Here is a 119,002-nt window from a genome sequence, read left to right as displayed (position 1 = left end):
CCATCGTTAAATTAAGAAATCCATCAGAAAGATAGCACAAATGTTGGGAGTGGCCAAATCAACAGTTTGGTACATTCTTGAAAAAAACAGAGCACTGGTGATCTTGTGAACTCCAAAAGGCCTGGACGTCCACGGAAAACAAAAGTGGTGGATGATCACAGAATCCTCTCCATGGTGATGAAAAACCACTTCACAACATCTACCCAAGTGAAGAAAACTCTCCTGGAAGTAGGTGTATCAGTATCTGAGTCTACCATAAAGAGAAGACTTCATGAGAGCAAATACAGAGGGTTCACCACAAGGTGCAAACCATTAATCAGCCTCAAAAATAGAAAGGCCAGATTAGACTTTGCCAAACAACATCTAAAGAAGCCGCCCAGTTCTGGAACAGCATTCTTTGGACAGCTGAAACTAAGATCAACCAGTACCAGAATGATGGGAGGAAGAAAGTATGGAGAAGGCTTGAAACGGCTCATGATCCAAAGCACACCACATCCTCTGTAAAACATGGTGGAGGCAGTGTGATGGCATGGGCATGCATGGCTGCCAAAGGCACTGGGTCACTAGTATTTATTTATGATGTGACTGAAGACAGAAGCAGCCGGATAAATTCTGAAGTGTTCAGGGATATACTTTCTGCTCAGATTCAACCAAATGCAGCAAGGTTGATTGGACGTCGCTTCATAGTACAGATGGACAATGACCCAAAACATACTGCGAAAGCAAACCAGGAGTTTTTTTTAAGACAAAAAAGTGGAATGTTCTGCAATGGCCCAGAAAATATCTTATAGTAGTAAGATCTCAAGCCGATTGGGCTGCATTTCACTTGCTTAAGACAAAGGGAATGTGTTGCTAGCAAAAAATGTATTTTATTTTTTAGTTAAACAATTAGTGTGTAGGTGATTAAACATTGTTCTAATTTTTTTTATTTTTTTCAAGACTCAGGAAATATTATAAATTAGATTCTAAGTTATAATATTTCCCAGTGCTGGTCACTAGATGGAGCAATTCCCAAAATTGCAGCATTGCATGTGGTAAAGCAACCACATTGCTTTATGCTGCAAAATTGGAAAAAACTCACTCGCTCTAGTGAGCTCTCAGAATCCCCCCCTCCTTTATCCTGGCTAGTGCCGGGAGAAACGAGGGGATTGAACGGTCAAACCTCCTACACTGTGTGTCGCCATTTTTTAAGCTAACACACAGTGTAGTAGGTTTACATACAGTAGTAAACACACACTGAAACACGAACATACATAGAAATAACTTACCTGCTCCTGCCGCCGCCGCTCCCTCTGGTCCGTCCGCTCCGTCTGCTGCCGCTGCTCCAAGTGCACAAGTCCGGAAGCCGCGACCAGAAGTAGTAATCTTACTGTCCGGCCGCGACTTCCGGTCCACAGGAAAATGGCGCCGGACGGCGCACAGTTCAACTTGGACTGTGTGGGAGCGGTGCATGCGCCGTTCCCACACAGACGGCGTACACCATAGTGGATGAAACGGGCCCCGTTCGCATTCACTATGGGACTGTAGCTGCCGTATTCCATGTCTGTATGTGTCGTTAATCGACACATACAGAAATGGAAAAAAAAATGGCAGACCCCATAGGGAAGAAAAAGTAAAAAAATAAAAAAAAGTAAAACACAAACACACAAATAAATATAAACGTTTTTAATAAAACACTAACATCAAACTGATATAAAAAAAAAATTTGGGGTGACACTGTTCCTTTAAGACAAAACTTAAAGGGAATGTGTCGCAAATTAAACCTTTTTTTTAAGTGTCGTTACTTATTTCTATTATATTTTTTAAGTTTTTTGCTGTATTTTTTTTTTTCCGTATGGTGGAAAGTATTAAAAATGAAATAATAATTTGACATGTTTTCCAATGTTGGCCACCAGGGGGAGCACTTCCCAGAATTACAGCAAGGTGAATAAGGCAAAGCAACCTGACTCACAGCTGCTGTAAATGTGGGAGGGAACCTCACCCCCCCTCTCACAAGCCAGGTAAAGGTGTCTTCAAATTGATAAGCAGTGTCCGGCAGCCATATTGGGTGTGATTCTGCAGTTGGAAGAAGTTATAGGACCTACCAAAAGGCTAAGTGCATGTTCACATGCTTACTAAACAAAGGGAAACCAGCTCCTGATTTTCAGCCATTTTTTAATCAAACTCGCGTTTTTTAACGGCCGTTTTTGGAGCTGTTTTTCTATAAATTCAATGAAAAACGGCTCCGAAAACGTCCCAAGAAGTGATGTGCACTTCATTTTGGTCGGGCGTCTTTTTACGTGCCGTTTTTGGAAAACTACCACGTAAAAAACGCCCTGTCGGAAAAGAACGCCGTATTTCCCATTGAAACCAATGGGCAGATGCTTGTAGGCGTTCTGCTTCCGATTTTTCAGCTGAAAACATTGTGTGTGAACATACCCCTAGGGTATGTGCACACGCTAACTGCATTTATGTCTGAAATGACGGAGCTGTTTTCAGGAGAAAACAGCTCCGTCATTTCAGACGTAATTGCTCGTACTCACGTTTCAATGAATTCAATGAAAAACGGCTCAAATTACGTCCCAAGAAGTGTCCTGCACTTCTTTGCCGAGGCTGTTATTTTACGCGCCGTCTTTTGACAGCGACGCGTAAAATTACAGGTCGTCGGCACAGTACATCGGCAAACCCATTCAAATGAATGGGCAGATGTTTGCCGACGTATTGGAGCCGTCTTTTCAGGCGTAAATCGAGGCGTAAAAAGCCTCGTTTACGCCTGAAATTAGGTCGTGTGAACCCAGACTTAGAATGATGAAAGTGAAGTGAATGACTTTTCAGTTGACCGGTTCACACGCCGTGTATTTGACATGTTTTTTTTTTTGCACATTTTACGTGCAAAAAAACCACATAAAAAACGCTTGATTACACTTGATTTTGCGTGTTTGGGGGACTTGTGTGTGTGTGGGGGGGGGGGGGGGGTGCTCGCCGCTGATTCTTCAAAACAGCTGATAAGCGGCTATGAAGTATCAGCGGCGCCCGTGCACACTCCGCTCTGCCACACACACACACACGGGAAAAGTCTTAAAGTGGTCGTCAAGGAAAACATGGCGCCGCACCTGTCCTCAGGTCGTGTGTGGTATTACAGCTCTGTCCTATTCACTTCAATGGAGGTGAACTGCAATACCAGACACAACCTGAGGACAGGTGCGGCGCAGTGTCTCCAATCCGGACACCCCTTCTGTCCTGAGATTACCCGACGGGGGAGGCGGGTGTCAGAGCCACCCACCGCCATCACCGCAGACAGAACCACAACTACGGCATGAGGGCAGGGCTTGTCCTGAGTGCACTGTCTCTTGTTATGGACAGATTTATAGTCACATGAACCCCGTCTGATGAACCGGTAACCTAGGTCCGATCACATGACAGAGGGGGATCATCAAAAACCCTGTGCACCCTCAGCCCGTCCATCCAGCCCTTTCCTCGTTATATCTGCTTCTGGGAAAACTGGGTGACCACCATTACCACTCCTACTGGAGTGTTTGGGGATGTGACTAATGAACCTCTCACACTCCAGTGGGAGGGGTAATGGTGGTCACCCAGCTTTCCCAGACCCCTGAACGGTAAATCTCTCTAGTTCTGCTGAGACTGTTTGGGAATGTGACTAATGAACCTCTCAGTCTCAGCACAACTAGAGAGATTTATCGTTCAGGGGTCTGGGAAAGCTGGGTGACCACTATTACTCCTACTGGAGTGTGTTTGGGGATGTGACTAATGAATCTCACACTCCAGTAGGAGGGGTAATGGTGGTCACCCAGCTTTCCCAGACCCCTGAACGGTAAATCTCTCTAGTTGTGCTGAGACTGAGAGGTTCATTAGTCACATTCCGAAACAGTCTCAGCACAACTAGCGAGATTTACCGTTCAGAGCTTTCCCAGTACAGTTTCATCGTGTGTCCTTCACACAAGGGAGGGGGGGGCCGTCGGGGGGGGGGGGGTCGTTTCGGGGGGGGGGGGCGTCGGGTGGGGGGGCCCGTCGGGGGTCACGAGAGCGGGGGTCTGTGAGGTAGAGAGTGGGACATGCAGAGACACACATCTTACCTGCAGTGCAGCTGGTCTTCAAGATGGCACCTGCTCTCTCCCTGCAAACAGCTGCTCTGCTCTGTGTGACTCTGACCTGCGTAGGACAGAGCCATAGAGCAAAGTCAATGGAACGGCTCCCGTTCATTGACTCCTATGCACTGTAGCTGCCGTATTCCATCTCTGTATGTGTCGTTAATCGACACATACAGAGATGAAAAACAAAATGGCAGCCCCCATAGTGAAGTAAAAGTTAGAAAAAAGAAAAAAGTAAAAAACAAACACACACATAAATAAAAGATTTTATAATAAAACACTAAATGCAAATTGATATCAAATTTTTTTTTTTCGTGACACCTTTCCTTTAAGGCAGAAAGACCCACAAACAAGCAACAACTGAAGACAGCTGCAGTAAAGGTCCGGCAAAGCATCACAAAGGAGGAAACCCAGCGTTTGGTGATGTCCATGGGTTCCAGGCTTCAGGCTGTCATTGCCTGCAAAGGATTCTCTACAAAGCATTAAAAATCCATTTTATGGGGCGTGGCCAGCTATGGGAGAGTGAAGTCGTGTTTTTTCCAGCTCCTCACCCAGCGATCATATAAGTGGCTAACATCGACTCCCAGTAATGGGAAAAGCATCCAAAAAATCTAAGGCAGCAGCCCTTTCCTGCCCCTCTTCACCCCAGCGCGATATTGGGATCTATTTCGGGCGCCATCAGCAGATGCAGCTGAGGGCCTCATCGCGGTTTGAACCAGGCGACCAAGATGGCCGCTCGGAGTCTTCCTCAACACCAGCTCGGTGTCCTGGGCCTCCGGAGACCGCACCGGACGACGTCCACTTACCCTCCATGGTGCAGCTTCAGGAGGTCGAAGGATCCGGGTCTCCTCACCAGGTATCGGACAAGACTGGGGCCCGGCCGACCGCGCCTGCTGCTTCCCAAGATGGCCGCCGCCGGGACTCTGTGTCTTCTGGAAACGGGCCCGCTCAGGAGAGCACGGCCCTTCTTTCACTCCCACCAGTTGGGAGAGCTCGGGATCCGAGGGAAACGGACCCCCGACCGGGACTTGAGGTCTCTGGGGCCTCCTCTGCGGCGCCGCCGCGCTCCCGCAGTCAGATCACGTGGTCCTGCAAGATGGCCGCCGGCGTTCTCGGGCTGACCAGCAGAAGTCGGGGAAGTACTCTTCATGGCCTGCAGGCCCTGTGCCTCCTAGACAGGATGAGACACAGATTGGCCTGGAGTCCGTGGGAATGGGAGACTCCGCAGACGACCCGACGGTGGATGGTCAGATGGAGGACCCCCCTGGGAGGCGCAGTGAGTACCAGGGCCCTGTGCCACATACCGCCAGTGCCACTGCTCAGCATGTGGGGCTGATATACCCAGATCCCCCTCTCAGGGGACCTGTGCAGGTAGAGGCCTCCCCCTCTTGGTCCCTGAGCAGTACCCCCAGCGCTTTATTGACAACCACTCAGGACCGGGTGGCTGATAATGCTACCATTGTAAATATCCAAACAACGATCCAGCAGCACTCAGCCCAACTGTTCACTTTACAGCAACATCTGGACGACATTGAAAACCGTAACCGGAGGAATAACCTACGAGTCCGGGGATTGCCAGAATCCATTCCTGCGTCTGACCTGTTTTCAACCCTGTCAACCATCTTTAATAATTTATTGGGCCGTCCGCCGAACACCCATATAGAAATTGACCGAGCACATAGAGCTCTCCGCCCGGTGAGTGTTGAGGATCCACGCCCAAGGGATGTCATTTGCCGAATTCACTTTTACGCCATTAAAGATTCTATCCTACAAAAAATCAGACGACAGCCTATCATCCTTCATCAAGGCACGCAACTACGTATTCTGCCGGATCTATCACGACATACGTTGGCGCAAAGAGCTGCTCTCAAACCTCTCTTGGAGGTACTCCGGAGCCGTGATATCCTCTACAGGTGGGGCTTCCCCTTTGCCCTGATGGTCCGACAAAATGGTCGTACCCATACAGTACGATCCCCGGCCGATGTGCCTGGATTCTTACGGGACTTGAACCTCCCGCAGGTTTCTCTACCGGAGTGGCCCTCACTGTTATTCCCTGCTGGCGGGGGACCGCGGTCGGGACGGCCGCTCCCTAGGCCCCTACATGCGACGGTGGGTCGCCCTCAGCGCGGACCCCGCAGAAGATCTGGTCGCCGGCAAGAACGTGATCCTACTCCACCTATGGAAATTGCCCGCTCGGCGTGATGACCTGGAGTGCCTTTTCCGGTGATGAGGACTGCTTCATCTTCTGTGTGAAATGGAGGCTGCCTGCTGTTTGAATATTTCCATTAGATGCCTTACTACTGCTTTTGTCTTTGCATTGAGTTTTAGATGTTAAGCTGTTCATACTTCTACTATAGTACGCTGGGGAGTGTGGATAACTCTCATGCATAGTTGTCACCTTCCCCCTGTAGGTATTGGACCAAATTTTTGGTCTTTCGCATTTGTGCGTTTAGTTGATGCGGTAGTGTTTCTCATACTGCCTTTTTTGTTGAATACTTGTATGTGTTTTTTTTCTAATGCTCTGTCTTTTACTTCTAACCTGTTCCCTTCCCCTTCCTTCCTCCTGGCGATCCTGGACTCCTGCCCTTCGTGGGTTTTCCAGTACACATCTTCAAGCCGTTTAGTCTACATCCATGGCTGACCTCAATATTGCCTCCTTCAATGTGAAGGGGCTGAATGTTCCTGAAAAGCGGGCGCAAATCCTCCACCATCTACACAAGCGTAAGGTACACATTGCATGCTTCCAGGAGACACATTTCAAGGAAGGACACACCCCTACAATTAAACATAAATTTTACACTACTTGGCACTTCAATAATAATCCACTTTCCAGATCGTGTGGAGTGGCCATAGCTCTCCACAAGTCCCTCCCCCATCAGGTTGTCAATTCAGTCGTGGACCCCGACGCTAGGTATATCATTTTAGTGCTCAATATTGGTGGGAGGGAGTTTACGGTGATTAATGCTTATGCTCCCAACCAGGGACAGGTGCCTTTCATTCTTAAACTTATAGATACTGCTCTTCCGGTGGTCCGGGGGACTGTGGTGCTGTGCGGAGACTTCAACCTCACTTTGGATCCGACAGTGGATAATTCTACTGGTCGTTCGAGTCTGGCATATGGTGCTATCAAACGGGTGAAACGTGCTATCTTGCAGCTCCAACTATGTGATGCATGGCGCATTCAACATCCCGTTGATAAGGATTATAGTTTTTACTCCCATCCGCATGGCACTTACAGTCGCTTGGACTACATTTTTCTGCAGCAGCATGCTCTCCCCTGGGTCACCGACACGTCCATTGGTAGTATTCTGTGGTCTGACCATGCGCCGGTGTATTGCACCTTGCAGCTCCCCTTCCTCACTAAGGGCCCCTGGACTTGGAAACTTAACGAGTCCCTCCTCCTGGATGGGGTATGCCATGCTGACTTGCTTAAGACGGTGGAGCATTTCACACTGGATCACGCTCGTGATGACACATCCCCCTTGATTCGTTGGGAGGCCCTTAAATGTGTTCTCAGGGGGGTACTCATAAAACATGGGGCGCGCCTTAAAAGAGAGAGGGCCCATTCCCTTAAAACTGCGCTCCAAAAAATTAGCACCCTGGAACTGGCTCACAAGCGTGCGCTCTCCCTTCCGATTCTACGGGAATTACAGGTTGCCCGACAGGAGGCCAGGCGGCTGCTGGACTCGGCCCAGCAGCGTGCTCTTCAAGTCTGTCATAGTAGGTTCTTTGAGTTTGGCAATAGGAGCGGACGCATGTTGGCCAGAGCTTTGAAGGCTAGGACTGCCCAGTCACACATACCAAACACTAAATCTCCGTCTGGCCAGGTTGTTCACACGACCCCGGAAATAGCGGATTGTTTCCATAGCTTTTTCTCTGACCTTTACAGCCTTGGCTCGCCCGCCCGCGCCCCCTCCCTTCCGCCGGACAGGGATTCTTTCCCCTCTCCCTTCACACCGTTGTCTAGGGAGATAGCAGAGGAACTAGATATGGACTTCACCTCCCCGGAGCTCCTTGCGGTTATAACCGATCTTCCTGGGGGAAAGAGCCCTGGTCCGGACGGCTATACTGCCAAATTCTACAAAATGTTAACTGAGCATTTGATACCGCTCCTACTACCAGCGTTTAACTCTGTTTCCCCGGAGGTCATGTTTCCTCCCAGCTCCACTTTAGCCCACGTCACGGTTATCCCTAAACCGGGTAAAGACCCTCAACTCTGCTCAAGTTATCGTCCCATCTCCTTACTCAATGTAGACCTAAAAATATATGCCAAGTTGCTTGCCAATAGATTGAATAAATACCTGCCTAGTCTGGTTCATCCAGACCAGGTGGGGTTTGTACCGGGCCGGGAGGCGCGGGACAACACCCTCAAAACATTTGATATCATCCACCATGCCCAGACTAACCACATCCCGCTCATGATCCTGTCCCTGGATGCCGAAAAGGCGTTTGATAGAATATCATGGCCTGCCCTTCACCAAACCCTTCGACATGTAGGGGTGGGACCCTCTCTCCTGGCAAAAATTATGGCACTGTATCACACACCTTCGGCCCAAATAAAAATAAATGGATCCCTCTCGGCACCTTTCCCGATTCATAATGGCACTAGACAGGGATGTCCCCTGTCCCCCCTGTTGTATGTCCTGGTCATGGAGCATCTCATGGCCTCCATCCGGAACAACATGGATATCAAAGGCATTACCATTGGAGGAATGGAATATAAGTGCTCGGCATTTGCTGACGACCTATTGGTCTATCTCACGGACCCTCATGTCTCCCTCCCTTCATTGATGTCCGAGTTGTCCCGGTTTGGAACTTGGTCTAATTTCAAGATTAATTTCTCTAAGTCTGAAGCGTTAAATGTTTCTCTCCCTGCCCAGCTAGTGTCGCTTCTCCAAAGTAACTTCCCTTTCTCGTGGCCTTCCAGAGGCATTACATATTTAGGTGCCCGTATAAGTAGAGACCTCACACAGCTGTTTACAAATAATTTCATCCCCCTGCTGGCCAAGTTTCGTACTGACCTTAGTTCCTGGCATAAGACTGAATTCTCCTGGTTTGGTCGGATTAATATTATTAAAATGTCTCTACTCCCCCGATTACTTTATCTCCTGCAGACCATCCCCATCACTATCCCATCTACCTACTGGTTGCGGCTTCAGCAGTGTTTTGGCTCCTTCATTTGGCCGACTGGTCGTCCGCGTCTGAGCCGAGCTCTTCTGACTCGTTCCAGAGGTGCGGGTGGGGTGGGTCTGCCGGACTGTCGGCTCTATTATCTAGCATCAACACATGCGCGGGTTTTAGATTTTTTTCACAACCGAGAATCAAAACTGTGGGTTCGTTTGGCTCAACAACTATGCCCCAGTACCTTATCTACCCTGCCGTGGACCCTGCCTGGGAATAGACCGACCCAACCCTCCTTTGTTGTACACCATACCCTTGTGGCGTTGAGGCGCATAAAGCCTGGAAGTACGCTGGTTGACCCCCTGGGTCCTTTAACTCCGGTTACGGACAATCCTGCCTTTCCTGCTGGTAAGGCTGGTCGCTCCTTCCTAGGTAGGTCACCCACCAACCCCTTGTATTTTGCCCAGGTCCTCTCTGCCTCCTCTCTTCTCCCTTTAACCTCTATCTGCCCCGATGACGTGCTCTCGCCTAGCCGTATGTATGAATACGCCCAGTTAAAGCACTTTTATGGAGCCGTTAATCGACGCGCACATCTCCACCGGTTGTTAACTGACTTTGAACGCCTCTGTGTCTCCACCCAGCCCCCTACCCACACCATCTCCACATTATACAAACTACTACTTGCACAGCGATCCCAACAACTCCCCTCCTTCTGCGGGGCCTGGGAGAGAGAATTACAGACTACATTTACAGAAGCACAATGGAAGAGGTGTTTTACCCTTTCTCAAAAAGCCTCTATAGCCAGTAGGGCCCAGGAAACTAGTTACAAAATTGTCTCTAGATGGTACCGGGTCCCGGCGGCTCTGCATAAATGGTTTCCATCTGTGCCTGACAGTTATTGGCGTTGTGGTGCTGCGGGAGGCTCCATGTCACATGTTTGGTGGAGTTGCCCCTTGTTGAGGAGTTTTTGGGATACAGTACTTAAATTAATACTGGAGGTTACTGGAGTTTCTGTTCCCGATTCCCCAGAAGCTGCTCTTTTATTTATGTTCCCGATGCCAATACACGTTTATAAAAGTTCCTTAACTAGACATCTCCTTCAGGCGGCAAAGTCAGTGATCCCGCGCAGATGGAAAACTGCAATGCCTCCAACATTAGATGAGTGGTTTCGGGAGGTTGCCGTGATACAGCGCATGGAACACCTGGTAGCTCACTCTCCGGCAGCTGTGGTAAAATATACGTCTACATGGTCGCCATGGATAATGTTCCTTTCTTCTTCTTCATACCTCACGGCCGTAACCTGAGTTGGCCTATGCCCCTGTGAAGTGTACGGTGGTGCTTATTTTCTGCTGGCTGCATTCATAATACCCCGGAACAGGAGTCCAGGATCCTCATGCCCTCGCCCTTCCCTCCTTTCCCTCCCTCTCTTGGGGCCTTTTCTATTTGTTCTTTTCCCCTGTCTAGGGTAATGTGCCTCTCCTTCTCCGTTTCAATTAAGTGGCCTCAATGTATGCTCTGATGCTTTGCTTATGAACTCATTCATGATGCCGACATATACTGAATAATGTCCTTGAATGGGGTTGTGATGCACATTTCTGATTTTGTTTTAGTGGGTTTTTGCTTTGGTCCTTGACCTTGTTTGTTTGTTAATTTACTGTGTGGAGGCCTTCCCTCTACTATGTCTTGTAACTCTGTGTACTGAAACTTAATAAAACTTTGAATAAGAAAAAAAAAAATCCATTTTATTTATGGTAATGTTAATTTGTCCAATTACTTTTGAGCCCCTGAAATGAGACGGCTGTGTAGAAAAATGGTTGCAATTCCTAAATGTTTCACAGGATATTTTTGTTCAACCCCTTGAATTAAACCAATTGCATCTCAGTTTCATTTTAAATCCAATGTGGTGGCAGCAGAGCCCAAATCATGAAGACTGTGTCACTGTCCAAATAATTCTGGACCTAAGGCTGGGTTCACACGAGCACATTAACGTCCGTAATGGACGGACGTATTTCGGCAGGAAGTCCTGGACCGAACTCAGTGCAGGGAGCCGGGCTCCTAGCATCATAGTTATGTACGATGCTAGGAGTCCCTGCCTCTCCGTGGAACTACTGTCCTGTACTGAAAACATGATTACAGTACGGGACAGTTGTCCTGCAGCGAGGCAGGGACTCCTAGCGTCGTACATAACTATGATGCTAGGAGCCCGGCTCCCTGCACTGAGTTCGGTCCGGGACTTCCGGCCGAAATACGTCCGTCCATTACGGACGTTAATGTGCTCGTGTGAATCCAGCCTAACTGTACATAAACCTACTCTTTTATCAACTTGCCCATATCTGTTCAGAGCAAATCTAACTAAACTAATTGTAGACATTTTGTAACTATGAAAAATACATTGTCAAGATTTCTTTTAAAACATATATTTGTAATGTATGTCTAACACGTGCATTTTGCGGTATAAGAGTTTTGAAACTGTCTGATACTCAGAATTTCTTCATAATTATATATGTGGTGATTCAATGTTTATGCAAGAATCACTGCAGCTAGACATTTAGTAAGATTATATGTTTCACAAGACAATGTTGTGAAAAAGTTTCTGTCCCTTCCAGATTTCCTGTGTCATTGCATATATTGAATGCTTTCTGATCTTTAAACAAGATGTTAAGATTAGATAAAGGGAACCTGACTTTACCCCACAGTTTTTGACCATTTTGTGAAACAACATAGTTAACTGCCACTTATATCACCTATGAGGAAAAATAACCCCCCCCCCCCCATTAATTTAATCAACCAATGGTAAACATTTATCAAACTTTAACCCCTTCCCTCTTTGGCCACTTTTGACCTTCCTGACAGAGCCTCATTTTTCAAATCTGACATCCCCCATATGTCTACTTTAGATTGGCATCGTTTTTTGAACATCCTTTTATTTTTCTAGGACGTTACAAGGCTTTGAACTTTAGCAGCAATTTCTCACATTTTCAAGAAAATTTCAAAAGGCTATTTTTACAGGGGCCAGTTCACTTGTGAAGTGGTTATGAGGGCCTTATATATTAGAAACCCCCAAAAAGTCACCCATTTTAAAAACTTCACCCCTCAAAGTATTCAAAACAGCATTTAGAAAATTTCTTAACCCTTTAGACATTTCACAGGATTTAAAGCAAAGTAGAGGTGACATTTACAAATTTCATATTTTTTTGCAGAAATAAATATTAAATAAAATTTTTTTTATAACACAGAAGGTTTTACCAGAGAAATGCAACTCAATATTTATTGCCCAGGTTCTGCAGTTTTTGGAAATATCCCACATGTGGCCGTAGCGTGCTACTGGAATGAAGCACCGGCCTCAGAAGCAAAGGAGTACCTAGAGGATTTTGGGGCCTTATTTTTATTAGAATATATTTTAGGCACCATGTCAGGTTTGAAGGGCTCTTGCCGTGCCAAAACAGTGAAAATCCCCCAAAAGTGACTCCATTTGGGAAACTACACACCTCAAGGAAATTATCTAGGGGTATAGTGAGCATTTTGACCGCACAGGTTTTTTACAGAAATTATTGGAAGTAGGTTGTGAAAATTAAAATCTAAATTTTTTCAAAGAAAATGTAGGTTTAGTGATTTTTTTTTCTCATTTCCACAAGGACTAAAGGAAAAAAATGCACTGCAAAATCTGTAAAGCAACTTCTCCCGAATAAAACAATACCCCACATGTGGTAATAAACGGCTGTTTGGACACATGGCAGGGCTTAGAAGTGAAAGAGCGCTATTTGGCTTTTGGAGCTCAAATTTAGCAGGAATGGTTTGCGGAGGCCATGTCACATTTACAAAGCCCCTCAGGGGACAAAACAGTGAAAACCCCCCACAAGTGACCCCATTTTGGAGACTACACCCATTGAGGAAATTATCTAGGGGTATAATGAGCGTTTTGACCCCACAGTTTTTTTGCAGAAATTATTGGAAGTAGGCGCTGAAAATAAAAATCTACATTTTTCCAAATAAAATGTAGGTTTAGCTAATTTTTTCTCATTTCCACAAGGACTGAAGGAGAAAAAGCACTGCAAAATTTGTAAAGCAATTTCTCCCGAGTAAAACAATACCACACATGTGGTAATAACCGGCTGTTTGGACATTTGGCAGGGCTTAGAAGGGAAAGAGCGCTATTTGGCTTTTGGAGATCACATTTAGCAGGAATGGTTTGCGGAGGCCAGGTCGCATTTGCAGAGCCCCTAAGGGGAAAAACTATGAAAACGCCCAAAAACTGATTCCATTTAGGAAACTACACCTCTTGAGGAATTAATCTAGGGGTGTAGTAAGCATTTTGACCCCACAGATGTTTCATAGAATTTATTAGAATTGGGCAGTGAAAATAAAAACAATCCTTTTTCTTCAATAAGACGTAGCTTTAGCGCAAAATTTTTCATTTTCTCGACAAATAAAGGAAAAAAAGAGCCCCATTTGTAAAGCAATTTCTCCCGAGTACGGCAATACCCCATACATGGTCATAAACTGCTGTTTGGGCACACGGCAGGGCTCAGAAGGGAAGGAGCGCCATTTGGAGTGCAGGTGTTACTGGATTGGTTTCTGGGCGCCTGTGGGCCAAAAACAGTGGAAACCGCCCAGAAGTGACCCAATTTTGGAAACTACACCCCTCAATGCATTTACCTAGGGGTGTAGTGAGCATTTTAACCCTGCAGATGTTTTGTAAAAATTAGTGTGCACTCGATGTTGCAGAGTGAAAATGGGATTTTTTTCCATAGATATTGCAAATGGTTTCCGTTTGTTTCCGTTCCGTAAGTTTTCTGCTTTTTTAACGGAAACAATAGTGTAGTCGACTATGCTATTGTTTCCGCTAAAAAAACTGAAACCTTACGGAACGGAAACAAACGGAAACCAGTTGCAACGGAAGCATTACCATTGAAGTCAATACTATTGCAAACGGAAGCTATGGTTTCTGTTTGGCTTTCCGTTCATCTTTTCCTTTGATGGAATGGATGAACGGAAACCCCAAACGGAACCCGACCCTAATGTGCACGAGCCCTAAGAATTAGGAAAGGCAATACTCCAAGACTGCAGGATTAGAGTACACAGGGTTTTTGTTGTCTGTTAACATGGAAACATATAGACCTGTATAGGAGCTGTAGACACCAAATGTTCGGACAATTTGATTTGCAAAGTTGCCTCTTTTTGCATTAAAAATGTAAAAATGTTGCAAAGGTGTACTTATGCTTTAAAGTTTCTACAAGAACACAATGCTGCAACCAAAGAAAGTTCCGGAAGAGATGAGAAATAAGTTGCTATTTATTACATAGGTATGGGGCCTATGTAATAGACTACGCGGGCCCTGTTACTATAGTAACAGTATACTTACCCTCCTCGTTTCTGAGCGCAGCATAGGTCCTGACGTCTTTCAGCATCATGATAGTAACTTTTAATAGACGTGGTGCGAGGGGCTGCAGACCCCACCTGGCCTCGGGAGGCCGAGTTGCATTTGCGACCGCTGTGACCCCTATAGCTACGCCTATGTAATAAATTAGTGGGGCCTATGTAATAAACTACATGGGCCCCTGTTACTATAGTAATAGTATACTTACCCTCCTCGTTTCCGAGCGCAGCATAGGTCCTGACGTCTTTCAGCATCATGATAGTAACTTTTAATAGACGTGGTGCGAGGGGCTGCAGGCCCCCCGGCCTCGGGGCCGAGTTGCATTTGCGACCGCTGTGACCCCTATAGCTATGCCTATGTAATAAATTAGTAGGGCCTATGTAATAAACTACACGGGCCCCTGTTACTACAGTAACAGTATACTTACCCTCCTCAATTCCGAGCGCAGCATAGGTCCTGACGTCTTTCAGCGTCATGATGTCACGACGCTATGTGCGTCGCACACAATGTTGTGATGCGGAATCGACCTCCACTGCGCCCAGAGCCGAAGAGGAGGGTAAGTATAAGATTATTGTCTGCTGGGGCCCTGTATCTAAGTCTACCATGTGGTAGGCTTAGATACAGGGCCCAGCAGACAGGATGACACGTGGGCCATGTATCTTAGCCTACTGTGGTGTGGTGTGATACTGTCTGCTGGGCCCTGTATCAGGCCCGTATTTGCCACTAGGCAATAGCGCTCTGCCCTGGAACTCCAACACTGCTCCCGACGTCACTGTCCATACATGGACAGTGATGTCGGGACCTCTCCGAGGTATACGTTTAATGTATACCTGTGACGGATGCCATACAGTTGCATAAGTTACCCGTGGGCAGCAAGGCCTAATTCGCATCTGCGTTGGAGGCTCCATTAGGGGCCTCCGTCGCAGATTCTGCCGAAAATACCGTAAACATTAGCGCAGCATGCTGTGTATATTGTTTCCAGTAAAACCACGGACACCCTGACGGAACCAATTAAAGTCAATGGGTTCCATTAGGCGCCGGTTGTCTCCTGCACTTCAAGCATTTTCGTTGTTCTGCTCCTCTGACGGAGCAGAACAACGGAATGCCGAACACAGATGCGAACAGGGACTTACCTGGCTATTAGCGATCATTCAACTACTTCTGAAAGTAGGTGAATGACCGCTAATAACTCCTAGCATAGGGACTCCTTTGTATCTGAAGGAGTCCCCGCACTTGTTTTTTTTAGTGGTGCACGTGCCAGAGATTCGCCGACATTTTGTCACATCTCGGGATGATCCTGCACCCATTACAAGCATAAGTATACTGAGTGACAGTTCTTATCTGTCATTGGTTAGTTTACATCTCGTGGTGCCCGGTTACCTCAGTTCATTGTCCTACTTTTAAAAGTAGGGATAACCTGGGACCACTGATGTAAACTAACCAATGACAGCTTAGAGCTGTCACTGCTTCGTTAACTGTCACGGACCCAGGAAAGGTCAGTATGATAATTGTTTTGCTTTTTATTATGTGTTACTATTGGGGTACCAGGAAGAGCCGGGTGCGATCCAGTACCCGACCATCTGTAGTGATGGTCTGGTGCTGGGGCGGGTGCAGGCAGTAATAAAGTTTAAAAAAATACAAGAACATAAATACTATTTCATTGAAATAAAAAAACCTCACACAATCCTCGTTAACCATTTTAATGAGAATAAAAGAAACGCAGTCATCAAAGAAGTCCTCGGATCCAAAATTGGCCAACAACCGAACCTGTAAAAAAACACAAACGCACCCAAAAATGAGTAACACATAAAAAAGCAAAGCAATTATTATACAGGGTGGGCCATTTATATGGATACACCTAAATAAAATGGGAATGGTTGGTGATATTAACTTCCTGTTTGTGGCACATTAGTATATGGGAGGGGGGAGTGTTGACCATGGCGGCCATTTTGAAGTTGGCCATTCAATGGGAATTTCACAAGAAAAACAATGGTGTGCTTGGTTTTAACGTTACTTTATTATTTCATGAGTTATTTACACGTTTCTGACCACTTATAAAATGTGTTCAAAGTGCTGCCCATTGTGTTGGATTGTCAATGCAACCCTCTTCTCCCACTCTTCACACACTGATAGCAACACCGCAGAAGAAATGCTAGCACAGGCTTCCAGTATCCGTAGTTTCAGTTGCTGCACATCTCGTATCTTCACAGCATAGACAATTGCCTTCAGATGACCCCAAAGATAAAAGTCTAAGGGGGTCAGATCGGGAGACCTAGGGGGCCATTCAACTGGCCCACGACGACCAATCCACTTTCCAGGAAACTGTTCATCTAGGAATGCTCGGACCTGACACCCATAATGTGGTGGTGCACCATCTTGCTGGAAAAACTCTGGGAACGTGCCAGCTTCAGTGCATAAAGGGTATATGAAAATGTGTTTTCTAAACTGGACGATTCCTTTTAGAAGAAAGTTTGAGGCTAAAGCATTACTGGGTATGCAACTGGACAATGATCTAAAATACAAAAACAAGTCTGATTCTGAACATCTTAGGAGAAGCAGAATCAACATTTTTGATTTACCTAATGAAAGTCTTGACATGGAACCAATAGAAGATGCTGTGAAAGGACCTGAAATGAGAAGTTCATACATCAAAAATATCAGTTATGCAAAGAAAACTTGACTAAATCTCATCCGTGATGTGAAATTGATATGTACAGTGCTACAACCATTGGATGATACGGGTTATTTATAGCAGGGGTGGGATCTGGCCGGTTCGCCCTGGTTCTCCCGAACCGTTTGTTAAAATTACAGCCTGTTCCTTAGGACACGGATGCAATTGATTAATCTGGCGATGCCTGGAGAGGCAAAGGATGCCTCGCCATACAGGCTTTTATCAATGATGCACTTGGTGCAATAATGTCATCGCGAGGCTGCGTCGTTCCCGCTGGATGAGTCCTGGCGTCGCTGGAGGATGGTGCGGGAAGGGGGACAGGTGAGCATTTCATGTGTTTTTTTTGTGCATTGGGCATTGTTGGGAGCACTATCTACTGGGGGCTCTATCTACAGGGGACTCTATGGGGGCACTATCTACAGGGGGCCCCAACAACAGGGTACTCCATGGGGCACTATCTACAGCCTATAAATTACATGGTACACTATCTACAGGGCCACTATCTACAGGGGACTCTATGTGGGGCACTATCTACAGGAGGCTCTATGAGGAGCACTATCTACAGAGGGCTCTATGAGGGGCACTATCTCCAGGGGGCATTGTAAGTGGCGCTATCTACAGGTGGCCCTGTGTGCGTGTGGTGCTTTACCGTACAGTGTTTGACACAATTTTATTCAGGAGCACAGTGTTTAGTACTATTATATTCAGGGGCACAGTGTATGGTAATATTATATCATGGGGCACAGTGTATGATACTATTATATCCAGGGGCAATGAGCATGGCATCATGAGATTTTTATCTTCGTTTACAGGTGCAGACATGTTGGAAAAGTGAGGAGCCGAAGACATCTGAGCAGCAAACTCTGCAGAAATGGGTGGTGGCCAGGAGGCGTCGTCATGGATGTCTGGACCGGATGGAAAAAAAAGAACGACTCCAATCTGAGAAGATGTCACTTATGAGTCACTAAGTGTAAATGTTCATTCTCACTGTAACTGATCAGTAATGTAATCACTGTATGATCCGCAGTGAGATCACAGGTGTATCGTTCTTTTTTGTGAAATAGCAACTCCCAGAAAATCCTTACCATTGATAAGGCCATACTGGGAGCTTTAGTTTTATGCCGGACAAACTTATATGGCAGGGGTTAAACTTAATTTGCAAATGATCTCTGTACTGAGCTGTATTTGTGCTTGTGCTGTATATATGTACTGAGCTTGGTTCCAGTGCTGTACATATGTACTGAAATAGGTTCTTGAGCTGTTTGTATGTACTGAGCTTTGTTCTCGTGCTGTATATATGTACTGAGCTTGGTTATGGTGCTGAATTCATCTATTGAGCTTTGTTCTGGTTCTGTAATTATGCACTGAGCTCTGTTTTGGTGCTGTATATATGTACTGAGCTTGGTTTAAGTTATGTATATATGTGCTGAGCTTAGTTCTTGTGCTGTATATATATGTGCTGTGCTTGGTTCTTGTACTGTATACATATACTGAGCTTTGCTCTGGTGTGGTGTATATGTACTGAGCTTGGTTCTAGTGCTGTATTTATGTAGTGAGCTTGGTTCTGGTGCTGTGTATATATATATACAGAGCTCGGTTCTGGTATTGTATTTATGCACTGAGCTTGGTTCTGGTGCTGTATTTATATACTGGGCTTTGTTCTGGTGCTGTATTTATGTACTGAGCTTTGTTCTGATGCTGTATATATGTACTCAGCTTGGTTCTGGAGCTGTATATATGTACAGGGCTTTGTTCTGCTGCTGTATTTATGTACTGAGCTTGATTTTAGTGCTGTATATATGTGCTGAGCTTGGTTCTTGTGCTGTATATATATACTGAGCTTAGCTCTGGTTTGGTATATATGTAATGAGCTTTGTTCTGGTGCTGTATTTATGTAGTGAGCTTGGTTCTGGTGCTGTATATATCTGCAGAGCTTGGTTCTGGTATTGTATTTATGTACTGAACTTTGTTCCGGTGCTGTATTTAGGTACTGAGCTTGGTTCTTGTGCTGTATATATGTACTGAGTGGCTCTGGTGCTGTATATATGTACAGGGCTTTGTTCTGGTACTGTATATATGTACTGAGTTTGGTTCTGGTGCTGTATATATGTTCTGAGCTTGGTTCTGGTGCTGTATATATGTACAGGGCTTTGTTCTGGTACTGTATATATGTACTAAGTTTGGTTCTGTTGCTGTATTTATCTACTGATCTTGGTTTTAGTGCTGTATATATTTGCTGAGCTTGGTTCTTGCACTGTATATATATATATTGAGCTTGTCTCTGGTGTGGTATATATGTACTGAGCTTGGTTCTGGTGCTGTATATTTGTACACAGCTTGGTTCTGGTATTGTATTTATGTACTAAGCTTGGTTCTGGTGCTGTATTTACATTCTGAATGTCATGTCCATGGCCGCGGGCCGTCAGGCTCACTCACCTCCTGACAGCCACAGCCATGGGTCTGCCAGCGCTGGTCCCAGACTCCTCCTCAGGAGACGCCAGTGCTCACTTCTGCGTACCTCGGCCGGGTCCTGTAGGGTAGTTAATGTCAAAATTAGCCAATGAGCACCCTGGACTATAAGAAGGGCTCAGCCCCTTGCTCCCATGCCTAAGTGTTGTCGTACCCAAAGTTTGTTAAGCAAATGGTCTCCTAGTGTTTTCCAGTTCCCAGTGTTCCCTGTTTCTGTACCCGTATACAGTGCTATCCTGGTCAAGTTCCGTGCTGAGCTGAAGTCGTGCTGTGCTGCATACCACGCCTGTCCTGCTACACCACGCCTGACTTCTGCCTGCTGCCTAGTCCCAGCTGAGCCTGTCTTGCTACTGTCCGAGCTGCCACAGGTACACTATACGAGCTATAGACTGTGACCTGCGTCCTGTTGGCCAGCTGGCATACCGTCCAGGCGATACGGCCCAGTGGGTCCACGTACCAATCGTGACTGAACTTGATTTTGGTGCTGTATTTATGTACTGATCTTGATTCTGGTGCTGTATATATGTACTGAGCTTTGTTCTGGTGCTGTATATATGAAGTGAGCTTTGTTCTGGTGCTGTATTTATGTTCTGAGATTTGTTCTGGTACTGTATATATGCACTGAGTTTTGTTCTGGCGCTGTATATATGTACTGAGCTTGGTTCTAGCACCGTATATGTCCATTATCCTGCGCAAGCCACACTGCCTCCCTTCACAGCCTAACTAAATGGGCTGAGCGCGCTTAGGATATTGAATATACACATATAGGTCTATATGTAATGAGTGAGGTGAGTTTAATATAATGTGTGGGTTGGTAGGTATGTACGCTTATGTAATTATATACATAGTGTGGCAATCTAGTTAACTATTCTGGACAGGGAGTTTCTTTATTAAGAGTCCACTTTAATATAGGGTGTATTTAGAATATTGGAATTGTTTTATTTGATTATTAGAATAATTTTCAATGGCGCGATACACCGTGAAACACCGCGACCCCCCGCGCATGTCTTTGTTGGCAAAACAGAAAACCTTGACATTTGAATCTCACCGCTGGTTTCTAAGGATTGCTGAATTTTTAGAAGCCACAACATGCTGAATCCTTCATCTTATTGTGGCCTTTATGTCACATTTTTCTCTCACCGACCAAAGTGGAAAAACACTTTGTGAAAAATGCATGTTAATCCAGTAGAATAATGGTTGCGGCAAAATTGCCACAATAACAAGCAGAGTTGTTTTTTTAGATGAGGTATAATTTTACACATTGATTAACTACATGGAAAAATTAGGATGGTTTAAAATGTATTCTACAGGCTGAGTGCTTATTTCAGCTTTGCTGCCCTTCATGACCTGTGCCGATTACTGTGCTGTCATTTACAAGGGCATATAATGGCTTACAGACTGTGTTTTAATATTCCATTATAGTAAGTACTCATGGCCTGTAGCCTATCTCCAATAGGAATAAGGAGCATCTGCTTCATCTATGCATTAGAAAACAGATCTATCGCCTTCGATTAAGACATTACATTAGAAATCACTTTCTGTAATCTCTGCTCTAGAGAAGCTTTAATGTGCAGTTCTTTAAAAATTTGGTTTGACATGAATTTATGTTCTAGAAGGGATAGCACTATTATAAGCTGGTCTGCGCTGATATTTTGTAGGAAAAGTATGCCCTCTGCAGGTATGTGTAGTGAACAGCAGCTACAATTACAAACATGAAAGGTCATTACTCACACAGCATAAAATCAACGTACTTCATAGTATAAAAGAAAGACGTTTAGCTCACAATAGCAAACAAAACTGTGACATCAAATTGGGTACGCATTCATATGTCTGTCCCGGACTACATATAATCCATTCTACTTTCACGGTCCGACATGTAAAAGAGAGCCAATCAACGAGACAGTCAATCAACGAGTTTGTCTGTGCCTCTCGTCATGGGGGCCGTCAAACACTGCCCGTTCACTCGCATCCGCGATCGTGAGCGCACACTCGCAATTGCGCGTGCACCCGTGAGTACCCGTGCACACACGACCGCACCAGGCTGTGTGCAGAGTACATCCCCCCTCCATTATACTCACCTGGGCCATCTCCTCCACCTCCTTCTCCTCCTTCACAACGTAAGAGCGCAGCTGTGTAAGGAGAGGGGGAGGAGTCAAGTTATAGCACGACGGCGGGCATTCTCCGATCCCCAATATTTCCTGGACCTGGAAGACTGGACCTGGAAGACGTGTGGAGAAATCATCGCCTGACAACGAGGACTGGAATGGGAGCCAGCAGCTCTTTTGACACAGTAAGTAGTGTCTGAAACTGCTGATTAAGTATAGCCCTGTTCACACAGAGTGTTTTGCAGGCATAAAAAATCAGCCTCAAAATTTTGACCTGCCCACACTTTTTTGCCGAAATTTTGCGGCGTTTTTTTGCCCGCGGTGATTCAGGACCGCAGACAAAAAACGCAGCGAAAAATGCTTTTTCTGCCTCTCATGAGGTCAGAGGCGGAACCGCGGCAAGAAAGGACATGCTGTTTTTTATTTTTTCTGCGACTGTCTCCCATTGATTTCAGATTAAATCAATGGGAGGCGGTTTTGGAAGTTTTTTGGTCCTGATTCTGACGCAGTGTCCGAGTCAAAATCAAGGCCAAAAAACTCTGTGAAGTGGGCCTTATCATTAGGGTAGGAACACACTAGGCATGAACACTGCGGATTTTATGCAACACATTTTATTGCAGAAAATCTGCAGCGTATAACACTAGCAGCAGCAGAGTGGATGAGATTTGAACAAATCTCATGCACACACAGCAAAAAATATTGACCTGAAGTGTGGTTTTTTAAGCCGCAGCATGTAATTTTATGCTGCGGAATCGCTGCTCCTTTGTTGCGGAAATGCTGCGGCTCTGTCGCAAAAAATCACAAATGAGAAAAAAAAGGTATTTTTTTATTTCGAATTTATAAAAAAGTTTAGACTTACCCTGGCCGTACTCTAGGCGACGCGATCCTCTATTCTTAGCTCAGCCTGGCCTACTGTCATGACGTTTCATCCAATGAGACTGCTGCAGCGGTCACATGGTCTACAGCGTAGGTTAACAATAATTTTACAGTTTAATTGCAGGTTTCGTGAGGCATGTCCGCTGCGGGAATCCTGCAGGGAAAAAAAAAAAGTTTGGACTTACCCCGGCCGTAGTCTAGGCGACGCGTCTCGCTTCTGAACGTAGCCCGGCCCCTGCAGCGGACATGCCTCACGAAACCTGCACCACTATTTGGTGCGGTTTTGCTGGCGGAATTCCCTGTTGCTACCGGGGCGGATAAGCTGTGTAGTTTTACTCAGCATATCCGCCTAGTGTGTTCCTACCCTTACGATGCGCTCCTGAAGCTGCTGCCTGTCTCTAAATAGGCAGTTGGACCAGTAGAATTTGTATGTTTTTTTTTTTGTGAACCAGCTTCAAAAAAATTTTGTGTTAGGCCTTGTTCACATCTGCGTTGGAGGCTCCGTTGCAGATCTGACAGAGAATACCGGATACAATAGTGCAGCATGCTGCACTATTATTTTCGTTAAAACCACGGACACCCCAACGGAAATCCGACAAAGCCCATTAAAGTCAATGGGATTCTTGGCGGCAGGTGTTGTCCGTTGTGCAATGGAACAGGCGCTTCTTATTTTTCCATTGTTCTGCTCCTCTGACGGAACAGAATAACAGAAGGCTGAATGCAAGTGTGAACCCAGCCTTACATTTTGGTCAGTTTGAGTAAAATAAAACTTGCACTCCCATGCAGGCGGAGCTTGTACGGAGCGGCGGTCAAGCATGTTCTCTGATGTTTCCGTCATTCCCATACACTTTGAATGAAATGGACGTGTGCACGCTTGACCGGCGCTCAATTTAATGTCCGCCTCACTGTGGGGGGTGCAATGAGTAGAATCTGGGGGCTTGGGACCCTCGTTCTTATAAACACACAAAAAAATAAATAATTAAACTGTAAAATTATTGTTAGCCTATCTGCTGGCCTGACTTTCTTGCTTCCCGCTCCGTTCCCTCGTTCTGGTCTCAGTTGTCCGGGATCCAAGATGCCTGCTACTGCCTCAGACTTGCATGTGGAGAGCGAGAGCGTTGCCTGCCAGTCTGTGTCCATCTCTTCTGACACTTCTCCTCAGGGCCGCCATCAGGGGGGTATTAGGGGTAGTGGTGTGAGGGGCCCGGCCAAACCTAATTGAAAGGGGGGCCCGGCCACTGCTGCGACTTGTCTTTGGTAGAAAAAAACGGGCCCCTGCAAAGGGGCCCGTTTTTTTCACCAAATGAATGTCGTGAGCTGCGGGCCCCCCCTCTCATGGGGGCCGTCAAACACCGCCGACCGATCACGCGCACCCGCAAACTCGCGACCGTCCGAGCACGCACCCGGCAAAAGCGCGCAACCGCGACAGCACGGGCGCTCGCAGAAGCAACAGCACGCACGCTCGCAGCCTCGACAGCACGTGCGCACCCGCGATCGCACTTGCGATCGGCCGCGCGCGCACTTGCGATTGGCCGCGCGCACACCCGCGAACGAAGCGCGCGCAACCGCGGACACACATGGACCCAACTTACCTGGAGCCTGGCTGGAGGTGAAGGACTGGACGTCTGGACCGAAGACCTCGCCTGGAAGACCTCGCCTGAAGGACCTCGCCTGAAGAGGACTGGAATGGGAGCAGCAGCTCTTCTGACACGGTGAGTAAAGTGTGTCAAAGTGCTGTTTATGTATGGCCCTGTTCACACAAAGTATTTTGCAGGCAGAAAAAAAATCTGCCTCAAAATTCCTTAAAGAATTTTGAGGCAGATTTTGACCTGCACACACTATCTTGCCGCGTTTTTTTGCTGCGTTTTTTGCCCGCGGCGATTGAGGACAGCAGGCAAAAAACGCCGCGAAAAATGAATTTTCTGCCTCCCATTGATTTCGATGGGAGGTCAGAGGCAGAACCGCGGCAAGAAAGGACGTGCTGCTTTTTCTTTTTTCCGCGACTGGCTCCCATTGATTTCAGATTAAATCAATGGGAGGCGGTTTTGGAAGTTTTTTGGTGCTGATTCTGACGCAGTGTCCGAGTCAATATCAAGGCCCAAAAACTCTGTGAACTGGGCCTTATTGTTAGGGCTTATTCAGACGAACGTGTAATACATCTGTGCAACGCGTGTGATTTTCACGTGCCTCGCGCGGTCCTATGTTACTCTATGGGGCCGTGCAGACTGTCAGTGATTTTCACGCAGCGTGTGTCCGTGTGTCCGCTGCGTAAAACTCACGACATGTCCGATATTTGTGCATTTTTCGCGCATCACGCACCCATTGAAGTCAATGGGTGCGTGAAAATCCCGCCCAGCACTTCCGCAGCAGTATAAACTATGAATGAAAACAGAAAAGCACCACGTGCTACAAACATACAAACAGAGTGTCATAATGATGGCGGCTGCGCGAAAATCACGCAGCCGCGCATCATACGCTGCTGACACACGGAGCTGTTATGGATCTTTTGCATGCGCAAAATGCCACGTTTTTTGCGCGCGTAAAAAGCACACGCTTGTGTGAATCCGGCCTTAGGGTAGGAACACACTAGGCATGAACACTGCGGATTTTATGCAACATATTTTATTGTGGAAAATCCGCAGCGTATTAGTCGCAGCAGAGTGGATGAGATATGAACAAATCTCATCCACACGCTGCAAAAAAAAATGGACCTGCAGTGTGGCTTTTGGCTTTTTAAACAGCAGCGTGTCAATGTATTCTGTGGAATCGCTGCTCCTCTGTTGCGGAAATGCTGCGGTTCTGCCGCAAAAATCATAAATGAGAAAAAAAAAGAAGGTACTTTTTTAAATTGATAAAGTTTAGACTTACCCCGGCCGTAGTCCTGGTGACGCGATCCTCTATTCTTAGTGCAGCCCCGCCTCCTGTCATGACTTTTCATCCCATGTGACTGCTGCAGCGGTCACATGGTCTACAGCGTCATCCCAGGAGGCGGGGCTACGTTCAGAAGAGAGAGACGCGTCACCTAAACTACGGCCGGGGCAAGTCTAAACTTTTTTTTCCCTGCAGGATTCCCGCAGCGGACACGCCTCACGAAACCTGCGCCACTATTTGGTGCGGTTTTGCTGGCAGAATTCCCTGCGGCTACCGGGGCGGACAAGCTGTGTAGTTTTACTCAGCGCAGCCCCGCCTCCTGTCATGACTTTTCATCCCATGTGACTGCTGCAGCGGTCACATGGTCTACAGCGTCATCCCAGGAGGCGGAGCTACGTTCAGAAGAGAGAGACGCGTCACCTAAACTACGGCCGGGGCAAGTCTAAACTTTTTTTTCCCTGCAGGATTCCCGCAGCGGACACGCCTCACGAAACCTGCGCCACTATTTGGTGCGGTTTTGCTGGCAGAATTCCCTGCGGCTACCGGGGCGGACAAGCTGTGTAGTTTTACTCAGCGCAGCCCCGCCTCCTGTCATGACTTTTCATCCCATGTGACTGCTGCAGCGGTCACATGGTCTACAGCGTCATCCCAGGAGGCGGGGCTACGTTCAGAAGAGAGAGACGCGTCACCTAAACTACGGCCCTGGCAAGTCTAAACTTTTTTTTCCCTGCAGGATTCCCGCAGCGGACACGCCTCACGAAACCTGCGCCACTATTTGGTGCGGTTTTGCTGGCAGAATTCCCTGCGGCTACCGGGGCGGACAAGCTGTGTAGTTTTACTCAGCGTATCCGCCTAGTGTGTCCCTTATGATGTCGCTCCTGGAGCTGCTGCCGGTCTCTAAATAGGCAGTTGGTCCAGTAGAATTTGGAATTATTTTTTTTTGTGAACCAGCTTAAAAAAATACAAAACTTTTGTGTTAGGGCCTGTTCACATCACCGCTCGCTTCCGTTCCGGGGTTCCGTCTGAGGTTTCCGTCGGGTGAACCCCGCAACGGAAAGTGAAAGTGACAGCACAGCTTCCGTTTCCGTCACCATTAGCGCAGTCGACTACGCTATTGATTCCGTCCGAAAACCAGCCAGAATGGTGACGAACGGAAACCATTAGCGATGTTTCCGTCACCATTGAGATCAATGGTGACTGAAACGGAAGCTGTGCTGTCACTTTCCGTTGCGGGGTTCACCCGACGGAAACCTCAGACGGAACCCCGGAACGGAAGCGAACGGTGATGTGAACAGGCCTTAACACAAAAGTTTTGTATTTTTTTAAGCTGGTTCACAAAAAAAAATAATTCCAAATTCTACTGGACCAACTGCCTATTTAGAGACCGGCAGCAGCTCCAGGAGCGACATCATAAGGGACACACTAGGCGGATATGCTGAGTAAAACGACACAGCTTATCCGCCCCGGTAGCCGCAGGGAATTCTGCCAGCAAAACCGCACCAAATAGTGGCGCAGGTTTCGTGAGGCGTGTCCGCTGCGGGAATCCTGCAGGGAAAAAAAAGTTTAGACTTGCCCCGGCCGTAGTTTAGGTGACGCGTCTCTCTCTTCTGAACGTAGCCCCGCCTCCTGGGATGACGCTGTAGACCATGTGACCGCTGCAGCAGTCACATGGGATGAAAAGTCATGACAGGAGGCGGGGCTGCGCTAAGAATAGAGGATCGCGTCACCAGGACTACGGCCGGAGCAAGTCTAAACTTTTTTATAAATTTAAAAAAGTGCCTTTTTATTTTTTCTCATTTGTGATTTTTGCGGCAGAACCGCGGCATTTCCGCAACAGAGGAGCAGCGATTCCACAGAATACATTGACACGCTGCTGCTTAAAAAGCCAAAAGCCACACTGCAGGTCCATTTTTTTTGCAGCGTGTGGATGAGATTTGTTCATATCTCATCCACTCTGCTGCGACTGTGATACGCTGCGGATTATCCACAATAAAATGTGCTGCATAAAATCCGCAGCGTTCATGCCTAGTGTGTTCCTACCCTAAGGCCGGATTTACACGAGCGTGTGCTATTTACGCGCGCAAAAACGTGGCGTTTTGCGCATGCAAAAGGTCCATAACAGCTCCGTGTGTCAGCAGCGTATGATGCGTGGCTGCGTGATTTTCGCGCAGCCGCCATCATTATGACACTCTGTTTGTATGTTTGTAGCACGTGGTGCATTTCTGTTTTCATTCATAGTTTATACTGCTGCGGAAGTGCTGGGCGTGATTTTCACGCACCCATTGACTTCAATGGGTGCGTGATGCTCGAACAATGCACAAATATAGGACATGTCGTGAGTTTTACGCAGCGGACACACGGACACACGCTGCGTGAAAATCACTGACAGTCTGAACGGCCCCATAGAGTAACATAGGTCCGTGCGAGGCGCGTGAAAATCACGCGCGTTGCACGGATGTATTACACGTTCGTCTGAATAAGCCCTAACAATAAGGCCCAGTTCACAGAGTTTTTGGCCCTTGATATTGACTCGGACACTGCGTCAGAATCAGCACCAAACAACTTCCAAAACCGCCTCCCATTGATTTAATCTGAAATCAATGGGAGCCAGTCGTGGAAAAAAGAAAAAGCAGCACGTCCTTTCTTGTCGCGGTTCCGCCTCTGACCTCCCATCGAAATCAATGGGAGGCAGAAAATGCATTTTTCCCTGCGTTTTTTGTCTGCTGTCCTCAATCGCCGTGGGCAAAAAACGCGGCAAGATAGTGTGGGCAGGTCAAAATCTGCCTCAAAATTCGGTGCGCGGTTCCAGGCTGTCGCGGGTGCGCATGCGCGGGAGTTTGCGGGTGCACGCGATCGGTCGCACGGGCGGCGGTCTTTGACGGCCCCCATGACGACCCCCATGCTACCCAGGGCCGCCATCAGGGGGGGTATTAGGGGTACTGATGTGAGAGGCCCGGCCAAACCTAATTGAAAGGGGGGCCCGCAGCTCACGACATTCTTTTGGTGAAAAAAATGGGCCCCATTGCAGGGGCCTGTTTTTTTTCTACCAAAGGCAAGTCGCGGCAGTTTGCCGGGCCCCCCTTTCAATTAGATTTGGCCGGGCCTCTCACATCAGTACCCCTAATACCCCCCCTGATGGCGGCCCTGGGTACCATGATATAGTTCTGGACGGAGTACCGTTAACAGGCGGTGCCACGGTAGGGGGGCCCAGAAAATTTAGCTGTAGGGGGCCCTGCTTCTCCTGCTGGGTCCTTGACAGGGGTTCTGGCTGCAGCAACATCCTCACTGACAGCGCGTCAGTGGAGGACGGAGGAAGACAGCGCCAAGGTTGGCATGAATCATCTTCTGTATGTAAGTGTACCATTGTATGCTGGTAACGGTCTTATATGATTTATTGTCTGTGTTTTTTTTTACAGGTTTCATTTCAATTTTTACCAATAAAATGGTCAAAGCAGGTTGTGGGGGGCAGTTTATTTCAATAAAGTGTTTTTTATAAATTTTTCCACTGTATAACAGAGCTAGTAATCGAGGTGTCTGGCTGATACCTCTCCATTACAATCGCTAGGATTTGGCGTCAGCCAGAGGTGTGCCATGTCTACTTTTGGCTGACACCAACCTCTCCAATCTATTACCCCAGTACCCAACGCACCAGGTGTACTGGGAAGAGCCAAGGAATATCGGGAGCGACTCAAATGTGATGGGTGGCCCCTGGGATGGCCACAGGCTGGTGTTTTTAGGATGGGAAGGAACCAATAGACATGGACCTTCTCATCCTGAGAATTTCAGACTGTGGTTGTTGGTTTTTCTTGGCTGGATAGGGAAATAGGAGGACCCCACATGTTTTTTTGTTTAATCATTTACTATTTTTTTTTACTTTTTTTTTTTAAGAAAGGCATTACACTGTCCTATAAATACAAATATATATATATATATATATATATATATATATATATATATATATATATATATATATATATATATATATATATATATATATATATTTAAAAAAAACTCAATAGCTGCAGTCTGATTATCCAGATGGGAAGGTCCATGGCTATTGGTCCCCTACCATCCTAAAAACACCAGCCTGCGGCTGCCCATTATGTTGTTTGTTTGATGGTTCTCACCTCTTCCAAGTACCTCTGGTGCGTTGGGTACTGGGGTAATTTCAGAAAAAATTGGACATAGCACATCACTGATTGACACCAAACCCTAGCGATTGTAATGGAGAGGTGTCAGTCAGACACCTCGATTACTAGCCCTGTTACACAGTCGAAAAGAATATAAAAAACACTTTATTGAAAATAACTGCCCCGTACATCCCGCTTTGACCATTTTATTGCTAAAAATTCGATCCCACGACAATCCAACATAGGCCAAGACACGGAAACCTTTAAACAAAACACAGACAGTAAAACATAAAAGACCGTTACAAGCATACAATGTGATATACTTACATACAGAAGCTGATTCATGCCAACCCTGGCACTGTCTTGCTCCATCCTCCACTAACGCGCTGTCGGTGAGGATGTTGCTGCAGCCGGAACCCCTGTCAAGGACCCAGCAGGAGACGTGTCAGAAGAGATGGACACAGCGCTGACATCATCGGTGCTTGTCCTTCTGAGAGCAGTGAAGGAGGTGGGGCATGTCTCAGACTGGCAGGCAATGCTTTCTATATGCAAGTCTGAGACAGTAGCAGCCATCTTGGATTCTGGAAAACGGGGACCGGAATTAGGAAGCAAAGCCAGAAGCAAGTGAGGTCAGCAGGTAAGTTAACAATAATTTTGCAGTATTTAATTTGTTGGTTTATTTGGACTGAATGGTTGCTTTTTAACCAGTAAGCAGCAGCTCCAGTGTGCGTCTAGCTGGGGTGTATTTAAGTTGCTCAGCAGTCTCATGCTGCAATCTAGCACATCTTGATGTCACGCTCAACGTCATAAGCGTTAACCCTAACGTTTAAAACTCTGTAGAACTAATGACGAAGCTCTTTGCAATGTTTATATATATATTTTTTTTCTTTCACTTAATAATTTTTATTATTGCTAAAGGTCCAAAGCGATGAAGAGCAATCCCAGTGACACCAACTGCTGTGTCTGGATAGGGCAGAGGGAGCGGCTCAGCTTCAGTGTGTGGTAAGCACTTGTGAGCTTGATGCCCCCCTGCTGAAGAGAAGAGAAGACTGCAAAGGTAAGTGTAAAATGAATGAATGGGTTACATATAGAACTAGAATAATATTTACACACAGCAGTGTAACTACATTGTGCCGCACCACACGCCACACTTTTGAATAGCCTCGTCCACCTTAAGCATGGACTCCAGAACCGACATAAAAATGTACTCCCCACTATTCGCTCCTCTTGCCTTCATGGCCTGGTACACAAGGCCCACTGCCACATCTGGCCGGGCAGCATTAGTAAATTATGTAAGAAGCAGCATACACCGTTCTAACGCTTTGTGAAATACGAGGATCCGGTTTTAAGTGGGGCTCGCCCATTCCAGGTCAACCCCCCCCCCCTGTGACCGCAATTGTTATGCCACTGTTTTAACAACCTTTTTCTCCTCTGCTCTTATGTATCTATTTTTGATCATAGATGGGGTTTTAAGATTGTACCAAAACAATCCTGTAAGAAGGGAAGAAAGTAGGATCCAGCGCTGGGTGGAATTAAAATGGATTTTCTGTTCCAAGTTTAATGGAATGAATTAAAAGGAAGTCCAGTTGTATATGGGCAATAAGTAGAATCCATGTTTATATATGACTCACCATCCAATATGTACGTTCATGATGGTTCTTGGGAGACACATCAGGCCCGGGTTTCCAACCAATCCGGCCATCGCGATTGTCAGACACCCATACAGAAATCTGAAACGCCATAATTAAACAAAATACATAACTACCATTAACAATTGGAACTTGTCAGAAACATGGACAAATACACTATACAAACGAATCAATTCAGGTTAACAAAGTCCCATAACAATATCATTACTCACTGATAAGACCTGACAGATCACAACACGGAACCTAATGACCATTTCCGGCTTGCGGTCCAACGCAACACAGACGATGACACGCAATCAACAATCAGCTGACTGAGTATAAAACTGACAGCGCGCTCTATTCAAAAAATCACTACAGCCAAGTTTAAGGACGCGGCAGTCGTCCGAAACGCGTAGGCCTCGAGGACACTTACCTCCACTTCTCATACACCCAGGACCATATACAACTGGACTTCCTTTTAATTCATTCCATTAAACTTGGAACAGAAAATCCATTTTAATTCCACCCAGCGCTGGATCCTACTTTCTTCCCTTCTTGCTAGCCTGCCGTGTGCCGACACGAGGATCCGAGCGCAATCAACAATCCACACCACACTGGAGTGTGTAAGGTGAGCTGGAGGTTCCCTCCCCAGTTTCTATTTTGAAAACAATCCTGTATCTTCTATTTTGTTTATGTGAACCTGTCGGCCTGTTAATGTTGCCCTAACTGCGGGCAGTATGATATAGTGACAGCTGCACTGATTAAACTAAACTATGTGTTACTCTAAAGTGCCGCGTCATATAAGAGAAGTCATAGCTTTAGCACTTGCTTGTGTCCATTGTTAGAGCAGCATGAGTGTGCTAAAAGGTTCCTTTTAAAGGGGTTTTCCAGCCCCTAAAAATTGATGGCCTATCCTCAGGATAGGCCATCAATAGTTTTGGGGTCGGTACGAGCGCTGCTACCCCTTCATTTCTACTTGCTCATTGTGAATCGTCGACCCTGATGCAGCGGCGATTCACAGTATTGCAGCCCTCTCCCAATGAAGTGAATGCATACCTCCCAACTTTCAAGTGTCACAAAGAGGGACACGCCTCTAATCCCACCCAAACCCCGCCCATACACACCCAATTCAGCTCACGCAGTATCATGCTCCCATAGTGCCTCCCACACAGTATCATGCTCCCATAGTGCCTCCCACACAGTATAATACCAAATAGCTGCCCCTACACAGTATAATGCCCTCTAGCTGCCACCATACTGTATAATGCCCCATAGATGCACTCATACAGTATAAAGCCAACACAGATGCACCCATACAGAATAAAGCCCACACGTATTCTCCCATGCAGTATAATGCCCATACAGATGCCCCCATGCAGTATAATGCTCAAACAAATTTCCCCATATAGCATAACGCCCCCATAGCTTCCCCCATACAGCATAACGCCCCAATAGCTTCTCCCATACAGCATAATGCACCATTAGCTGCCCCTAGTTCCAATGTAGATAGTGACACAGGGCCCATGTACAGTGAAGGAAATACCGTGAGCAACAAGAGTGGTGAACGAGCCGAGTCAAACCAGGAGTGTACGAGGTACCAAATGCTGAGCAGGAGAGTAGTGAACAAGCCGAGTCAAACCAGGAGTGTACGAGGTACCAAACGCAGAGCAGGAGAGTAGTCAGTAAGCCAGGGTCAGTATGAAGCAGGGTCAAATAGTTCAGAAGCTGCAGCAGGGCCAGGAAACCACACGAGAAGAATCACAAGCAAGGAGGAACAGGAAAGGCAGGTATAAATAGACAGAGGGCGGGAGCTAGCTCCGTCTGGCCAGGCTGTGATAGGCTCTCCCACTCCTAAGCCTGCCATCCTGAGTGGTGGAAGATGGAGTCAGTCTCACAGACATAGAAGCAGGTGCAGACTGATTACCTATGGGCGTATACACAGAAGCTGTGCCTGGCAGATCCTTTACAGCTGTCTTAAATGGTCACCTGTATAAAAGACTCCTGTCCACAGACTCAATTAATCAGTCTGACTCTAACCTCTACAACATGGGCAAGACCAAAGAGCTTTCTAAGGATGTCAGGGACAAGATCATAGACCTGCACAAGGCTGGAATGGGCTACAAAACCATAAGTAAGACGCTGGGTGAGAAGGAGACAACTGTTGGTGCAATAGTAAGAAAATGGAAGACATACAAAATGACTGTCAATCGACATCGATCTGGGGCTCCATGCAAAATCTCACCTCGTGGGGTATCCTTGATCCTGAGGAAGGTGAAAGCTCAGCCGAAAACTACACGGGGGGAACTTGTTAATGATCTCAAGGCAGCTGGGACCACAGTCACCAAGAAAACCATTGGTAACACATTACGCCGTAATGGATTAAAATCCTGCAGTGCCCGCAAGGTCCCCCTGCTCAAGAAGGCACATGTACAGGCCCATCTGAAGTTTGCAAATGAACATCTGGATGATTCTGAGAGTGATTGGGAGAAGGTGCTGTGGTTAGATGAGACTAAAATTGAGCTCTTTGGCATTAACTCAACTCGCCGTGTTTAGAGGAAGAGAAATGCTGCCTATGACCCAAAGAACACCGTACCCACTGTCAAGCATGGAGGTGGAAACATTATGTTTTGGGGGTGTTTCTCTGCTAAGGGCACAGGACTACTTCACTGCATCAATGGGAGAATGGATGGAGCCATGTACCGTCAAAAGGACATTAAAAATGGCTCGTGGCTGGGTCTTCCAGCACGACAATTACCCGAAACATACAGCCAAGGCAACAAAGGAGTGGCTCAAAAAGAAGCACATTAAGGTCATGGAGTGGCCTAGCCAGTCTCCAGACCTTAATCCCATCGAAAACTTATGGAGGGAGCTGAAGATCCGAGTTGCCAAGCGACAACCTCGAAATCTTAATGATTTACAGATGATCTGCAAAGAGGAGTGGGCCAAAATTCCATCTAACATGTGTGCAAACCTCATCATCAACTACAAAAAACGTCTGACTGCTGTGCTTGCCAACAAGGGTTTTGCCACCAAGTATTAAGTCTTGTTTGCCAAAGGGATCAAATACTTATTTCTCTGTGCACAATGCAAATAAATCTATATAATTGTGACAATGTGATTTTCTGTTTTTTTTTTTGTTTTTTTATATAATCTATCTCTCACTGTTAAAATTAACCTAGCCTAAAAATTCTAGACTGTTCATGTCTTTGACAGTGGGCAAACTTACAAAATCAGCAAGGGATCAAATACTTATTTCCTTCACTGTAGATAGATAGTGCCACAGTATATTGCCCTCTTGCTGCCACCATACCGTATAATGCCCCCATACTGTATAATGCCCACATAGATTCTCCCATGCTGTATAATGCCCACACAGATGCCCCTATGCAGTATAATGCCCAAACAAATTCCCCCATACAACATAATGCCCCATAGCTGCCCCATGCAGCATAATGCCCCCATAGCTGCCCCCTACAGTAAAATGCCCATACAGATGCCCCCATATAGTATAATGCCCCATAGCTGCCCCATACAGTTTAATGCCCCATAACTGCCCCATACAGTATCAAGCCCCATAGCTGCCCCATACAGCTTAAAGCCCCCCTGCAGCATAATGCCTCAATAGCCTCCCCATACAGTATAATGACCCCATAGCTGCTCCATACAGTATAATGCCCCCCTAGCTTCCCTTATACAGTATAATACCCCCAAAGCTGCCCCTAGTGCCCATATATAAAGTGCCAGTGCCCTATCGATAGTGCCACAGTGCCCATGTAGATAGTGCTCCTATATAGTGCGACAGTTCCCATGTTGATAGTGCCTCCCTCCTGTAGATAGTGCTACCCCACCCTGTAGACAGCGCCATTGCGACTCCCTCTAGAAGCGGAATCCCCAGCCAGAGCATAGGCCGGGGATTTCGCTCCTAGAGGCAAGCCCTGATGTTACTGTCCATATATGGACAGTGACGTCAGTGGATACTCCTTGAGCGTATTCCCGTTGCTGACTCTGGCCGGGGATTCCGCTCCAGGAGGAGCCACTGATATCAATGTCCAGATCATCGGCAACGGGGATTCTGCTCAAGGAGTAGCCACTACTTCTGAAGCAGGAAACTATCAGCTCCCTGCTTTAGAATTAATTCAGAGCGGAGGGAGCTCCTCCGCTCGCCGAAGACTCCCCGACATCGTTGCCAATCTAGCGAACGGAGACAAACGGAAATCAACTAATACAAAAGAATTACCATTACATTCAATGGTAATTCTAATGGAACCGTTACTTTCCGTGTAACATATCGATCCTCTCTTCCTCTGACTGAAGAGAGATAAACGTATATTAATGCTAGTGTGAACTTAGCCTAATACGATTAAGATATTAATAATATAAAAAAAAACAACCCTGCTGGGCTTTGAACCAGCAACCTTCCACATGGAAGGCAAACAAGCTGACCACTGCACTATAGAAATTGTCACATCCGATGCCTGTGAAAAATTAGTAGTTGAGGGTCAACTCAATAACGACAGGCATTATTTCACTTTATCCTGCCAGCAACGTCTGTCTGCTGCGTGTGGGTGGTGACTGGAGTACAGACTCTCAGTCAGACTGGCTGCTGCTGCTGCCACATGCAGTGTGCACTGGGAGTGACTGTGAGACTCACCAGTCACAGCCCCGCTTGTAGCTTTCCCATGATAATTAAGCACAGGAAAGCTACAAGTGCGGCTGTGACTAGTGAGTCGGACACTCAATCCACCCGCACCCCCCTGCCTGGTCTCTGAACATGAGGTCAGGACCAGGTGACTCACACGTTACTGGCCCCAGCACCGACCCAATGACTGTCCCTATGTTTGTGACCGAGGTCACCCGAGACAGTTGGCAACCCTGCTCCCCGGACACAACGCTACTATAAGCGTTGTGCTCGGGGAAGCCATTGACAGTACTGTCCATATATATCAACTGACAGTTGATTTGTTTTTAATGGCCGTTTTTTTTTCACTGTCATGTGAATGTAGCCTTAGGGTATGTTCACACGTACACGTCCGATACGTCTGAAATTACGGAGCTGTTTTCAGTAGAAAACAGCTCCTGAATTTCAGATGTAATGGCAAGTGCAGGCGTTTTTCGCAGCATCCATTACGGACGTAATTGGAGCTGTTTTTCTATGGAGCCAATGGAAAACGGCTCCAATTACGTCCCAAGAAGTGACAGGCACTTCTTTGACGCGGGCGTCTTTTTTACGAAAAAAAAAATGACCGTCGGCACAGTACATCGTAAAACCCATTCAAATGAATGGGCAGATGTTTGCCGGCGCTTTGGAGCCGTATTTTCGGATGTAATTCGAGGTTAAAACGCCCGAATTACGTCCGTAAATAGGGTGTGTGAACCCAGCCTAAGTGCAAACACAAACTCAAAAACGTCTGTAAATACGAAGCTATTTTTAAGGCAAAACATCTCCTGATTTTCAGATGGTTTTTAAGCCACTCGCGTTTTTCGCTGCGTTTTTTACGGCCGTTTTTGGAGCCTTTTTTTTCTTCTATAAAGTCAATGAAAAACGGCTCGAAAAAAGGCTCAAGAAGTGACATGCATTTCTTTTTTGCGGGCGTTTTTTTACGTGGCCGTTTTGAAAAATAGAATGCCGTATTTCCCATTGAAATCAATGGGCAGATGTTTGTAGGCGTTCTGCTTCCGATTTTTCAGCCGTTTTTCAGGACATTTACGGCCCGAAAAATGGCTGAAAACATTATGTGTGCACATACCCTTACTGACAGAATGCCAAGGAAAGAGCCACATGTTATCCTGTGACATTATTAAATCAAACCAAAATAAGAGATTTAGGTCATGGGGGAGTGCCCACCCTTTAGACAAAACTGTGTTATTCCTAAATCCTTTTTTAACTTGAAAATATATACATAAGACTATGTTCACACAAGGCGGATTTGCTGCGGAAAAAGCCACAGCAAACCCGTATTGAAAATCTGGAAATCTGAAGATTTGAAATGAATTTTGATATGGATTTGATCCACCTCCTTTTTGCAGCGGAACAAAGCATACTGTGGATTTGAAAATCCACAGCAAGCACTAAACCCCTTGCGTACCTTCGCCGTAATAGTACGTCGCTGGCCGCTTATTCCAGCGTACCTTCGCCGTACTATTACGGAGCAGGAATAAACTGTCACTATGTGAAATCACATAGTGACATAACAGCGGCGGCAGCTGTCATTGACAGCTAACCGTCTCTGCTAACGGCCTGGGGACCAATTAGCAGTCCCCAATGCCGGCGATTGCTGTGATTGGTCAGTCTCTGAAGACTGACCAATCACAGCCGTCTGTGACGTCGTCTGCAGGAGAAAGCTCCTGTCACTTTCTCTGATCTCCTCACTTCTGTGAGATACGTGAGGAGATCAGAGAAAGCGGTGTAAAAAAACAAAACACTATTTTTATTAACCCCTTCCCGAAAATGGGCGTATAGTAACGCACTGAGGATGAAGCGGGCACAGGAGCTGTGCTCGCTCCATCTTCATCGGATGTCGGCTGTAATATACAGCCGACATCCCACTGCAACTGCAGCGATCACTGTCCTCTCCGATCGCTGTAGTTTAACCCCTTAAATGCCGCTGTCAATAGCGACAGCGGAATTTAAGTGATTGATACAGAGGGAGGGGGCTCCCTCTGCATCCCATTGCCCCCCCCCCCCGCGAAAAATCGCGGGGTTCTGATGGTTGCAATGGCAACCAGGAAGCCTAGCAACGGCTTCCTGGTTGCCAGGTACGGGAGCCTATTAGGTCCTGCCCAAGGCAGGACGTAATAGGCTCAACTGTCAGTTGTAAAGTGACAGTTACAATACACTGCACTACATCAGTACATACAGAAGTAGTGCAGTGTATTGTGCAGGGGATCAGAAGATCAGATCTTCCAGTCCCCTAGTATGTGTAAAATAAAAAGTGAAAAAAAAGTAAAAAATAAGTTTTAGATAAATAAATAAATACAAGTTTTACGTAATAAAAACAATAATCGCCTTGTTTCCCTGATCAAGCCCTTTATAATTAGAAAAAAAAGACAAAAACTAGACATAATAGGTATCGCCGCGTTCGTATTGGCCTGACCTAAAAAAATATCATATTATTTATCCCGCACGGTGAACACCGTAAAAAAAATACCATAAAAAACAATGGCAGAATTTCCTTTTTTGGTCACGTTGTTTCCAAAAAAATGGAATAAAAAGTGATCAAAAAGTCGCGCGTAGCCAAACATGGTACCAATAAAAACTACAGTGTGTCACGCAAAAAACAAGCCCTCACAAAGCTCCGTCGACAAAAAAATAAAAAAGTTATGGCTCTCAGGAGATGGTGACACTAAAACATTTTATTTAGAAAAAAGTGTTTGTTTTTTTGTAAAAGTAGTAAAACATATAAAAACTATATAAATTTGGTATTGCCATAATCGTATCCAACTGCAGAATAAAGTAAACATGTTGTTTATACTGCACAGAGAACGCCGGTAAAAAATTATAAAAAAAATAGTGAAAGAATTTCTGGTATTTGGTCTCCTCACCTCAGAAAAATGGAATAAAAACTGATCAAATTATCGCATGTACCCCAAAATGATACTAATAAAAACGACAGCTCGTTCCATGAAAATCAAGCACTCACATAGCTCGTCAACGGAAAAATAAAAAGTTCTGACTCTTGGAACGCAATAATGCAAAACGACGGCCCAGACTAATTTATATGTGCAGCAGTTCTTCACCTAAAACCCCACGTCATCATTTGCAGCCCCCACTGGTAGACCCTGTAAATTCAGCGAAAACTATGACATTTTGGGGTCTGTGCTACATATGGGGCTAGTGAAGAAGTCAAAGATTAGGCAATACTGGAGTGCGGATGTTTTGTACAATACCAGACACACCATTTAGAAGTCCGACTGTTAGGTAAGACTAAACGTGGACACCACAACACTACTCAGTTCTTTTCAAATAAACGGTTTACTGAAAATCACAATTTCAAACAGGCCAAATAACGACAATACAGTATTCAAATCAAGTCTCTCAGTAGCTGAGGCACTCGCCCTCGTGGGAGTCCTACCAGCTCATGGGTGGCTGCGCCTGGCGCTCACTGACCCGGCCCGGCGGGTCTCAAGAAGGAAATGGGCCGTCTCCGCGGATCACTGTGGTGCTACCACTCACACTGCGGAATCCCCAAAGGTGGAAGCTATGCCCCTCGCCCTTTGGCTACGGCGTGAGTCCGGCGGATATATTACCGCGTGCGCCTCCGCGGGTCAGAGTGAGAGCTACTCACTACCACGCGGCATACCACCCTTACCTCTGCTTTCTGCTCCTCTGTTGAAGAAGACGACATCTTTTCCCTTGTGTCTCCTGACACTGCTGAGCTGTAGTGAATGTCCAGCTAGTCCTCCTCCAGGAACATTGAGCCAAGGATCCTTCTCCTACAAATGGCGGCAGCCTGGTCACTGTGCCCCCTCTCTGTCACACCAGTCCTCTTTCTTTCTTCCCCCTGAGTCACCTCGCTCTCCCTCACTTCCACTTCCTGTCACCCAGCTCTGTCTCTTCAGTCACTCGTCCTGCAGTGACACCTTGTGGCTGCTAATAATATGACAGGCATAACACAGGATAACACAGAAGAAAAATACCACTAAACATGAAAGATGCACAGGGAAGACAGTTCACTTTAGAAGGGCCGTATCACCCCCTTACACTTCCCCCGGCTTTTTCGAGTGCAGTCCCTTGCACTCACAGAGGCTAGCCAGGCATTCATTTCTGTAGCGGTTACAGTTCCCCATCCTTGTAGAGCTGTGTTCTCCTTTTTGTCGACCTCTTGGAATCCCACTGCATCCGGTTGTCTTACGGTCGACAGGTCCCGCTGATCTTTAGGCTGGTCAGTTGAACAGACGAAAGGCTGTTGAAACGGTGGTTCTTTAGTAATCAATCCTGGTCCTGGATTGTTGGCTGCTACCAACATCGGACGTTGCAAGACTGCTGGTGTGAATTCCGCAGCTGCAGGGGAAAGGAGGGATGGCTGGTCACGAGACGTTTGACTTGACACTTGACCTATGGCCGGGTCTCTCGATTCCTCTAAACTCTCTGACCTGAGCTGGTGAAAGGGCCGACGGGGTCGCCGCCGGTCAGGGGCAAATCTGCTTCCCTTAACTGGAACACCACCGGGGCCTGTGACATTGGCAGCTTCAGTGCCCTTTCTTCCTCCCACTACATCAAATTCTACCATCTCTCCTTCTCCAACGCTGCGCAGAGACTTCTGGGGGTTGCTCCTCTTTATAGCAGACCAGTGGACAAACACATCGCCTTTATGGTCACTTCGGCGAATAAAACCGTAGCCCTTTCGGACATGAAACCACTTCACCGTCCCTTTTACTTGACTAGAAATAAACTTTCCTTCCACTTGGCTAAGATTCCACACCTTGTGCTGTACTGCTGGTATTCCTGTGCAGCACCCAATAGCTCTCTGTGTGGATGATAGAGGGCCTCTACAAGGAACTTCCGCCACCCGGCCCTCAGCAGCGGGTCCTTCTAGTTTAAAGGTGGCCGTTTCATCCTAGGGGCATGACAGTCTCTTGCCAGGTGTCCTGGTCGGCCACATTCCCAACACCGGCGAATTTCGGCCGGATCAAATCTTCTCTGCCGAGGACGGTCCTCCCGGGTAGAACTTGCCGCCTTCAGCTGGTTGATCTCTTCTGTCATCTCCCTCATGAGCTCCCTCACATCCCTGGCAAAGTCTCGGAGGAAAGCACTCTCTGGTGTGGGGTCCATTTTCGGAGGCGGTCCCCTTTCGGTCGAGTTGTGTACACTAACGTGAGCACCATCCTTTCCCTCGTGCTGCCACTCTATGGCCTCTCGAACTAGGTCCACTAAGGCGGTATGCGGCTCCGTCCGTATATAGTCTCTGAGGCTCCTTCTTAGCGCTCTATTCTTCAACCCAGACAAGTATTGGTCCCGCAGCACCCTGTCCGGGTCAGGGACAGCCGCGCACCCCTCTTGATCTTTCTTGCTAAGTCGGTTCCACAATCGTTGGAGTGCAACCGAGTACTGTTGGACGGATTCATCTTCCCGTTGACTACGGGTATAGAATTTTTTCCGTAAATCGGTAACTGAGGTAGTGTCTCCGTATAGGGTTTCGAGCCTGGTGATGATGTCTTCCAGGGTCGCTCTTTGACTGACTGGGAGGACTACTACTGCTGCACGAGCATCTCCTTCTAGCAGGCTCAACGCGAGATCCGCTTGGTGTGGGGGAGGTACTTGGTAGAGTCGGGCCGCTGCTCGTAGCCTCTCGGCCCAATCCATCAGCGTCACACTCTTTCCGTCATATTTGGGCACATTTAACATGGCTGCCCCCATAGGGAACAGAATTGGGGGTGGGGCTGGGGCACTGATGGCAGACTCCGCTGAAGTTCCTGGTTGGCTCATCCTGTTCGTGACGCCACGTGAAAGGTAAGACTAAACGTGGACACCACAACACTACTCAGTTCTTTTCAAATAAACGGTTTACTGAAAATCACAATTTCAAACAGGCCAAATAACGACAATACAGTATTCAAATCAAGTCTCTCAGTAGCTGAGGCACTCGCCCTCGTGGGAGTCCTACCAGCTCATGGGTGGCTGCGCCTGGCGCTCACTGACCCGGCCCGGCGGGTCTCAAGAAGGAAATGGGCCGTCTCCGCGGATCACTGTGGTGCTACCACTCACACTGCGGAATCCCCAAAGGTGGAAGCTATGCCCCTCGCCCTTTGGCTACGGCGTGAGTCCGGCGGATATATTACCGCGTGCGCCTCCGCGGGTCAGAGTGAGAGCTACTCACTACCACGCGGCATACCACCCTTACCTCTGCTTTCTGCTCCTCTGTTGAAGAAGACGACATCTTTTCCCTTGTGTCTCCTGACACTGCTGAGCTGTAGTGAATGTCCAGCTAGTCCTCCTCCAGGAACATTGAGCCAAGGATCCTTCTCCTACAAATGGCGGCAGCCTGGTCACTGTGCCCCCTCTCTGTCACACCAGTCCTCTTTCTTTCTTCCCCCTGAGTCACCTCGCTCTCCCTCACTTCCACTTCCTGTCACCCAGCTCTGTCTCCTCAGTCACTCGTCCTGCAGTGACACCTTGTGGCTGCTAATAATATGACAGGCATACACAGGATAACACAGAAGAAAAATACCACTAAACATGAAAGATGCACAGGGAAGACAGTTCACTTTAGAAGGGCCGTATCACCCCCTTACACGACTCCTGCACCCAATAATCCGGCCTGTGCATAAAGGATTGGTTCAAAGCGTACGTCACTATCCAGGGATAATTAATTTTATTATTCATTCTCCCCATTATTACATCATCCTATTATGACCTATTGCACTCCGCCCAGCTTACATATACCCTGATGTACTCCACATAGCTTACATATACCCTGATGTACTCCGCACAGTTTACATATACCCTGATACACTCCGCCCAGCAAACATATACCCTGATGAACTCCGCCCAGCTTACATATACCCTGATGTACTCCGCCCAGCTTACATATACCCTGATGTACTCTGCCCAGCTTACATATGCCCTGATGTACTCTGCACAGCTTACATATACCCTGATGTACTCCGCGCATCTTACATATACCCTGATGTACTCCGCCCAGCTTACATATACCCTGATGTACTCCGCACAGCTTACATATACCCTGATACACTCCGCCCAGCTTACATATACCCTGATGTACTCCGCCCAGCTTACATATACCCCCACATTATAAACTGAAACACCAGTAAAACACTAAACAAAACTACTACCAAGCAAAATCTGCGCTCCAAAAGCCAAATGGCGCTCCTTCTGGGCCTGGCAGTGTGCCCAAACAGCAGTTTATGACCACATATGGGGTATTACTGTACTCTGGAGAACCGCTTAACAATTTATGGGGTGTATGTCTCCAGTGGTACAAGCTGGGCCCAACGCATTGGGCACTGAAATACCATATATGTGGAAAATGTCAATTTTCAATCTGCAACATCCACTGTGCACTAATTTCTGCAAAACCTTTGGGGGTCAAAATGCTCACTACACTTCTAAATGAATTCCTTGAGGGGTGTAGTTTCCTAAATGGGGTCACTTCTCGGGAGTTTTCACTGTACTTGTACCTCAGCGCAATGCAACATGGCGTCAAAAACAAATTTTGTAAAATCTCCACTCCAAAAACGAAATTGCGCTTTTTCCGTTTAGACCCTTGCCGTATGTCCAAATAGCCGTTTACAACCACATATGGGGTATTTCCGTAATCAGGAGAAATTGTGTAACACATTTTGGGGTGTCTTTTCTCCTGTATTCCTTGTGGAAATGTAAAATTCTGAGCTAAAGCTACAGGTTATTGGAAAAAAAATTTTTTTCATTTTCATGGACCAATTCTAATAAAATCTATAAAACACCTGAGGGCTCAAAATGCTCACTACACCTCTAATTTAATTCTTTCAGGGGTATAGTCTCCAAATTGGGATCACATCTGGGGAATTTCTACTGTACTGGTACTTCAGGGACTCTGCAAATGCGACATGGCCCCCAGAAACCAATTCAGCAAAATCTGAGCTGCAAAATCCAAATGGTGCTCCGTCCCTTCTGAGCCCTGCCGTGGGTCCAAACAGCAGTTTATTACCACATAATGGGGTATTACCGTAATCAGGAGAAATTGCTTTACAAATGTTGAGGTGCTTTTTCTCCTTTATTCCTTATAAAAATTAGAAAATTCTGTGTTTTTTCCAAAAAAAAGTCTCTTTTCATCTTCACAGACTAATTCCAATAAATTCAGCAAAAAACCTGTGGGGTCAAAATGCTAACTATACCACTAGAAAAATTCCTTGAGGGGTATAGTATCCAAAATGGGGTCACTTTTGGGGCGATTCCCCTGTTTAGATCCCTCCAGGGCATTACAAACATGACACGGCACTGAAAACCATTCCAGTAAAATCAGAGCTCCAAAATCCAAATGGGGGTCCTTCCCTTCTGTGCCCTGCTGTGGGTCCAAACAGCAGTTTATTACCACATATGGGGTATTTCCGTAATCGCGAGAAATTGCTTTACAAATGTTGGGGTGCTTTCTCTCCTTTATTTCTTGCAAAAATTAGAAATTTTTAAGTTTTTCCAGAAAAAAAGTAGATTTTCATTTTCACAGACTAACTCCAGAAAATATAGCAAAATACCTGTGGGGTCAAAATGCTAACTATACCCCTAGATAAATTCCCTGAGGGGTGTAGTTTAAAAAGTGGGGGTCACTTTTGGGGGTTTCCACTGTTTTGGCACCACAAGACCTCTTCAAACCTGACATGGTGCCTAAAATATATTCTGAAAAAAGGAGGCCCCAAAATCCAAGAGGTGCTCCTTTGCTTCTGAGGCCTGTGTTTCAGTCCATTTGCGCACTAGGGCCACATGTGGGATATTTCTAAAAACTGCAGAATCTGGGCAATAAATATTGAGTTGCGTTTCTCAGGTAAAACCTTCTGTGGTATAGAAAAAAATGTATTACATATGAATTTTGTAAAAAAAAATGAAATTTGAAAATTTCAGCTCTACTTTCCTTCAATTCCTGTAAAACGCCTAAAGGGTTGAAACACTTTCTGAATGCTGTTTTGGATACTTTGAGGGGTGCAGTTTTCAAAATGGGGTGTTTTATGGGAGTTTCTAATATATAGGGCACTCAAAACCACTTCAGAACTGAACTCGTCCCTGAAAAAATAGCTTTTTGAAATTTTCTTAAAAATATGAGAAATTGCTGCTAAAGTTCTAAGCCTTGTGAGGTCATAGAAAAATAAAAGGATGTTCAAAAAACGATGCAAACATAAAGTAGACATATGGGAGATGTTAATTAGTAACTATTTTGTGTGGTATTACTATCTGTTTTACAAGCAGATACATTTAAAATTGGAAAAATCATAATTTCTTCATATTTTTGCTAAATGTTGGTGTTTTTCACAAATAAGCAATGAATTTATCGACCAAATTTTTGCACTAAACTAAAGTACAATATGTCACGAGAAAACAATCTCAGAATCAATTGGATAGGTAAAAGCATTCCGGAGTTATTACCACATAAAGTGATACATGTCAGATTTGAAAAAATGGGTCTGGTCCTCAAGGCCAAAATGAGCTGGGTACTCAAGGGGTTAAATCCACATGTATTTTTTTTCTGCAGTGTTTGAAAACCCCTTCAGGTTGCTATAGATTTTTGGTGCGCAATCCAGAGAAAATCCATCCAGGTGAACCTTTAGGGTATGTGCACACACAAAATCAAAAACGTCTGAAAATACAGAACTGTTTTCAAGGGAAAAAAACGCTGTGAAAATCGCGAGTGGCGTTTTTGGGTATGTTCACACGGCTTATTTTCTGCCGTAACATCTGCCAATCATCTGCCCATTGATTTCAATGGGAAAAACTGCGTTCTGTTCTGACGTTTTTTTACGGCCGCGAAAAAGGAGTGCATGTCACTTCCTCAGCCGTTTTTGGAGCCGTTTTTCATAGACTCTATAGAAAAACAGCTCCAAAAACGGCCACGAAAATCGTGACTTTGATTAAAAAACTTCTGAAAATCAGGAGCTGTTTTCACTTGAAAATAGCTCCGTATTTTGAGACGTTTTTTATTTTGTGTGTGCACATACCTTTTTAATCAAACTCGTGATTTTCGTGGCCGTTTTAATGGCCGTTTTTGGGCAGATGTTTGGAGGTGTTCTGCTTCCGATTTTTCCGCCGTTTTTTGGGATGTTTACGGCCCGAAAAACTGCTAAAAACACTCCGTGTGAACATACCCTCAGGTATGCCGAAAAACGGCTGAAAAATCGGAAGCAGAACGCCTACAAACATCTGCCCATTGATTTCTGTTAAGGATCTGCCAGGCACAGCTTCTGTATCCACGCGCATAGGTAATCAGTCTGCACCTGCTTCTATGTCTGTGAGACTGACTCCATCTTCCACCACTCAGGATGGCAGGCTTAGGAGTGGGAGAGCCTATCACAGCCTGGCCAGACGGAACTAGCTCCCGCCCTCTGTCTATTTATACCTGCCTTTCCTGTTCCTCCTTGCTTGTGATTCTTCTCTGTTGGTTTCCTGGCCCTGCTGCAGCTTCTTGAACTACTTGTCCCTGCTTCGTATTGACCCTGGCTTACTGACTACTCTTCTGCTCTGCGTTTGGTACCTCGTACACTCCTGGTGTGACTCGGCTTGTTCACTACTCTCCTGCTCTGCGTTTGGCACCTCGTACTCTCCTGGTTTGACTCGGCTCGTTTACTACTCTTGTTGCTCACGGTGTTGCCGTGGGCAACTGCCCCGTTTCCCTTTGTTCTGTGTTTCCTTGTCTGGTTGTCTGTCGTGCACTTACTGAGTGTAGGGACCGTCGCCCAGTTGTACCCCATCGCCTAGGGCGGGTCGTTGCAAGTAGGCAGGGACTGAGTGGCGGGTAGATTAGGGCTCACTTGTCTGTTTCCCTATCCCTGTCATTACAATTTCAATGGGAAATACGACTTTCTGTTCCGATGGGGCAATTTTTACGCGGTCGTTTTTCAAGACGGCCGCGTAAAAAAACACCCCGCGAAAAAGAAGTGCATGTCACTTCTTGAGCCGTTTTTCATAGACAATGAATAGACATTACCTCCAGCCATGACGTGATGTGTATTCAGAATCCTGATAACTTCTCTGCACTTCTCTGAGTTAGGCTGGATTCACACGAGGTCATTACGTCCGTAATTGACGGACGTATTTCTGCCGCAAGTCCCGGACCGAACACAGTGCAGGGAGCCGGGCTCCTAGCATCATACTTATGTACGATGCTAGGAGTCCCTGCCTTGCTGCCGGACAACTGTCCCGTACTGAAAACATGATTACAGTACGGGACAGTTGTCCGGCAGTGAGGCAGGCAGCGAGGCAGGGACTCTTAGCGTCGTACATAAGTATGATGCTAGGAGCCCGGCTCCTTGCACTGTGTTCGGTCCAGGACTTGCGGCCGAAATTACGTCCGTCAATTACGGACGTAATGACCTCGTGTGAATCCAGCCTTACAGCATAGCAGGCTGTCATTTACAGCTAGATCTCTCTGTGCTGTGCTGTAGTCTCACACAGACGCTGCAGAAGTGACAGGATTCTGAATAGACATTACGTCCTGGCTGGAGGTAATGTATATTCATTGTCAGGACACTGCAGTAATGTTATAGTGTGTTTATGTGGCTGCACATAGCGATATAGCTATATCGCTATGTGCTGTGTAAATGAATGGGGAGAAGTGTATGACGCTGATTGGTCACTGATTGATCAGCGTCATACACTCCTCTGTACAACGCCCACTTGGCCAAAAAGTAAAACACGCCCAGTTGTCCATTAACCCCTTCCCGCAATTTCACGTAACTGTAATCTGGTCTGTTCTCGCATTTCCACGTACAGTTACGTGAACGTTTTAAACTGTCGCCGCACCAGGATGTGCGGCGGCAGTTTAAAACAGATGGCTGTCCGAGACAGCCTAGCAGCAGAGGATGCCGGCCGAGGACCAATCACAGCTGTCCTCGGCCGGCGATGGCTGTGATTGGTCCATCAGTGCAGATGGACCAATCACATCTTAGTGTGACGTTTCGAACGATTTAAATTTCCGCCGCACATCCTGGTGCGGCGGAAGTTTAAAAAAGACAGCTGTCAGAGACAGCCTAGCAACTCTGGATGCCGGCCGAGGACCAATCACAGCTGTCCTCGGCCGGCGATCGCTGTGATTGGTCCATCAGTGCAGATGGACCAATCACAGCTTAATTTGACTTTGAACAACCACAGAGAAGAAAGAAGAGCTTATAGCCAATATTATGTAAAAGATATAATTTTATTAACACATATGACAAAACAAGGTTTAAAAGTTAATAGAAGGACAAGATCCTAGTATAAAAAAAGGAGCGATTGCTGACACTCACAGTATAGAGTAGTGGGTACCTGCATCACCGAATAATGGTCATATATAAACTCAAATAGGATAGGTTCCCATATAAAGACGTTATTGAACCATACAGAAATATAGTACGTCAAGTAATAAGGGAGAAGAACGAGATAGACCAATGATTCAAGTAGAGTGCTAATGCATGAATACAGTGTTTAGAGCAGATAACGATATCCTAGCTGTGGACGAATCCCTAGTCCACTTTAAAGGCAGATTACACTTCCTCCAGTACCTGCCCAATAAAAGGGCTAGGTATGGCGTGAAGGTGTATAAGGCCTGCGAAAGTGTGTCTGGGTATACACTGCACTTTCGTGTATATGAAGGGAAGGATTCGAATATCGAGCCACCAGACTGTCACCCTGTCTTGGGAATAAGTGGAAGGATAGTATGGGATTTGCTCCACCCCACTTGTATGTGGACAATTTTTACAATAGCGTCCCTCTCCTGAAGTGACTTTCTGCCAGGGGCACACTAGCATGTGGCACAATTTGGCGAAATCAAAAGTGTCTCCCCAAGTCCTTTATAGAGCAGACACTACGCAGTGGGGAAAGCAGGTCTGTTTGCTCCGAAAATTTGATGCTTGTAAAATATAAAGACAAGCGTGATGTCTTTGTTTTGACCACACTGCATGCTAATCGATCCACCCCAGTTCCAGTCAGAGGAACCACAGAGCAGACCACCAAGCCTGTGTGCATCCAGGACTATAACCAATTCATGGGAGGGGTGGATCTTTCGGACCAGGTACTGCAGCCCTACAGTGCCCTAAGAAAATCTAAGGTGTGGTATAAAAAATTGGCGGTATACCTCACCCAAGTGGCACTCTATAACGCCTTTGTTCTCTACAGAACAGCAGACAATACGGAGACTTTCCTGGGATTCCAAGAACAAATTATTTCAAAAATGATTTTTGGAGACCAGGAAGCAGAGGGCAGCAGTGTAGGTAGCAGCACTTCTGGGATCTCCAGAATAATACATGGCCAGCATTTCCCGGGAGTACTTCCCCCCCCCCCCCAAAGAAAAAACCCCAAAACCCCACAAAAGGTGTTGAGTTTGCTCAAGCAGAGGGATTAGGAAAGACACCACTCACTACTGTATGACCTGTCCCTCTAAACCAGGCCTCTGCATCGGAGAATGCTTCCGTTTTTATCACACCTCTGTTGATATTTGTTAAATCTAATTTTTACTACTCCAATGACATCACATCCATTCCATTTATTTCTTAAATACCCCCTGGGCATTTATTTTCTAAATTAATTTGATATCTCAATAATACCACACCTGCCTCCCCCACCCCCAAAAAAAATACAAATTCCCATTATACCCCTAGATGAATACTGTGCTTTGAAGGGTGCAATTTTATTACATGAGGCATTTATTGAACTTACTTTATGTTCTGGAGCCTCTGAAAACATAAGGTGTTGCTTAACCCCTTCCCGCTCCTTGACGTACTATTACGTCATGGCAGCTGTATCGTTCGCGCTCCATGCCGTAATAGTACGTCACGGGAGTAACGGCCGTTTCGGCCGTCCTCCCGACACATACAGGAGCTGTGACGCTGCTGTCTTGTTCAGCAGCTGTCACAGCTCCTACAGCGGGGACCGATCGCTGTGTCCCTGCTGATTAACCCCTTAAAAGCCGCGTTCTATAGAGATCGCGGCTTCTTAGGGGTTAAGCTGCCATCGCCGGCCTGCTACACGATAGCGGCCGGCGATGGTGACTATGGCAACCGGACACCAAACAATGTCGTCCGGCTATGCCATAGACGGAAGCCTAGTGGGTCCTGACAACGTCAGGACCCACTATGCTTGCTGTCAGTGAGTAGCTGACAGTTCTAATACACTGCACTACGCATGTAGTGCAGTGTATTAGAATAGCGATCAGGGCCTCCTGCCCTCAAGTCCCCTAGTGGGACAAAGTAATAAAGTTAAAAAAAGTTAAAAAAAGATGTGTAAAAATAAGAAAATAAAAGATTTAAAAGTAATAAAAGTAAAAATCCCCCCTTTTCCCTTATCACTCATTTATTATTAATAAAAATATATAAACAAACAAATAAACTATACATAATTGGTATCGCCGCGTCCGTAACGGCCTGAACTACAAAATTATTTCATTATTTATCCCGCACGATGAACGCCGTAAAATAAAATAATAATAAACCGTACCACAATCACAATTCTTTGGTCACTTCACCTCCCAAAAAATGGAATAAAAAGAGATCAAAAAGTCGCATGTACCTAAAAATGGTACTGATCGAAACTACAGTTCGTTACGCAAAAAATAAGTCCTCGCACGGCTTTATTGATTGAAAAATAAAAACGTTATGGCTCTTAGAATAAGGTAACACAAAAAGTGAATGATTGTTTACAAAACGTATTTTATTGTGCAAACGCCATAAGACATAAAAAAAACCTATAAACATCTGGTATCGCCGTAATCGTATCGCCCCGCAGAATAAAGTGAATATTTTATTTATAGCGCACGGTGAACGCTGTAAAAAAAAAAGAATAAAAAAACAATAGTAGAATTGCTGCTTTTTAGTCACCACGCCACCTAAAAATAGAATAAAAACTGATCAAAAAGCCGCATGCACCCCAAGAAAACTACAATGGATTCCTCAAGGGGTCTAGTTTCCAAATTGGGGTCACTTTTGGGGGGTTCCCAATGTTTTGGCACCACAAGACCTCTTCAAACCGGATATGGTGCCTAATAAAAAAGAGGCCTCAAAATCCACTAGGTGCTCCTTTGCTTCGGAGGCCGGCGCTTCAGTCCATTACCGCCAGAGGGCCACATGTGGGATATTTCTAAAAACTGCAGAATCTGGGCAATACGTATTAATTTGCGTTTCTCTGATAAATCCTTTAGTATTATAAAAAAATGGTATAAAGAGGATTTTCTGACAAAAAAAAAAATGTAAATTTCACCTCTACTTTGCTCTAAATTTTTGTGAAACACCTAAAGGGTTCATAAACTTTCTAAATGCTGTTGTGAATACTTTGAGGGGTCTAGTTTCTAAAATGGGGTATTTCATAGGAGTTTCTAATATATGGGCCCCTCAAAGCAACTTCAGAACTGAACTGGAACCTAAAAAAATAAATAAATGAGGCAATACTTCGCTTCTCACATTATACTGATAATGAGCCGTGCCCACCCCGAGATTACCCCAGTTTTGACCGTTTGTATAAACAGAGACCCCTATTAGACCGTTTCAGTGCCCGGTTTTCCCAAGCATACACCCCGAGAAGTGTATTTCTATTGATGAGTCCCTGGTACATTTTAAAGGGAGGGTTAAATTCCGCGAGTACCTGCTGGGTAAGAGGGCAAGGTATGGCGTGAAGATGTATAAGCTGCGAGAGTGCATCAGGGTATACCTACAGGTTTAGGATATATGAAGGAAAGGCCACCCCCAAACCAGACTGCATCCTGGACTACAATAGGTACATGGGAGGGATGGACTTGTAAGATCAAGCCCTGAAGCCCTACAGCGCCATGCGGTGTGGTATAAGAAGCTGGCCGGGCACCTCATACAGATGGCTTTGTACAATGCGTACGTGCTACGTCGATGTGCAGGCCAGACGGGAACTTTCCTGGAATTTCAAGAGGTGATTATCAAGAACCTAATCTTTAGGGACCAAGAAGGGGGGGCACCCAGTACTTCTGGAAGCGGGGCCACACGCATCGTACCAGGGCGGCAACACTTTCCAGGGGAAGTTCCCCAAACTGGCAAGAAGGGAAAAAGTCAAAAGAGGTGCAAAGTCTGCTATAAGAGGGCGATAAGGGATTACACAATATATCAATGTGACACGTGTCCCGAATAACCAGAGCTCTGTATGAAAGAGTGTTTTAAAATTTATCATACATCCCTTGGTTTATAATTGACCCCAATTTTACTTACCCCGATGCCCTCCGCACAGCTTATCCCCCCTCGTCTTTCCCCTCTGAGCCCTGCTGTGTGCCCAGGCAGCTGATAACAGCCACATGTAGGGTATTGCCATACCGGGGAGAACCCACATTACAGTTTATGGGGTGTAGGTCTCCGGTCAAAATGCTCACTACACCTCTAGATGAATGCCTTAAGGGTGTAGTTTTTAAAACGGGGTCACTTCTTGCGGGTTTCAACTGTACTGGTACCTCAGGTGCTTCTGCATACATGACTTCACACTAGAAAATCCCCAATAGGCCAAATGGTGGTCCTTTCCTTCTGAGCCCTCCCATGGGCCCAAACGGCAGTTTATCAGCACAAATGGGGTATTGCCGCACTCAGGACAAATTGGGCAACAAAATGGAGTATTTTATTTCTTGTGAAAATAAGAATTTTTGAGCTAAAATGACATATTATTGGAAAAAATATATATTTATTTAATTCCCAGCCCAATTCAAATAAGTTCTGTGAAGAAACTATGGGGTCTAAATGGTCACATTACCCATAAATGAATTCCTTGAGGGGTGTAGTTTCCAAAATGGGGTCACTTCTGGTGGGTTTCCATTACTTTGATACCTCTGGGGCTCTGCAAATGCGACATGGCAGCCGAAAACCAATCCAGCTAAATCTGGACTCCAAAGAACACACAGCGCTCCTTCCCTTCTGAGGCCTCCCATGGGCCCAAACGGCAGTTTATTGCCACAAATGGGGTATTGCTGCACTCAGGAGAAATTGGGCAACAAAATTGAGCATTTTGTTCCCTGTGAAAATAAGAAATTTTGATAAAAAATTACATCTTATTGGAAAAAATTTCATTTTTTTAATGTCACAGCCCAATTGAAATATGTGCTGTGTAAAAACTGTGTGGTCAAAATGCTAACAACAACCATAAATGAATTCCTTGAGGGGTGTAGTTTCCAAAATGGGGTCACTTTTGGTGGGTTTTCATTGCTTTGATACCCCTGAGGCTCTGCAAATGCGACATGCCACCCGAAAACCAATCCAGCAAAATCTGGACTCCAACAAACATATAGCGCTCCTTTCCTTCTGAGCCCTCCCATGGGCCCAAACGGCAGTTTATCACCACAAATGGGGTATTGCCACACTAAGGACAAATTGGGCAACCAAATGGGGTATTTTGTTCCCTGTGAAAATAAGAAATTTTGATCACAAATGACATTTTATTGGAAAAAATGACATTTTTTTCATTTCACAGCCCAATTCAAATACGTGCTGTGAAAAAACTGTGCGGTCAAAATGGTAACAACAACCATAAATGAATTCCTTGAGGGGTGTAGTTTCCAAAATGGGGTCACTATTGGGGGATTCCTACTGTTTTGACACCTCAACACCTCTTCAAACCCGGCATGCTGCCTAAAATATATTCTAATAAAAAAGAGGACTCAAAATGCACTAGGTGCTTCTTTGCTTATAGGGCTTGTGTTTTAGTCCACGAGCGCAGTAGGGCCACATGTGGGACATTTCTAAAAACTGCAGAATCTGGACAATACATATTTAGTAGTGTTTCTCTGGTAAAACCTTCTGTGTTACAGAAAAAAAAATGAATAAAATTGAAATTCCGCAAGAAAAATGAAATTTGCAAAGTTCACCTCCACTTTGCTTTAATTCCTGTTAAATGCCTGAAGGGTTAAAAAACTTTCTAAATGCTGTTTTGAATACTTTGAGGGGTCTAGTTTTTAAAATGGGGTGTTTTATCAGAGTTTCTAATACATAGGCCCCTCAAAGCCACTTCAGAACTGAACAGGTACCTTAAAAAAAAGGCTTTTGAAATTTTCTTCAAAATATGAGAAATTGCTGTTTATGTTCTAAGCCTTGTAACGTCCAAGAAAAATAAAAGAATGTTCAAAAAACGATGCCAATCTAAAGTAGACATATGGGAAATGTGAACTAGTGACTATTGTGGGTGGTATAACCGTCTGTTTTACAAGCAGATGCATTTAAATTCTGAAAAATGCAATTTTTTCAAAATTTTCTCAAAATTTTGCAATTTTTCACCAATAAACACTGAATATATCGACCAAATTTTACCACGAACATGAAGCCCAATGTGTCACGAGAAAACAATCTCAGAATCGCTTGGGTAGGTTTAAGCATTCCCACGTTATTACCACATAAAGTGAAATATGTCAGATTTGAAAAATGGGCTCTGAGCCTTAAAGAGGCTCTGTCACCAGATTTTGCAACCCCTATCTGCTATTGCAGCAGATAGGCGCTGCAATGTAGATTACAGTAACGTTTTTATTTTTAAAAAACGAGCATTTTTGGCCAAGTTATGACCATTTTTGTAATTATGCAAATGAGGCTTGCAAAAGTCCAAGTGGGTGTGTTTAAAAGTAAAAGTCCAAGTGGGCGTGTATTATGTGCGTACATCGGGGCGTTTTTAATACTTTTACTAGCTGGGCGCTGTGAAGAGAAGTAACATCCTCTTCTCTTCAGAACGCCCAGCTTGTGACAGTGCAGATCTGTGACGTCACTCACAGGTCCTGCATCGTGACGGCCACATCGGCAGCAGAGGCTACAGTTGATTCTGCAGCAGCATCAGCGTTTGCAGGTAAGATCGACTTACCTGCAAACGCTGATGCTGCTGCAGAATCAACTGTAGCCTCTGGTGCCGATGTGGCCGTCACGATGCAGGACCTGTGAGTGACGTCACAGATCTGCACTGTCACAAGCTGGGCGTTCTGAAGAGAAGAGGATGTTACTTCTCATCAGAGCGCCCAGCTAGTGAAAGTATTAAAAACGCCCCGATGTACGCACATAATACACACCCACTTGGACTTTTACTTTTAAACACACCCACTTGGACTTTTGCAAGCCTCATTTGCATAACTACAAAAATGGTCATAACTTGGCCAAAAATGCTCGTTTTTTTAAAATAAAAACGTTACTGTAATCTACATTGCAGCGCCTATCTGCTGCAATAGCAGATAGGGGTTGCAAAATCTGGTGACAGAGCCTCTTTAAGGCCAAAACTAGGCTGCATCCTTAAGGGGTTAAAAATCATCCATGTAAAAAGTAGGCCCTAGAAACCTACTGGAACTGTGTAAAAATCATATATGGAGTATTATTCAGCACAAGATCCAAAAACAAAATGGTAGGCCTTCCCTTCTGAGCCCTACAGTGTGCCCAGGCAGCAGTTAATGGCCACATATGGGGTATTGGCCTTATCCGGAGAAATTGCACAACAAATTTTGGGGTGTTTTTTTTTTTTTTTTTTTTATTACCATTGTATAAAAGAAAAATTTGAGGATAAAGCAGGATAAGCTTTATTGGAGAAAATTAAATTCTGCATTTTCACGGCCCAGTGTTTATAACTTCTAAGAAGCACCTTTCGAGTCAAAATGTTCACTACACCCCTAAATAAATTCCTTAAGGAGTGTAGTTTACAAAATGGGGTCACTTCCTGGGGGTTTCCACTGTACTTGTATCTCAGTAGCTCTGCAAACGCGACATGGCACCCGAAAACCATTCCAGACAAATCTGAGCTTCAAATAGCGCTACTTCTCTTCTGAACCCTGTCGTGGGTCCAAACAGCAATTTAATACCACACATGGGGTATTCCTGTAATCGGGAGAAGTTGCTTTACAAATTTTGGGTTTCTTTTTCTCCTTTATTCCTAGTAAAAATTAAACATTTCTACGTTTTTCATATTCACGGCTGAATTCCACTAAATTCTGCAAAAAACCTGTGGGTTCAAAATGCCAACTATACCACTAGGAAAATTCCTTGAGGGGTGTAGTTTCCAAAATGGGGTCACTTTTGGGGTGTTTCCACTGTTTTGGTCCCTCCAGGACGTTGCAAACGCGACATGTCACCGAAAACCAATCCAGCAAAATCTGGACTCCAAAATCCAAATGGCGCTGTTCCTCTTCTGAGCTTTGCCGTGGATCCAAACAGCAGTTTATTACCACATATGAGGTATTCCCGTAATCGGGAGAAATTGCGTTACAAACTTTGGGGTTCTTTTTCTCCTTTATTCCTAGTAAAAATTAAACATTTCAAAGTTTTTTCAGAAAAAAGGTGGATTTTCAATTTTACAGACTTTTTCCAATAAATTTAGCAAAAAACCTGTGAGGTTAAAATGCTAACTACACCCCTCGAAAAATTCCCTGAGGGGTGTAGTTTCCAAAATGGGCTCACTTTTGGTGGCTTTCCACTGTTTTGGCACCACAAGACCTCTTCAAACCTGACATGGTGCCTAAAATATATTCTAAAAAAAGGAGGCCCCAAAATTCTCTAGGTGCTCCTTTTCTTCTGAGGTCCGTGTTTCAGTCCAAGAGGATACTAGGCCCACATGTTGGATATTTCTAAAAACTGTAGAATTAGGGTAATAAATATTGAGTTGCAATTCTTGGCTAAAACCTTCTGTGGTACAATTTTTTTTTATTACAAATGAATTTTGGCAAAAAAAAAAATGAAATGAGTAAATTTCAAATCTATTTTGCTTTAATTCCTGTGAAACACATAAAGGGTTAAGAAACTTTTTGAAAGCTGTTTTGAATACTTTGAGGGGTGCATTTTTTTAAATGGGGTGATTTATGGGGACTTTCTAATATATAAGGCCCTCAAAGCCACTTCTGAACTGGTCCCTGTAAAAATAGCCTTTTGAAATTTTCTTGAAAATGTGAGAAATTGCTGCTAAAGTTCTAAGCCTTGTAACGTCCTAGAAAAATAAAAGGACATTCAAAAAACAATGCAAACATAAAGCAGACATATGGGGGATGTTAACTAGTAACTATTTTGTGTGGTATTACTATCTGTCTTACAAGCAGATACATTTAAATTTAGAAAAATGCTAATTTTCACAAATTTTCTCTAAATTATGGTGTTTTTCAGAAATAAATACTGAATTTATCGACTAAATTTTTTCACTAACATCAAGTACAATATGTCACGATAAAACAACCTCGGAATCGCTTGGCTAGGTGAAAGCATTCCGGAGTTATTACCACATAAAGTGACACATGTCAGATTTGAAAAAATTGGCTGGGTCCTGAAGGCCAAAACATGCTGTGTCCTTAAGGGGTTAAGAAACTATTAGCATAAAGATAAAATAGGTCATAACTCCGTCAAAAAATAAATAAAAAAACCACTGCTGTAATCTACATTACAGCGCCGATCACATGTACAAGATAGGCCACTTATAATGTGGTGACAGAGCCTCTTTAAAACCTGCAGAAAGTTGTAAATGATAGATAGTTTTAACTGGAGGAATAGCAACACACAACTGCTCCAGCGGTGTCAGGTCCCTATGCAGACGCAGCTTCGTTTTATTATCATTATAGAAGTGTTTAACCGCATAAAGTCCCAACGTCTAATTATTGATCTCTCCATTTCCGGGACCAATACTTCAAAAGACCTAAGACCATGAGTCGTTAAAACATGTTGGAAAGCCAGCGGCAAAGGTCCAGAGGAGTAAGAGAGAAAATTGGGATGCAGCCCAGGGGGAAAATCAGTATTGTGGGATATCGACACCATCGGACCATCTGAAGGTATCACTACAGCAAAGCCCCAGAACCGTTTATATGTGAGAACTACCTGTCCTGCTACAAAAGGGAGGAGGATGTTATATTTAGCTGTGTAATACCTCGATCTAAGCCACGGAAGTGCAGTGAGGGGAACCAGCGACAAAAAGTCCTCCAACCTCACCCATAGCTTAGAGTTTTTATAATGGAACCAGTCCAAAATTCGAGCACTCACCGTCGCAAAGTGGTAGGCCTGACAATCAGGAAGCCCCAATTCCCCATATCGCTTTCTCTTAATGAGGGTAGCTTTCGCAATCTCAGCTCCGTATTTTGAGAAGTTTTTTTATTTTGCGTGTGCACATACCCTCAGGGTGATTTTAAAAACGAAGTTTGTAAAAAAAAAAATAATGTGTGACACGGCTGTAGCGGAGAAATGCTCTATGTGAAATGTACGGGTACATTGCACAGACTGTGAGAGAGAGCGGGCCCTGCAGGGGTGCTCAGTTTATTGGGCGCTGTAGGGAGGCAGGGTAGTGTATTATTGTTACAGGCATTGTATTAAAAATGGACAAATAAAAAAATATTTATCCCAGAGAAGCAACATATTTATTTATCTTCCTTGTATGCCGTCATGGCTGTAGTACAGCAATCATTGTTTTTATTAATTTGGCCAACCTGTATCTAATATTTTTCAAAACTTCTGAGGTAAATGAGTGTTGAAAACACATAAATCTGGCACCAGCCATGTTTTTTTTTTTTTGGGCTGAATTTTAACACTTTTTGTTCCGTAAATCTTCTTCACTGTGTTCTTTCAATGTATAGTTCTAAATGTCTCCTATTATAAACCATTACTGATTATTTCCCACATTTGTACCCGAGCATAGACAAAAGGCTGAGGAAGGAGGACGCTCATTACTGACACACAGCAGCCACTTCCTGATTCATCGCTTAGCAACTAGAGCAAGCCAAACACACAGGAGACTCTACATGGCTCTGGCTGAGATCTCAGGCCTGTCCACAGGGGAGTGTTTCATATATTAGCAGTCCACACAGTAAAAGATTTCCCCTCAACAGCTCTGCTGTCGCTATACAGGTAAGAAAGTTTGTAAAGATTATTACTTCCTCTTCTGTTGATGTATTTGCTTTTAAGGGGGCAAATGTCACCAGAGGGACCCTCAAGGCCTGGTTCACACACCGTGGGTTTTTAAAGTTTAGAACTGCAGCAAAAAAAAACATCTACAAAAATGGCAACAGTTTTTTAAAGTTAGCATTTTTATGGCATTTTTACATTTTTTTGTAAATGTGTTTTATTATGTGTTTTTTTTAGGGCATTAAAGTCTGTGGAGAAAAGCACCATAAAAAATGCCATACCTAGACCATGCTGCGTTTTGAAAAACGCCGCTGACCACAAAAACCACTAAAAGAAAATAAGCCACAAAATAAGGCCGGATTCACACGAGTGTGTGCGTTTTGCGCGCGCAAAAAACGTGCCGTTTTGCACGCGCAAAAGGCAATTAACATCCCTGTGTGTCATCACCATATGATGTGCGGCTGTGTGATTTTCGCGCAGCCGCCATCATTATGACACTCCGTTTGGATGTTCGTAAACAGAAAAGCATGTGGTGCTTTTCTGTTTTCAATCATACTTTTGACTGCTGTTGCGCGAATCACGCGCGTCCCACGGAAGTGCTTCCGTGTGGTGCGCGTGATTTTCACGCACCCATTGACTTCAATGGGTGCGTGATGCGCGAAAAACGCAGAAATATAGGACATGTCGTGAGTTTTACGCAGCGTACACACGCTGAGCAAAAATCACGGACTGTCTGCACGGCCCCATAGACTAATATAGGTCCGTGCGAGGCGCGTGAAAATCACGCGCGTTGCACGGACGTATATCACGTTCGTTTAAATCCGCCCTTAATGAGAGAGAGAAATATTAGGTAAAGTACATGTACATGGTGTGCAGCAATGTTAACCTTTCTTACATCTCCCTCAACGGTTTTGAGAAATGGCTAGAAAAAGATTCTCGAGGAGTCAAATTTATTAACATCATGCGCCATGCGGAGATTTATTAATATTGTTTTAAAATGCATCATTTTATGAATGGGGAAGATAGCACAAATTGGTACAACCTGTTAATTCATTTGGTGCATCTTAGACATTGTTCAAAACTGTCGAGGAAGGAGCAGTAAGGCACATTCACTAAGACTGGCGTGCTTGTTTATGCCTATCGAAGTAAAGGAGGCCATGGATACATTTGCCCCTTATTAAAAGACATGTGCCTCTTAATAAATTTGACACATTTTTTACCTGTATAACATATGACAGAAAAAATCTACACCTGCTGTGAGCAGGCATAGAATTGCACCAAAATTTGCGCCATTCCCTCAATTTCTACATTATAAACCTGCCGTAAACTATGTCACCATTCCTACAATTCTTTGTTGCTTTGGGCAGAAAACGTTGCTGCTGTCTGTCGAATCAGAATGATGTCGCTGCTATTTTCTTTTGGATGCCATTGGAGACCACGCTGCTTTTTTTTCACTAGGCAATTTTACCGAGCAATTTTGACTGCTAAAATCTCGCACATCTTCACCTGCAACATTTTAATGGCTCAGTTTATGCCAAAACCTGGGGTAAACTGCAAAATAAATATGGGCTTAAAGTGTCTAAAACACATAAGAAATTTGACCCAATTTCCACATGAATTCTGGCGCATATATGCTTAGTAGATCAGCCCCTATGTATGCAGATATATATTCAGATTTTCCCATCCTGAGTAATGTACACTGGCAATTCACATAATTGAAGACAAATCCTAACCACCAAACAATGCCAATTTGTTTTTTCCACATTGAGGCTGGATTCACACGAGCATGTTCGGTCCGTAAAGGATGGAACGTATTTCGGCCGCAAGTCCCGGACCGAACACACTGCAGCGAGCTGGGCTCCTAGCATCATAGGGACTCCTAGCGTCGTACACAACTATGATGCTAGGAGCCCGGCTCCCTGCAGTGTGTTCGGTCCGGGACTTGCGGCCGAAATACATTCCGTCCTTTACGGACCGAACATGCAAGTACAAGACTGTATGAGCTCTCGCGAGAGATCAGTCTTGTCTGCCGGGAGCTGAAGAGTGAGCGTGTGCGCACGCACACGCTCTCTCTCCAGCTTTTGCTATGATACTGTCCGTAGCTGATTGGACAGTGTCACAGCCATGTTACATGCCCCCTTGCCATTACATGCCCCTTTGACAGTTCAGGGTGTTATTTAAATATCAGGCGCCAAATATAACAGCACCGATATCTAAATAACGGAGGAGTGTAGAATTTTTTTTTAAAGTGCCCAAGGGTTTGTGCTGTCCTCCCCATTACATGCTGCACTCAGCTGCACATGTATGGGCAGGTCAAAGGTTCTCTTTAATATGTTTATCCCCAATTGTTGAGTTGAATGTGGTTCCCGACCATCACTCGACGTTGAATGTGGCTCATAAAGTACAAAAGGTTGGTGACCTCTGACTAAAGGTACATTTAGGGTATGTTCACACCTAGTGACCAAAAACGTCTGAAAATACGGAGCTGTTTTCAGGCGAAAACAGCACCAGATTTTCAGACGTTTTTTAACCACTCGCGTTTTTTACGGCTGTTATTGAAACTGTTTTTCAATGGAGTCAATGTAAAACGCCTCCAAAAACGTCCCAAGAAGTGTCCTGCAATTCTTTTGATGAGCCGTCATTTTACGCGCCGTATTTTGACAGCGACGCGTAAAATAAAGGCTCGTGGGAACAGAATATCGTAATTCCCATTGAAAGCAATGGGCAGATGCTTGTAGGCGTAATGGAGCCGTTTTTCCAGGCGTAATTCGAGGCGTAAAACGCCCGAATTACGCCTGAAAATACTGTGTGTGATCATACCCTTACACGGCCCGACCTGGGCCGTGTAAACGAGTGCCCGTTGATCGGCACTCCTTTTCTCCTTTCACATGGAGCTATGTATGGGGACGAGTGCTCGTTACTACGATCACTCGTCCCGATACACTAATATCATGTCGGCAGCACATCTCCCTGTTTACAGAGGGAGATGTGCTGCTGGCAACAATAATATTTTCAGTATTTAAAACGATACGATCAGACGATTAACGGGCGTTTGCTCGTTCATCGGCTGATCGTTGCCCTGTTTAGACAGCGCACTTATCTGGAACGAGCGTTCTTTGAACGCTTGTTTGCCCGATAATTGGCTAGTGTAAAAGGGCCTTAAGGCAGGCAGCATTTTTCTATCCAGCTACGTCAGGCTATGGACACAGTCTGACCCAGGCATAAAATAACTGGCTGGACACAACTGATATATGTGTACCCACATTTAGTGATATGATGTTCCTGTTAAAATGCAAAAAAAAAAAATAAAAATGTAAATAATCAATTTTTCCTAGTTGAAGAATTTTACATGATTATATTCTGATTTTCATTCATAATTGGGTGGGAAATGTCTCCTTTTTAGCGCAAATTTGTTAATGCCTTATGGGTTTTTTACGTTTCTCTGGATCAATAGGGGTAAAAACAAAGTTCTAACGTTTACCCATATCCCTTTCTTTCATCCATGTATTCTCCCATCCCTTGGTTGAACATGTTGAAGAATTTTTCAACCGTACTAGTTAACTATGTGCAGTAAGTAGTAATTAAATTTAGAAATTGTTAGTGTTTGCTGGGAGTCAGCTGGAGAGCCATAGTTGCGAGACCCCTAGTGCATGAACAGTTAATTGTGTCTTCATTATGTTATTAGAGAATTGCATTATGGGTTTATGGAAAGCACTCCTTTGAAGTGGTATTCCCATCTTATAAAGTGATGGCATATCACTAAGATATACCATCACATTATGATAGGTAGGGGTCCAACCTCTGAACCCCTTCTGATTCGTAGAATGAAGGGGCCACATTGATAATTTAATGCTGAGTCCCCTTCTCTGTTTTTGCCTGCACAGCGGCGCCTCGGCCATCTGCTGTTCATGGAACTGCAGGACGGCCCTATTCAACTGAATTGGGCCGACTGCAATTCTCTGCACAGCCAGGTGGCCAAGCGAATCGCTGTGCAGGAAAAACGAAATCAGCGCCTTCATTCTCAGGATCAGTAGGGGTCCCAGATGTTGGACTCCCACCGATATGCCACCACTTTATAAGATGTAAATTATTCTTTAATAAGCTAAAGTGATTTCGATATTAGGTTTTGCAGGCCTGAAAGGAAATCAAATTCCCCATTAGTGTTTTTTTTACAGGTGCTTTTACTAATCGTGTTCATGTAGCTACACTTATTTTCACGTATAACCTTTGCTTGACTAGTAACTAAACCTCTGTCTACTTTAAACTGTGTAAAAAAAAAACATATTATTAAGTTCTATAACAACATCTCTATCGTTTTATAATCTGTGAGTTAACACTTCTACTATTTATTTTACCTTAGTGAACTATGGAATCAGGTTGCAGTGGTAAATCTTCCATGGAGAATTGTGAGTCAGTGATAAGTGGCTTCACAGACGTTTCGAGAGACAGTTGTAAAAAGATATTTATAGATATAATGCAAGAGAGAGGATTGAAACTGCAAAAGAAAACACTGAAAAACATAAAGATACAAAGAGAGCAAAGGGATAAAGTTGAGAAGGAAGCACCGGCTGATGTACTGGCGAGAGAATGGTTCAGCCAGGACAAGGCTTCTGTAGATACAAGAACTTATCTTCTTGACCAGTTGATGCCCACAGTTGTGCATGGCGTTCAATCTCTTCTGATGGAGTTGGAAAAAAAAAAGGTTCTTGAAGATGATTCAGTTAAGTTTGACCCAGTCAATTATCTTGGAGAGTTCCTCATGAGACAAAATCCAGAGTTCATTTCTGGTACTGAGAAGTCGGCCTACATTCGTGGCTTAGAGCAAGTCGTGGCTGATCTGAAAGACAATGTTTTTGATTTAGAATTCAACAGGTGAGGGCAAATAAATCTTCTATGTGCATGTATTATTGTGCTTTTGATTATATTTGTTGATACTTTCATTTTTTTTAATACATATTTGTCGACAGAAATAATACAATTCTGCTATAATTCAAAACACAGCTTTCAGTTTCAATGAAAGTCGCATGACTGCTCATAAATACCTTAGGCTTCGTTCACATCTGCGTCGGGACTTCATGTGTTCCGTCTAACCTTTCCGTCAGGGGAACCCATGAACGGAATCCAAACTGATTTCAATGGTGACGGATCCGGTGCAAATGGTTTCAGTTTGTAACCGTTGTGTAAGCGTTCCGTTGTTTTGACGGAATCAATAGCGCAATTGGTTCTGTCAAAACAACGGAACCCTTACACAACGGTGACAAACGGAAACCATTTGCACCGCATCCGTCACCATTAAAATCAATGGTGATGCAAACGGAAACCTATGGTTTCCGTTTGTTTCAGCTTGCATTCCATTCATGGGTTCCCCCGACAGAAAAGTCAGGAACCCATGAACGGAGTCCTGACGCACATGTGAACAAAGCCTTATTTGTAGCGTATATGACCCTGTTAGTACATGTACACACTATCGCAAATATACTAAATAACTAAAAAAGTCTGAACAAAGACTTTTACCAAAGCACCTTACCCACAAGAAATTGAGCTCATGAAATGTGTGCTGGTCATACCATCTACAGTGAAGCATCCTCCAACTTTTTGTCCTAGGAAGAGAGTATCAGTATCTACTCTGACACAGATTTGGCTAACAATTTGTATCTGATACCAAATTTTAGTGACCTCTTTTGCCTCTTATTAGATATGGGCAGATGATAGCTCTGTGCCACTCATATCATCCTGGGAACAATAGACTTTTTGTTTTCAGAACCACATACGCTGTGACTCCTAAACCACTTTTATCTTTCATGGCCTCAAAATCTTGTCTTGTAATGATACCAAGAAAAGCTTCTATCCAAAAGCTATATTGTTATATGTATGGATAGATTTAGGCTTTAGGCAGAGCCCTGTGGACATATTCTGTATGGCGGCACACGGAATCCCTACGGTTTTGTATTAAGTAACCATACGTACTTTGTGTGTTGCCCTATGCGTCTCCATAGGGCATAATATAATGCAGGTAAAACCCCAAAATCTAATGAAACGTGTCACAATTTTCTTCTCAAAGATTTCATATGAATTAGACAGAAAAAAAGCAGTAGAGTGGTAAAGCTATGTGACTCACTCTGTCAAACCACCCCACTTTATAAAAGGCCCTAAAACAGGTTAATTATATATATATTTTTTTTAAAAACCCATAAACTGCAAACCATGTATCTCACAGTATTGACCAAGTTTAATATTATTCATGGTGTCTGGCCCATGTTTTTTTTCTGAATTTCACATAATTGACTTATGATATTATAGATAATGCTTTACTCTGTATTGTTATGACTTTGTTGCTGGAAGGCTTGGTCAGCTAAAGGAGGAATTGAAGGAAACCCAAGATAATAGAGTACAAGTGGAAGGCATCCAGAGCCAAGTAATGGAGAAAAGGAAAGGAGCCTTGTCCTTGCAGTTCCAAGAATGGACTCTGGATGTTAGCGGCAGAATTCCTCTAGCTCTGGTAAGTGAAAATATAAATGGATACATAAAGTATGTATCTATGTCATGTAATATACTTGTAAGTCAATAGGTTTTTGTTTCCCATTTAAAGTAATATTAAGAGTGGAATTTGATGTATGCCTTTTTAGTTATGAGTGATTGTGTCTATAGACCACATTCAGTGCGACACTGTTTAGGAGTTGTCTGGTATTGCAGCCTATCATTGCAGTCCCAAATACAACACTTGGACAGGCATGGCACTGTTTCTGGGAAAAAAGCAGGTCTATTTTTTTTTTTTTGGCCCATGTTCACATGGCAGATTTTTACATATGGGAGAAATCCGACGTAGATTTGGGCAAAAATCTGCGGCAGAAAGCTCAGTCTGACACTCCGATTTCTGTTGCGGATTTGCAGCTTCATCTTTATCCCCATTCAATGGGGCTAATCTGCAGATGGCAACCCAACATGCCCTGATTTAGTCGCAGATTTTTTCTGCTACATGTAGATGGGGTTTTAATGACATCCACAAGTACTGTGCTATAAATTGATACTAATTTTTAGTTCAAAATCTTCAGAGAAAATCTGTGACAAATCCGCCTTGCTTGAACATGGCATTATACTTCGTAGATAATAGGGAAGCAAAATAAACATAACCCCTCCCCTCCAAAATATTAATTATGGATAATGGACAAAAATTATCCTTCTACTGCTAAGGGCAGGGGTACAATTTTTGTTGCATGGGGGTGGGGGGGTTGGGGAAATTGACATAATGAAAACTGAATTTAGCCACATGATCTGATTTTAAAGGCTTTAGTATAGATCTTAAGATGCTATTCCTCAGATATATTCTTATATTATGTTCCTCTTTGAATCTAGGTACAAAGTGCTTTAAAATCCTTTTTTGAGGTCATCTCTCAATATGCATCAGATCACAAACCAGGTACGATTCATAGTAATATGAACGTATGCACATTATTTCAGTTAAAATGGTTGCCCAGGATTAGAAAATGGGGTATGTTTTTTTTCCCAGAAACAGTGCGACACTGTCTAGGAGTTACATAGTTACATAGTTAGTACGGCTGAAAAAAGACACATGTCCATCAAGTTCAACCAAGGGAAGGGAAAAGGGAAGGAAAAATTTCTACACATAGGAGCTAATATTTTTTTGTTCTAGGAAATTATCTAACCCTTTTTTAAAGCCATCTACTGTCCCTGCTGTGACCAGCTCCTGCGGTAGGCTATTCCATAAATTCACAGTTCTCACTGTAAAGAAGCCTTGTCGCCTCTGCAGCTTGAACCTTTTTTTCTCCAGACGGAGGGAGTGCCCCCTTGTTTTTTGAGGGGGTTTTACAAGGAACAGGATTTCACCATATTTTTTGTATGTGCCATTAATATATTTATATAAGTTAATCATGTCCCCCCTTAGTCTTCTTTTTTCAAGGCTAAATAGGTTTAATTCTTTCAATCTTTCCTCATAACTTAAATTCTCCATGCCCCTTATTAGCTTCGTTGCTCTTCTTTGTATTTTTTCCAACTCCAGGGCATCCTTTCTATGAACTGGAGCCCAGAACTGAACTTTATATTCTAGATGAGGCCTCACTAATGCTTTGTAAAGTGGCATTATTACATCCCTGTCCCGCGAGTCCATGCCTCTTTTAATACACGACAACATCCTGCTGGCCCTTGAAGCAGCTGATTGACACTGCATGCTGTTATTGAGTTTATGATTTACAAGAACACCCAGATCCTTCTCAACAAGTGAATCCGCCAGTGTAGCTCCCCCTAGGACATATGATGCATGCAGGTTGTTGGTACCAAGATGCATAACTTTACATTTATCTACATTAAACTTCATTTGCCAAGTGGACGCCCAAACACTTAGTTTGTTTAAATCTGCCTGTAATTCATGAACATCTTCCATAGTCTGAACTATATTACATAGCTTGGTGTCATCTGCAAAAATAGAAATAGTGCTATTAATCCCTTCCTCTATATCATTAATAAATAAGTTGAATAATAGTGGTCCCAGCACTGAACCCTGGGGTACACCACTTATAACCGGGGACCATTCAGAGTAGGAATCATTGACCACAACTCTCTGGATACGGTCCTTGAGCCAATTCTCAATCCAATTACAAACTATATTTTCTAAACCTATAGTCCTTAATTTACCCATTAGGCGTCTATGGGGGACAGTGTCAAATGCCTTTGCAAAGTCCAAAAGTTGTGTCTGGTATTTGCAGCCTATCATTGTAGTCCCAAATACAACCCATGGACCGGCATAGCACTGTTTATGGATAAAAAGCAGGTCCTTTTTTTTTTTTTAATCCTTTTTATATAAACGTAGGCTTTGTTCACATCTGGGCTGGTTCATGGGTTCCGTCAGACATTTCCGTTAGGGGAACCCATGAACGGAAACCATAACTTTGTTTTTGCATTACCATTGATTTCAATGGCAGTGCTTCCATTACAAATGGTTTATTTTTGTCTCCGTTCCATAAGGTTTCCGTTGTTTTTTTTTGGGGAGGAATCAACAGCGTAGTCGACTGCGCTATTGATTCTGCCAAAAAGAACGTAAACCTTATGGAACGGAGACAAAAATAAACCATTTGCAATGGAAGCATTACCATTGAAATCGGTGGTAATGCTAACGGAAAGCTATGGTTTCGGTTTGGTTTCCGTTCATGGGTTCCCCTGACGGAAAGGTTTGACGGAACCTATGAACGGAAGCCCGACGCGGATGTGAACGAAGCCTTACTCAATGAACAGTATAACTAACTGCTCCAAACAACCTCCAAGTTGTACAGAGCCATAATACAGTGCCCATGCAAGCGTAAGGGCCTTTTCTAATACTCAGCATAAGTCTTCAATCTCATACATAGGAATCTGACAGGAAAAAATAGGAATGCTACTTCAGATTCCGTATGTACAGACGTATGAAGCATTGCTACTAGGGAGCCGCACCGCCTCCATGCACTGCTGTACAGGTTCCATGCCTTTTATACATTATAATTATTACATTATGTTTTGGTTTTGGTAGTATACAATAAAGAACTGGTGACTGCAGACACAATGGAGCACAGGTTGCAGGAGGAAGAATTTATAGAGGTGAAAAATAATCCCATATTTTTGTTTTCTTCTTACATTCATTATTTATAATCACATCCTATTTATTGTTTATATCAAACTAGAATTGATACTTTATATATGCTGCATACATACAATTTCCTATGGCCGTGAAGTAACATTTTTATTTTTTTTAAGTGCAACCATTGATCAATAACTAGTGCTAAAGAGATGAAAAGGAACCTGTCATGTTAAAAAATGCTGTCCAATCTGCTGGTAGCATGTCATAGACCGGAGTAGGTGGGCAGGTTGATGTATATTTGTGAAGCAAAAGATTCCTGACAACTTGCACTTTATTTATTTAAACCTCCACTAATTCTGGGTTTAGGAGTCCAGTGGGTGGTCCTACTCAGTGATTTACAGCCTTCCTTTTATGAGTGTGAATACAGAGATAGCTGTCAATGAGTGATTAGGACTGCCCGCTGGACTCCTAAGGCCAAAATTATCAGTGGTTTAAATTGATACATTACAACTTCTACTGAATCTTTTGCTACAAAATTATTTATCAACCTGCTCACCTACTTCTGCTCTATAACATGCTGCCTGCAGATCGGAATGCTTTTTTAACGTAACAGTTTCCCTTTAAGTTAATAAAAAAAAGTACCCATGAACAATGTGTGCCACCGTACAGAGACCATCCACATGGCTTTACCACAGGCATGAGGCTTAAATATTTGAACATCAATTTATCCTTCTAATGCAATGCCTACTAGAAACTAAAACATAAAGAAACAGTGCACAATTTCATTAATATAATTAGTCTATTTAATATTTTATAAACGGATCCTAAAAGCATTGTTTATTGTGTATATTAACAGGGAAAAACACGTACTTTGCTTTTTGTCTTGCTGTAATATCTAACTGAACCATGTATCATATCCTTTTATTATATTCTATTTTACCTTGCAGTATATATATCCATTTATTAGTCACCTCAGCACAGATTTATTCCAGGAATTCCTGCACCACATGGCACAATGCGCTGACATGTTCCGTGAGACCATTCGCCATGATATTTGGAGACAGAAATTTTCTGATCTCTTTATTGCATGTGATTCGGGAAAGGTTAGTTCAATATGTTCTATTATTTTTTTAATGTTCTTTTAAAAAGATGTCAGATGACCTATAAAGGTATATTTGTCTACACCGGTGTGAGTACAATGTAGTGTATAACAAAATATCTGAATTCTGAAACATAATATAACGAGGTTATAAAGCCCTATCCAGCAAAAGGGCATTTTTATGCCAGATGTACCTGGTTTCAGATTAAACATTTGTCTGTCGTCATAAGCACTCGCTGGTTTCCTGTTACGTATGTTGGGAATTACATTCATCGGGACCATATAAAACATTCACCTGAACAGATGCCCAGACGTATGGAACTGTATGACGATTAAGTTACATACGTCTGCCATTGATTTTTATTTAAAAAAAACCAAACTATACTAGACTTTTGAGTCCAATAAGGGCAATGGAATACCAAATATATGCTAAATGGACATTTTTTTGGGATACATCTAGCTAATGATGGCCTATGGGTGCGTTACACATACACGGTAGGCAACGTATGATATGAATCTAGCATTAAAGGGGTATTCCCTATGCCACAGAATCTGACATAAATGTCAGTTAGGTGCGGGTCCCACCTCTGGGACCCTCACATATTTTGAGAATGGGGTACCCTGTGGTTATTCACCGACTCCTGGACGCTGTTTTATCGGCTCTTTGCATATCTCCCATGAGTTCAATGTAAAGGGCTGCGCGCACTATTTCCGGCCTAGGAATCTGTGAATGGGCGTCTGTGGACCCTCGTTTTACCAATCGGTGAGGGACCCTGAGTTGGGATCCGCAGCTATCAGGCAATTTTGACATTTCCAAATATGGCATATCCCCAGGATAGGTGGAAACACCCCTTTAAGATGCTATGATTTTATGAAGATCTGTAATTAATTGCACAGCGATTATTTACATGCATTGATTTCTAAGTCAGTTGGCTGGGAATAATTCATTTATAACACTCATAGCAGTCTACATTGGGAGGCCTTTGATCCCTTCAGGCTGGACTCACACGTGCAGTTTTGTATCCATTCCTATGTTTGACTCAAAAAACTGCAACAGAAAACGCACAAGTGAATCCAGTCTTAGGCCTTATTTACACGAACGTGTGCGTGTTGCGCACGCAAAAAACGCCGCGTTTTGCGTGCACAAAAGGCACTTAACAGCTGCGTGTGTCATCAGTGTATGATGCGCGGCTGCGTGATTTTCGCGCAGCCGCCATCATTATGACACTCCGTTTGGATGTTTGTAAACAGAAAAGCACGTGGTGCTTTTCTGTTTACATTCAGAGTTTGACAGCTGTTGCGCGAATCACGCTGTTCGCACGGAAGTGCTTCCGTGCGACATGCGTGGTTTTCATGCACTCATTGACTTCAATGGGTGCGTGATGCGCGAAAAACGGCGAAATATAGAACATGTCATGAGTTTTAAGCAGCGCACTCACGCTGCGCAAAACTCACGGACTGTCTGCACTACCCCATAGACTTGTATAGGTCCGTGCGACCCGCGTGTAAAGCACGCGGTTCCCACGGGTGTATATCAAGCTCGTGTAAATCAGGCCTTACTGGTGACTGAAAAAGGTTCCTATTAACAAGCAGAGATTAACTTCAATTGACCATCAAGTGATTGCCTCACGCAGGTCTTTTAAATACTGCCAGGCCCTTTTACACAGGCAGATTTTCTAAAAGGTTTCCGAGCGCTGATCGACAATACAGCATGTCGATCAGTGCTTGTTTGCTCCATTTAAATGGACAATGATCAGAACGTATGGATACAAGCCTTCGTTATATGATCGTTCCTCTCCATACATTCGCATCATGTCGGTAACACACCCCCTGTTTACACGGTGAGATGGGCTGCCGACAAGCGACCATTATTTTGGCCACATAAAAGATGCAATCAGTTGCCGAACCAGCGCACTACCGGTTTAAAAGGGCCTTTACATAGGGTCTCAGCTAAACTCTTTTTGATGATAATGAGAAGATGTCCGTAACATAGCTTTTTGAGGGATTGTATTAACTTTGTATATCCTTTGCGTTTGTAGGTTGGCTTCCTAGACAGGCAGAGGGTACTTTCCCTTATGGAAAAATTCTATGACATTACAAGTTCAGAGGCAGAGACTTGGCAGCCACGCAACCCTCGACAATGTGAGACCATATATATCTCATTTAAAGTTTTTACATTTAGGAATATTGATATTCATTTTTCTACAGGTTTATGACCAGGTGTAACTCTTAGGCTTGCTGTACATGACTATTCTGCAGTATAGGTAACATACAAAATATGGTGTACTACTTGCCGCTTTTACATTTGGGTGCAATGCTTTGAATTTGTGGCGTAGCAGAATGCAATGTCCCGCCTCTAATTCCTTTATAGCCCTGACCTGTTTTAAAAGCCAACTCCAGTCCAGTATGGATTATGGATATTTTAATATTTTCCTTCCTACCATATTCTTGGTTATAGGACTTTACTATTACAAAGTAGAGTATTTACTGTAGTATTAAGTACTAGGACTAGTGTAAATATAGCTTTTCAACTAGAAGGGGTATTCCCAAAATCAACATTTATCACCTATCCACAGGATAGGTAATAAGTGTCTGATCACTTTAGGCCCCACTGCTGGTACAACTACCAATCGCTAGAACAATGGCCCCAAGTCCCCTGATCCTCCTCACTGCACCGCCCACAGTGGGGAGAAGCTTGAATGGAGCTGCGGACGAGCATGCGTCCTGCCTCTCCATTCAATGTCTGTCTCTCTCCTCATTGAAATTAACATCCACCCCAGTGTTTGAAAAGTAAAAATTACTTTTTTGAGGCCGATCAGTTTAAACATTGTTTGGAAAAAAAAATATTGCTGTCTTCAATTTCCTTGTTTACTACACCATTTATGTTTCTATATTCTATCTCTTTTTTTTTTACATTTTATTTTTTTCATAGATACAAAACCACATTATACAATGTTTCAAACAATGTCTGCTATAAGCGCAGAACAATAAAAAAAGATGCATAATATCTAATATATTCTATCTTTACATGGTTTCCATTACGTATATTCACTACCACTTCCTCGTGGGGTTTTTTTGACCCAGAGGATATGGATGACACAAATTATTTAAGCAAACCAATACGTCTTCTTCATATCTGTTTTTTTTGTTTGTTTTGCTTTAGGGCCCATAATTGAATTGGGGGAAATGGATCCAGCTGATTTCTGGGCTGAGTTTCAGGAAGGAGATAATCCACCAGAAGACAAAGTAGAAAACCCTACTACTACAGTCTCAGTCATAGCCAGTAGTTCTCTGCCAGGAGGGGAAGGACAGAAGGAAGCACAGTCGGAGGACCTTGGAGAAGGTAGAACACAGAAGTACCGAGATGAAATGTGGAGTGCATGGATGCTCATAGGTGACCGTGTAAATCGAAGTGGCTGTAAATTACCAGGTCTATGGACTTTAACCGGTTCAGGATTGGGGTATTTTGTTCCTTTAGGATCAGACACATTTTAGCTGTTTTTAGCGCATATTAGTTTAACAGCTATAATTTTTTTTCTCTTTCTTTCTTTTTTAATCATTTTCACACACAGCTATTTTTATGCTTAGAAATAGTAAAAAATATCTGCTTTTTTAAACTCTAGCAATAATTTTCTAGTAATCATATAACATAACACTAAAGTATTTTTTTTAATCTGTAATCACCATTATCTAGTGTTTAGTTTGATACTGTATATAACATGTACAATTTAAAGCAATTGGGTCAGTGCCAGCACTACAGCAACAACTGGTAAAGTCTATTTTTAGTGGGGAGTGCAGTTTCCTCTTGTGTCAGAAGTCAGGAAAAAATTTTTTTTACAGGCCTAATTTCCCACTGTAACCCAGTTAGAGTGGAAATCTGCACTATTTCAGAGAGAGTTAGACCTAGTATGCTTTGTTACTGCATGACCGCAGTGAGGAGGAGTTTGAATGGAGTGGTGGCCATGCATGCGCCCTGGCGCTCCATTTAATGACTATAGGGCTGTTGGGCCCCGTCAGACATTTATCATCTATCCTGTGGATGTCATAAGCAGTTAAAAGATTTGTCTCATGAAGACAACAAGTTTTTAAATTGAAGCCGTACATTTTCCCTGCACCGGTCCTTGCATGGAAAATGTAGTATTACATGCAATCCATTTAAATAAACAGACAGTCATCATGGGCGTAACTATAGTCATAGCAGCTGCTATGGGATCCAGAGATTGATAGGGCCCACATTGTTCTATTTTGCGGAGAAGAACAAGTTGGTGGCTTTCTGCTATCTAGCACTACTATATGGGTACTATAGCCCTATTATCCATACCTTTTATTTATTGCTATATATGTTGCTGTTTCAGCTTCCTGTCACTAGGTGGTGGGGGTCCATCTAATTTTTGCTATGGGGCCCTATGAATTCTAGTTACGCCCTTGCCAGTCCTGTAATACATGGATAAGCTTGGTCAGCTACAGCAAGAGCTGCTTATAGGGCATATAAAGAAAAGTTTGTCTTCATGAGACAACCACTTTCAAAAGTCTGTGGTACTATCTGGTATGAAAATGGTAGCAACTAGGCTAAAATACTGATACTTTTCTACTTTTTACATTTTGTTCCTGTTAATATAACATCTCCAAAATACCTCCTCCCGTTGTATGTAACTATTAGACCTAATAAGTAGTACTCTAAGGCTGTGTATTTTTGCCACTTTTTTTAAATAAAAATTACATCAAATATTTTTTTCCTGTAATTTTTTTTAAATAACGTGGCAAAACCGAAGTAAATAAACCACACCTGTGAATGCAGCACGATAGACTAGATTTAATCAATTTGTTTCAATTATTTGTAATGTTACAGGTGCAGAACATAGAGATGAGGATAAAAGAGACCATCAGGCTGAAGACAGTAGCAGCAGGGTGGCACACCTTATTGAGGGCAAACCCTGGTCAGGTGAATGATAACAAAGTCTATTATAATAACCTCTAGATAAATGGTAGCAACGTGTAAAGATGTGTTAAATAATCTCTTCGGATTGTGTATCTGATCACATCATATTATTATTATTAAGCATATTTCCAGGTCGAAATCATATCATCAAAATAAATAAAAAAATATATTGCATTCTTGTATTTAGCTGTACAAGGCATTTTATTATTTTCTCTATATATATTTCTTCAGTTCAGGTTCCATTTATTGATTGGCTTAAAAAATACATAAGGCCTAAGGGTAAATTCACACACGGCAAATTTTGTTGTAGAAATTTTTGCAACTGAAAATCGGTTCCATTCATCTGAATGGAACTTGCAGAAATCCATACACCTGTTGCAGAAAGAACCCCATTCAGATAAATGGAACTAATTTTTAGTTGCACTAATCTCTGCAACAAAATCTGCCACGTGTGAATACACCCTATGGTCTTGTTCACACAGTGCAGATTTGATGCAGATTTTGAATGTATTTTTTTAAGCCAAAACCAGGAATAGGAACAGCACAAATATATATAAAGGAAGGCCTTATAGGTCTGCTCTCCAGGATCCAGTTCTGGTTTGGGCTTAAAAAATGCATGCAAAATCTGTAGCAAATCTACACTGTGTGAACAATGTCTAAGCCTGGATTCACACATTGCATATTTGTTGCAGATTTTGTTGCAGATTTTTGAGCCAAAGCCAGAAGTGAATCCAGGAAGAAGGAGTTTGGTTATTCCTTTATATTTCCCATTACTCTTGAAACCACTTCTGGCTTTGGCTCAAAAATCTGCACCAAAATCTGATGTGTGAATCCAGCACAAGAGTTATTTCTAAGGCCAGGAAAGATGGAAAGTGGAAGTGTCACAATTTGGATTTCTTTGACAACTTCACTCCTTATTTAGGGAATTAGATTTAAAGCAGTTCTCTAATTTATTAGTGAAATTTCAATTGCTCCATTCTCGCTCTTTACAAGCAGGAGTGATTAGTTATATTGGGAAGAACCGCTTATTGTTTTTTTTATGTCTTTCTCTCTGTCATGTCAGTTTGCAATAGTGGTTTTAGTTATTACTACTGCATGTAGGTTGAAATCGCACATGCAGTTTTTGTGGCAGATTTTTAAGCAGTTTTTGGAGTGGATACAAAAGAGAAGACACATTCCTTCCTTCCTTTTTGATCTACTCCGGTGTTTGACTAAAAAAACTGCCATAAAACTACGTGTGATTCCAGCCAAAGGCCAGGATCACATACAGACAGTTTTTGGTGCAGTTTTTTTTTTTTTTCAAGCCAAACACAGGAGTGGACACAAAAGAAAGAAGTTGCATCTTTATACCTTTCCTACCTTACATCTATTCCTGTGTTTGGCTAAAAAAAACTGAGCCAAAATCTGAATGTAAGACTGCGGGTGTGATCCTGGCCTAAGGCCCCATGCACACCACCGTAAAATGTTACTTCTTTTTTATTTGATCGCAGGAAAAAATGCAACCACATTAAAAAATGCAACAAATGCAGTTTTTTAAAGCATGTTTTATTTTATTGAAGTCTTGAATACACCTCAACTGCAATGTCTGAATACTCTAGGCCAAGATCCCACACACCGTTTTGATACAGTTGTTGGCTCAGTTTTTTTTAGTCAAATCCAAAAGGAAGGAAATATAAATAAAAGACTGATGCTTCTCCTTTCTTTTGCGCCCACTCTTGTATTTGGCTCAAAAAACTGAGCTTAAAAACTGGATCAAAATTGTATGTTGATGCAGTTTTTGGCGCCACTTTCACACAATCAAGGTTTCTGTTTTTTTTGTTTTTTTTTATCGCAAAATCGTGTCAGAAAAAAAAAAAAGCCAGAAATTTTAACTGGAATTTAGATATATATTGCTTATGGTGTCATTCAGTTTTTGCATAGTTGCAGTTATATTTGTATCTAGTAAAATTACTAAATCTTTAGATATTTGTAGCCATAATTTATAACCGTGTATCTGTCTAGGTGACTTGCTGACTTCAGATCTAGCTATCAGGTATAGTTCATATGGGGACAGAAGTGAAGAAGAATGCCGTGATGCTGCCTCTAAATTTATAGGTAATAAAAAATAACGAAATCCCTTTGTTGCACACAAGTCTCTCGCTGAGTACACAGATAGCAAGAGAGATCGCAGTCTTGTTTTTGTCTGCCAAGAGCTGGAGAATGAGTGAGAGCCCATGCGCGTACAGCTCTGAGCTGTGCGCACACGCTCTCCTCTCTCCAGCTCTTGTTGTGGCACTGTCCGTAGCTGATTGTACAGTGTCACAACGATGTTACACGCCCCCTTGTATAAACACGACCCATTGACAGTTGAGGGGGTTATTTAAATATCTGGTGCCAAATATAACTGCACCGATATCTAAATAACGGAGGAGGGTAGGAGAAAAATGTAAAGTGCCCCAGGGTTTGTGCAGCACTGCCCATTACATGCTGCACTCGGCTGCACACATATGGACAGGTGAAAGGTTCTGAGGCTCTGTCACCAGATTATAAGTGCCCTATATCCTACATAATCTGATCGGTTCTGTAATGTAGATAACAGTGGTTTTTATTTTGAAAAGCGATCATTTTTGAGCAAGTTATGAACAATTTTAGATTTATGCTAATTAGTTTAATAGACAACTGGGCGTGTTTATACTTTTTACCAACTGGGCGTTGTACAGAGGAGTGTATGACGCTGACCAATCAGTGACCAATCAGCGTCATACACTTCTCATTGTTACAGCCCAGCGTGATTGTGCAGTGAAAGAAGCTGGGCTGGAACAATGAGAAGTGTATGACGCTGATTGGTCAGCGTCATACACTCCTCTGTACAACGCCCAGTTGGTAAAAGTAAAAACACGCCCAGTTGTCTGTTAAGAAACTAATTAGCATAAATCTAAAATTGCTCATAACTTGCTAAAAAATGATCGTTTTTCAAAACAAAAACCACTGTTGTTATCTACATTACATCGCCGATCAGATTATTTAGGAGATAGGGCACTTATAATCTGGTGACAAAGCCTCTTTAATGCAACTTACTATACACTTAAAGTAAAGCCCTCCCTTCAAACACCTTATGACATATCCTAGAGATGTGTAAGGGGTTGGTAAGTTTGTTTTTGTGAGGTAAGTTGTGGTGACATCACAGGTGGGTTTTAGACAGGTAACATGCTGTGACATCATAGCTAGTTTTAGTCGGGTAAGCAACTGTGATATCACGAGGGTATTTCAGCCAGTTAAATAGCTGTGACATCATAACTTTCTAAGCTGCTATGACATCTTAGGTGGGTTTTAGTCAGGTTATCAGCCGTTCAAGCTGCTGTGACAACATAACTATGTTTCTGTGATATCATAAGAGTTTTTCAGTAAGGTAAGTAGCTGTGACATCACAACTGCTTAAGCTGCTGTGACATCAGAGGAAAGCTGCTATGATATCACAAATTTGTTTTAGTCAGGTAATCTACTGTGACATCAAAAGTGTGTTTCAGTCAGGTTAGGTACTGTGACATCACTAGTTTTAGTCAGGCAAGCTCAGGGTGGACATACCATATGTACTAAAAAAATATATATATATGTACTCAAATTTTCAGTTGAGACTGTTCTTGCACAGGGGCCCTCTGCTGTGTCATTAACAATGTGCCTCTGGATTAAATAACTACTGTATTTTTCGGACTATAAGACGCAGTTTTTATCAAGAATAAATCTTGCTAAAAAGTCCCTGCGTCTTATAGTCCGCAGTCAAGGGAACCGGCGTCGCCGGGCCCCATGACCGCTTCATTACTTAACCCCTTCCTGACCCATGATGTGCGAGCACATCATGGAGCAGGGGGGAGGGATGATGTATGGAGCGGGCTCACGCACTGAGCCCGCTCCATACACTGCAGGTGTCAGCTCCTGACACGCTGCTATAATGGCCAGGAACAGTTTAAAGGGCTTGTGCCATAAAACACATGTATCCCCTATCTACAGGATGGGGGGATACATGTGAGATCAATAAGGAGAACTGGGACCAAATGTTACCAGGAGCGCTGCACGAGAAGCTGTGACTTCCGCGTTCTGTGTCCGGCAGCTTCATAGAGATCAATGGGATAACCAGTTAAATGCCGTGGTCAATAGCGACCACAGCATTTATAGGGGTTTTTCTATGAAGGACATTTATGACATATCCACAGGATATGTCATAAATGTCAGATAGATGCAGGTCCCACCTCTGGGACCCGCACCTATCTCTAGAACGGGGGCCCCCTAAACCCCATTCTAGCTTTCTGTGTTCTCCCGGCCACTTGATTACATGTGGAGTTACTGAAATAGCGTAACTCGTGGAGCTACGCTGTTTCCGTAACTCCCAGAGAACTGAACAGTAGTTGCGGAAACAGCGCAGCTTGCATGCTACGCTGCTTCCATAACTGCCATTCACTAGTTACGCTGTTTCAGTAACTCCACATGTAACCAAGTGGCCGCTGGTTCAAGTCCCCTATGGGAACTAATAAAATGTGTAAAAAAAAAAATAAAAAAAATATTAGATACATTTTTAGGAGTGTAAAAAAAAACAAACCTTTTCCCATTTTTCCCCAAGCACAATGTAAAAAATAAAATTTCATCCCGCAACAAAATAAGCCCTCAATTGATAAAAAAAAGATAAAAAAAGTTTTGGCTCTCAGAATGTGGTGAAACAGAATAAATTATTTTTTAACAAATAATTTTTTTCCTATTTTCTGTTGTCTAAAACCTGGGTGCATCTTATGGTCAGGTGCGTCTTATAGTCCGAAAAATACGGTAGATGTATGCACTCTATACACTATTTGCTTTTACACGTGTTTTCTCTGGAGGATTACTACATCATCTATGGCTACTGCTACAATTGTCCTTTATCTTCCATTTAGGAGACATACAATTTTGAAATGCAGGGAGAAGGTTTTAACCTTATCAGTTGTTTATAGGTATGAAAATAGTACTTCCGTGAACTAAAGGCATCAGTAGCTGTAGTAGCTTTAGTGATGTTAGAGATTGAGACATTGAGATGAGCGTAGCTAACCTTGGACGTGAAAAACTGCAGTTTTTCACGTCCGAGGTGCACCTGTGCGGGTCGCATTGTCACGGATCCCTCATAGACTAGAGTCTATGGAAGGATGTGTGACACACCGGAAAATAGGACATCTGGGACCACCTCTGGGACCCGCACCTATCTCTAGAACGGGGGCCCCCTAAACCCCATTCTAGCTTTCTGTGTTCTCCCGGCCACTTGATTACTTGTGGAGTTACTGAAATAGCGTAACTCGCGGAGCTACGCTGTTTCCGTAACTCCCAGAGAACTGAACAGTAGTTGCGGAAACAGCGCAGCTACGCTGCTTCCATAACTGCCATTCACTAGTTACGCTGTTTCAGCAACTCCACATGTAACCAAGTGGCCGCTGGTTCAAGTCCCCTATGGGAACTAATAAAATGTGTAAAAAAAATAATAATAAAATATTAGATACATTTTTAGGAGTGTAAAAAAAAACAAAACCTTTTCCCATTTTTCCCCAAGCACAATGTAAAAAATTAAATAATTTCATCCCGCAACAAAATAAGCCCTCAATTGATAAAAAAAAAGATAAAAAAAGTTTTGGCTCTCAGAATGTGGTGAAACAGAATAAATTATTTTTTAACAAATAATTTTTTTCCTATTTTCTGTTGTCTAAAACCTGGGTGCATCTTATGGTCAGGTGCGTCTTATAGTCCGAAAAATACGGTAGATGTATGCACTCTATACACTTGTGATGGCAGGAAGGAGGTGAAGGGAAAGTGAGCCCTAATCTACCCACCGCCCTGTCCCTGCCTACTTGCAACGACCCGCCCTAGGCGACGAGGTACAACTGGGCGGCGGTCCCTACGCTGTCTAAGTGCACAGGAAAACAAACAGGGAACACGCAAGGGAAGGGGCAGTAGCCACGGAACGCCACGAGGAAACGGAGCGGCGAACGAACAGTCAGGACCAGGACGAAGTGAGTAACCCGAGCGGGCACGGAGACAGAAGCAAGCCAGGGGCAAAGCAAAGCAAAGCAAGTCAAGTCAAGGAGAACTGCAGCAAGGCAGAAGCACGGCAGAAGCAGGCTGGAGCAAGCAGCAGTGGGGCCAGGAATCCAAAAGAATAACAAGCAATGAGGAAGAGAAAACTGCAGGTATAAATGGACAGGGGGCGGAGCTAACTCTGACTGACCAGGCCGCGATAGGCTCTCCCACTCCTGAGCCTGCCACCCTGATTGGTGGGAGCCGGTGTCAGTCTAAGAGGTCTGGCCTCAGGTGTCGACTGATTAACCCTGGGAGTCTCCACAGACGTAGTGCCTGGCAGATCCTTTACAGTACTCCCCCTTTTATGAGGGGCCACCGGACCCTTACTAAGAGGACCCGGTTTAGTGGGGAAGAGAAGGTGGAACCTCCTGACCAATACCCCAGCGTGAACATCTCGAGCAGGTACCCAAGTCCTCTCCTCCGGCCCGTATCCTCTCCAATGGACCAGGTACTGGAGGGAGCCCTGGATCATCCTACTGTCCACAATCTTGGCCACCTCGAATTCCACCCCCTCAGGGGTGAGAACGGGAACAGGAGGTTTCCTAGAGGGGGACCAGGACGGGGAGCAGCGTTTAAGGAGGGAAGCATGAAAGACGTCGTGTATGCGGAAGGATGGGGGCAGCTCCAGACGGAAGGATACAGGGTTGAGGACTTCAATGACCTTATAAGGCCCAATAAATCGGGGAGCAAACTTACTGGACGGGACCTTAAGGCGCAAGTTCCTGGACGACAACCAGACCAAATCCCCGACGACAAACCGGGGGTTAGCAGAACGTCTACTATCCGCCTGAATCTTTTGTGCGCTCTGGGACGCCTCTAGGTTCTTCTGAACCTGGGCCCAGACAGTGCACAGTTCCCGATGAACATCCTCTACCTCAGGATTATTGGAACAACCAGGGGAGACGGAGGAGAACCTTGGGTTAAACCCGAAATTACAGAAAAACGGGGAGACCCCTGACGAGTTACTGACCCGGTTATTCAGGGAAAATTCAGCAAGGGGAAGGAATGAGACCCAATCGAATTGACAGTCAGAGATGAAACACCTTAAATATTGTTCCAGGGATTGGTTGGTCCTTTCCGTTTGGCCGTTAGTTTCGGGATGGAAGGCGGAGGAGAAGGACAGATCAATCTCCAACTTTTTACAAAAGGCTCTCCAAAATAAGGAAACAAATTGTACCCCTCTGTCCGAAACGATATTGACTGGGGCCCCATGGAGACGCAGGATGTGTTTCACAAACAAAGAAGCTAACGTCTTGGCGTTAGGTAGCTTCTTAAGGGGCACAAAGTGGCACATCTTGCTGAAGCGGTCGACTACCACCCACACCACCGACTTGCCCTGAGATGGAGGCAAATCGGTGATAAAATCCATGGAGATATGGGTCCAAGGTCTCTGGGGAATGGGCAAGGGACGTAGTAGGCCCGCAGGTCGGGACCTAGGGGTTTTGGACCTAGCGCAAACCTCACAAGCGGCGACGTAAGCCCTAACATCTTTAGGCAACCCAGGCCACCAATAGTTTCTGGTAATGAGGTGTTTGGTGCCCAAGATGCCAGGATGACCAGATAGAGCGGAGTCATGGTTTTCCCTGAGTACCCTCAGCCGGTATTGCAGGGGAACAAACAGTTTGTCCCCAGGGACGTTCCCGGGAGCTGCACCCTGATCAGCCGCGATATCAGAAGCTAAATCAGAATCCGTGGCAGAGACGATTATACCAGGGGGTAAAATACAAGCGGGATCCTTCTCGGAAGGAGGATTGGCCATGAAACTACGTGACAGAGCATCAGCCTTAATATTCTTGGACCCAGCCCTATAGGTAACCAAGAAATTAAATCTGGTAAAGAATAGTGCCCACCGAGCTTGTCTAGGATTAAGCCTCCGGGCCGATTCTAGGAAAACCAGATTCTTGTGATCCGTAAGGACCGTTACCTGGTGTCTGGCCCCCTCCAGGAAGTGCCGCCACTCCTCAAAAGCCCATTTAATGGCTAGAAGTTCGCGGTTGCCAATATCATAGTTACTCTCCGTGGGCGAAAACTTCCTAGAGAAGTAAGCACAGGGGCGGAGATGGGTGAGGGAGCTGGTACCCTGGGACAAGACGGCCCCCACTCCCACCTCGGAAGCGTCAACCTCCACAATAAATGGCTCCTCTTGGTTGGGCTGAATCAGCACGGGGGCCGAGATAAAGCACTTCTTGAGAGTCTCAAAGGCCTGGACGGCCTCAGGGGGCCAATGGAGGACATCAGCACCCTTGCGGGTAAGGTCCGTAAGAGGCTTAGCGACGACCGAGAAGTTGGCAATAAATCTCCTGTAATAGTTGGCGAACCCTAAAAAACACTGTAACGCCTTAAGGGAGGCAGGTTGGACCCATTCCGCCACAGCTTGAACCTTGGCAGGGTCCATGCGGAATTCATGAGGAGTGAGGATTTGCCCTAAAAATGGTATCTCCTGTACCCCAAAGACACATTTTTCAGTCTTAGCAAACAGATTATTCTCCCGAAGGACCTGGAGCACCTTCCTGACATGCTCCACGTGAGAGGACCAGTCCTTGGAAAACACCAGTATGTCATCAAGGTACACAACAAGAAAATTACCCAGGTACTCTCTCAGGATTTCATTAATAAAATTCTGGAAGACAGCAGGGGCGTTACACAACCCAAAGGGCATGACCAGGTATTCGAAATGACCCTCGGGTGTGTTGAACGCAGTTTTCCACTCATCCCCCTCTTTGATGCGGATAAGGTTATATGCCCCCCGTAGATCGAACTTAGAAAACCATTGGGCTCCCTGAACCTGATTAAAAAGATCCGGAATCAAAGGAAGTGGGTACTGGTTCCTTACAGTGACCTTATTCAGGTTACGATAATCAATGCACGGCCTAAGACCACCATCCTTCTTCCCCACGAAGAAGAAGCCAGCACCTACAGGAGAAGTCGAGGGGCGAATGAAACCCTTGGCCAGGCATTCCTGGATATACACCCTCATGGCTTCACGTTCAGGACATGAAAGATTAAATATCCTACCTTTAGGAAGCTTGGCACCAGGCACCAAATCGATAGCGCAATCGTAATCTCTATGGGGGGGCAACACCTCGGAGGCCTCCTTAGAAAACACATCGGCGAAGTCCTGAACGAACTCAGGAAGCGTGTTTACCTCCTCCCGGGGAGAAATAGAGTTAACAGAAAGACATGACATAAGACATTCATTACCCCATTTGGTGAGATCCCCATTATTCCAATCAAACGTGGGATTATGCAACTGCAACCAGGGAAGGCCTAAAACCAGATCAGACGATAATCCCTGCATTACCAGTACAGAGCACTGCTCAAAATGCATGGAGCCAACCAGGAGTTCAAAAACAGGAGTATGCTGAGTAAAATAACCATTAGCAAGGGGAGTAGAGTCGATTCCTACTACAGGGATAGGATAAGGTAAATCAATACAAGGCATCTTTAGAGACATAGCAAATTCAACAGACATGATATTAGCAGATGAGCCAGAATCCACGAAAGCACTGCCCGTGGCAGACCGGCCAGCAAACGAGACCTGAAAGGGAAGCAAAATTTTATTGCGTTTCACATTAACGGGAAATACCTGTGCGCCCAAGTGACCTCCCCGATGATCACTTAGGCGCGGAAGTTTTCCGGCTTCTTATTCTTGCGCCTGGGACAGGTGTTCAGTAGATGCTTGTCGTCCCCACAGTAGAAGCAGAGACCGTTCATTCTGCGAAACTCCCTACGTTGTCGAGGGGACATGGAGGCCCCGAGTTGCATAGGTACCTCCGAGTCCTCCGTGGAGGGGCGAGGAGGCGGGACCTCGGGGGGGATCGCAGAAAAGTCAGAGGGGAGCACACTGAAGCGTTCTAGCTGACGTTCCCTGAGACGTCGGTCAAGTCGTACTGCTAGGGCCATAACCTGGTCAAGAGAGTCAGACGAGGGGTAGCTAACCAGCAGATCCTTCAGGGCGTCAGATAATCCTAACCTAAACTGGCACCTTAGGGCCGGATCGTTCCACTGAGAAGCTACGCACCACTTCCTAAAATCAGAACAGTATTCCTCAACCGGTCTCCTACCCTGACGTAAGGTCACCAACTGACTCTCGGCTAAAGCAGTCCTGTCAGTCTCGTCGTAAATGAGTCCGAGGGCAGAGAAAAAACGATCAACAGAGGAAAGTTCAGGGGCGTCAGGAGCCAAGGAGAAGGCCCACTCTTGGGGCCCTTCCTGGAGTCGGGATATGATGATACCCACCCGCTGGTTCTCGGAACCTGAGGAGTGGGGCTTAAGGCGGAAATATAGTCTGCAACTCTCCCGGAAGGAGAGAAACGTCTTACGGTCCCCTGAAAACCGGTCAGGTAACTTGAGGTCGGGTTCTAGAGGTGAGGTGGTGCGCCCAACCCTTTGGGCCAGGGCCTGGACCTGTAGGGAGAGGCCCTGCATCTGCTGGGTCAGGGTCTCAAGGGGGTCCATGATAGCGACAGCGTAGGAGAAATGGTAGACTAGGTAAGGGCTTGTTATTCTGTGATGGCAGGAAGGAGGTGAAGGGAAAGTGAGCCCTAATCTACCCACCGCCCTGTCCCTGCCTACTTGCAACGACCCGCCCTAGGCGACGAGGTACAACTGGGCGGCGGTCCCTACGCTGTCTAAGTGCACAGGAAAACAAACAGGGAACACGCAAGGGAAGGGGCAGTAGCCACGGAACGCCACGAGGAAACGGAGCGGCGAACGAACAGTCAGGACCAGGACGAAGTGAGTAACCCGAGCGGGCACGGAGACAGAAGCAAGCCAGGGGCAAAGCAAAGCAAAGCAAGTCAAGTCAAGGAGAACTGCAGCAAGGCAGAAGCACGGCAGAAGCAGGCTGGAGCAAGCAGCAGTGGGGCCAGGAATCCAAAAGAATAACAAGCAATGAGGAAGAGAAAACTGCAGGTATAAATGGACAGGGGGCGGAGCTAACTCTGACTGACCAGGCCGCGATAGGCTCTCCCACTCCTGAGCCTGCCACCCTGATTGGTGGGAGCCGGTGTCAGTCTAAGAGGTCTGGCCTCAGGTGTCGACTGATTAACCCTGGGAGTCTCCACAGACGTAGTGCCTGGCAGATCCTTTACAACACTATTTGCTTTTACACGTGTTTTCTCTGGAGGATTACTACATCATCTATGGCTACTGCTACAATTGTCCTTTATCTTCCATTTAGGAGACATACAATTTTGAAATGCAGGGAGAAGGTTTTAACCTTATCAGTTGTTTATAGGTATGAAAATAGTACTTCCGTGAACTAAAGGCATCAGTAGCTGTAGTAGCTTTAGTGATGTTAGAGATTGAGACATTGAGATGAGCGTAGCTAACCTTGGACGTGAAAAACTGCAGTTTTTCACGTCCGAGGTGCACCTGTGCGGGTCGCATTGTCACGGATCCCTCATAGACTAGAGTCTATGGAAGGATGTGTGACACACCGGAAAATAGGACATGTCCTATTTTTTCATTGACCCTTCAGATGCTCCGTTAAAACAACGATCGTGTGAACGGCCCCATTGTAATACATGAGTCCATGTGACGGCCGTTGCTTTAACGGCCGTCACACGGATGAGATAAACACTCTGTCTGAATGAGCCCTTACTATACAGATACTCAGGAGTCATGCAAGGATTTCAGCTACTTCCTTTTATCCCTGACAGATTTATAGGCCTTTCTCTCAGCTTTGGGCCTGCTGAAATCAATGGACACAATATCCAAACCAAACAAACTCTAATAATTTGGTACTCCTGGAATTGTGTAAAATCTGACTATGCTGTAACTAATAACTGAAGAGTCTATTATGGGACGAAGATATTAGCACCGTAGTTTTAGTTAATACTTTTCTTCACTGTCTGAGAGAATATCATTTTTCTACCTGGACCCAAGTGCTTCAGTAAATTGTGACAACACTGCTCATGCTCAGCAATACTCCCACTATTTACGATAGTAAATATCTCTATAGAAATTGTTATGCATATAGTCATAAGACAGTTGTTATACATGTTTATCGTAGTGTTCACTGTAAATACCAACCCCCATAAAACTAAAAATAGTGAAATAAATATGACAATGGCCAGTAATAACTTTTATAAAAGAATGACATCAAACACATTATAACTATTTAACATGACAAATTCCCTTTAAGCATTATTTTAAGTCATTCCTTAAATGTTTTATTCATCAGTAGTTTTAGACTGTCATTTTATGCTTCAAATACTTCAAATTCAAGTTCTTTTCCTTTTGAACTATTAATGAAATCTTTAGAAATGCAGCAGAAATAACTTAATCCCATTTATCCACTTCTCCTTGTTAATTATCTTGACAGATTCATATAAGGCATAATAAGTTTGGCAATGGTTTAAATTGTTCTTAGAACAAACTTTAATAATTGTTTTACTAGCACATGAATGTCCACTTTTTAACACCATTTCTACTCTGAAAATTAAGAGGTATAATATATTATGAAATTAATCAACACAAAGACTGTAAAGACAGACAACACATGGGGCTTTCATCATACTTATAACCCTGTAAAAATCCCTGTCTATACACTCCCAGTCCCCTTTGTGCCCCCACACAGTAATAGTGCCCTTCTTTGTATAACACAGTAATAGTTTTCCCACGTATTGATGATACCTGCTTAGTGTTTCCTCACAATAATGATGCCGCCATAATGCCTCCATTTAGTATGATTCCCCTCATAGTGCCCCATACACAGGATAATGCCCCCATAGTAGCCCCCACACAGTATGATGCCCCGATAGTGCCCCATACACAAAATAATGCCGCCATAGTGCTTCCACATTGTTTCATGCTTCCATAGTGCCCCCTTAGTGTCCAGTGCACAGTACAATGCCCCCATAGTGCCTCGTACACAGTAGCATGCCCCCATACAGTATAATGCTCCCGTAGTGCCTCCACACAGAATCTTGCCCCTTTAGTGCCACCTACCCAGTACAATACTTCCATAAAGTCGCATAGACAGTATTATGCCTCATAGTGCCTCTTCACAGTATTTTTGCCTTCATAATGCCACTATACAGTACCATGCCGCATAGTGCCTCCCCACAGTATCATGCCGCTAGAGTGCTTTACCATAATATAATGCCCCCATAGTGCCCCCCACAGTATCATGCCCCTAGTGCCTTTCCACAGTATAATGCCCCCATATTTCTTCATACACCGTATAATTCCCCAGAGTGCCCACTACATGCCCCAGAGTGCCCCCTACACAGAAACAGAGCACACAAAAAATACTTACCTAGCCCAATTCCCATGACGAATGGAGCAGATCACTCTGCAGGTCTCCTCCAGTATGTGCTGTGTGGTTCAGCGCAGGCAGGCGAGATGTCACTGTGCTCATGGCACCCTGCTCCACCATACTATTCATACATGTGGCAGGCGTCTCAGGACAACGGAACATGGGTTGGAATCCGGTACTGTCCTGCTGGATCCGGGACGGTTGTGAAGCATAAATATAACTTTATTGTGCTCCATTTTTCTGTTACAGAGCTTCAAATCCCTTGTCTCCCTTCACAACCTTGGAGTTAAATGATAACATTCTGGCTCCCTACTGCCACCATTAGGGGGAGCTTAGGAGCTGTTTATTATTTAGTAGATTTATACATTAAACTCAATGATAAAGGCCCTAAGGTCCTGTTCACATCTGCATCACAGATCCAGCCATAAATATCGCAAGCAGAAGTGCAGGATTCTGTGCTATTGTTTCCGGCAAAACCATAGATACCATGACGGAAAACAGACAGAACCCATTAAAGTCAATGGGTCCTGTCAGGCGCTGATGGTGACTGTCATACAACGGTACCAGCGCTTCCGGTTTTTTGGTTCTTCTGCTCCTCTGAAGGAGCAGAACAATGGAAATACACATGCAGGAGCGAACAGGCCCTAAGTCTGTCATACTATTATAAATATAGAGCTTATGTTGCCTTTAATATCACATCCAATGTGCAAGGTTTATAATATTAAAGGGGCACTCCCATACATTTTTTTATTCTCTGGCCCATTGGAAAGGCACGTTATATAAATTGTGGTGAAAGTAATCTTACCGGTGGCTGTATTTGTGAGTTTTCCACTCCCTCCTCAGCTGTGTCATGTGACCAGCAATCGGACAATCCAACATCCACAGCGTCTCATGTGTGGGCAGGAAGTCAGTTTCTCCATTCATTTCTATGAGACTCACATCGAGGCTGTGATAGTAATGAATAGAGAAACTGACTTCCTGTCCACACATGAGACGCTGTAGCAGTTGGAGAGTCCTATAGATGGTCACATGACACAGCTGAGGACGAGAAGCGAGTGGATAACTCACAAATACAGCCACTGGTAAGAAGATTACCGTCACCACAATTTACATATTGTGCCTCTCAAATGGGCCAGAGAATACAAAATTTTGTGGGAGTTCTCCTTTAACAGTACCGTCTGAAAACTGCTGTGACATCTGTCCTCTGCCTTTTAAGAATATTACATTGTTATACTTATTATCCTGTGCAGGTGGTTTTTCTTGACCAAAATAATAAGATCTATTCATTAAAAACGCTAGCCCTTTATGCTTTATGCCATGAGAAATTAGTGTATTCAACCTCCCACATTTACTTTGAAGTGGTCATTCACTAACTTGTGTTTTTATTAGTAGCAAGATCAAAGGAAGCTTCTGGCATCTTAAGTGTAAATATAATCTGTCCATCTTAGAAGAAAATGGATTCTCGGAAACACACTGCCTCACAACATAAAGATTCCAGAGTCTATAAAATGAAACTTTTTATGTGTAACCTAGCATCGCAGAACGCCAAAGTCTCCGTAGAGACTTTGGTAGAAAAGAAAATATAAACTTGGCCTCCTCCACCCCTTAATAGCCAGCCAAACCTTCCCTGCTGCTGTTCAGACACAGGAAATATTAAACAGTGTTTCTTTTTTCAAATAATGAACAAAATCCAGAAATAAATTTAAATGAACTTCCTATTTTGGAAGGACATTGGCAGAACTAAAATGTAACTCCACATCAAAGATATATATTTTAAAAAATGTAAAAAAAAATACCCACTGACGGAACAGAAAAACAGAATTCATAGCACAGATGTGAAAAGAGCCTAAACTGTAAACAATGGCCATGTTCAGACGTGACAGATTTGTTGCTGATTTTATGTGCTGTTTCCACATAAAAAAACTGCAACAAAGTACAGTACCATGCAAGGCAGTAATGCATTGAAATACATAAGTATTCCAATGCATAATTATTACAAATTAAATAAGTAAAAGTCACTTAGCGGGACAAACAATAAATAATTAAAAACGTTTAATGAAATAAATAGTTAATAAAAACACGATTAAATAAGTCAGAAAAAAATAAATATATATATATTAGGTCTCCCGTTAATCATTACAAACCGTAAAATAAATGCAAAATGTTATTTAGCCCGTTCAGAGAACAAGCATAAAAAAATCACAAAAAACAATGAATAAATTAACAATGTGTTGTTGTTTTTTTTTTCTATTCCACAAAAAAACAAACAAATATAATCTATATTAATATATGACAATGAATCATGAGGCATAAAATTATTTAATTTTTTTGAGTGAAATAATGAACTAGATATTGCTGCAGCTAATGGACGTTTTATTCTATAGAAATATTAGATCTACACATTAGATTACTGTGTGTGCGTGTGTGTGTGTGTGTGTGTGCGCGTGCGCGCGTGCGCGTATAAAGTTGCTGTGTTTGAGGTCTGATAAAAAGAGGGTCATTACTATCTTAAATAGAATTTATTTAATTTTCAGATTTACGAACCATCATCTCAGATATTAATACACGTGGTCCATCACGTATCCCTAGTGCTTTCAATGACTGTGCCCTCAACTTGCCCCAATTTGTTCAGCTGATGGAGACATTTGTGGGAGAAGTAGCTCCACTGGCAGCTGTAGAGGAGCTCACGTCTTTTATACAGAGGGAATATGTTGAGACGGAAGAGGAGAGAATTGCGTTGTTGGCTAAAGTACGGTACTTTCTGTTCAGATTGTATCTTCTAATACATCTGTATTTATGCCATATTTTCCTTTGAGCTCTTGAAATTTTTTTGTGCCAGTATTGGGTCATAGAGTATTGACATGACCCATGATGGGATTTAATACTGTACTCATCCCCACTTATTTTTGTACGCCACTCTTGGGTTTCCAGGGGAACAGCATGTTGGGTTAAAAAGGTAAGAGCCTCATCTGTAAGCCACGAAAATGATCAGTATCTAGCCTGGAATTTTCTTTTTCAAACTAAGTATGACTTAAGGAGATTTTTTTTACATTTTTTTTTTTTAGATTAAACATAATGCAATATTTATATAAATGAACGAATATTTTATGAATATGTATCTTTCAATTTCATAACATTCTGCTTATTTATAATACATTTCAAAGGTACGGCATGATACTCTTCTTGCACGACAGAAGCTAGTACTACAGGCCCTCTTTGAGAAATGGGACAATGATGGTTCAGGATTCTTAGAGTTGGAGGAGATAGAAGTAGTCTTGGCCAAATATAAAGAAGGAATGGAATCAGAGGTGGTGACTAAAGGTGAGATTTGCTTTGAGCTTTTCTGAACTAAAACCACCTACATCATTTTTATGTACATAAATGTACTACATGAATATTATAACGATGAAATGAAATAATCAGTGTGGTAATTCTCACCGTTTCTATGCATAAATTTGTGGAGGCCTCATGAAAAGTATCCAAAATTAGTTAAGTTGGCCTTCATGGTTTGGGACCCTGGTCTTTCACAGCTCTTACAATGTTCAGATGTACTTTGTATAGAAAATGACGTATATTAAACAAATTTCTTGAATGCAAATTTAAATGAATGAATGTGACACATGACACATAGACATACGGTAAATTCATTCCTGATGCATTGTCGTTATGTCATGGAGACATCATGAGGTTAAACCAAACTGCTGTATGTTTTACAATATATGTGGAACCCTTGAAATAAACACATAAATTATTCCTTACATGACTGTTATACCAACCATGAATCCAGGACACGATCAATGGCATGATATTCTAAATTGATGTTAATACATAGATTACATTATTCTCCCCTTTTCTTACTCTAAATTGTGTTTCACTCTTCTTCTAGTTGTGTCAGATGTGGCACGTTGAAAACGTAATTTACTTTATATGCTATGCCCTAGGGTTGGGGTATATTGGACAGAGGTGTTGATTGGACAGAGGCTTTTATTGATCACTATATCACTGGATCCATTTATATGTTTTGGGGGATATGTCTGGTTTAAACTCTTTATCATTGCACTACAGAATTTTTTTGGCAAAATTGTTGTTTATGGTGAGACTATTTATTCTTAGGGGGTTGGTTACTCCTCAACCGTCAGCCTGTCTGCAATGGCTTACTTTGGCTAAACAAATATTAGAAGTATTTTACTCCTCTTAAGGGTGCCAGTTCAGAAACTAGGACAAACCTTCTGTTTTGCGTTATTTAATTTTTTTTATAATAATTATTTCCTGTTTTTTAAATTCATCTTCTTTCCCCTCTTTTTCCCAGGTGGGTTGTGCGTTTGTAAATCTCAGTTTACAGGGATTATTTTTTTAATTCATTTCTTACGTTTAGGAAGGGAAAGTCTAAGCTCTTCAAGGTCTCAGCGCGGATCAAGAAAGTTGTCAGTGACTGAGTTCATAAGGTACATCCTGAGTTTGATCCATCAGCTTCCAGGTCCAGAAGAAGAGGTATATGAAAATATGGTAGAATTTCTGACCATCAGTGTGGAGCGAACCCAGGCAGAGAAGCTACGTGGAGCATCTCGAAGGAAGTGGCTACAGCACATACAGTTGGTGGCTGAAACCAGTGGTGGGAGATTTGAGCCAGTGTACAGAGCTGTATTTCAGGCACTGTATAAGGCACGTCTAAATCTACATGGTATCAGGATGCACTAAGCATCAACATTTATAGAGATCTAAAGCTTTAGTCTCCATGTACTTATAGGATGCAGAGGCTCATGGGAATAACAAGAAGATCAGTGCCAGTATTGCCCTTCTAGAACAAAGTTCAGTAAGAGAAAGGTGGAATGAAGTTCTACGTTATGTCGCATGTACTTCTGAAGATGCCATATATTTATTAAATAAGACACTGACCAGAGACATGAAGGGAGTAAGGTAAGAGAATATTAAAAAGGATGTCAACTGTAAAACTAAAAGAAGCAGTTCAAATCTATGAAATATGGAAGCCGCAGCCCTATGAAATGTTGAATAAAAAAAAATCATTTTTTACCAGCTTCTATTTCATATTTGCTTCCAACGCCTTCTCAATTCTTATTATATTAATTTTCTAAATTCGTTTTTTTATTACCCCTTTGCTCTTTGAATTATTCTTGTATATTTTAGAGATTTGGTATAATACCAATGTATGCTTACAGTTTATCAATGTTCAATACCTATAATGTCCAGCTTTGCAGCAGTGGACAGTGGGACACCACAACATGTGCCTCGCATTCAGTATCATGGTAATATTCACTTATGGAATACAGAGCGGTCTGAAGAAGAGAAAAAGGGATCACTCATTGTACTGCCACTAATGGACGTGCAACAGCGAGTATTCGGCACCCTCAGCATTGACACTCTGAGAGAACTTCGAGACCGAAATATATTCCTCACACATGAAATACATTTTTATCAGGTATGTATGAACAACATCAACATTATGGATGATGGTTAGGTAATGATTCCCAGTGGCGGATTAAGTAGACCATAGGCCCTGGGCTGTTCCGCAAACTTGGGCCCCCTTCCCCACTGCCGCTCTGCCGTGTCTATAGTGAACACCACCTTTTTGTGCGAGCATTGACAAATGGGTGTTACGATTCCTCTTGTCAAAGGGCTGTGTCCCTACATGCTGACAGTCTCCAACCATCGCTAACAGTATCACACTGTTCAGGGACAGTTCCTCTTGACAATGGGAATGGTAACACACATTTGTCTATTAGTCCTGGGTACACAAAGATATGTAGAATACAAGGATTTCCTACAACAGACATTTCAGGAGAGGTGACAGATCCCCTATAGATCCAGTGACTCACAAGTGATCTCTGATGGGAGTCGTTTTCTTTTCTTCTCCATCTGACGCAGAGCGTTATGGCGACTTCTCCTGATGAGACATCTTTGCCCATCACTTCTGCAGCCATTTCCTACCTCTATAGAAGCATACAAATTTAGACACCAAGGCCCAGAACTATACATTAAAGGTGTTGTCCAGGCACAGACCGCTTTTTATACCGATGACCTATCGATGTGCCCGGACAACCTCTTTTACTCAGACTAATACATTTGGACCCCAGACTAGATCATAGAATACATACAGACCCCAGACCTTCTAAACTATTGCAGTCCCCAGACCAGACCCCCCTGAACAAATACAGACCCCAGAACAAGCAGCCTAAATAAATACAGTCCTCAGACAGGACCCCTAAATACAGACCCCAGACCCGACCCTCTACACTAATAATGACCCAAAACCAGACTCCCTCAATACAGACCCCAGATCAGACCCCCCTAAACTAAAACCGACCCCTAAATAAAGTCCCCTAAACTAATAAAGACTCTAGACCAGGCCCCCTAAATACAGACCCCATAAACTAATACAGTCCCCACACCAGACCCCCTAAATAGAGAGCCCTTAAACCAATCCATCCCTTTATACTTACTTAGCAGCTCACCTCAGTCTTCTCTGTGGAATTTTGGTGCCGCTCAAGGACCTGCGGTCATGTGACCAGCAGGTCTCTAAACAGTAGTAAGAGCTGCAGGGATGAGGTCATGTGACCAACAGGTCTCTAAACAGTAACAAAACGCCCTATGATGATCCGCCATTGATGATTCCATAAAACATTTTGATCATAAGGTGTCATAGCAAATAACTAGCTAGATTTATTTTTGACTATTAAAATCCCTAGATCACTTAATGGGTATGTCCACCTTTGCAACCAAAGCTTTCTAGAGCTCCTATGTAGACCTATATGACTCCATGCTAACAGACTACAAATGAACCCTGTGTAGTCTGATCCTGCTGTCATATTCCCTTCCATCTGTCCCCTACCTCTTGCTAATGAACATTTGGTAGGTCAGCAAGAAGTAGGGGGCAGACGGAAGGTAGTTTGACTGCAGGATCAGATTATACAGGGTTTGTTAATAGTCTGTAATTGCAGTTGTAGATACAAAACTATGGATTTAAAAAGGTTATTTGTAAAGTTGCTGCATTGCTTATTTTATGTGAAACAAAAAAATGGTTGCAGAGGTGGGCATACACTTCAACTTTTTGAAAACGTCGATTGCCTTGAGCCTTGGAACATCATTGTAAATTCTTGGTGACTTACTGGTTAGTACTGTTGCCTTGTCACACTTTTTTTACATGGAGTTTTATGTTATTCTCATGTTGGCCTGGTTCTCCGTCCAACACTCTAATTTCCTTCAACGTAATATGACTGAATTGTCTTCCTATAAAACAGTAATTGTTTTCGAAAGGGTATCATATTGTATACCTACTACACCAGTTTTGTAATTTAATGGTATCATATTGTTGGTTTAATTTTCTCTAGGGTGTAACAAATGCTTTTAGTACCGCATACCACCACGTCCAGAGGCAAAGAAATCTAGTACAGCTGGTGAGCAGTGCACTTGCTTGGATCTACAGCCGTGCTCCCAATATTCGGGCCATCAACACCTACCTAATGGAGCCATGTGGGGATAAGGTACTTGTCTTTGATCATACAGTCTTCCACTAATAAAATAATTTTATAAGAGATCCTAGACAAGATATGGTAATAGAACAGAGCCCGACATCATCTGTTATTATTGAGCACTGGGTATATATGTCGGACATGACATTGTTGTGAGTTGTTCATGAGACCAAGGTAGTCAAGAGATGTTATATAATAGGAATATCATGATCATAAAGCTGGTATGCCGGGTATAGAACTATATCTAATAGACATGAAACTGTATGTAGTTGGCACTGGGCTGCTATACGTATGATCATACAGAAATTAAAGTTTTTAAACTCTCTTATTACTTACACAGGCACAAGGATATGTATTTCGGAACATGATGCACACAGACAACAGCACAGGAGTGTCTGAAATATACAGTTCTCCTGCCACGCTGCGCAGACGGGACAACTTGTTCAGGTCAGTTTTACACATTTTCAGTTTTAGTTGGTTTTGGGAACGCTAGGGATTGTCAGGATAAGCTTTAAAAAGAAAATTCTTTCTTTTATTTGGGGTATTGCTAACTCCAGGTGGAGAATGAATGGAGAGGTGGCTGTGCATATGCGCGGCTGTCTCTACTCATTCTATAGATATTACAGAAAGAGCCGAGCAAGCAGGCTCAGTTATTCCCATAATTCCCAAAGGAATAAATAAAGAGAGCCATGTACCACCTCTCTATTCTTTCTATACCTGGATGGCATGGCCGGGGACCGCCTCACCGGGCAAGATCGGGGTTGGCTGACTCCTGTTCTGGATATAAGATGCGGGTCCTGCATCTATCAGACATTTATGCCATATTCCATAGGTATGACATAAATATTTTATCTGTGAATAGTCTTTTAAGATATGGCTCAAAAAAAAAAAAAGACTACAAGCAATACTAAGGGTAAGGGATTGAAAGGTGCCTGGATAAGCCAAGCCTCCCCTCCTTGGAAAAAAAAAGCCCAAAAAACATATAAACATGTAAGTTTGAAACGTTTTTGCCTTTGTGACCATTAGTAAAGTGAAGAAGGATGAAATCAGTAGTGTCTTATTACAAAGGGCATCAAGTTGGCATTAGGTGAAAATATAAAACTAATGATGACTGATATTAAGATTGAACATATACATATAAACGTGAACTTATTTTATATGTTTATAATTTTAAGAGTATTCTATAAAATGAGCAATTCAATGATATCATTAAGTCCTATTATGAGCATAATACTGGAAGTTTATTTGGACAGGGACTACCTATTTAAATGTGCAGATAGCTCAGAGGTTATCACAACTGATGCCTATGGAGAACGCCACATTGCTGTACCCATCCGTGATCCATCAGGAAGAGCTCTGGGAGTGCTAGATCTAAACACAGGGCACTGCAGGGATTTACCAGCCCACGAGTACCAGGACTTACAGAAAATGCTGCAGATGCTACAGAGTGCTTGTTATGAAATTCTGGAGGAAGAACCATCTAGAGACATCCAAAAAAAGATAGTCTTAGGTAAGATTTCAATTATCTATACCTTTTGGACCAAATCCTCTTTAGAGACACACACCCCATCACCAATTTTGTCATAAACAGAGGTTTGGTCAGGTCTTCAAAAAATTTATTACAGTATTTCAGAAATTTACCACTAGAGTGCAGTATTATCCTGTTTAGTAGTGGAGAAGCTCAGTCTCCCTTCACATGAACATAAGGGCATGTACTCTATTCACAGGGGTTGTCCAGCCTTATGTAAACTAAGCTTAAATAGGAACTACGCTTTCATCAAACTTTTTATACGTCACAGAGACATATCAAAAGTTTGGATTAGTGGGGGTCCGGGTGCTGAGCCCCCCCCCATAGTTCCTAAAACGAGGGGGCAAAAGTTTGATGAAAGTGTATTATAATATACTTTGTGTGTTCAATTCCTCACCATTTTACAATTTTCAAGATCTCTGCTAGTGTTAATGAATGACATAATTGTTGTTTATATTTAGGGTCTCTAAACCTGTACACACCTCTTAGCTAAAGGTTTCCTACAACATATCTAGTATTGGTAATCGTCAGTGAACTGATTGTAGATTGAATTACACTTCTAGTTATGGGAAAAGTAGGAAGGGTTAATGAAGTTACCGCCTCCGTTTTTGCCTCCGCCCCTATCTTGGCAAGTCTCAGATTAACACCGTAAAACTAGTAATATTTTTAGTACATTACTAGCTTTACGAGCAGCTACCAGCAGAAGGCAGTGTGTAGGGCAGTGGTACGCAACCTTTTTTGTATGGCGTGCCGATAAGCTAAAAATAAAATCAGATGAAGTACTCCGTGTGCCATGTAAACGTGAAATTCATATAACACAATCTGTTACCACGTATGTGACATGAACCAATTAATCAGTTAATTAAACTTACGATTTAGTGTAACCCTTGTCTCTGACTTTCTTTGCAAAGATGATCCTCCTGTGGTACATACACGGCTACTGAACACCAGCTGGGGGAAGTGTACACATAGGAGAGACAACAGCTACTGAACACCAGCTAGGGGGAGGTGTTCACATAGGAGAGACCACAGCTACTGAACACCAGCTAGGGGGAAGTGAACATAGGAAAGACCGCAGCTACTGAATATCAGCGTGGGGGCACTGCACACAGGAGAGACCGCAGCTACTGAATATCAGCGTGGGGGCGCTGCACACAGGAAAGTCCGCGAGGACATAGGAGAGATTAATAGCTACTGAACATCAGCTTGGGGGGAGAGAAGTTTTTCTTTTACAGAGTGGTTACTGAACTAATTCTTTGCGGCGCTGATCACCAGGAGAGAGCAGCCTTGCATTATGTGCTTGCCAAGTGTTCAGCAGCGACAAACACAATGAAGCACTGCTCTCTCCTGGTGATCAGCGCCGCCAACTGCACAATGATGCTCTACTCACTCTCTCTCTCTCTCTCTCGCTCTCTCTCTCTGCCTGTCTGTCTGTGTCTCTCTCTCTCTCTGTCTCTCTCTCTCTCTCTCTCTCCCTCTGTTTAGCGCTGGACACTGGGAGAGGGAAGTGTGCCAGCAAACCATGCCCCACGTGCCAGCTGTGGCACCGGTGCCACAGGTTGCTGACCCCTGGAGTAGGGTATGCCCTTAGTTATGTCCAAACAGATGCCTATACATTTTTATGCGCAGACATTAAAGTATTAGAATAAACTGATATTCCAATATATAAAAGTTAAAATTAAAAGATCAAAAGGTACAGTCCCCTACTAGGACTACAACAAATGGAAACAAAATTCAATAAACATAATGTAATTAAAAAATAACACTGCAAAAAAAATAAAAATAATGCGGGGAGGCAAATATTGCAGTTTAAGCAAATACAGTACCTAATATTTTCTACTAATTATCTTTAAAGAGGCTTTAGCACCACATTATAAGTGCCCTATCTTGTACATAATGTGATCGGCGCTGTAATGTAGATTACAGCAGTGTTTTTTATTTAGAAAAACGATAATTTTTTACGGAGTTGTGACCTATATTAGATTTATGCTAATATCTTTCTTAATGGACAACTGGGCGTGTTTTACTTTTTGACCAAGTGGGCGTTGTGGAGAGAAGTGTATGACGCTGACCAATCAGCGTCATACACTTCTCCCCGTTCATTTACACAGCACATAGTAATTTTACTAGATCACTATGTGCAGCCACATACACACACACTAACGTTACTCAAGTGTCCTGACAGTGAATATACATTACCTCCAGCCAGGACGTGATGTCTATTCAGAATCCTGACACTTTGGTAACGTTTGTGTGCGATTTACAGCAAGGCAAGCATAATCTCGTTTTAAATGACAGTTTACAGCATAATCTCGCGAGATTACACTTGCCTTGCTGTAAATCTCACACAAACGTTACCGAAGTGTCAGGATTCTGAATAGACATCATGTCCTGGCTGGAGGTATTGTATATTCACTGTCCGGACACTTGAGTAACGTTAGTGTGTGTGTATGTGGCTGCACATAGTGATCTAGTAAGATTACTATGTGCTGTGTAAATGAACGGGGAGAAGTGTATGACGCTGATTGGTCAGCGTCATACACTTCTCTCCACAACGCCCAGTTGTCCATTAAGAAAGTCATTAGCATAATGCTAATATAGGTCATAACTCTGTCAAAAATGATAGTTTTTCTAAATAAAAAAACGCTGCTGTAATCTACATTACAGCGCCGATCACATTATGTAGATGATAAGCCACTTATAATGTGGGGACAGAGCCTCTTTAAGGGCCTGTACACATCAGCATTGCTCTTCCGTTGAGGAGTTCCGTCTGAGGTTTCCGTCAGGCTAACCCCTCAACGGAAAGGCAAACGGAAACCTTAGCAGTCAACTGCGCTATTGGTTTCGTCAAAACAACGGAACCCTGTCACAATGGTGTCCAACGGAAACCATGAACAACGTTTCCGTCACTATTGAGATCAATGGTGAGGGAAACGGAAGCTAAGGTTTCCGTTTGCCTTTCCGTTGAGGGGTTAACCTGACGGAAACCTCAGACGAAACCCCTTAACAGAAGGGCAACACTGAAGTGAACAGGCCCTAAGGTGTAATTCATTGTCACTTTCATATGATTTGTCATTAAAGCTTTGATATGACTTTATGTCTATGTATAACAGGGCTGTGCTCTTCTAGTTTAGGGTATGTTCACAAAGGGCGGATACGCTGAGTAAAAGCACACAGTGTATCTACCCTGTGCACCCCAGGAATTTCAGCCGAAAAACCGCACCAACAAACCGCAACAAATAAGCAATTACGCAAATACAATTGGCATGCTGCGGATTAATAAAATGCACCGCAGGTGAATTTCGTAGCGTTTTTTCCGCTCAGCATTTACGCAGCGTGTGGATGAGATTTATTCAAATCTCATCCACTCTGCTGCTACTGTATTTTGCTGTGGCTTTTCCGAAACCAAATCTGTTGCGGAAAATCCGCAGTATTTATTCTACGTGTGAAATTACCCTTAAAGAGTAACTGCACTTTTATCAAACTTTTGCACTCTGACAGTTCTTTAACAGCCGTATTCAGCCTGACGAACAGCGCTGATCACAGCCAAATGTGAAAATCTCTCAGTTGAGCACTTCTACGCTTTCTCATAACCCGAATCCAAACTTTTGATGTCTGTATGACTTATCAAAAGTTTGATGAAAGTGCAGTTACTCTTTAACTAAGGGATGTAGATTCTGATATGCTGCATAATACACATTGTTTGTGTAGTAATCTACCTTATTTCCTTTTAATTTACGTGACTGAAGAGGCAGAGCAAGGCCCAGGACAGAGGAGAGTAGGAGTACTATTCCATCGCTTCATGCTGCAAGACCTGAGACAGTGTGTTAGTAAACTAGACCACCAGTCATTTGCTGAACTGAAGAGCTACAAGGATCCTCCTGTCATGGTGCATAGTATCCTCAAGGCTGTGTTGCTTCTATTTTGTCCAGCATGGGCTGAGTCTGAGGAAATTCACAGCTGGAATCAGTGCAAGCTGGTAGGTGAAATGTAAAATTAGTACACATTGACTGTAAGGCCCTGTTCACCTCAGCGTCAGGCTTCCGTTCATGGGTTCCATTCGACCTTTCTGTCGTTCGACCTTTCCGTCGACTACGCTATTGTTTCTGTGAAGAGGAACGGAAAGCTTACGGAACAGAAACAAACGGAAACCAACTGTAATGGAAGCATTACCATTGAAATCAGTGGTAATGCAAACAGAAGCTATGGTTTAGTTTGGCTTTCCGTTCATCGGTTCCTCCGATGGAAGGGTCGAACAGAACTCCTAAACGGAAGCCTGACGCTGATGTGAACAGGCCCTAAAACATTCCAACTGTCCTTCACAAAGCGAGAATTCTTTATAAATGTAACCTTTCAACACCATTTTACAGATGTCTGCACAGTTCCTGCTCTGGAGTTTTGTTTTCTTGGATGTGTAGTCTTTATGCTAGGCACTGTATAGTAGGCAAAACTAACTCTCACACTGCATCATAGGAGCTGTAAAGGGTTTGTTTGTCAACAAGATTTATGACGATAACAAACCGGCAGATTGAGACTGCAGATCCAAACTGCTATATATATATATATATAACACGACCATAGAACAAAGTAACGGCACCAGGACTTCAGAGTAGATGAAACCAGGTGGATTTATTCACCTCAAATGACCGACGTTTCAGTTTGTCACAGAGCCTTTCTCTAGCTACTTGTTTGAGAAAGGTTCTGTGACGAACCGAAACGTTGCTCACTTGAGGTGAATAAATCCACCCTGTTTCATCTAGTCTGAAGTCCCGGTGAAGTTACTTTGTTCTATGGTCGTTTTATATTCAAGTTGGGGAATTGATACACCGATCATCTATAACATTAAAACCACTGACAGGTGAAGGGAATAAGATTATGTTGTTACAATGGCACCTGACAAGGGGGGGCATATATTAGGCAGCATGTGAACAGTCAGTTCTTGAAGTTGATGTGTTGGAAGTAGGAAAAATGAGCACGCATGAGGATCTAAGCAACTTTGACAAGGGAGAAATTGCGATGGCTAGATGACTGGGTCAGAGCATCTCCAAATCGGCAGGTCTTGTGGGGTGTTCCTGCTATGCAGTGGTTAGTACCTACCAAAAGTGGTCCAAGTCCAAAGCTCATTGATTTGTGTGGGAGTGCATAGGCTAGCCCGTCTGGTCCGATCCGACAGAAGAGCAATGTAATGTAATGTAGCGCAAACTGCTAAAAAAGTTAATGCTGGCTATGATAGAGAGGTTTCAGAAAACCCAGTGCCTCGCAGCTTGCTGCGTTTGGGGCTTTGGAGCCTCAGAATGATCAGCGTGCTAATGCTAACCCCTGTCCACCGCCAAAAGGACCTACATTGGGCACATGACCATCAGAACTGGACTATGGAGCAGTGGAAGACGTTGGCCTGGCCTGATGAATCACGTTCTCTGTTACATCATGTGAACGATCGGATGCGTGTATTTTAATTACTTTGGAAGAGATGGCACCAGAATGCACTATGGGAACAAGGCAAGGCAGCGGAAGCAGAATGATGCTCTGGGCAATGTTCATCTGGGAAATCTTGGGTCCTGGCATTCATGTGAATGTGACTTTGACACGTACCACTTACCTTAACATTGTATTAGACCTAATACACCGCTTTATGGCAACGCAGTGGCGTAGGTATAGGGGTCGCAACTGCGACCGGTCCCCTAAGCCTGGGGTTCCGAAGCCCCCCGTTGCCACACACAGCTGACCGCGCTGGTATCGCTTCCAACTGAATCTGCATCCGCATTATACTGAAGTCATCGCGCCTGTCCATGCCAGGTCACTCACAGCACCGTGCAGAGGAGGAAAAGGATCTCCTCTACCCGTCGTGCGAACGGGGATAGGTAAGTAATTATGTTATTATTTTTCTACTAGGTACATACATATGGGGGCATTATACTGGGTATGGGAGGGAGGGCTCATGTGGTAGCTTCTGAAGGGGCATTATACTGTATGGGGGGGGTATTATACTGTATGGGACAGCTAAGGGGGGCATTATATTGTATGGGGGGCATTATACTATATGGGACAGCTATGGGGCATTATACTGTATGGGCGCATTATACTGTATAGGGCAGCTATGGGGGGCATTATACTGTGTATGGCATTATAATGTATGTGGCAGCTATGGAGGGCATTATACTGTATGGGGGGCATTATACTGTATGGGGCAGCTATAGGGAGCATTATACTGTATGGGGGCATTATACTGTATGTGGCAGCTATAGAGGGCATTATACTGTATGGGGGCATTATACTGTATGGGGCAGCTATGGGGGGCATTATACTGTATGGGGGCATTATAGTGTATGGGGCAGCTATAGGGGCATTATACTGTGGGGACAGCTATGGAGGGCGTTATACTGTGGGGGCAGCTATGGGGGCATTATACTGTGGTCGTTAGCTATGGGGGGCATTATACTGTGTGTGGGCAGCTAATGGGGGGCATTATACTGTGGTGGTAAGTTATGGGGGGCATTATACTGTGTGGGGGCTGCTATGGGGGGCATTATACTGTGTATGGCATTATAATGTATGTGGCAGCTATGGAGGGCATTATTGTTAGGGATCTGCCAGGTACTACGTCTAGGTATACTCCTGGGATTAATCAATCCACACCTGAGGCCAGACCTGTTCGACTGACACCATCTCCCACCAACCAGGGTGGCAGGCTCAGGAGTGGGAGAGCCTATCGCGGCCTGGTCAGTCTGAGTTAGCTCCGCCCCCTGTCCTTTATTACCTGCAGTGTTCTCCTCCTCAGTGCTTGTAATTCTTTTGGAGTCCTGGCCCCACTGCTGCTTGCTCCAGCCTGCTCCTGCCGTGCTTCTGCCTTGCTGCTGTTCTGCTTAACCCGTTTTGCTTTGCCTCCGGCTTGCTTCCTCCTCCGTGCTCACTTGGGTATACTCCACTTCATCCTGGTCCTGACATCTCATTCACCACTCCGTTTCCTCGGCGTTCCGTGGGCTACTGCCCCTTCCCTTGTGTGTTCCCTGTTTGTTCTCCCGTGCACTTAGTCAGCGTAGGGACCGCCGCCCAGTTGTACCCCGTCGCCTATGGCGAGTCGTTGCAAGTAGGCAGGGACAGGGCGGTGGGTAGATTAGGGCTCACCTTCCCTTCACCCCCTTCCTGCCATTACATAATTACAAGCCTCTTACCTAGTCTACCATTTCCCCTACGCTGACGCTATCATGGACCCCCTTGAGACCCTGACCCAGCACATGCAGGGCCTCTCCCTACAGGTCCAGGCCCTGGCCCAGAGGGTCAACCAGGGTGACGCTGCCGTAGTAGTTCCCCTCACCTCACCTCTAGAACCCGACCTCAAGTTACCTGACCGGTTCTCAGGGGACCGTAAGACGTTTCTCTCCTTCCGGGAGAGTTGCAGACTGTATTTCCGCCTTAAACCCCACTCCTCAGGTTCCGAGAACCAGCGGGTGGGTATCATCATATCCCGACTCCAGGAAGGGCCCCAAGAGTGGGCCTTCTCCTTGGCTCCTGACGCCCCTGAACTTTCCTCTGTTGATCGCTTTTTCTCTGCCCTCGGACTCATTTACGACGAGACTGACAGGACTGCTTTAGCCGAGAGTCAGCTGGTGACCTTACGTCAGGGTAGGAGACCGGTTGAAGAGTACTGTTCTGATTTTAGGAAGTGGTGCGTAGCTTCTCGGTGGAACGATCCGGCCCTAAGGTGCCAGTTTAGGTTAGGATTATCTGACGCCCTGAAGGATCTGCTGGTTAGCTACCCCTCTTCTGACTCCCTTGACCAGGTTATGGCCCTAGCAGTACGACTTGACCGACGTCTCAGGGAACGTCAGCTTGAACGCTTCAATGTGCTCCCCTCTGACTTTTCTGCGATCCCCCCCCCCGAGGTCCCGTCTCCTCGCCCCTCCACGGAGGACTCGGAGGTACCTATGCAACTCGGGGTCTCCATGTCCCCTCGACAACGTAGGGAGTTTCGCAGAATGAATGGTCTCTGCTTCTACTGTGGGGACGACAAGCATCTTCTGAACACCTGTCCCAGGCGCAAGAATAAAAAGCCGGAAAACTTCCGCGCCTAAGTGATCATCGGGGAGGTCACTTGGGCGCACAGGTATTTCCCGTTTTATGTGAAATGCAATAAAATTTTGCTTCCCTTTCAGGTCTCGTTTGCTGGCCGGTCTGCCACGGGCAGTGCTTTCGTGGATTCTGGCTCATCTGCTAATATCATGTCCGTGGAATTTGCTATGTCTCTAAAGATGCCTTTTATTGATTTACCTTATCCTATCCCTGTAGTAGGTATCGACTCAACCCCCCTTGCTAATGGTTATTTTACTCAGCATACTCCTGTTTTTGAACTCCTGGTTGGCTCCATGCATTTGGAGCAGTGCTCTGTACTGGTGATGCAGGGATTATCGTCTGATCTGGTATTAGGTCTTCCCTGGTTGCAGTTGCATAATCCCACGTTTGATTGGAATACTGGGGATCTCACCAAATGGGGTAGTGAATGTCTTATGTCATGTCTTTCTGTTAACTCTATTTCTCCCCGGGAGGAGGTAAACACGCTTCCTGAGTTTGTTCAGGACTTCGCCGATGTGTTTTCTAAGGAGGCCTCCGAGGTGTTGCCCCCCCATAGAGATTACGATTGCGCCATCGATTTGGTGCCTGGTGCCAAGCTTCCTAAGGGTAGGATATTTAATCTTTCATGTCCTGAACGTGAAGCTATGAGGGTGTATATCCAAGAATGCCTGGCCAAGGGTTTCATTCGCCCCTCGACTTCTCCTGTAGGTGCTGGCTTCTTCTTTGTGGGGAAGAAGGATGGTGGTCTTAGGCCGTGCATTGATTATCGTAACCTGAATAAGGTCACCGTAAGGAACCAGTACCCACTTCCTTTGATTCCGGATCTTTTTAATCAGGTTCAGGGAGCCCAATGGTTTTCTAAGTTCGATCTACGGGGGGCATATAACCTTATCCGCATCAAAGAGGGGGATGAGTGGAAAACTGCGTTCAACACACCCGAGGGTCATTTCGAATACCTGGTCATGCCCTTTGGGTTGTGTAATGCCCCTGCTGTCTTCCAGAATTTTATTAATGAAATCCTGAGAGATTACCTGGGTAATTTTCTTGTTGTGTACCTTGATGACATACTGGTGTTTTCCAAGGACTGGTCCTCACACGTGGAGCATGTCAGGAAGGTGCTCCAGGTCCTTCGGGAGAATAATCTGTTTGCTAAGACTGAAAAATGTGTCTTTGGGGTACAGGAGATACCATTTTTAGGGCAAATCCTCACTCCTCATGAATTCCGCATGGACCCTGCCAAGGTTCAGGCTGTGGCGGAATGGGTCCAACCTGCCTCCCTTAAGGCGTTACAGTGTTTTTTAGGGTTCGCCAACTATTACAGGAGATTTATTGCCAACTTCTCGGTCGTCGCTAAGCCTCTTACGGACCTTACTCGCAAGGGTGCTGATGTCCTCCATTGGCCCCCTGAGGCCGTCCAGGCCTTTGAGACCCTCAAGAAGTGCTTTATCTCGGCCCCCGTGCTGATTCAGCCCAACCAAGAGGAGCCATTTATTGTGGAGGTTGACGCATCCTTGGTGGGAGTGGGGGCCGTCTTGTCCCAGGGTACCAGCTCCCTCACCCATCTCCGCCCCTGTGCTTACTTCTCTAGGAAGTTTTCGCCCACGGAGAGTAACTATGATATTGGCAACCGCGAACTTCTAGCCATTAAATGGGCTTTTGAAGAGTGGCGGCACTTCCTGGAGGGGGCCAGACACCAGGTAACGGTCCTTACGGATCACAAGAATCTGGTTTTCCTAGAATCGGCCCGGAGGCTTAATCCTAGACAAGCTCGGTGGGCACTATTCTTTACCAGATTTAATTTCTTGGTTACCTATAGGGCTGGGTCCAAGAATATTAAGGCTGATGCCCTGTCACGTAGTTTCATGGCCAATCCTCCTTCCGAGAAGGATCCTGCTTGTATTTTACCCCCTGGTATAATCGTTTCTGCCACGGATTCTGATTTAGCTTCTGATATCGCGGCTGATCAGGGTGCAGCTCCCGGGAACGTCCCTGGGGACAAACTGTTTGTTCCCCTGCAATACCGGCTAAGGGTACTCAGGGAAAACCATGACTCCGCTCTATCTGGTCATCCTGGCATCTTGGGCACCAAACACCTCATTACCAGAAACTATTGGTGGCCTGGGTTGCCTAAAGACGTTAGGGCTTACGTCGCCGCTTGTGAGGTTTGCGCTAGGTCCAAAACCCCTAGGTCCCGACCTGCGGGCCTACTACGTTCCTTGCCCATTCCCCAGAGACCTTGGACCCATATCTCCATGGATTTTATCACCGATTTGCCTCCATCTCAGGGCAAGTCGGTGGTGTGGGTGGTAGTAGACCGCTTCAGCAAGATGTGCCACTTTGTGCCCCTTAAGAAGCTACCTAACGCCAAGACGTTAGCTTCTTTGTTTGTGAAACACATCCTGCGTCTCCATGGGGCCCCAGTCAATATCGTTTCTGACAGAGGGGTACAATTTGTTTCCTTATTTTGGAGAGCCTTTTGTAAAAAGTTGGAGATTGATCTGTCCTTCTCCTCCGCCTTCCATCCCGAAACTAATGGCCAAACGGAGAGGACTAACCAGTCCCTGGAACAATATTTAAGGTGTTTCATCTCTGACTGTCAATTCGATTGGGTCTCATTCCTTCCCCTTGCTGAATTTTCCCTGAATAACCGGGTCAGTAACTCGTCAGGGGTCTCCCCGTTTTTCTGTAATTTCGGGTTTAACCCAAGGTTCTCCTCCATTTCCCCTGGTTGTTCCAATAATCCTGAGGTAGAGGATGTTCATCGGGAACTGTGCACTGTCTGGGCCCAGGTGCAGAAGAACCTAGAGGCGTCCCAGAGCGCACAAAAGATTCAGGCGGATAGTAGACGTTCTGCTAACCCCCGGTTTGTCGTCGGGGATTTGGTCTGGTTGTCGTCCAGGAACTTGCACCTTAAGGTCCCGTCCAGGAAGTTTGCTCCCCGATTTATTGGGCCTTATAAGATCATTGAAGTCCTCAACCCTGTATCCTTCCGTCTGGAGCTGCCCCCATCCTTTCGCATACATGACGTCTTCCATGCCTCCCTCCTTAAACGCTGCTCCCCGTCCTGGTCCCCCTCGAGGAAACCTCCTGTTCCCGTTCTCACCCCTGAGGGGGTGGAATTCGAGGTGGCCAAGATTATGGACAGTAGGATGGTCCAGGGCTCCCTCCAGTACCTGGTCCATTGGAGAGGGTACGGGCCGGAGGAGAGGACTTGGGTACCTGCCCGTGATGTTCACGCTGGGGTATTGATCAGGAGGTTCCACCTTCTCTTCCCTACTAAACCGGGTCCTCTTAGTAAGGGTCCGGTGGCCCCTCATAAAAGGGGGAGTACTGTTAGGGATCTGCCAGGTACTACGTCTAGGTATACTCCTGGGATTAATCAATCCACACCTGAGGCCAGATCTGTTCGACTGACACCATCTCCCACCAACCAGGGTGGCAGGCTCAGGAGTGGGAGAGCCTATCGCGGCCTGGTCAGTCTGAGTTAGCTCCGCCCCCTGTCCTTTATTACCTGCTGTGTTCTCCTCCTCAGTGCTTGTAATTCTTTTGGATTCCTGGCCCCACTGCTGCTTGCTCCAGCCTGCTCCTGCCGTGCTTCTGCCTTGCTGCTGTTCTGCTTAACCCGCTTTGCTTTGCCTCCGGCTTGCTTCCTCCTCCGTGCTCACTTGGGTATACTCCACTTCATCCTGGTCCTGACATCTCATTCACCACTCCGTTTCCTCGGCGTTCCGTGGGCTACTGCCCCTTCCCTTGCGTGTTCCCTGTTTGTTCTCCCGTGCACTTAGTCAGCGTAGGGACCGCCGCCCAGTTGTACCCCGTCGCCTAGGGCGGGTCGTTGCAAGTAGGCAGGGACAGGGCGGTGGGTAGATTAGGGCTCACCTTCCCTTCACCCCCTTCCTGCCATTACAATTATACTGTATGGGGGGCATTATACTGTATGGGGCAGCTATGGGGAGCATTATACTGTGGTCGTTAGCTATGGGGGGAATTATACTGTGTGTGGGCAGCTAATGGGGGGCATTATACTGTGGTGGTCAGTTATGGGGGGCATTATACTGTGGTGGTCATCTATGGGGGGCAATATACAGTGTGGGGGCAGCTATGGGGGGCATTATACTGTGTGGTGGCATTATACTGTGGGGGCATTCATGGGTCTGTCGGCCAAGGCGTCCGGGCATAGGTGTGTGCATGGGTCTGGGGGTGTTGGGGAGAGGTAGGGGAGCCCAAGTTGAATTCTTGCACCAGGGCCAAAGAGTCTTTAACTATGCCCCTAAGCAACAATGTTCTGTAATGGCTTTTGCCTCTTTTAGCAGTATAATGTGCCCTGACACACTGCAAAAATTGTTCAGGAATGGTTTGAGGTACATAAAAAAGAGTTTAAGGTGTTGACTTGACATCCAAATTCATTAGATCGCAATCCGATTGAGCATCTGTGGGATGTGCCGGAAAAACAAGTTCAATCTTTGAGGGCCCCACCTCGCAATTTACAGGACTTAATATTCCCACAATTACCATTTATCACCTATCCATAGGATAGGTGATAAATCTATGATCCCTAGGAGCTGTGGATAGGTGATAAATGTTAATTCTGGGAAAACCGCTTTAAAGAATCTGCTGCTAACGTCTTGGTGGCAGATACCACAGGACACCTTAAGAGGTCTGGTATAGTCCATGCCTCAAAGGGTCAGATCTGTTTTGGTGGCATGAGGGGAACCTATACAATACTATGCAGGTGGCTTTAATAGTATGGCAGATGGGTGTATGTTTTCAATGTATAATTAAATCTAAATAATATTTAGAAAAAGTAATACAAATACAAAAGCTCCAGCTAGTGTGCTATAAAAAAAAAATCTGTGCATGATATGATCATTGGAAGTACTTGGTGACTTATGCTTATAATCTAATATTAATATTATTTATTTTTATATTTGTAGAAAGTAAATACTGATTTGATACGAAAGATATTGTCTTTTGACCCTACTGCCCAGTCTGTACAGCTCAACCCGGAGATCCTTGCTAAGTATATTAAAGGTAAATATAGAGCACCTTTGTGCTGATTTTCCATTCACTAAGGCTCCATGAAGGAACAATATATTTAGAGCCAAGGATGGGATTGGATCCTGTCCTGTAGGAGTGTCTTTGGGAAAGGCCTTCCTGGTCTAATCGAATGGGATCCAATCCTTTACTAGGTATTGCTCATACACAGAACTGTAATACGGCCATGTGCATGAGCCCTAGGGCTGGGTTTACAAGTGTGATTTCATCCCATTAAAGAGGCTCTGTCACCAGTTTATAACTTGCCTATCTACTACCTAATCTAATAGGCGCTATGATGTAGATAACTACTGAAAAAAAAGTTTATTATTGAGCACATTATGAACATTTTTAGATTTATGCAAATTTTTTCTAAATGCCCAACTGGGCGGGTTTTTTTCTATTCACCAAGTGGGCGTTGTATAGAAATTTGTATGATGCTGACCAATCAGCATCATACACTTCTTTTCATTCCAGCCCAGCTTGATTCACAGCACAGCGTGATCTTGAGAGATCACGCTGTGACGTGACTTGCTCCCGCAGGTCCTTCACCGAAGCAACGGAAGACTGAACAGACATTGCCTCTAGCCGCTGCAGATTCAGATAAACTTCCTGGCACGGCTGGAGGCGATGTCTGTTCAGTCTTCCATCGCTTTGGTGAAGGACCTGCGGGAGGAAGTCACGTCACAGCGTGATCTCGCGAGATCACGCTGTGCTGTGAATCAAGCTGGGTTGGAATTTAAGAGAACTGTATGATGCTGATTGGTCAGCGTCATACACTTTTGTATACAATGTCCACTTGGCGAATAGAAACAAAAACGCACAGTTGGGCATCTAGAAAAAATTAGCATAAATCTAAAAATGTTCAGCACTTGGTCAATAATAAACTGTTACCTACATCAAAGCACCTATTAGATTAGGTAGGAGATAGGGAAGTTATAAACTGGTGACAAAGCCTCTTTAAGCAGACTCTTTCACCAGGTTTTTGCTGTCATATGTGGGGGCAGCATAAAGTAGAGTCTCTTTGGTTTTCTTAAAATCCTGGTTTTCTAGCCACAGTTAATGAATGCAGAGGACTACAGGGCATGGGCTAAGCAGTCCTCGACATTCATGAGCTGCGGCTAGCCTCGCCCATCCGCATTGATTGGCAGATTTTCCATAGGCACAGTATAGGGAGATCGCTGCCGATCAGCACCTCTAGGGTGGGGCTAGTCGCAGTTCATGAATACGGGCTGTAGAAGAAAACTTGGATTTTTTTAAAGTAAGTAATAGCGTTGGAGTGAGGGTCATTGTCACTGCCTTATGCTGCCCTCAGATAGGATAGCAAAAACAGATTCCCTCTAACTAGTTATTGAGATGTTTGTCTAATTTGGCCATTTATACCCAGAGATACACTACCGTTCAAAAGTTTGGGGTTACCCAGACAATTTTGTGTTTTCCATGAAAACTCACACTTATATTTATCAAATGAGTTGCAAAATGACTAGAAAATATAGTCAAGACATTGACAAGGTTAGAAATAATGATTTTTATTTGAAATAATAATTTTCTCCTTCAAACTTTGCTTTCGTCAAAGAATGCTATATTTGCAGCAATTACAGCATTGCAGACCTTTGGCATTCTAGCTGTTAATTTCCTGAGGTAATCGGGAGAAATTTCACCCCATGCTTCCAGAAGGCCCTCCCACAAGTTGGATTGGCTTGATGGGCACTTCTTGCGTACCATACGGTCAAGCTGCTCCCACAACAGCTCTATGGGGTTGAGATCTGGTGACTGCGCTGGCCACTCCATTACAGATAGAATACCAGCTGCCTGCTTCTTCCCTAAATAGTTCTTGCATAATTTGGAGGTGTGCTTTGGGTCATTGTCCTGTTGTAGGATGAAATTGGCTCCAATCAAGCGCTGTCCACAGGTTATGGCATGGCGTTGCAAAATGGAGTGATAGCGTTCCTTATTTAAAATCCCTTTTACCTTGTACAAATCTCCCACTTTACCAGCACCAAAGCAACCCCAGACCATCACATTACCTCCACCATGCTTGACAGATGGCGTCAGGCACTCTTCCAGCATCTTTTCAGTTGTTCTGCGTCTCACAAATGTTCTTCTGTGTGATCCAAACACCTCAAACTTCGATTCGTCTGTCCATAACACTTTTTTCCAATCTTCCTCTGTCCATTGTCTGTGTGCTTTTGCCCATATTAATCTTTTCCTTTTATTAGCTAGTCTCCGATATGGCTTTTTCTTTGCCACTCTGCCCTGAAGGCCAGCATCCCGGAGTCGCCTCTTCACTGTAGACGTTGACACTGGCGTTTTGCGGGTACTATTTAATGAAGCTCCCAGTTGAGGACCTGTGAGGCATCTATTTCTCAAACTAGAGACTCTAATGTACTTGTCTTGTTGCTCAGTTGTGCAGCGGGGCCTCCCACTTCTCTTTCTACTCTGGTTAGAGCCTGTTTGTGCTGTCCTCTGAAGGGAGTAGTACACACCGTTGTAGGAAATCTTCAGTTTCTTGGCAATTTCTCGCATGGAATAGCCTTCATTTCTAAGAACAAGAATAGACTGTCCAGTTTCACATGAAAGCTCTCTTTTTCTAACCATTTTGAGAGTTTAATCGAACCCACAAATGTAATGCTCCAGATTCTCAACTAGCTCAAAGGAAGGTCAGTTTTATAGCTGTTTACAGCGGTGCTAACATAATTGCACAAGGGTTTTCAAGGGTTTTCTAATCATCCATTAGCCTTCTAACACAGTTGGCAAACACAATGTACCATTAGAACACTGGAGTGATGGTTGCTGGAAATGGGCCTCTATACACCTATGTAGATATTGCATTAAAAAACAGACGTTTGCAGCTAGAATAGTCATTTAGCACATTAACAATGTATAGAGTGTATTTCTGATTAATTTAATGTTATCTTCATTGAAAAAAACTGTGCTTTTCTTTCAAAAATAAGGAAATTTCTAAGTGACCCTAAACTTTTGAACGGTAGTGTACATTGCTAGGAAGGAAACAGGTAAGCAGATTAGAAGAAAATATGTTCCCCACACAGTAATCAGAGCTGATGCATCCACAAATTTAAACCATTTACACATAGCGACATCATACCAGGGGCGTAGCTATAGGATGTGCAGAGGTAGCAGTCACACCTGGGCCCTGGTTCCCAAGAGCTTCAAGTTGTGCATCTGCATCCTACGTAGAATAAATCATTAAATGTAAACCAGCCATATTATTGTATATTGAGTTCATTTTGTTTAGATAAATTTGGATTCCAAAGCCTTATAATATGTGACCAATTTATTTCAGGTATTCCCAGAGGAACGGTCTGGAAACAGGGCTCTATCCCAGCAGAGCATCTCTATAACTGGGCTTTCACCTGCCTGTCACTGATGGAACTCAGCCAGAAAATGCAGAACACACAGTCACCATCACTGGTCTCTCTACCAGCACCAAACCAAATGTGAATGAAAAATAAATAGAATATGACTACTTAAGGAGGATCTGTCACCAAATTTCACAATACAAACTGCATAAATTATTAAATAGATCTTAGACCTGATGAAGCTAGTACTTACTTTGAAAATCTGTGTAGGAATGGCTGTATAATCCTTTCTTAAAGTTTTCCATCCTGATATTAAAATGGTCTTTTTATGAGACAGTTTAATTGCATAATGTAATCTCAATCTCCTCCCACCTGGAGCTGACAACTCCTATATGTGTCCATCCTTCCCCGAACCATGCTGAAATCTCACACGTGCTCAGTTTTCCTTGCTCCGCAGTAAATCAAAGCAGCAGATGGCATTAGAAGCTGTAATTCCACACTAAAACTGCTGCTGGAAGACCGGGTCTCTCACTGCAGAGCCATGGGAACTGCAGCTTGTACTGAGCATGTGTGAGATTTCAGCATGGTGTCGGGGGAGGAGGGACACTGATAGGAACTTGTCAGCTCTTGGTGGGAGGAGATTGAGATTACATCATGTATATACTTGGTCTCATAAAATGCTCATTTTAATATCCAGCAGGAAAACACTGAGAAAGGATTATACAGCCATTCTGGCATGGATTTTCTTTAAGTAAGTACATCAGTCTCAACAGGTCTAAGATCTTTTCAATATATACAGTTTGTATTGTGAAATTTGTTGATCGATCTTTTTGAAATTTTGTTTCTATTTGATCTCCTACAATTTGTTTCCTTTTGTTAAAGCCAGTTAACATATACAAATAAAAAAAATGGAAAGACCGCTTGGACATCAGAAAATCGAATATTATTTAAAGTTTAAACCCTTTAGGACCAGACTTTTTAGTTTTTACATTTTCAATTTTCTCTCCCTACCTTTCAAGAGCCATAACTTGGGTGGAATAGAAAGAAAAAAAAACAAAAGCAATTCCTCAATTTTATGTTTCGTTTTTACAGCGTTCACAGAGCGGTAAAAAAGGCATGTCAACTTTATTGCAGGTCAAAACGATTTACGCCAATATCAAATTTATATATATTTTTATGTTTTATTACTTTTACAAAATAAAAACAATATGATAAACACTGATAGGAAAATGCCCTGAAGGTATACAGGTTTACTGTATATAGAAAAAATATGTGGTTATAACCAAACCATACCTAACAAACCCAAAATTGCAATATAATATAGCACGGTGCCATTCCTGATAAAGATTATAGAAAAAAAGAAAATGAAAAAATGATCCAGAAATATGACTAGGCACTCTTGGGTTAAATAAAATTTAACATAGTACTTTATTTTTGAATCCAGATAATACCGGCAACATTTAATTTATACATTAATACAAAATTTACAATTTAAAAAGAGAATTCTCCTGGCCAGGAAAGGAAACATACAATAGAACCTTCAATACATAGGTGATATTGCCTGATGGATATATAGCAAACTATATGTGTAAAACAATTTAGAAAAAATTTCAAAAAATGAAAAACCGCTGGGTCGTGTTCACACTTGCGGTTTTCAAACATATAGATTATTTATATCACAAAATGGCCAGAGTTCCTATTTGGAGTAGCTGGTAATGAAATTTTTAAAGAAATTCACTTTATGTGTAAATGATATGACTTTACTCTCAGGATAGGAAAATAGCCTCATGAATTAAAGGAGTGTGGTTAACAGCATGCTTTTTTTCTTCTCATTAATGAATCCTCAGATCCAAATCAGATTTTATGGTGATAGGAAGTCTTTTCACAGACCTTTGGGTCAATGTGTAGCTCTCATGATATTAGGCTTTGAGGCAAGACATCAACTTTTATAGGTTTTTACCTTTACCTTCGATATCCAGCAAGTGCCGGGAAACCATGCAGGGAAGCGGTCAGCTCCGAGGTGGAAAATAGCAAATCTCCACAGAAGGAAAGTTCACTTGTGTGGCCACACATAAATTTCAAAGCCTTCAAATCTCCACCCGACAATGCAGGATCTCACGCCGGTATATCAGCTGAATAAGGGCACTCCGAGAGGAACGGACCCAACGAAACAAGATCGCACGCCGGCAACCAGGTAAGTAAAAATTCCAGAGTATGTCTCCTTCGACGTGTGATCTTCAACACTGGACAGGTATTCTCAGGGCAGGGTTTGGACGTCACTACCCGCCACGTTAATTAGAACAGCTGACGCGTTTCATCCCTGAACGGGATTTCTTCAGAGCAGTTTGACAGGTACTGCCAAACACACCATATTTATAGTGTCCCAAATTCATTCATTGGTTCAATGATAAAAAACATAATGTTTTATAGATAATATATCTAGATCTTTCATGAGATGCCATAATGCTATTTATCTCTCAATTTTGATAACCGACATAGACATTTTTATATTCAAACATGCAAATCGTATATCCATTAAATAACATCCATAAGTATATTCGGTATTTTCAAAGAGAGGGCAATCAGTGGTGTGTCTATACTTCGTCAAGATAAGACCAATAACTGAATTTTACATAGGAGTACAATTGCTACCTGAACTCAATTATTAATATTAATTCTTCCGTAAATACCGTTGACTACTAATATCCAGACCCTATGTTCGATTTCTGAGGGAACAAATTTTTCTTCAATCAGGGATCCTTTATTATGCCCTTTAAAAAACGAAGACGCCGAAGTCTGATCAATTTATTAATTTTTAATTACCTATACATATATAGTATGGAAATCTAATAATACTTCAGGGGAAGCAGGGAGAGAGGACCAACCTGTTAAGGTATTAGGACCCGGGTCCCCACCACCCCCAAATGAATTTGATTTTAATACAATAAAAATTTGTTTGCTAATTTAACTACTAGATTTCATAAAAATATGTATATATGTATAAGACTATGGCACATAGTAGAAGCTGTCGAGAAATCCCAAGGGGGGCAGGAAGAGGGATCCAGTGTCCATGGAACAATGGATCCCTAATTCCCACCACCCACAGGGACCAAAACCGCAACTCTCCTCGCTAAAAAAGATTGCAAGAGATGGATATTATGTTCATTTATTTTATATTATTTATCCAATTGATAAATCATTTCATATCGGAAATAAATTTGCTCATACTCATTCCACTAAAGGTAGATTACCATTGTATGGAAAATAGGATATCCAGACCAAAGACACACACTAGGCCTCCAAGGGAAAAGGGAATACAATACTGGGAAACAAAACAGCCTCTTAGCTCCCATCTATTCAAAGGAACATATTAAATTTTATTTCATTATTTAGTCCCCTGGGATTCAAGGTTCCCAGTGTGTAAATCCACATAGTTTCTTTTTGGAGGAGTGTTCGGTTAAGATCACCTCCCCTTCTGTCTTGAAATAATTGATAAATCCCCATGAATTTTAAGCCAGTTGGTGATTGGGCATGATACGTTTTGAAGTGTGCAGCTAAAGGATTTGTCATTTCACCCTTGGTAATGTCCCGAATGTGTTCGCTAATACGAATATGTAATTCTCGTTTCGTTTTCCCAATGTATTGTTTCCCACATGGGCAGATAATGGAATAAACGACCATGGTTGAGCGGCAATTAATAAAATTGTAGACTTTGAATTCCCTTTTGGTTTGTCCTCTCTCCCTGCTTCCCCTGAAGTATTATTAGATTTCCATACTATATATGTATAGGTAATTAAAAAATTAATAAATTGATCAGACTTCGGCGTCTTCGTTTTTTAAAGGGCATAATAAAGGATCCCTGATTGAAGAAAAATTTGTTCCCTCAGAAATCGAACATAGGGTCTGGATATTAGTAGTCAACGGTATTTACGGAAGAATTAATATTAATAATTGAGTTCAGGTAGCAATTGTACTCCTATGTAAAATTCAGTTATTGGTCTTATCTTGACGAAGTATAGACACACCACTGATTGCCCTCTCTTTGAAAATACCGAATATACTTATGGATGTTATTTAATGGATATACGATTTGCATGTTTGAATATAAAAATGTCTATGTCGGTTATCAAAATTGAGAGATAAATAGCATTATGGCATCTCATGAAAGATCTAGATATATTATCTATAAAACATTATGTTTTTTATCATTGAACCAATGAATGAATTTGGGACACTATAAATATGGTGTGTTTGGCAGTACCTGTCAAACTGCTCTGAAGAAATCCCGTTCAGGGATGAAACGCGTCAGCTGTTCTAATTAACGTGGCGGGTAGTGACGTCCAAACCCTGCCCTGAGAATACCTGTCCAGTGTTGAAGATCACACGTGGAAGGAGACATACTCTGGAATTTTTACTTACCTGGTTGCCGGCGTGCGATCTTGTTTCGTTGGGTCCGTTCCTCTCGGAGTGCCCTTATTCAGCTGATATACCGGCGTGAGATCCTGCATTGTCGGGTGGAGATTTGAAGGCTTTGAAATTTATGTGTGGCCACACAAGTGAACTTTCCTTCTGTGGAGATTTGCTATTTTCCACCTCGGAGCTGACCGCTTCCCTGCATGGTTTCCCGGCACTTGCTGGATATCGAAGGTAAAGGTAAAAACCTATAAAAGTTGATGTCTTGCCTCAAAGCCTAATATCATGAGAGCTACACATTGACCCAAAGGTCTGTGAAAAGACTTCCTATCACCATAAAATCTGATTTGGATCTGAGGATTCATTAATGAGAAGAAAAAAAGCATGCTGTTAAGCACACTCCTTTAATTCATGAGGCTATTTTCCTATCCTGAGAGTAAAGTCATATCATTTACACATAAAGTGAATTTCTTTAAAAATTTCATTACCAGCTACTCCAAATAGGAACTCTGGCCATTTTGTGATATAAATAATCTATATGTTTGAAAACCGCAAGTGTGAACACGACCCAGCGGTTTTTCATTTTTTGAAATTTTTTCTAAATTGTTTTACACATATATAGTTTGCTATATATCCATCAGGCAATATCACCTATGTTTTGAAGGTTCTATTGTATGTTTCCTTTCCTGGCCAGGAGAATTCTCTTTTTAAATTTTAAATTTTGTATTAATGTATAAATTAAATGTTGCCGGTATTATCTGGATTCAAAAATAAAGTACTATGTTAAATTTTATTTAACCCAAGAGTGCCTAGTCATATTTCTGGATCATTTTTTCTTTTTCTTGTATACAGGTTTACACCAAAAGCTATAAATGATCACCAATAATAAATGTGTTAAATGACCACAGGTTTTAAGCATATAAAAAAAACATGTTTTTACTGAATCACATGTTAAAATGTACAACTATGGCATAAAATGTAAGAAAAGTATCAAATGAGAAAGTCCACACAGTAAAAAAAAAAAAAAAAGGCTTAGTGAGCTGCTTGTAATAACACCTATACCATAACATAATACATTGTAAATGATCTGCATGAGAGAGCCCTAGATGAAATGTATAAGGACAACGAGCTGTCCAAGAGAAGTAAAAACAGAAACATGAGCATAGTGGCAAAGTGTAGAAAACAGAGGCAGGGTCAAATGCAGAGGAACAATGAGGTAACCAGTCAAGATGTACTATGAGCCAACTTACACACCCAATGTGTTTCACCGAAAGGCTTCCTCAGGGGATAGTAGCTCATGGGAGTAGGAGAATATATTTAGGCCTGGGAACATGATTTTAAATAGATCCTACCTGGAGAAAGAGTGGATTGGTAAGTCAACACCTAGAAGCAGGAAAATGGCGGCCACTGATCAGATGCAGCAGTGGTAGGGAG

The 119,002-nt window shown here is 43.8% G+C and overlaps 2 protein-coding genes across 7 annotated transcripts; one reads left to right on the top strand and one right to left on the bottom strand.

Annotated features, from left to right (window-relative positions):
- Window positions 1–16,272: 16,272 nt before the first annotated feature.
- On the bottom strand, window positions 16,273–39,728 carry LOC142743511 (uncharacterized). 3 transcript variants are annotated; one of them, XM_075854334.1, is made up of 5 exons: window positions 39,646–39,728; window positions 31,340–31,438; window positions 19,694–19,787; window positions 17,166–17,213; window positions 16,273–17,042 (listed from the first exon to the last, which is right to left on the bottom strand). In XM_075854334.1, the coding sequence occupies exons 1-5, from the start codon at window positions 39,679–39,681 to the stop codon at window positions 16,639–16,641; spliced, it is 681 nt and encodes a 226-aa protein (XP_075710449.1). In that variant the 5' UTR covers window positions 39,682–39,728; the 3' UTR covers window positions 16,273–16,638. The 3 variants fall into 3 exon arrangements, with proteins under 3 accessions (XP_075710449.1, XP_075710451.1, XP_075710450.1); XM_075854336.1 differs by having other exon boundaries at window positions 16,273–16,353; XM_075854335.1 differs by lacking the exon at window positions 31,340–31,438 and having other exon boundaries at window positions 39,646–39,724.
- EFCAB5 (EF-hand calcium binding domain 5) lies at window positions 31,867–113,393 on the top strand. Of its 4 annotated transcripts, none has more exons than XM_075854332.1 (22): window positions 31,867–31,964; window positions 58,575–58,783; window positions 63,141–63,652; window positions 65,123–65,279; window positions 66,134–66,197; window positions 68,298–68,365; window positions 69,293–69,448; window positions 71,484–71,586; window positions 72,608–72,787; window positions 74,294–74,386; window positions 76,385–76,477; window positions 90,251–90,465; window positions 90,881–91,037; window positions 92,092–92,378; window positions 92,464–92,633; window positions 92,925–93,153; window positions 95,063–95,215; window positions 95,544–95,650; window positions 96,457–96,713; window positions 100,481–100,710; window positions 109,736–109,832; window positions 113,140–113,393. In XM_075854332.1, exons 3-22 carry the CDS (start codon window positions 63,147–63,149, stop codon window positions 113,295–113,297), a joined length of 3,480 nt encoding a protein of 1,159 aa, XP_075710447.1. In that variant the 5' UTR covers window positions 31,867–31,964; window positions 58,575–58,783; window positions 63,141–63,146; the 3' UTR covers window positions 113,298–113,393. The 4 variants fall into 4 exon arrangements, with proteins under 4 accessions (XP_075710447.1, XP_075710445.1, XP_075710448.1 ...); XM_075854330.1 differs by having other exon boundaries at window positions 72,608–72,838; XM_075854331.1 differs by lacking the exon at window positions 31,867–31,964 and adding an exon at window positions 57,599–57,717 and having other exon boundaries at window positions 72,608–72,838.
- Window positions 113,394–119,002: the final 5,609 nt, after the last annotated feature.

This window comes from Rhinoderma darwinii, chromosome 2 (assembly GCF_050947455.1).
Source record: "Rhinoderma darwinii isolate aRhiDar2 chromosome 2, aRhiDar2.hap1, whole genome shotgun sequence".
NCBI lineage: Eukaryota > Metazoa > Chordata > Amphibia > Anura > Rhinodermatidae > Rhinoderma > Rhinoderma darwinii.
The sequence above is the reverse complement of the archived record's forward strand: the minus strand, read 5'-3'. Positions and strand labels throughout refer to the sequence as shown.

Bases quoted from the DNA above. Each gene is read 5' to 3' on its own strand.
- EFCAB5 (XM_075854330.1), top strand. From the start codon at position 63,147: ATGGAATCAGGTTGCAGTGGTAAATCTTCCATGGAGAATTGTGAGTCA. The intron at 76,478-90,250 runs GTAATAAAAAAT...TTTAATTTTCAG, and splicing joins TGCTGCCTCTAAATTTATAG to ATTTACGAACCATCATCTCA. The intron at 92,634-92,924 runs GTAAGAGAATAT...TATAATGTCCAG, and splicing joins AGAGACATGAAGGGAGTAAG to CTTTGCAGCAGTGGACAGTG.
- LOC142743511 (XM_075854334.1), bottom strand. From the start codon at position 39,681: ATGTCGTCTTCTTCAACAGAGGAGCAGAAAGCAGAG. The intron at 19,788-31,339 runs GTGAGTCATATA...ACTACCCTACAG, and splicing joins ATGAACGTACATATTGGATG to GACCCGGCCGAGGTACGCAG. The intron at 17,214-19,693 runs GTGAGTGAGCCT...TTCTCATTTCAG, and splicing joins ATGGCTGTGGCTGTCAGGAG to GTCCTTTCACAGCATCTTCT.